The sequence below is a fragment of the Lactuca serriola genome, chromosome 4 (genome assembly GCF_051521515.1).
Source record: "Lactuca serriola cultivar US96UC23 chromosome 4, Lser_US96UC23_V15, whole genome shotgun sequence".
Lineage (NCBI taxonomy): Eukaryota > Viridiplantae > Streptophyta > Magnoliopsida > Asterales > Asteraceae > Lactuca > Lactuca serriola.
Genome location: NC_136411.1, coordinates 252,075,473 through 252,219,651, shown reverse-complemented (window position 1 = coordinate 252,219,651; position 144,179 = coordinate 252,075,473). Strand labels below are relative to the sequence as shown.

General features: G+C 38.8%; 1 protein-coding gene across 1 annotated transcript; it reads right to left on the bottom strand.

The window, feature by feature from the left end:
* Positions 1–8,947: 8,947 nt before the first annotated feature.
* LOC145096927 (cyclin-D3-3-like) lies at positions 8,948–10,705 on the bottom strand. The gene is made up of 4 exons (XM_079034316.1): positions 10,106–10,705; positions 9,821–10,022; positions 9,580–9,710; positions 8,948–9,449 (listed from the first exon to the last, which is right to left on the bottom strand). The coding sequence occupies exons 1-4, from the start codon at positions 10,562–10,564 to the stop codon at positions 9,231–9,233; spliced, it is 1,011 nt and encodes a 336-aa protein (XP_078890442.1). The 5' UTR covers positions 10,565–10,705; the 3' UTR covers positions 8,948–9,230.
* Positions 10,706–144,179: the final 133,474 nt, after the last annotated feature.

The following is a 144,179-nucleotide window of genomic DNA, read 5'->3' as shown; positions in this document are numbered from 1 at the left end:
GTATGTGATTCATAAAAGATTGACTCCAAAAGTAAATAACAAAACAAGACATGAAGCTACTATACTCCATCTACTGAATCCCAGCGTGCGTACCTGTCTACTAGTTTCCTGAGAATACAAGTTATTTTGATAGAGTAGATCAGCATTTAATTTGGTGAGCTCATAAGTATTTTAGTTATGAAAGTAAACTATAAGTTCTTTTGAAAAGTTCGCACGTTCCTCCAGAAAATCCCAAATTTTCTGATGTGGTGAAAGATAAGTAAAAATGACTGTACAATTCCTTCTATGAGTACTAAATGGATACAAGTTATATACAAATTAGAGTAAACATACAATTAATTGTGTGAATCTACCCTAAGCCCACAACCAAACAAGTAATAGGAAATGACGCGGAAGTCACACATCCCATTGTTTGTTAGATCTTCATTGTATACAACCATGGCGTATTCATTTGGTACTTACGGAGTTAATTGCAATAGCTCTTTTATGCTTGAAGAAAACAATCCTTAAGAAAATCATATATTTCCTTTAGTAAAATGGTAACCACAATAGTTCTTTCTATAATCACTTAGTTAATACTAGTTATATATAATCTAATATTGAATGGACAGTTAAATGTGTGAATCTGCCCTAAGCCCACAACCAAACAAGGAACATGAAGTAAGACGGAAAACACACATTCAACTGCATGTCGGATATTAATTATATATAACCCTGATGTATAAACTAAGGTATTTAGAATTAACCACTAAAGGTCCTTTAAGTTATATTGGTTTAATAATGCAAATCAAACCTTTTATATATAAGTTTCTAGTTTCACTTACTTAACGATCTATCCGAAAAGTGTGTTTTTTTACTAGAAAGCGGTATACTAAATTTGTATGATATGACCTGACCCATACCTATTACTCCCTATGATTATTTGGTGTATACAGGATATATATATATATATATATATATATATATATATATATATATATATATATATATATATAGCCAAGATTGAATAGATAATAGACTGTGTGAATCTGCTCTAAGCCCACAATCAAACAAAGAACAGGAAATGAAGCGGAAAGCACACATCCTACTGCCTGTCGGATCCTACTAGTATATATCCCTAATGTATCCACAAAGGAATCATAAAGTGTAACATTATAGGCCCCCTTCTAACTGAATGTTCATGTTACTAGGAAGTAGATTACATTACTCGATGTGAGAATATCACTATATGAATGTAATGGGAAAATGAAAGTGTATAGTAATGTTGTATAAAGTAAATACTGAAGCACTAAAAAACTTAAAACCAATTTGTTAATTAAGGTTAAAATGTGATGTGGTTATAACCATGCTGATTGACTAGTATTTAACAAGACGACCTGTCGGCGTCGAAACTGATGTGACATTTGTCAACCGCAGACCTGATGGCCCGGCTGTAGATAACAGCGAGGTGCAGGATTGTCAGTCCCGTATATATCTATACACACAATGTCCGCTCTCCCTCTAGGATACTTTCGTTACAAAACGCGACATAACAAGTGTATTGCTATGTCGTGAAGTAGTGGTTTCACATTATTGTTATCTTGTTCTTGTTATAGTATGTATGTTCCTTCGTGTTCTAGTTATAGTATGTTTGAACTGACCCCCGTAAGAACTGACTAGTATGTTTGATTAAACTATTACTGATTTGAAGAAAAGACTCAATCATCTACTGATTCAAGCGTGTACTTTAAAAACGGAGTTTTATAAACAACAATCTAACATCTTTTTAAAAGAGTTTTTGAATTGATTTGATCAATTATAAAAGCATAAGAACTCCTTTAATGTGGTGGTTATCACAGGTAAATATTGACACAATACTACTGTGTTCAACTTGTATTCCCCCCTTAAAAAAATTTTAAAAAATTTAAAAGATTGATTATAGGGGTATGAACTCACCTTATGTGGGTGATTCAATTAAAGATTCAAGTAAGGATGATAAGTTCCACGAATGAAGTCCCGAGGCACAATCAAGTCCTAAATGACATATATTGATACATATAGGCATGAAATTAGTGATTCTAACTACAAACGTGATTGAGAAACAACCTAGGATGCAAGAATAACTCACCAAAAGAGTGCTACAAGCATATAGGAAGCTGATAGGGTGTTCACGGCCCAAGAAGGAGGGTTCACGGCTGGGCTTGAATGGTTCACGACCCAATAGAGGTTCTCGGCCCAAATTGATGAATGGTTCACGACCCAATGGGAGTTCACGGCCCGAATGATGAACACGTGCAGGGTTCACAACCCAATCTTGAAGATCCTTGAGGAAAAGTGATGTAAAGATGATGAATCAAGATGGAAAGGTAAGGGCTTTCAAGGAACAACAAGAAGAGATGAGACACTTACATTTTTGGGGTGAAATGAGAGCCTTCGTTAGATGATACTTGAGAGGATATGAGAGGTTTTCGGCCAATAGAAGAAGAATTGAAGGAAAAGTGGCTAAAACTCATCTATATACCATGAGTTCACGGCCATGAACATGGTCCTTGGTCGTGAACCTCACTTGTTGAGGTTTTATGGCTTAAATGTTATTCTAGGCTCTTGGTTCTTACGTGGTTTACTTCTTAACATGCAACGCGTACGTACACTCGGTCTAGAAGCCTATAATTTTGACCTGAAGTTGATGTATTTGACCTTATCCAATAAAAAATTTCGGGTTGTGACAGTGTGCCTGAGTTCTTTGGGGTTAGAGACCCCATCACTAGCTGACGTTGGGTGGCAAACATGGAGAATACCCAGCGCATGAGCTTTTGCCTCGGGGCGGAAAAGGTGGTGTTCACGTCTTGTATGTTGAGGGATCGGGTGCGATACTGGTGGGAGGAGGTTACCCGTGAGGTGGGATCAATGGGTGTGGTTGAGATGACGTGGGAGGAATTTGTGTGGAGGTTTGATCTAGAGTTTGCACCATCCATTTACGCGCAACGATTGGTGAGGGAGTTTCAGGATCTTCAGCAGATAACATACACTATGGCGGAGATCATTGCCAAGTTCAGAGAGAGGGCGCTTTTGGTTCCATAGTATGTTGCGGATGAGGAGATGAAGAAGACGAGGTATCATTCCACGATGAGGGATGGTATATGTGAGTTTGTGAGCTTTTCGGGGTGCAAGACCCTGAATGACATGGTAGAGAAGGCCCGGGAATGGGAAATTGAGTTGGAGCTCCGAACAAAGCGGAAGTTGGAGCAATTTCAGGCAGAAATAGGTCAGGCTAAGAAGCCTAAGACCTCCGATCCTCCCAGCAGGGGCCAGCAGGGTCGGGGCCAATGTGTCAAGTGCGGTAAGCCGCACAGTGGGGCATGTCGTGAATATGCTCGGCATGTTATGCTTGTAGCCAGTCGGGCCACATGAGGAAGGATTGCCCCAAGAAGGGCTTGATTCACTGATGGTCGCCCGGTCAAGGCGGAGGCTTCTATGGTGAAGAGCCGCGCATTTCAGCTAACCATAGAGGAGGCCCGAGCATCACCGGACGTCGTGACTGGTATGTGATCTATTTATGTCTTATTTATTTTATTGTTGTGCTCATGTTGTTATGATCTTGTATAGGGACCTTTTTGGTCAACGGATTGTCGGCTCATGTTGTTTTTGATTCAGGGGTACCTGATCATTTGTATCTCTTCCGCTTAGCAAGAAGTTTCAAGATGTCTCGGAGACTTTGGATTCCCCGCTCAAGGTATAGATTGCGGATGACTGTATTGTGAGCACTACGAGGTTATTTCGGAGGAATTTCTTGAATTTTTTTGGCGAGAGGTTTCCTATTGATTTGGTTTTGATTCCTTTGAGAGGATTGAAAGTAATCATCGGGAAAGACTACTTAGGGGCCAATGGGGCCATGATAGATTGCGAGCATTAGCTGGTGAGAGTTCGAACCCCAAGTGGGGAAGAACTGGTTATCCATGGAGAGAGAGCCTCGCATGGGTGCCCCCTTTGTTCGGCTGCAAGGGCCAGGAGAATCCTTCAGCACGGTTGTTATGGGTTATTGTCTTATGTATCGGATACGAGGGTGGAGGCCACGTCAGGGATGAGCACGGTACCTATTGTGCAAGATTTTCCTGATGTATTTCCAGAGGAGTTTCCTGGGGTGCCTCCCGAGAGGCAAGTTTAGTTTCGTATTGATTTGATACCTGGTGTGGCTCCGATAGCCAAGGGTCATATCGTCTAGCTCCGCCTGAGATGCAGGAGTTTTCAACGCAGCTTCAGGAGCTTCTAGACAGGGTATTTATTCATCCGAGCAGTTCCCCATGGGGAGCACCGATCCTGTTCGTGAAAAAGAAGGATGGGTCACACAAGATGTGCATTGATTATCGGGAGTTGAACAAGCTAACGGTGAAGAACTGTTATCTGCTTCCGAGGATTGATGACTTATTTGATCAGCTTCAAGGTGCATCTTGGTTTTCCAAGATTGATCTTCGGTTAGGGTATCATCATATGAGGATCAGGGATGAGGATATACCAAAGACGGCTTTTCATAACTCATTATGGTCATTACGAATTTGTGATGATGCCATTTGGGCTCACCAATGCTCCATCAATGTTCATGGATCTCATGAATCGGTTTTGCAGGTCGATGTTGGATCAGTCTGTGATCATTTTCATAAATGATATCTTGGTCTATTCTAAGACCAAGGAGCAGCACGAGCAGCATTTGAGATAGGTATTGTGTCACAACTAGCAAGTTAGGGTTTAAGATGTGAAGCTTGTTCACAACAAATTCCTCTATGTAAGCTTGTTGCATCTTATTGATAAAATTCAAACTACAATTTTATTCGAATTCATACGTGCATACATTGTGATTCAAGATGAAATAGCCTCATGCAGCCCCAAAACTCGATCCAATAGCTAAACCCAATCAATTTTGGGCCTTGCTCCAAGAATTCTCGGCCCAACACCCTATTGGGCCGAAAACTTCTCCTTGGGCCTTATTGGGCCAAAAACTTCTCCTTGAGCCTTATTGGGCCAAAAATTTATGCTTGGGCCTTATTGGGCCGAAAACTTCTCCTTGGAATTTAGTGGGTCGAAAACCCCTTTCTTTTGGGCCTTCCATTGGGCCGAAAACCCCATAATTTCGGTTGGGGATTAGAAAAAAAAAATGCAGGAAAAGGGGTGACACCTCATTATTATCCCACATATTTCAAAGCCTTTACCTAGCATGTATCCATGCAATATTATGGACCAACATACTCCCATGAAAACATCCAATCAACAAAGTCAACCCCCCACCCTCTCTCTTATACTCGGTCAAAACACCCTCCACATACACAAAACACTTCCATTTTCTCAATTTTCCCTCAAGAAACTCCTCTCTCTTGCTCGATCTTCATCACCACCACAAGTCGGTTCTACGCATCTTGGTAAGTTCTTTATGAAACTCAACGTTTTTTTGTTACTTATTTGTGCTAAAGATCATTCCATTCACCCACCATTTTCGTGTGTATGACTCTTAGAACACCATCCATTTTTGAGTGGTCTTCAAGCTACACAAAGCAAGGCCCAACAACTTCTTCTTCTTCCTACCAAACAAAACCAAAGTGAGCTTCATACCGCTACTTTTTCATGTTTTCTTCAAGTTTTTGGGGGGAATACAAGTCACAACACCAAAACATAATCTAAACTTAAACATCAGCTTTCAACAGAAAAGTTATGGTCTATTCACGGACTGTTTTGACCATCTTAAACTTAATATTTTTCAAAATTGTTCAATATGAAAATAGTTCAGGTTTATATCTTTCTAAAGACTACTCGCACACGTTTATACGATTTTCTACAATTTATGGTGATTTTTACAAAACTGTCTATCATTTCAGAAATGATTTCGGACCAGTCTGTGAAGATGAAGATTTTCACATGGGTTTGAGACCACTAAAAATTATAATAAAAATTATGAACAAAGTAGACTCATTTTCTAAACTCTCAGAGTTTACGGATCCAAATTTTGAAATACGGTGATTTTTCTATAATTTTTCTAAAAACATGGAAGGAAAAGTCAAAAACTAAAAGTTGTCTTTATCATACTAAAGGTTCTTATACTTGTGTTAGATGTAAGTTTATATGATATATTCTTTCAAAACATCTAGACATGTTAACTTATATGTATTTATATATATGATTATATAAATTGTCTTGACAAACAAACATAATAAACTATAATCGGTATAGTTTGGAAGTCACAAACCATACTATTCAAATGAACACATAACTATTTAAAGGCAAAATTATCTTATTTTGCAAGTAAAAGGGAATGATAGTTCACGTAAATCTGTCAATGCTCTTCTGAGACTTTCTTTCACCGTACCTATCTAGCGTACACCGTAAGTTTTGTAGTTGTAATCAAAGTCTCCTGGAGGAAGAGCGAGGTAATTGTGTATAGATCTATACGAGGTTGACACCCCCACACCTGAGTTGTTCGCTACAACTAGACAGGGCCAGTCTAGGGTGACAAATATCTTACCGAAATCAACGTCTGAAGAACGTCATTACAAGCAGATCAATCACATCAAGCATCGTTATAGCGAATCATGTAGGGAATAACAATACGATTTTGGTTTACGAGAAGCTTACACTTTATCGGTTTTATTAAACTATAAAATTGCAAATCATTTTTCAAGTATTCAATCTCTTACACTTCCAGTCTTAGGGTTTAAGACTATAGTTTTCTTACATCAGAAAATATTGGATTTTCTAGAAACTTTCGCGTTACTTTTACAAACAAAAAGATAACAAAGGAAATGCATGCATATATTCACAGTTTTGGAACGAGACTTACAAATCATTATCATAGAAAATATCGGATTTTCTGAAAGTATTACGAGAACTATTCTAAACAAGTGCAAAACCATTTTTATACAAAAATGTTTATGAACCTACCAACTTTTTAGTTGACGTTTTTCAAAACGACTTGTATTCTCAGGGAACAAGTAACAGGTAATCAGCTTTGCTATGAGATCAAGTGGTGCGACTCCATGAAATTTTACTTCTTGTCACTTTTGTGTAACTGATGAACAAGTACAAAATGTAAACTATGTAAGTGTGTATTTTCAATGTATGTCGCTTGGAATGCTATGTTTCATACATATTCAATTGTTATGATATTGTACAATGACGTCATCCGCCCCCGGACGTTGTCTTGGTTCGGGGGCGGATAAACCTAATCATTTTAGAAATCAGTGAACTGGAATAAACAAATTTGTTTGTGCAATTATCTATGATTTTAAGATGTAATTTGTCTAAACCAAAGTACCTAAAGAGATTTGTCTTCGGTCAGTTTATCGAGATTTAATGTTTAAGCAATTGTTTGAGATGTAATTCCATAAAACCTTTCTTTACTGCTTTCGTGTGTTTTGTGTAACCTATAATCAAACATTCTAAATAATTCACTACCATATCCCTTGTGTTCGACACCCTTGTTTATCAAAACTATATTATACTCGATCAGGTTCACTGTCTGTAGGGTGTGGTTTAGATGCGATAAACTAGGAATTATCAATAAAAAACTAGTCATTAAATATACACATCAAGTTTTTGACGCCGTTGCTGGAGAACGGTTTTCAATTAATTTAGTTTATTTGATTATTCGTTATTTGTTTTTAATTTTTAGCTTTATTTTTATTTTTATTTTCGTTAATATCAATGATATCATGTCACTTGTCGGGAAGGTATTCGTTGTTATTTGTAGGAATATGTGATCTTACGCATTGCTTGGTAAGTTAAATTGAGAAAATAAAAAAGGTTGACAATTGAGGAATCATTCTCAGCCAATCATTTATTTTTGCCGCAAAAGCCTCCAACGTACCGACAGAAATGGAAAATGAATACATATGTGTTATCCAACAAAACATGTTTCCTTAAACTGTGTTAATCATTACCTCAATATATATATAAAAACATAATTTTTTTCGTTTTTTAAATTTTTAAGGAGTTAATATTATCGAAAAATGATTTTGATTTTTAATATATTTATTGATACTTATTAAATACATATTGCTAATTACTTGTTGTATACCTCTCATTTAACATTTTTCTCAAATCAAAAGAGTATATTATAAATAAAATGATGTATGAATAGTAGCACAAAAAATGCATTGTAAAATGTTATATTTCAATTGGAAGAATATTCAGAATTTGCAAATATCAATACAAGAAAACTTGCATTGTGAAATGTTATATTTCATTTGCAAAAATATTAAAAACTTGCAAACACATTAAAAGTAGACAATAACTAAAGTAACATGGTTTGAAGGCATGATGACAAGGTATCTTCCACTAAAAAAATAAATTATCAAATAAAATATCTTAAATAAGGGGATTTCTTTTTTCCTATTTTGCAATCATAATATTCATGATTGCAAAATAAATGTTCATTTTATGATGTAAAAGAAAATTGTCATTTTATTAAACATTAAATATTGGCAAAGCAAAATAAAAATCGAACTCCTCGGAACACTTAAATGAAAACAACCAGATATGACCATGGTAACTTTTTTTTTTAACAGCAAGAAAACGCTAGCTAGGAGCAAGCAATGAAAACAAAAAAACAAAATTAAAACCACATTGGATTAAGCATCATGCACTCCAAGTAATACTAGACTTATCATTTTTAAAGGAAAACCAACACAAAAAAATGCTCAAAAATATTGTCAAAAATAAATTGGTTTTAAAGTTAAAGAAAATTAATAAAACAACATTTCTATAGAGGGACCAAATCACCATCATGCACACAAACTCTACAATCACCCGCTCCATTCTAACCACCGGCCTAGCATCAATCCACTTAACCATATCCAATTCACAAATTAACTTATATGTTCATATTTTTTAGTTTTACAAATATGGTATTTTTATGATTTTCTCATTTAAATAAATTCAAACTTATGAGAATTCTTAAACGAATAAAACAACCAATATAAACATGTTACTTTTAACCATGGGAATGTTCTTATTGACATTAACATATATGTTCATTTTTTTAAAAATTTTACAAAGGGAATGAACCCATGAAGAAGACATTGCTCTAATTTTCATTTCATTTTTTTTTCTTACTTTTTATCCGGATAAAATGCCGACCATCTTTACCTCCAAAACTCACCACACAACTTCAAAGTCTCAATTTGGTGGGGCTATCAAGGTGGACTAAATGCAAAGATGGTTGGCAATTTAACATCAAATCAAATAAACATTTAACACAAAAGCTTCCCTCATGCTTCACCCTTGCGACTTTTTTTGCCTCCTCCCTCCGGCGACGATGGAACCGATGGGTTCTCCACCGACCATGACTCATCGGAGCTGAAAGACAGATCCATTACCGCATCTGGGCTCCCGGGTACTGCCCCGAACTTCCGTTTATTGAAATGTCGACCTCCATTTCTACTACATGTTATCTCCTGGATTTTTTTCCAACACCCCTCCACATCTTCCTGTTTAAATCAAATAAGTTATAACTTCAATTAAAGAAAGATATATAAATTATAAAGTCATCAAGTAATTACAAAGCAACATAAAATTCACTGCTTGATTGTTTTATCTAGAAAAGTTAAAAAGGTTGACCTTATTGATGCCAAGAATACCCAGAAGTTGAGATTCGTATTCATTTCCAATACATGGCTCTACACTGTGAATTACATGCACCATAGTTGCTGTTGCTATCACTGATGGAAGATAAGACCTAAACCTACCATCTGCATTTATATATACATATATAATAACATATCTTGATTAGTAATCATTAAAACAAGCTTCTGTATATGATTTAGACCAAAAGTTGCGAGGAAAGTGATGAAATGGTTACCAGGAAGGAAGCATAGTAGGAGACACTCGCATCTCTTGAGGAATTCGGAAGAGAGATAACTCTTTAATCCGAGTCTTCTTGTGATATAATCGAGGAATGAGAGTGGAGTCACGGGGTTCATCTTCCATTCAAGAGTTGAAAGTATCAAAATCTCCATCTTTTGAATTGTTTTCGCTTCGAAAACGTATTTGCTCCCCTCCATCTTGAATTTCAAGAGAAAAAAAAAAGAAAGAGTTAGTTTTAAACATAGAACAAAACACAAGTAAACCTTAAAAAGAAACGTACTTGGAGATCTAGAAGAAGTGGGACATGTGTTTCTTCAACTTTAGCAGCAAGAGAAAGACAAGAAACAGCAGCAAGTTGGGTCATCCATGGCTGCTGCTGCTGCTTCTTCTCCGATTCCAACCCTCCAAATCTGTCAAAAAATCTATCAAGATAGTTGACGGCGAGCACCGCCGTGAGGGCCGTGAATGAGTAATGCGAGACCACTCCCAACATCCACTCCACCGCCTCACGGCGGTGGTTGGCGGAAGGAGTGGTGTGGCGATTATTGTCGAAGCATTCGTCGGATTCTTTGGAAATGAGAGAGGATAACTCTTGGTCTTCCCAATATAGGTCGTGTTCGAGGAGTGTGTGATGAGGGTGATTATCAACACAGCTGTAACTACCCAGTACTGGTTCTTCTTCGTCGTCCTCCCATTGGTGCTTCTCTTCACAGTAAAGTGAGTCTAAAAGAGACATCATCTTCTTGGAGAAGAAGAGATCTTATTTATCATAGAGATTGGGGTTGATATGAAACCAGATGTTCGCGCATCTTTCTAGAGCTTGGGGGGAGGAAGGAGAAGAGTCAAGAGAGTAGTGAGCAGTGAGCAGTGGACAGAGGTTTATGCTTTTATTCACTAGGTATCTGCATTCTTTTAAGAGATTTTTTTTTTATTTTGAAATATAAAATAAGATTGTTTTCTTTCTAAAAATAATATTTTTACTTTCCAAAAAATATAATATTTTAATTTAATTTATTATGAATAAAACTGTGTAACAGTTAAATGATAAAAATATATATATATATATATATATATATATATATATATATATATATATATATATATATATAAAATCTATATTTCATGCATCACTGTGGTCTATATGGAGATGGAAGCCTGAAATTGGTAAACGTGGATGTTAAGAGATCTATCGCGATGGAATCATGGAAGCGCGAAGCAGGTCATTTATATTTTAGATGGTAATGGATTTTCATATAGTTTTTTTAATTTCATACAATTCTGTTAGTTTTTTTTTAGTGTAATGCATTGAATTTTATAAAGTTTATTAGAAAATTATAAAAATTAATTTATATTTAAGAATTAAATTTTTTTTTCATTGAACTTTATATTCTTTGAATATCAAGGTGACATCCCACGATATAATCCATTGAATAACAAGTAGATTTATCTATTTCATTCGTTGAATATCAAGGTGACATCTCACTATAATAAAATATAATTCATTGAATAACAAGTAGATTTGTCCATTTCATTCGTTGAATATCAAGGAGGCTCTAATAGGGGTGAGCATTTGGACCGGTGGACCGAACCGAACCGGACCGGACCGTTTTTTGGACCCTCGGGCCGGTTCTCGGTTCTAAGATTTCTCGCCGGTCCGGTCCGGTTTTTTTTCCGGTCCGGTCCGGTTTTTATCGGGTTTAGAACCGGTTGGACATGATTAAGATTTTTGTGACGTTTTTTAAACGCACATAACTCATTCGTTTTGAGTCAGATTGACCTGCGATTTTTTCCAACATTTAGTTTACAATTTGTAGATGAATTTAGACTATAATTTTGTTTATTTTGGTATTATATTCACCGTGTTACAGTCCTTCAAAGTAGAGCTATCAAAGCTGAAAAAATTCAGCTTTTCAGCAACATTTTGTAAGTTGTGACGTTTTTTAAACACCCATAACTCATTCGTTTTAATTCGGATTGACCTCCGATTTTTTCCAACATTTAGTTTATAGTTTGTAGATGAGTTTAAACTATAATTTTGTTTATTTTGGTAATATATTCACTGAGCTACAATCCTTTAAAGTAGAGCTATCAAAGTTGAAAAAATTCAGCTTTTTAGCAAGATTCAATAATCTGTGACGTTTTTTAAACACTCATAACTCATTCGTTTTAAATCGGATTGACCTGCAGTTTTTTCCAACATTTAGTTTACAATTTGTAGATGAATTTAGACTATAATTTTGTTTATTTTGATATTATATTCATTGAGTTACAATCCTTCAAAGTAGAGCTATCAAAGCTGAAATATTTCAACTTTTTAGTATTATTTTATACTATAATTCCGAGTCCGCGTTTAGCACTTGTGGTAGAGTTGTAAGTGAGTATCAAACTAGTTTATCGACATTGATAGTTGAAGTTTTGTTATGCACCCAAGATTGGGTGATAAAGTTTACAAATCCGATAGTTGACAATGTTGGTGACATCTTGAACGATGATGGTATAGCTTTGGGTAAAAAAATTACAATCTTTATTTTTTTTATACAATTATTACTTTTTATTAAATACTAACAACATTTTCATTTGTGTTTATGTAGAGATTGCACAAGCTTTAAATATGTTACATATGGATGACAATGATATGGGGAATAGGCCAATGGAAGATTAGATTATGAGTTTATAAAATTTGTTAGTTTGATTGATTTTAAAGTTTAAACTATGATTTTTGTTGTTACGGTAATACTTTTGTATGTTTGTCTTAAAATTGTTTAACTTTTGTTGGTGAACTTGATTTATATATTAGTTGCTTTTATTTTGAAAATTAATTTTTGCAAATTGCAAGTTATAATATTATACATCAATGTAGATTAGTTAGGCATGAAACGGAAACATATTAATTTTGCAAGTTATAATATTATACATCAATGTAGATTATTTATTATACTTTATGCAATTAAAGTTGTACCGGTCCAAACGGGTCCAAAAACCGGAAAACCCGGACCTGGACCCGGACACGGACACGACTCATCCGGTCTGGTCCATGGTCCACAAAATTCTCCATAACCGGTCCGGTCCAAGAGCCGGTCCGGTCCGGTTCGGTCCGAGCCGGTCCAAATGCTCACCCCTAGGTTCTAAGGCGATGTTTGTTTTTTCGAAAAGAAAATTAATGAAGTCTGCAGACCACCTCTGCAATCCTCTGTAGCAGAAGATGTGGAACAAATAGTTACAGCCTATAATAAGAAGCAGCCTATAATAAGAAGCATGTTTGTTTTTTTAACATCTGCAGACTACTGCAGTAAGCTGAAATTTAAATAAACTAATTTTATAAACTGAAAATAGTTCTCAACACCGAAATTTTTATTAATTCTACTCTTAAAACATTGAAAGATACTAAAAAACATGTAAAAAAACAAAAATATAAAACTTAAAAAAAAATATAAACGAAACTAACAGTTTTATTCTAGAAAAAAAAACTAATTGTAAAAAACATAAAAAAGATGCAACTGAAAGTGAAAAAATTATTAAAAAAGTTTTAAAAATCAACGTTTTTTTTTTAAATCAAGTTAAAAAAAATTGTGGAAACTATAAAAAGAAATTGTATCAAATCAACAAATAAAAGTTCCAAAAAATCAAAGTTTATTTAAAAAAAATTAAAATTTAAAAATAATAAGTTGTACCAAAATTCTAAAAAAACACTTGGAAAAAATGAAAGTTGAAGAGCTTTGAAAAGGCAAGTCAAGTGTTGCGCCACGTAGCACACGCGTAGAGGTTTTGTAGTCTGAAGTCTTCGAAAAAACAAACTGTTGTGAGAGGAAAGTGTTACGCGTGTGCTGCGCCGCGCAACAAAAAGTGGTTTGAGAGGTTTTTTTAAAAAAACAAACAGCACCTAAGTAAATGTTGATTCTCTTTAGATGTGTGAAACGAATTTTTAAATACGTAGGTACATTTATATTTCATCTTTCATCTTTTCACACTTTGATTACCTCATTTTTTTATTAAAATAAAATTACTATATTTAATAAATAAATAAAATTACTTAAAGAAAAAACATCATCAATGATCCGTGTGTTTTTCTCATATATGAAGTTTAGTCTCTAAGTTTAAAAAGTTTCACAAATGGTCTCTATGCTTTCAAAAGTTTTAATGTTTGGTCCTTAAGCCTCACTTCGTCATCTTTTGTCCGCTAAGCGAATGGCATTTCCGTCATTTCACTACGTATGGACAATTTATGAGGTTTCCTCTCTTTTTTTTTTTAAAATAAAATAAAATTTAATATGAAAAGGCTCCCCCCCCCCCTTTATCTCTCCTCACGTGTTCTTCTTCCTCATAAACTCACAACCTTCAATGGCTAACTACATAAACTAAAAACCCACAAATAAGTTCATATTTTCTAGATCATAAAAAACTTAAATGATTCAGAACTTCAATAAACACACATAATAAAAACCAGATAAATTCGCTTTCACTTTATTTCAAATGTAACCCAAACCTTTGAATTCAAGATCATAAACCAAAGAGAAACTGAAAACAACGAATTCCTTCATCGACCAGATAACAAACCAAGATGAATTTAAGCTTTAATTACAGCCTGCAACATCAAATCCATCACAAAAACTAAAATAAATAAAATGATGAACACTAGACCAGAATATCAATCCCATAACAAAACCCATATGAAATAAATTTCCAAGAACGAATGCCCATATTGAGAACTCGATCATATAACTAAACCTAGATGAAATCAGTTTCCAATAACGACTTGCAGCATCAAATTCATGTTCAAGGACATACGAGGCAGGAGTATATGATTTGCATCATGTAGAGATGCAAGAAAGTTAAACCAAATACATGGACAGGTTTATGTAAAGATATTTGACCCTTCTTAAATCTAATGTGCATGTTGATTGACACAAGGATACCCAAAAAAAATCAAGAGATTTGCAGGTTTTTGTAAGAAGATAATGAACAAGGGAGAATAATTAGAACCCTAGAATGATCAGTGTAGTAAGGAAAAACTTGTATGATACCTAAAAGCACACTTAATTATTATATGTATGACAAAAGTCGGTGGAATCAATAGTAGGCCTCATTCACGAAGTCACGTTATAAGAGATGTATAAGGAAACGACCTATAAAATGACTGTTGAATGAGTGTCCTTTTCACCCACAACATTTTTATGTGGTGGAGGGTTGTTAGCCGAACGGGTTTGATAGGACATAAAAAGATTAAAAGTATAATTAATAAAGTATAGGAACATTCTTCAAAAAAAATCTTATTCTAGTTATTTTAAGAAAAATGTGGAATGTATCTTAATCCAAAAAGATGCACATCATTTCTTTGCTAAGTCGTTAGCGGAGCATGCATGGTTAACCAACACACTAATGTCGGACTACAAAATGGAAATTACGACACATAATCAATTTTATGATTGTTTATGGAGCATGTGTGGTTTCCCAACACATCGTTGTGAGATCATAAATGACTTCGAGCACGTCATGTGTGTTTGCATAGTTATTTACATCTTTCTAGCGATCACTGGTGTCCCAGTCACATCTTGGAGAAACTCAATATGAAATTCAATAAGGGGATGGAAATTGACATGGTCCTTAACTCCCTACCTGCTAGTATGATCAGTTCATTTTGAGCTATCATTTAAACAACATAAAGACAATACTAACTCAACTCCACAATTTGTTGCAAAATGTTGAATCGGGAATGAATAAGACTCGTGTCCCTTCTGTGACAAGTGCTTCTACCCTAGCCATAAATCATGGCAGAGGAAAAAAGGAAGGAAAATGCCCAACCTATTTGGAAATGGAAAGCCCATGCAAGAGTGTCCAGTAGTGGGGCAAAGGGGAAAGCCAATTATGATATTCTTGTTGTTAGTGATCTGAAAGAGGCCACATGCTTTCATTGCAGTGAAAACTGGTATTGGAAGAGAAGCTACCCAAAATGCACTCAATAGTTGAAAGAAAGAAAGATCAAGCCTTATTTATGTATTTACAATCTCCAAATCAATAACACACAACTTTCTCATTATTAGGTCCTTGATACAGGATGTGGTTTCCATATTTGCTATGATTTGTAGGATTTAAGAGAAAGTGAGGAAGTGAAGCATGGAAGCTTGTATTTGGTCACAGGGAATAGACGTACTTCACCTGTTACCAAGATTGGTACTTATAGACTTGTTCTAGATGGTTGTGTTACACTTGATTTAGTTAATTGTTCGTATGTTTCACATATGACTATAAATATTATTTCATTTCATGCTTTACTTAGACAGGGATATCGTTTTTCATTTGATAATAATAATGGTTCTATTTTGTTTATATAAATGGTGTTTTTATATTCAAAGCTTTTCCTTGTAATAGCGTGTATGAAACTATCATATGCGTCGATAACGACAAAACTGCAAAATTGGTCCCTGTGGTATTCAAAAAACTTTGGATAGGGTCCAAAAAGTTTCCAACTTGCATGGATAGTCCAAAATCAAGGTTTTTCTTTGGTTTTGGTCCTGAACATATTGAAATGTCCATTTTACCCTTATTATTTCTTTTTTCTATTTTTTTATTGAGTTTAGTATTTAAAAAATTATATAAAAATAAAAAATAACAAAATATCACCGCACCCCTCTCCATGACTACACCCACGGTACCCCTTCTCTCTCTCTCTCTCTCTCTCTCTCTCTCTCTCTCTTCTTCTTCTTCTTCTTCTTCTTCGTCTTCTTCACCTGCAAATTAAAAAAAAAAAAAAAGAGCAACCCATAACCCCATCGTTCTTCCATTTGACTTTCTCGTTGTCCCTTTCTTTTACTCTCTCATACAAAACCTGCAACTTAAGAAAAAATTCTAAACAAATTTTTTTCTGCGTGTACGCCTCTTTAGAAACCAAGATCTCCTATGAACACCTGAACTTCGATGAGCACTAAAACTTCAAGATCGCCCCTGCAATCTTCCTTTCTCCCTTTCACATGCAAAATCATACTTTAACCTGCATCATCTTCCATTTCTCTATCGACATCTTCCTGATTCAAAACTCTTATACACTAATTAACACACATGCATAGATATATACATACACAAACACTCTACAATCAATTTGCAGGTGTGAATCTTAACTTTACAAGCCTTAGATTTGCAATGTCCATGGCAGTCAACCCTAGAATTTACAAGACCCGTGTTGAATCGATTCAAATCGATTCATCTGGTTCAGTTGGACCTTGAACCTGTGATTGAAGGGTAAGACTTCCATGTCTCTCCTATCTTCTTTTTAACCAAGAAACCCATCTGGATTAATCAGATGAAAAGATTCAGAATCTGGTCCATCCATAATGCATTCATAGATTGTATTGATTTGAACATGAGATAGATAGGTTTTTCTGGGTTCAGAATCGCCTCCAGATTCAAATCGGAAAGATGGGATAACGCCAACATCCACAGTCGTGGATTGAATCGATTCTGGTGAGTTATGGCATTCAAGGGCTAATCGGGACAAATTGCGAACCAAATAGGGTTGCCATGGTGACCGACGATGGTGCCGATGACCACAGGTTTAGAGGATCATGGTGGTGTCATTGGGTTTAGGGAGGAGTATACGAAAGGAGAGGAATAGTCTGAGTCGTGATCTTCTTGGTCATCGAAGAGAGAGAGAGAGAGAGAGAGTGTGTGTGAAATGGGTCCATTCTTTTCTTTTCTATTTTTAATTAATAAAAGATTAAAATAAAAATACAAAAAATACAAAAAGGAAATTAGAAGGGTAAAATCGTCCTTTTAGGTTTCCCTAGGACCAAAAATACAAAAATTTCTTTATTTTAGGACTAAAACCACGGAAAGTATTCGATTTTGGACCTTCCATGCAAGTCGGAAACTTTTTGGACCCTATCCAAAGATTTTTGTAAACCACAAGGACCAATTTTGTAGTTTTGTCCGTCGATAACTTAGGCAATAGTGTATTCAATATTGATTCGTCTAATGATGTAGACGAAGCATGCTTGTGGCATTGTCGTCTTGGACATATAAAAAAGAAACGCATCACCCAACTCCAAAAGGATGGAGTGTTGAGGTCGAATGTATTTGTGAGATGTCGAAGCCTATCTGAGTCAGTCCTAGTTTCGAAAGTTAGTTTGTGTGCTTTGCATAGGGGCATTGTTAGTTTCGAAACTGTAACGCTTAGTCCCTTGTGTATTTTTTGTATGCTTTTGTATTCACTGTAAATAGGGGATGGATACTAGAGTTAGAGTAATCTTCGTGACTTTGAACACTTGTACTCTATTTTTCTCTGTATTCTTCAAGAGCATAATCGAGCCAACCAGATCATATTTACACCGTGTGTTCTTAATTCGTTCATTACTCTGGTTTCTGTTTACATACTCGATCAAATAACAATTACATTTGGTATCAAAGCAGAATTCATTCAGGTGTGATATGATTTTCTCGATTTTTCAAAAGTTTATGAGTCTCGTTCTATATTGAAAATATTCCGCTCTTTTGATTATGAAAATCATTTAAGATCATCTGTTTTGATTCGATTATGCATTTCGTTTGTTAAATCAAGTATTCGGTGTTTGATTTTTGGAAGTCTTAACCGTCATATCTCAATTTTCAAAGCTTTTCTCAAATCTCTTACGTACAACAATGGTGAATTTTAACATGAACACCATGACTTCATATTCTCATCTTCTTGGTTCATCCACAAAAATTCCTATGTTGATTCCAGAATTCTATGATCAATGGGTCGATTGAATGGAAGACTATCTGAATGGAATCGATGAGAAACTCTGGAAATGCATCATTGATGATGTCCGTTCTCCTACTGTGTTACAAAATGTTGGAACTTCTACTACGAATCAAGATATTGCTCAACAAGCAAAGAAACTAAATAAAAATGAGAAACAATGCTTGTGTGAACTTTGTGGTGCTTCCATTGGTAGTTTACAACTATGTGTGTAGTCGCAAGACATCAAAGGAAATTTAGGACACACTGAAGGATAAGTACCAAGGTAGTGAGAAGACAAATAGCAGAATTCAAGTAGAAAGAAGGACAATCCATCTAGCTTTATTACGACCGTCTGAATTAACTAATCTATAAATACAACATATATGGATTCACAAGGTCAAAAATGGATTTCAACTTGACTTTCATCATGGGGCTTCGCAAGGAATGGCGCAATGTCAGCTTAATGATAAAAACACAATAAAGCTTCAACTACTTTTCACTCAATGATCTCTATAATGTGTTGAAGGCGAATGAAAGTGAAGTGAATGAGATAGTTGAGGAAATAATAATCGGTTTGGGTGGTCCTTTGGCACTAATGTCGAAGGTTTCTAGTAGAGAGGCTGAGGAAGAGACTGTTGAGAAGGAGGGCTCTTCGTCAATTGTGATGACGAAGTTGTGGCTTTCTATTCGAACAATCGAGTGAAGAAATTCTTCAAAGAGCCATTCAATTCAAAGTCAAGAACGAATGATTTGAAAGGAAGTTCTTATGGGAAATATGAATGAGGACAAGGGAGTAGAGAAGAAGGAAGTGAAGACTGAGGAAGCGAAGATAAATAAGAAGATCAAGGGAGATTCAGGATTCGACTGCCATTATTGCAATGGATCGAATCACATTACGAGTGATTGCATGCTGAGAAAGAGAGATGAGAAGAAGAGTGGCGCCAAGAATGAAGCCTACTATGTGGAGAGGCTTAAGGAAGTTAGAGCAAAAACTAAGGGAATGTCTCTGGTTGCGAAGGGAATGGATGACGAGGAAAGGACGTATCAAATCTGGTCGTCAGGATTAGATGATGAAGAGATGCGAAACACGACTCATGGAGCGATGTTCGCAAGTTTTAAGGAAGAGGATGAAGAGAATGTCACGGGGAAATGCTTTGTTTCGACCATTGATCATAAGTCTCCTATGACTTCGTAGGTACATTATCTTTTTAAATCCTTTAATATTCCTTCTAGTGCATATAATTCGATGTTATATGAGTTTGATGAAAGCCATTACATATGTTAATGATCTACTTGATTCTGCTAGTAGTGATGCTGAAAGGTCCAAAACTTTATTGCCAGAAACTCAGAGGATTTTGGAGGTCAAGAAGTCTAAAATAGAATGTTTAGATTTACAATTGAAAAATATCATGTGTGATAGAGATAGCCTTAGAACTGATAATAATATTTTGCTTAAACAACGAAATATATATTGTAATTCGCCTAAACGTCTGTATGGAAAATTGACTGCATTGCATCATTCGTCAGACATTAGCAAATAACAACATATAAAGCTTTTGCCCTTTTTACCTTTTGAAAGGGAGAAAATTGATTCGACTTCCTATGACTGTGAAAAGAAAATATCTAAGTTTAACAAGGTTCCAATATATCGATATGCATATGGTGTTATTAGATTTAATGAATGTTTAGATGCAAATGATCATGTTGATATTGTGAATGAAACCTTAACCAAAAATGAACAAATAATTTTTTTTGAAAAGAACTGACAATTCCACATCTAACTCTCAAAAAAATTTGTTGATATCGAAGATGACTATGATGGTATTAGTGAAATTGAGGAGTAGGAAGTTGTTGATTCTTCTCAGTTATCTGTCATTAATGTCACTTCAATGGATAAGGGTAAAGAAATCTGTAATGATTCTTCGGTTAAAGTTGACACTAACCAACCATCGACTTCGAAAGGTCATGACCTTGATCATGTAACTGTTGAGGATAGTCAAACAGATAGCGATGACGATGAAGTTTTAAATGACACAACTATTCCAAGGTTTGTTGTTGATCAAGTTGATGAGGAGTCAGAAAAAGCTCGAAAAAGTAATGAAAGAAAAAGGTCCTCATTATCTTAAGTCGAATTCAGTGGTATATCCAAACTTCAAATGCATTGATGACTTGATCTTTCCTAATCAAGTGTTTGTTACAACAAGAAATGGTGAAAAGTTTAATCTCGAAATTAACAAGATCATAGTTGAGGACAACAACGCAACATCAAAAGATGGATTTTTCTCAAACCAAAGTATAGTTAAAAATAATCTCAACAAGAACTCGTTCACTTTTCAAAGACAAAGACCACAAAGAAATTGGGTAGTTAAAACTGAAAAAGCGAAAGTTGAACAACAAGAAAATGACGATGTTTCTCAAAAATCAAAATCTAATGACCAAAGTTTCAAATAAGAAATTGAAAAGATTTATAAAGAAAATGGGATTTCAATGACAAAAGCGAGAAAGAAGGTTTATTGGAAAAATATTTAGTCTCGAAAGAAACAAAATGTTTTGTTAACTAAATTGTCTGTGTAATGTTTGGTCCATGTATTATTTATTTTTCAATATTTTAGGGTTTTGGACTGGAACTCGACAAGTTGGGGAGCTCCAACTCGTCGTGTAGAGACTCATTTGGACGCGGTTTTCAGGACTCAACTCGACGAGTTGGGGAGCCCCAACTCGACGAGTAGACTTTGGAAAGGAAAACCCTAATTTTCAGGGTTTTCACCATATTTAAAGGCCTTAAGCCTCATTGTTAGCCTCCCTTATCGCCCCCTTTGTCCATAGAAACCCTAGTTCGTGCTTTTTCTACCATTTTCAGTGTGTGAGAGCTTAAGGAGTGCATTTTTGGTGTTTATGTGAAGAAGCTTGAAGTGGTTGGTGCATAGCTGAAGGGAGAGGTTATAGATCCAGTGTATACTCTATTGTGGCAACCATTTTAAGGTATAAAGTCAATACCTTGGCCTTTTATTGCTTAGATCTTCTTCTATGAAAGTATATAGTCATTTTTAGCTTATCTTGGGGTCATTCTTGGATTTGAGCATGTCATGAAGCTATGAATTTAAATATGGACATCTCATGGCCTATTTTGACTTAAAGTTGCCATCTTTATCTATTCTTGGCCCTCCTTCATGCCCTAAATCCCTTAATAAGCTAGGATTGAGTGTTTTATCCCATTTAATGCCATGCATGGATGGAAAGTCAACAACTTTACATGGTATCTCAGTCCTAGGGGATCGGATCTATAGTTTCGAGCTTTGGACTCGTTGGAAAAGTGGTTGAATGTGTTAAAACTAGGAAAACTCGACAAGTTGCTCTGCCAACTCGACGAGTTAACTTGGGTTTCCCCGATCCTCTGGACATTATGCGAACTCGATGAGTTGTCCTATCAACTTGGCGAGTGGACTAGGGTTTTTCCCGATTTTATGAGAACCGAAGGACCTTGACGAGTCAGCGAGTGCACTAGATGATTTGGGTCAACATGGACTATTGACCTTGACTATTGACTTTGAATTAGAACAGGACTGACCAAGTTTGACTTTAAGGGTATCATTGTTAATTCGGGGGTTTTTTTGAAGTTAGTTGCAGGGTGGTTGTAGGTAGTTGAGTTCGGAGTTGTGAATTGGGATTATATCTTACCGGTTCAACATTTCTTGAGAAGTCAATCTCCTCACCATACCAATGGGTCAAAGGCACCAAATCCGACCCATTTTGTGATATGTAAGATGTAATATACTAGGTATTATGTGATACATGATATATGCTAGCAGTCTTTGTGATACTTGCATGGAAGACCTTGGGGGGTTCCAGAGGCAGTCAGATATCAGACCATGTGGGGGTTCCCGTTGCATTCCAGGCTAAGACCATGTGGGGGTTCCTATGGCACCGATATAAGACCTTGGAGGGTTTCCATGGCATCCTTATATGTTTGTAAGACCATGTGGGGGTTCCCATTGCAATGGGCTAAGACCATGTGGGGATTCCCATGGCACTCGGTGTAAAACCTTGGAGGGTTTCCAAGGCATCTGTATTTGATTCTATGCATGGATTATGTGGTATATGTAGCTGATATAGCTAATATGGGTTATGTGATTACTTGGATTGTGTGGGGTATGCTATGGGTAACTCACTAAGCATTAGCTGACACTTTGTTAGTTGTTTCAGGTACTTCAGGATCTAAGGCAAAGAGCCCGGCGTAATGGTGCGGCATGTGCTCTCTGGCGTTTCATTTGTGACACTCTGATTTATGAATAATTTTATCCGATGTTATGGATTATCAAAGCAAATGTGTTTAGAATTTTATATCTTTTGGAAATGTTTTGGTAATTTAAAATGAAATTTTTTTATTGGAAATTTGGATTGTTACAGTCTTAAATGATTGAGTCTAAATCAGTTCAGACATCTTCTCAAAACAAATCTTATATAAAGAGAACACCCGCTCAAAGAAAACAAGATTTGTAAGAAAGTAAACCATAAGTTTCGAATTCATATTCTAAACCAAATTTTAAAAAACCAAAACATGAGAATTTTGTGAAAAATCAACAATCAAAGAATTTTGTTCCTCATCCTCAAAATAAAAGGTTTTCACATAATAATTTTCAAAGAAATGGTTTTCAATCGAATGAACAAAGGAATTTTTCTCAATTTTCCAATCCAAGACGATTTTTGAATGTTCCTTAAGCTTTTTCAACAACCAAATGTTGGATATCATAAAGAATTTCAAAATCGTTTTCAACCACATGTTAAACCGGTGTTTCCAAAACACAAATTTGAAAATTTGGATGTAAAAGGAACAAATAATACATCATTTATAACGAAACAACCTAATTTTCCCAATCCTCCTTCGAAGAAGCTAAGGAACGCTTCATTTTCCAAAGGAAAAAACAGATATCAAAAACATCAATAACTGGTTGGAGGGAAAAGACAAACATTATCAAACTGGGAAGTTTTCACACGAAGAGATCAAGGTTGCTTATGTAAGGTACTTGAATGAGTCTTCAAATGGAATCTCTTCATCCAAGGAGTCGAATCCTTCTGTTCGATAGTGGAGAGCTATTCCAAAAGCGAAAGTCAATGACAAACGAACCGAGAAGGACAAAGGGAAAGTCAGTGTTGAGCGTAAACCATCAAATGATTTCATTTCAATACATTTGACTAACGAAGTGGACCTAATTGAAAGTTTAAAACTCTAAGTTTATAATTGGGTGTTAGGTTCCTCATTTCACACTGTTTTTCACATTAATCACCAAGGACCCAAAAAGCCTTGGGGACCTTAATTTTTTCATTGATTGTAGGTTTTGTGTGACAAGCAATATGATGACAAATGGTATATCGATAGTGGTTGTTCTCGTCACATGACTGGAAAGAAGGAAAACCTGAGATTTTTGAAGTCTGGAAAATGCAGGAGTAGTGAAGTTTGGTAATAATAACAAATGTAAAGTCAAAGGATATGGCAAAGTTACGAATGGCAAGTTTACTATGAAAAGAGTATCATATGTCGAAGGTCTTCAACATAACTTGATTAGTATTTCACAACTTGTTGTGGGCACTGGTAATCAGGTTGTTTTTTATAAAGAAGGAAGCGTGATTTCAAACAAAGAAACAAAAGAAGTTTTGCTCAAACCCAAACGAAAAGGCGAGATGTTTACCCTTTATATCAAACCACTTGTTGGTGTTCCTTCTGTGTGATTACTTTCAAAAGCTTTATTTGACATTAGCTGGCTCTGGCATTGACGACTTTCACATCTTAATTTCAAAATTTTGAATAAACTGGTGGTAAATGACCTTGTTTGAGGTTTGCATGTATTAAAATTTGATAACACTTTATGTGCAACTTGCGAATAGGGGAAGAAACATAGACAAGGTCATCCTATTGTCATTGATTCGAAGATCGTTGAACCTTTAGAACTTCTTCACATTGACTTTTGTGGGCCTTCGACTGTTGAAACTCTCAATAAGAAGAGGTACATATTGGTCATTGTTGACGATTTTTCATGGTTTACTTGGGAGTATTTTCTACGACTGAAGTCCGAAACAGCTCAAGCAATGATCGACTTTATCAATTACGTAGAAATAAGTTTGAAGAAAAAGGTTCGCAAGATCAAAAGTGACAATGGCTCGGAGTTCAAGAATACAGTTCTTGATTCATTTTTAACTGATAAATGAATTTCGCATAACTTTTCCTCTCCTTACACACCTCAACAAAATGGTGTTGTCGAAAGAAGGAACCAGTCTCTCTACGAAGCAACAAGAACAATGCTTACATATGCAAATCTTCCACAATATCTCTAGGCTGAAGTAGTTTCGACGACTTGTTTTACTCAAAATCGATCTTTCATTCATCGTCGTTTTAATATAACCCCTTATGAAATCATTAACAATAGGAAACCAAATGTTAAATTTTTCCATGTTTTTGGTTGTAGATGCTTCATTATGAATCTCAAGGATAACATTTCGAAATTTCAGTAAAAAGCTAGTGAAGGGATATTCCTAGGATATTCACATAATTCGGTTGCATACATGGTGTTAAACAAACGAACCAGGAAAATCAAAGAAATTTTTAATCTTACTTTTGATGATTATTACGTTAAAAGAGTCGAAAAGTGCTTTGAACAAAACCCAATCATTATTGAATCAAATGATGAATCTCAAAGTTTGAATTCTTTAGATTTTGATTATGATTTAATTTGTGGTGTTCCTGATAGGGAAATCGATGCAGAAAGACATGCTGATGATAACCAGATTCTTGAAGAATCAAAGCATTCTGATGATTCGACACTTACTCAGGATGCAACTAATTTAAATTCATCCACGAATTCTCCCATTAATAACGAAAGTCAACCAATATTACTAAATAATCAAGTGGAGGGGGAGCACTTGCTTTTCACTAATGTAGTTGAGGAGGAGCATACGTTTGAGTGAGAGCATAGTCAAACGAATGCAAATATCTAAGGGGAGTATCATAATACTAATCCAATTGTTGAGGGGGAGCAAAATGGATCCTTATCAAATACGTCGAATGTTCAATATAATATTTTTCATGACATAAATGATAATATGTCGAATGCAGGGGAAGGATCGGAAACTGAAGAAATGTTTGAAGATGCACCGTTGGACTTTGATCCTGCATATCCACCTATGGATAGATGGACACGAAGTCATCCCTAAGGACAAATTCTTGGTGATCGTCAAGCTGGAGTTTTAATGAGAGCTCAACAACGTGCAAAGAATGAGGTACTCAATGTTAATCAAGAGTTTTGTATGTTTAATGTGTTTATTTGGAAATTTGAACCAAAGTCAGTAAAGGTTGCTACGGATGATCCAGATTGGATTGTTTCCATGCAATCTGAATTGGCTGAATTTGAACGAAATAAAGTTTGTAGACTTGTTTCAAAACCTAAAGATGTATCATTTATAGGCTTAAAATGGATTTTCAAAAATAAAACTGATAAAGAAGGGAACATAGTTCGAAATAAGGTCGGGCTTGCTGTAAAAGGATATTCGCAACAAGAAGGTATTGTGTAACGTCCCAAAAATACAACCCAATTTTTTTTTTAACATTACTAAAAGCCAAAAGATCAAATGTTATATAACAAAACCATGCATCGCATGTTTCAAAATGCCATAATAAATGTATCGAATCAAACTGAAATCAATATCATATCAAAATGTCAGAATAAAACTCCCATGATAAAACTGTAACTATGGTGTGTGCCATGCCATCATCTCGAGCTCATCCCCTTGCTAGCGGAAGTACCTAAAACCAAAACTGAAAACTGTAAGCACGAAGCTTAGTGAGCTCCCCCAAACTACCACATACCATACAATAACATATAAACACATACTGGGCCTTGCCCACTGCATCGGACCGAAATCCGGAAACTGCATCGGACCGAAGTCTGAAAACTGCATCGGATCGAAGTCTGAATCTGCATCGGACCGAAGTCTGGAACTAACCAGGGCCTTGCCCTCTGCATCGGACCAAAGTCTGAAAACTGCATCGGACCAAAGTCCGGAAACTAACCAGGGCCTTGGCCTTTGCATCGGACCGAAGTCTGGAAACTGACTGAACATAGCATAGCATAATCATAACTACTAGCATAAACACATATACTGCATATTGCATCGGACCGAAGTCCAGATGACATAACACAAACACATGCTTGAATCACAAAGACATCAAGCACATTGAACTACTGCATCGGACCGATGTCCGAAACTACTACTGACTAAACAGGCCGGCATTGTGGCCGTAGACCCGTTCCTACTAGAAGGAAACTCACCGAGTAACACGGGCTGCTGAGATGCTAAATCTGAAACTGTCTGACTGCTGCTCCGGAACTCCCCGTCTACAAATCCCATAAACACCAAATCAAATACTGATAACTGATCTCAGGGTAATATGACTATTTACCCCTGGTCAAAGTCAACTTTCAGTTAACCGGTCTCACCGAGTTGGGCCGCCAACTCGCCGAGTCCCTATCATCCATTCTAATCCTCTACCCGCTTCTACTCGTCGAGTTTGGCAAAGACTCAACGAGTTCTTCTTCGATACTAACATCGAGTCTAACTTCATCCGAATCACCGAGTTGTATGAACAACTCGTCGAGTTCTCCTTCATCATATGAACACGTCCAGTCTGTGACTCACCGAGTCGTATGAACAACTTGTGAGTCTGTTCTTGAGCATGAACCGACTCGTCGAGTCCTAAGAACGACTCATAGAGTCTCATGCATGCTAATACTATACAGTTGATTCTAGTCGATTTCAGTGCTTCCAAATCATAGATTTAAGTTTCTAGGGCTGGATTTACACGTAAAATTCCCAACTTTACGTGCATGCACAAGAGAATCGAGCTTAAATACCAAAATCCTCCAACAATAAACACTTAAGGTTTGGAACAAGAGAATCAAGCTTAAATACCAAAATCCTCCAGAAATGGGGCGTTACAATTCTCCCCAGTTATCTTAGACTTCGTCCTCGAAGTCTACTACAGTTGAATCCAAAAATAACTCTAGATAATGCTCCCTCATCTCCTCCTCGGTCTCCCACGTCCACTCTGAACCCTTACGGTGCTGCCACTACACCTTCACTAGCTGGACTACCTTGTTCTTCAAGGTCTTCGTCTTCCAGTCTAAGATCGCAACTGGTCTCTCAATATAATTCAGGCTGCTATCAACCTGAATATCCTCCAATGGCATGACTGCTGACTCGTCCACTAAACACTTCCTCAATTGGGAAGCATGGAAAGTGTTGTGCTGGCTAAGCTCTGCTGGAAGATCCAACTGATAAGCAACCTGACCCACCCGGGCCGAAACCCTAAAAGGACCAATAAACCTGGGGCTCAGCTTGCCCCGCTTCCGGAACCTGATAACACCCTTCCAAGGTGATACTTTCAGGGGGACCATATCGCCCACCTGAAACTCCAAGTCTGAACATGTCCTGTCGGCATAACTCTTCTGCTGACTCTGCGTAGTCTGCAGCCTACTACAGACCTGTTGGATCAACTATGTGGTCTTAAGTACCACTTCCGTACTCCCGATGACTCTCTGACCGACCTCACCCCAACAAATCAGGATCCCACACTTCCTTCCGTAAAGCATCTCGAAAGGAGGACGGTCAATGCTGGCGTGGTAACTGTTGTTATACGAAAATTCCGCTAATGGAAGATACGTATCCCAACTGCCACCAAAATCTAGAACACATGCCTGCAGCATATCCTCGAGTGTCTGAATCGTCCTCTCGCTCTGCCCGTCCGTCTGAGGGTGGAAAGCGGTGCTGAAGTGAAGACGAGTCCCCATCTCATCGTGAAACCACTTCCAGAACCTGGAAGTGAACTGGACGTTTCGATATGATACTACTGATACAGGCACTCCATGTCGTGCCACTACCTCGCGCACATAAATATCGGCTAGCTTCTCGGCTGATATGCTCTCCTGAATCGGTATGAAATGTACGCTCTTGGTCAATCGATGCACTATGACCCAAATCGAATCAACTCCATGTGCGGTCCTGGGAAGCTTAGTGATGAAATCCATAATGATATCCTCCTATTTCCACACGAGAATGTCTAACGGCTGCATCTTGCCGTGGGGTCTTTAATGTCTCCAAATCTTGAGGGCGAACACCACTGCCCCCAGCTCTAAATCGTGCGTCGGATAGTTAGCCTCGTAAGGCTTCAACAGTCTAGAGGCGTAAGCAATCACATGCCCCCGCTGCATCAACACTGCTCCCATACCTGTGATCGAAGCATCACAGTAGACTACAAAATCCTCTACACCCTCTGGCAGTGTAAGAACCGGCGCCACGTACAATCTCTATTTGAGGGTCTCAAATGCTGCCTGCTGCTCAGGCCCCCAACAAAACACCACCGACTTCTTGGTCAGTCGGGTGAGTGGAACTGCTATCTTGGAGAAATCCTGGATGAATTTCCTGTAGTACCCTGCCAATCCTAGGAAGCTCCGAATCTCAGATGGAGATCTCGGGACCTCCCACTGCATCACGACCTCTATCTTGGCCAGATCTACTAGTATACCCTTCTGGTTGACGAGGTGTCCAAGGAACTGCACCTCGCGCAAACAGAACTCGCACTTGGAGAACTTCACGAAGAGTCTCTCCCTCCTCAGCGCCTCTAGCACCTCTCTCAGGTGCTCCTCGTGTTGCTCCTGAGTCTTGGAATAAACCAAGATGTCATCGATGAATACTATCACAGACCGATCCAACATCGGTGTGCATACGCAGTTCATGAGATCCATGAACGCGGCTGGAGCGTTGGTGAACCCAAACGTCATCACCACAAACTCATAATGACCATAACGGGTCCTAAAAGTGATCTTCTTCACTTCCTCCTCCCTGACCCGGATCTGGTGATATCCTGACCGCAGATCAATCTTGGAGAACCAAGATGCTCCCTGAAGCTGGTCAAACAAGTCATCTATCCTCGGGAGTGGGTGACGGTTCTTTACCGTTACCTTATTCAGCTCCTGGTAATCTATGCACATACGGTGCGACCCATCCTTCTTCTTCACAAATAGGTTCGGGGCTCCCCATGGCGAACTACTCGGTCTAATAAAACCCTTGTCTAACAGCTCCTGCAGCTGCGCAGACAACTCCTGCATCTCTGGAGGAGCCTATCAATATGGTGCCTTGGCTATCAGAGCCGCACCAGGAACCAGATCAATCCTGAACTCGAGCCGTCTCTTAGGAGGTATCCCAGACAAATCCTTTGGAAATACGTCCAGGTACTCTTGTACCACCGGTACATCGTCAACTGTCACTTTAACCTTTTCCCGGGCATCTATAACATAGGCGATGTACCCTACGCAACCTTGCTAAACGTAGTGTCTCTCCCTCGCCGCTAAACAAAGGACTGGTCAACGTTGTGGCCTCTCGCCCTGAATCACTAACTCTCCCCCACTGGGAGTGCGAACCCTCACTAACTTCAGCTCACAATCAATTACTGCCCCATTGGGGCTCATCCAATCCATACCTACTATAACCTTATTCCCTCGTAGGGGAATAGGAACCAAGTCTACTAAAAACTGTTCATCAAATAACTGCAGCGAACACCCCTATGTACTCTCGTGATCCTGGCAGTCTTGTCGTCCGCTATCTCAACCTCAAGTGGACAATCCAGCTCCCCCGGAGCTCTACTAAACCTCTTGCTAAGCGCAAGTGAGACAAATAATCGGGTAGTCCCCGAGTCAAACAATATTGTAGCTGAAATGTTGTTCACTAAGAACGACCCTATACGAAAACATATAATCATGGGAAACAATCAATATCAATAAAGAGATAAGAGAAAGATACATATCCGCCACCACGTCAGCAGTTGCTCGCGCCTCCTCAGTCATCATCTGAAAAGCTCTACTCTTCGCCACTAGCGTCTCACTCCGGCCCTGACGGCCATCTGTAATCCTCAATGTTGCAGGGGCAGGTGCTACCACCTTCCCTGCTGCTACTAGACTCGGACATTGGGACTTTTTATGTCCCCTCTGATTGCAATGGAAGCAAATCAGATCAGATGTTGTGGTGGTGGTAGTAGTTGTACAATCTCTACTCATATGTCCAGTCCGACCGCACTTGTAGCAACCGGTACTAGCTGCCTTGCACGCCCCATCATGCAATCTCCCACACTTGCCACACCGACTGTGGCTCTGTGGTCCTCTAGATATGTGATCTGATACCTTAGGCTTCTTTCCCGAACTCCCCGTTCCAGATGCCGCGTCTAGCTTCGTCTTATTCTCCATCTCCAAATCTATCTCTCTCTCACGATCCCTTTCAATCATATCATCCAGCGTTTTACAGCTGGACCGGCTCACAAAATGGCGGATATCACTCCACAACATCTCATGATAACGGGCCTTCTTCATTTCCTCATCAGTTGCATACTGAGGAACGAGAAGAGCCCTCTCCCTGAACTTTGCGGTAATCTCCGCCACTGCCTCTGTAGTCTGGGTGAGATCCTAAAACTCCCTGGCTAACTGTTGCACCTCAATAACCGGTGCAAACTCAACTCTGAACTTGGTAGTAAAATCAGACTAAGTCATTGCATTAATTGCTACGTCATCTCCGATGACATGCCCGATCTCCTCCCACCAATCACGTGCCCTGTCCTTCAGAAAACAGGATGCTAGTTTGACCTTGTCCCCCTCAGGACATCTGTTGGTGCAGAATACGTTGGCAACATCTGCCAACCACCTAGTACTCGCTTTGGGGTCCCACGCCCCATGATAGTCTGGAGCTCCACAAGCCCGGAACTCCCTGAAGGTGAGTGTGTGCGACCCCATCATGGCCGCCACCTCAGCACAGAATGTGCTCAACCTCTCGTCCATCAGCTCTAGAATACCCTCCTTGATCGAAGCGAAGATCATAGGAGTCTGCTCAAGTATGGTGCGAGTAAACTTTGAGGTGAGGAACTCTCTGGTATGCTCATCTAGATGCTCGGCTCCCGAGCCTGATCCTGATCCCACGCCGGCTCCTGAACTGCCGACTGCTGGCCTAGGACGTAAAACCACCATTCTGAAAACACACCATGATAAACGTCAAAAACACTGATATATCTCGAGGGATCACTATTACTACAAGTTTCCTGGTCTTATCTCAGCCTTCCTTGATTCAAGTACGGATCCTCTGTTTTCAGTAGTACGGGCCCATAGTACCTTCCACATCTATCTGTACTTTCCTCAAGAACTACCTCAAGTCCACCAAGTCACTACTACTGCTACTGATCTCTGCTACTCTCATCCTAGGCTTGCCCTAGGGAAATCTCTTACTCTGCCCAAACCAGTCCTCAGCTGTTGAAGACCTCCTTGTAATGCCAATTAGCCATCACCTGAATACCATCACATGTGACGAGGCTCAGATAATCCTTCGAGTAAAAGACTCATCCCTACAACGGTTAGACTCAGACAAGAGCTGCGCAATAGGGCCAAATCCAGCACTCTGAGATTATTCAACCCTGATCACATGTGGCATGAGGTATTCACCTAATGGCTAACTCTCATCACTCAGAGTCCCATAAAGCTCGAAGTAAATAACATTTGGACACAGGAAACTACTCAAGCAAATCTATCCTCATAACGAGAAACTGTACTAGCATACAATACTAAGCTCATAATATCAGGCATAACCTAAACAGGCTATCATATTGTTGCCTACTCAATACTAGCATGCAATTCTCATAAAGCTGAAACACATATAACAGGAAGATAAGGCATCCTCCTAGATCCTTAGTCCTATTCTAGCATGTTGTTCTACTGAAACTGAATAGATAATCATAATATAAACCCGTATGGGTAATTTGGGAGTACTTACTTGAGCTCGGTTTATCGCATGCACCACACCTTTTTTTCTTTTTCAAAAACTCTTTTTCCTTTAAGTTTTTTTTTCCAAACTTTCTTTTGAAAACATTTTATTTTGAAAACCTTTTACCATTTCCTTAGTTTGAGTCTAGTCATACCCGAAAGTGTGCCTGAATCCCTCAAACCAAGGCTGTGATACCAACTTGTAACATCCCAAAAATACAACCCAAAAATTTTTGTTTTAACATTACTAAAAGCCACAACATCAAATGTTATATAACAAAACCATGTATCGCATGTCTCAAAATGCCATAATAAATGTATCGAATCAAACTAAAATCAATATCATATCAAAATGTCTGAATAAAACTCCCAGGATAAAACTGTAACTTTGGGGTGTGCCATGCCATCATCCCAAGCTCTTCCCCTTGCTAGCGGAAGTACCTGAAACCAAAACTGAAAATTGTAAACACGAAGCTTAGTGAGCTCCTCCAAAGTACCACATACCATACAATAACATATAAACACATAATGGGCCTTGCCCATTGCATCGGACCGAAATCCGAAAACTGCATCGACCAAAGTCGGAAAACTGCATCGGACCGAAGTCCGAAAACTGACCAGGGCCTTGCCCTCTGCATCGGGCCGAAGTACCGAACTAACTAGGGCCTTGCCCTCTGCATCGGACTGAAGTCTAGAAACTAACCGGTGACTTGCCCTCTGTATTGGACCGAAGTCCGGAAACTGCATCAGACCGAAGTTCGGAAACTGACTGAACATAGCATAGCATAATCATAACTACTACCATAAACACATATACTGCATACTGCATCGGACCGAAGTCTGGAAAACATAACACAAAGACATGCTTGAATCACAAAGACATCAAGCACACTGAACTACTGCATCGAACCGAAGTCCGAAACTACTGTTGACTTAACGGGCTGGCATTGTGGCCGTAGACCCGTTCCTACTGGAAGGAAACTCACCTCGTAACGCTGGTTGCTGAGATAATAAATATGAAACTGTCTGACTGCTGCTCCAGAACTCCCCGACTACAAATCCTATAAACAATAAATCAAATATTGATAACTAATCTCAGGGTAAAATGACTATTTACCCCTGGTCAAGTCAACTTCCTGGTCAAAATCAACTTTCAGTTGAACGGACTCGCCGAGTTTGGACCGCCAACTCACCGAGTCCCTATCATCCATTCTAATCCTCTACCCACTTCTACTCGTCAAGTTTCGCAAAGACTTGACAAGTTCTTCTTCTATACTAACATCGAGTCTAACTTCATCCGACTCGCCGAGTTGTATGAACAACTCGTTAAGTTCTCCTTCATCATATGAACACGTCCAGTTTGTGACTCGTCGAGTCGTATGAACAACTCGTCGAGTCTGTTCTTGAGCATGAACCGACTTGCCAAGTCCTAAGAACGACTCGTCGAGTCTCATGCATGCTAATGTTATACAGTCGATTCTAATCAATTTCAGTGCTTCCAAATCATAGATCTGAGCTTCCAGGGCTGGATTTACACGTAAAGTTTCCAACTTTACGTGCATGCACAAGAGAATGGGGCTTAAATACCAAAATCCTCCAACAATAAACACTTGGGGTTTGGAACAAGGCTATGTTTGCATAAAGGTGGCTATATTGAGCTCCTGGAGTTCAATAACGTCCAGATCTAAGGTTTCCATCCAAAGGAGAGTTCAAAATTCGAGTTTGACTCAAACCAACATTCCAAGAGAAGCATAAACAAACATGAAAGAGGGTTTAAAGGAATAATAAGCAAGGTGATAACTATATTACCAAAATTTGCTGCAAATGGAGACTAGAATCTGAACCTCCTTTCCCTTCTCTTGATATTCTTTCCTTCCTTTTCTTCCAAAGCTGCCAAACTAGCACAAACACACTCAAACTCAACAATGGGGGTTAGGGTTTACAGGGGAAATGGGTGGGAGGCTATAATGACGTTTAAATAGGGTACAAACCCTGGGATACAGGGTTTCATCCAGGCGAGCGGACTCACCGAGTCCGGAATATGGACTCGTTGAGTCGCCAAATAAAAATGTGTGCAAGTCCTGACTCTACTCGACGACTCGGGCTTCTGAGTCGCCGAGTACCTCTTAAGAAAGGAAAAATACTATATTTAAATCACATACCAGAAATGGAGCGTTACATATTGATTATGAAGAAACCTTTGCCACTGTCGCAAGACTCGAGGATGTTCGAATCTTTTTAGCGTCTACAGCATACAAGGATTTCAATGTGTATCAAATCGATGTGAATTGTGCTTTTCTTAATGGAGTGCTAGAAGAAGCGATCTATGTCGAACAACCACCAGGTTTTGTAAATTCACAATACCCTTATCATTGTTATGTTTTAGATAAGTCTGTTTATGGACTTAAATAAGCACCACGAGCCTGGTATGCCACTCTTACTAATTTCTTAAAATCATCAAAAATTAATCAAGGTTCTGTTGATCCCACTCTCTTTCGAAAGAAAATTAGGAATCATCTCATGCTTGTTCAAATTTATGTTGATGATATTATTTTTGGCTCTACTGATCCTAACTTGTTGAAGGAGTCTGAAAATATGATGAAGATTCAATTTGAGATGAGCATGATGGGAAAGATCAATAATTTTCTAGGATTAAACATTCGTCAAACCAGATAAGGCATTTTTATCAATCAAGAGAAGTACTCTCGAACTCTGCTTGAAAAGTTTGGAATGACGAATAGTTCAAAGTTGTAGTATCGATGGCAGTTGGAACAAGACTTGGTCCTTCGTTGGATAAGCCAGTTGTTTATCTCACATTGTATAGGAGCATGATTGGTTTGTTACTTTATTTAACTGCTAGTAGACCTGATATCATGTTTGTTGTGTGCAATTGTGCTTGGTATCAGTCGAATCCCAGGGAACCTCATCTTACAGTTGTAAAGAATATCTTTCGCTATCTCAAAGGCACGGTTTCGTTGTGTTTGTGGTACCCTTTGAAAATAGGGTTTTTCATTCAAGCATTTTCAGATGCAGACTTAGTTGGTTGTCAACTAAATCAAAAAAGCACAAGTGATGTCAACTTTTCAACGGGAAGCTTATAATCTGGCAATCAAAGAAACAAACATGTGTTTCGATTTCCACAACAGAAGCAGAATACGTTGCTACTGCATCTTGCACTTCTCAAATCATATGGATTCAAAGTAAACTGCGTGATTATGCAATCAACATAAAGAAAATTATGTTGTATTGTGACTCACAAAGTGCTATTCTCATCTACCATAACCATGTGCAACATTCGAAGACTAAACACATTGCACTTCACTATCACGTTATCAAAGATTGTGTTAAAGATGGCAACATTGAAATTCACTTTGTAAAGACCACAGATCAACTTGCTGATATATTCACCAAACCTTTGAATGAGAAAACTTTTCTAAGGATTTTGTCGGGCTTGGGTATGATTGATGCGAATGTTGTTCCAGGACTAAATTCGATATAAAGATACGCCATGTCGAAATCTCGCTGATCCATTCAGAGGTTAATATTCACTATTCAGTGTTCGACATGCTTCGCTTTCAAAAATCCTCTGACCGATTCAGAATATGCTTCGCTACTCTAGCACGTTTGTCATTACATATTTTTTATCGGTACTTTACACTTTGTTTGTCTATTACATTTTCCGTTTCAAAAACAAAAATATCAAAAAGATTTTCTTATTTTTATTATTTCGTTTCAAAAAAAATATATCAAAAAGATTTTCTTATTTTTGTTATTTTGTTTCAAAAACAAAAACACCAAAAAGATTTTCTTATTTTTTTATTTTCTTTTCAAAAACAAAAAGCCAAAAATATTTTGAATTTTATTTGTTACTTCACATGTTTGTGCAGCTTATTAGCAAAGACCTTTGGTGGTACATGTTTTGCAGCTTTAGGGAAAGATATATCTTCGATTCTTTGCACTAGTTACGTTTCCCTAGACGCATCTTGCAATATGTTGTCCCAAGCCTCCACGACTCATTGTGTTTCGAAGCCTTAATGGATCTCTCATTACGAGGAGTCCTTCCCAATCAAGCTATAGTCACAATAGTCACTGAGCTATCTTACTCTTCTCAATTAAGTTAAGAGTTTCCTACTTGTTCTACTCATAGAAGAGGTACATTTTGTTTCTCAAACCAATCTTTTTCATCATAATGTTCTTACATGATCACACACAATGACATATGTCCAAGATGTAACATCCCGAATTTGAGTCCAAAATTTTCGTTTTTAATTAAGTAACTTATAAAACCGTTTACTGAAAACATTGTCGATATCATATCAATCCATAAAACCATAATAAACATGTCTCAAAATCATAACATCGAACATTAATAAAATCAGAGTACAGTCCCATGAATCTCAAAATATGGAACTCCGTGTGTGTATGTGATGCGCTGCTACCGCGCCAACTCCTTCCCCTTCGACGAAGAGGTACCTAAAACAAAACTGAAAATTGTAAGCACGAAGCTTAGTGAGTTCCCCCATCATACCACATACCATATAATCGCATAGCACACATACTGCCAGGCAGTTTTGGGGTGCCCGACCTACCCTGTCTAGCCATTATGGGGTGCCGACCTACCCTGTCTGGCTATTCGGGGGCGCCGACCTACCCATGTCAAGCAGTTTTGCTGTGCTGACCTACCCATCGGTCCTAACAACCGAACTCCAGGGACTATTTGACCCCTACTACTATTACCACATATATCATAACATAATCATACTGTCAGGCACATCTGGGATCCGTGACCTACCCTTCGGTCCTAACAACCGAACTTGGGGACTATTCCCCTCCTACTACCACTATCACATATAACTTATCATGCTAGCACATAAACATACTAGGTAGTAGCAAACCAAAAAATTATCACAAAGACAATCATCTCAACTATAATCAACTACTAGTAGGCTGACCTTGGTGCCTTAGACCCACTTCTACTGGAAGGTAACTCACCTTGATGTCGTGTAGTGTCTGCACTGTTCTCGGTATGGAAATCAACTCTTCTCAACTCCTCAATCCCTACATAACAACCTTCATAATTACCATTTCATACTGATAACCCTCACAAGGGTTCAAGTCAAAGTCAAGGCCAAAACCCCTGGTCAAAGTCAACATCTGGTTGACTAGACTCGCGGAGTTGGTTTACCAACTCATCGAGTCCCCACGTCCACAAAATGCTACAACCCTGTCCTTACTCGTCGAGTCTAGTAAGAGCTCGACGATTTCACCTTCAACAGAACATCGGGACCTTCTTCAACGGTCTCGTCGAGTTCATCTTCATCTATATGAAGGTGTTTAGTCTATGACTCGCCGAGTTCTCCTTGAACTCGTCAAGCCTGTCTTCATATGGTTGGGACATTTCCTTGAACTCGTCGAGTCCGTTCATCCAAACGCAGAGTTCCATGATTTACAGGTCCCTAATGAGCCTAGAAAACTGAGTGTTCTCCTGTCTTAGCATCTGGTCCACCAACAGATGGATTTGATGGGAAATACGACCCGACTCGTTGAGTCCCATGAACGACTCGCCGAGTCTCTCTTTGTCCAAAACTATACAATCGATTTCAGTGGGTCTCAAAGCATCCAAACCATAGATCTGACCTCCTAGGGTCCATATTATACGTAAATTCACAAACTTGTTGTCCATGCATGGGGTATTTGGATCAAAAAGCCAAGAAAAGAGGTTTATGAGATGCATGGGCTTCCCATGGCCATAAAGTTGGCACCTTTATGCCATGGGAACCCCAATGGTTCCAGATCCGAAGTGTAACCCCATGATACATACCCAATCCCGAATATGGCCTTACAAAGCTTATGAAAGGGGTAAAAATGAGCCGTAACTAGAGATCTAAGAGTTAGATGGTCAAGGTTTCAGCTTTATACCTCAAATGAGCTGGAAATGTGCCCAAACCTCTGGATCTTCTTACTTCCTCTTAATCTCACAAGCTTCCTTCTCTTCCTCAAACTTCAAACACACAAAAATGGCACCACAAAGCTCAAGAACACTCAATAAATGGCTGGGGTTTCGAGTTACGGTCTTGTGGAATTGAGAGGGACGATAAAGGCTGGTTTGGGACGAGATAAGTCGTTTAAATAGGGTGCAAACCCTAAATATTAGGGTTTCATCCAGACAGCTTCTAATCGTCGAGTCGGTCCCCTGACTCGTCGAGTAGGTCACTAAAACCCCTGCATAATCTCGAGTCTACTCGACGAGTTGAGCCTCCAACTCGCCGAGTCCCAGAGTAAAATACAAAATTACTTGAATTTAAATACGTACCATGTACCAGCTGCTACACAAGAGATCTCTGGTTCTAACCACCCAGGATTTAAGTATGTACAAAGTCTGTGTTAATGATTCGGATTCATGAGACCGTGATGATGGTGAAACCCCACATTTCAAAATCTTTCAGGAATTGACGGTGATCTTTTGTTCAAGAATGCAACGAAACATTTGTTTTAGTACCTCACTTCGATATTCAAAATCATATTCTTTTGTTTTTAGTGGTCTTGCTAAAATGTTCAAAACCCACGCCATTTTTACCCAACAAGATCCAAGACTATTTTTTTTGGAATATGATTTCAGTCTGAATATTTGTTTGATACTTCGTTACTTCATATATTTTTCCAAAGCACACTTGTCACTAACTACACTGGTCAAACAAGTAATTTTGTTTACATTTTATCACACTTATTTTGAGTTGTGATATGTAACAAAATTCATGCCTACCTACGAATCCTTTCAAAATTTGCCCTTTGATACCCCTCTATGAGTATTCGATTGTAATTCATGGGAAACCACACAAGCTGTTCGGCATCTCTCTTGATGTTGAACGAATCCATCTTTGCCTGGGATCTTACTACATTTATGTCAATTTTTCATTGACATCACAAATCTATTTTTTTTTTATCTTGATCTGATCCTAATTTTTGGCACACATAAGCACACACCGATATCCTTGAGGTTCTGAGTAATACTAACTCGGGTTGATGATTTCGAAAGGTTTGGCATATGACTTCGCTTTGTAACCCAAAAGCAAAAGAGCCCAACCTCCATGTCGGCGGTTCTCTGACGGTTCTTATCTTCTTGGGACAAGTGAAATGACAGATTGATGTGACAATTTGGTTGCTTCATGATTTTCAAGGAAAAGTACTCATCACTTTTGTGAAGTGGCTACTTTTACGACAATATGCCCGATTTTCAAGGCATCACGTGTCACGATCTGAATGCATAACCGCTTCAAATTCAAACTGGGGTTTATTTATAAAAGGATTTTTAATGATCTGATTAAAACTTTACGCATTCAATTTAAAGATTTCCCAAATCTTCTTTCTTTATAACCATTGAACTCTCAAAAACCTTCAACACTAACAATGACGGCTACCAAAGTTCAGGTTGATCCATCTCAAACCACGGATGACGCAACATCATAACCACTCTTGAAGTTTCAAATCACGAATTACAAGGTTCAACCGAATGTTGATGTTTATCCTAAAGAACTGAAGATGCTCATCATCTCCTTGAATCACTCTATTTTATCTACTGCTATGTCGGCATCGTTTTCCATTCCAATGAAATGGTTATCGCTTGCTGCTTCTATTGTAGTGTTTAACAATACTAAAAAAGTGGTTACTTTCCAATTGATTAATGAGAAGAAGTACAAATTGACCAAGAAGCAATTTGCCCAAATCTTGAACATTCCTAATGTTGGACCTTTTTATGAGGTTACGAATGAATAGGTGGTTCATATGCTCAACGAGATGGGTCATCAACCACCTCTTACCAGAATGAGTGATCTCAAGAAATCATCTTTGCCTTGCATCTTGAACTTTTTTGGTATCTTTCTTCATCGCTTGACAGGATGAACTGTTGGTTTGGATAAAGAAAAACTGGAGGTTTATGAAATGGTTATTGGACTATACTAGGATGTATAGGTTGATTATGCAACTCAACTATGGAAAGAGTTTGGAAACAGTATTGCAAACATTAGTGTGGTGAATGGAGTCTCTTGTGCTTGTTACTATAGTCTGATTTTGCAGTTTGTGCACGAAAAAGGAAGGGATCTTGGTACCTACTGATGATTCTAAAGATGAGTTTGCTCTGTATCAATGTCCCAACACTGTGGAGGATGATTCCTAAAATTTTCCCAATATTGCAAGGATATCTGATGCAATGCTTCGCAAAGTAGATCCTGCTAATCCAGTTCTTATTGCTTATCTTCAAACAATAAATCCTTCGATTAAGACTGGAGTTTTATTGGCAAAAGAGGTTAATGTGACAAAGGTTAAGGTACTCAGGCTAGTCCGTCGAAGCCTGTTACTAAGTCTATACTAAAGAAGGGTAAAAAGGCTAATGTTTCGAAACCTGATCCCATTCCTATTCAAAAGGAAGTTGTTCGGTCTGTTCAAGAGGAGACTTCTCAACCGGCAAAGGTATTTATTCCTTCGAAGTCTAGTGTTCTCAAGCGACTAAAGAAAATGGCTCACAGACCTCATCATTCTCCGAAAAGTTCGGATTTCGAAAAAGCTTATGAGAAATCACCTACCAGGAGTATTTCCTTTACCAAGAGGATCCGTAAGCCTCAACTCAATAGTAAGGGTGTAGAAATTCGTGAAATTCCAGATCCGATTTCTCCAACATCTAAGAAGCGAAGGGCTCATGACATGGTGAAGAAGATTCAAAAGAAACAGAAGAAGCAAAATAAAATTATTGATCCATTAGATGGAGTGGTTCTTGAAACAAATGACGATAATAGTGGTAAGTCTCAATCTCCAATTTGAAATACTGATACGGGCTTTCCATCACCAACGAGGGGCTCACCAATCAAGTCGACTTTCGAGGCGAATGGTAGTCCTGGTAACAATGTGGAAACATATTATGTGGACTCAAACATCAATCAAGGTGATCATTCACAACAATCCATCCCTCAGTAGACTACGGTCATACCACCCGAAGTTTCGCTTTCCAAATCAGTTTCTGAGGAGGTGTGAACTTCAGGCATCACTGCGAACATATCGGATATGGACGCAAATGTCAATAAGGGTGATGGGGTGTCGATTTCTCAAGCCCAAGGTAATTTGGATTCAATCATTGTATCATCTACCTTCGTAACTTCTTGTGTTGTTACAAGTACTTCGTTACCACCATTTAATTCACCTGTTTCTAATTCTTTACTGCAATCCATTGCTTCACCTACTTTTCAGAACATCCTAAGTCAACCTATCACCTAGTTGTTTCCTTCGTAATCTATTGAAGGTCCATCATCTATTCCTAATACTACAACAGAGGGTGATGATGTGTGTGTATTTTTTGCTGATCCTCAGTTTGATCCAAAAGAGGAGGAAATACTAGATCATATTCTCATCTCCGGTAAGCAATTTAAGATGCTCAATCGCAAACTTAATTCTTTACTCCAGCTTCATGCTGATGCTAGAAGTCGACACAATGTTACTGGAATCGAGGTTGATGTAATTCTCAAGGCTCAAGAAAATCGCTTGAAATCAATAATGGATCATATGGATAAAAACAATGAACTTTGGGTGATATTTCAGTTTGAAATGTTTAACTCTGAAGTCAAAGATTTACGAACAGTTTCCAAGGAACGTCATATTTTATTTGTTCAAGCTATCAAGAAAGTTCAAGAGGATGTAAACTTAAAAATCGAAGAACTTCGACAAGAAATGATGAAGGAGATTGCAAAGGCTGATCAAAACTATTATAATCTTCATACTAAAGTAGATATAATTACTGATGCGGTCACAAAGCTAGTTGAGTATCACACTTCTCGCAACTCTAAAGAGTTCGTACATCTGCAAAGTGTCTTAGCAGAAGTGAAGGAAATGATTAGAAGCTTGCTATTCCTCCTACTTCAACTATTTCTCAAGAATCCATTTCACTATTGTTCTCTTCTTTAGATTCTTGAATGAAGGCTGATCTCTGTCCCTTACTTTAATTTGGTGAATTTGATGCCACGATTGCCTCGCCTATTTCCACAGAGGTGCAATGGGAGATAAGGGGGTGGGTGCATCAAAGAATTCAGAACAAGGCAAAGTGGTTGGAAAAGTGTCAAGTACACAAATTCCCAATACATTTCCAGTATCTGCAACAACTACTTCCACGAACATAACCTCGAAACCTTTAACCAAAGGTGTTGTCATTGGATCATCTGTTGCGGGGTCAAGTTCGAAGGTACAACCTTCAAAGGAAGAATTGAAAAAGGGAAAGGGTACTTTGATTGAATCAACTGTTGAAGAGAAAAAGTTGGCATTGGAGCAGGAAATGGGAAAACCAAAGGAAAATTCAGAGCATACTTCAACAAAGACAGGGTGATCCTCCTGGTCTTGATAAGGGTGATGCATCGAAACATTACAACTACGATACAATTGAGGCCAATGTGTCCAATGGTGTTACGCATTAGTTTTCCAAAGTTCCCAAAAAGAGCTATGACTTCGAAAACTTAGATTTCAATCAGCTAGACTTTCCATCAAAGAAATGATGTTCATCTCTTTAAAATATCAAATTATTGATAAGTTTGAAGACAATGAAGAATTTAGAAATTCGAAGCTCAGATTCCATGCAGTCCTTGGTAAAAGGGAAAAAGAGATTTGGTCATTGGTCAAAATAGTTAGAGTGCTAAACATTTCCAAGGATTTTGTTCGAAGGAGTTTTACAGAATTTTTGATATCATGTTGTTCGAGCTAACAATGTAGCATTCGACTTCTCAGTAGTTGACTTCCCATTGATGAATCTAAATTATCTCATCAATGTTCCAAAGGTTTTGAAAGGAGTGGAAACTTCGAAGCTACAACCGACCAACAAATAAGATTTTCTTCTTCGATTTGCTCATATAAAATTGTTTTAGACAATTACTATGATTGTCTTGCAATGACAGATGTGGAGCTTGCACTTACAATCGGAAAACAAATCTCTGTCCCACAGTCATTTTTAAAAGATGAAAAGAACTTGAAGAATTATGATGATGGAGAAATTTGTTTGAAGCCCCTGGGAATTGCTTTTGTTGGACATAACAAAAACAACAAAATTAAAAAGTTTCTGTTCAAGGTTGAAAATGTGCAAAGATATATGAATTATCAATATACGAATTTACTGGTTCATATCAAGAATTGTAAGAACAATTCGGAAGGAGATAAAGCTAAATTACATAAGATAATTTTGTGGTATATGGACGTTCGGAAGGTTTTACACCTTGTTGCTCAGATGCTGATGACTTAGATTCGACACTTCTCACAAAGGGGGAGAATGTTGAGGTCGAATGTAGTTGTGACATGTGGAAGTCTATCTGAGTGAGTCTTAGTGTCGAAATTTAGTTTGTGTGGTTTGCATAGGGGCATTGTTAGTTTCGAAACTGTAACACTTAGTCCCTTGTGTGTTTTTAGTATGCTTTTGTATTCCCTATAAATAGGGGATGGATAGTAGAGTTAGAGTAATCTTCATGAGTCTGAACACGTGTACTCTATTTTTCTCTGTATTCTTCAAGAGCATAATCGAGCCAAACAGATCATATTTACACCGTGTGTTCTTAATTCATTCATTACTCTGATTTATGATTACATACTCGATCAAATAACAACTACGTTTAGTATAAAAGCATAATTCATTCAGGTGTGATCTGATTTTCTCGATTTTTCAAAAGTTTTTGAGTTTCGTTCTAGATTCAAAATATTCCACTCTTTTGATTATGAAAATCATTATAGATCATCTATTTTGATTCAATTGTGAGTTTTGTTTGTTAAATCGAGTATTGGATGTTTGATTTTTGGAAGTCTTAACCATCAGATCTCAATTTTTTAAGCTTTTCACAAATCTATTCCGTACAACAATGGTGAATTTTAACATGAACACCATGACTTCATATTCTCATCTTCTCGGTTCATCCAGAAAAAATCCTATGTTGATTCCAGAATTCTATGATCAAAGGGTTGATCGAATGGAAGACTATCTGAGTGGAATCGATGAGGAACTCTAGAAATGCATCGTTGACGATGTTCGTTCTCCTACTGTGTTACAAAATGTTGGAACTTCTGCTACCAATCAAGATGTTGCTCAACAAGCAGAGAAACTAAATAAAAACGAGAAACGATGTTTGTGTGAACTCCATGGTGCTCCTCTGTGACATCACCAAAATCACGGCCAGAAAAAACTGGTTTCATTTATGCTAATAAAATAATTTCAGAGTAAATCCATTGATTTAAAAGAGTTGCAGAATTTGTGCCCAAAACTTTACATGATAAAATAAGATTTATCAAAGCATTTCTTAAAGAAATGTATTTTCATTGTATATCAAAACTCCGGATGTCATGTTCCGATACAGACACAAAAGCATAAACAATAAAACGTAGACCTTACACAGTTATACACAACTACTGGTCTATAAACAAAAACATCTTCACAATTTTCCCAACTTATGCTCTCACGCCACTACCTGTAATACAAAGAAACTAAGTGGGTCATGCTTGGGAGCCCGGTGAGCATATAGGGTTTTCAACCCACAATAAATAGTTATATTTAATTTCACCAACCAACAATAACTCGATTACCCATTCTCGTTATCCTCACTCTATGTCCCTATGACAACAACTATTACAAGGGACCTAATCTAGGATTTTCATCGAGACGGACACTATTGCAAAGGGTTTCCTCAACAATGAATGTCTTAAGGCAACCATGAGGGGGATAGAATACAACAAATGAACACCCAAGTTCACTACACCTACAGGTTATGAGCCTGCCAGCGTTCCACTGAACTGTCTAGAAAAGTCTGTGGTCATCATCCATATTCTGCTGGACGACTAGATCACAATCACATCGAGGCCTCTCATAATTTTTATTTCATCACACATCACTATCTACCCATGTTCTACCCAACATATTTGTAGATAAAATATACTTGTGTGTATACAACTTAAAACCTGCATAACATATTCATTCAATACTCATACTACATAACAAATAGTATATAATCACATAGCACATATTTCATAGAGTATAACTCATGTATGTGTATTATCAGAAAGCGACTACACACTGACTCATATCATATATAAAATACATTCATCAATACTTGTATTAAAATTGTGTATGTGAAAGGGACTATGCACTCACTTGATCAGAAGATGATCAGACAACATTACGGCTCTAAGAGTAGTATTCTCTAGTGAAACCGAGATGCTTTCTTAAAAACCGGGCTTCTCGCGGGCAGAGTTTCGGCTTGAAAACTTTACTTCTCGGGATCCTCGGGGCTTCGGTACTTGCTTCGGGTCTCAGGAATGATACCGGGGCTTCGGGGTATCACTTGCACGCAAAACGAGGCAATAACGAGTGAGAGAGAAGATTTTGAGCACTAAAACTCAGCAGCCCATGACATCTATTTATAGGGTTGGAGTTGGTCTCAAACGCAAGGTGTTCCCTTCAAACGCGACGCGTAGGAGCGGGGTTCTAATCCTATCCATTATCCGTTGAGTCAGCATCGACGTGGCCAATCTTGAGCCAAGCACTGAACGCGGGGCGCTCCCTCTTTGGGAGGGGTGCCTCGAACTTCAGAAAATCATAACTCTCGCATACGATCTCCGTTTTTGACGTTCTTTATATCCACGCGTAATTGAGATTATTCTCTACAACTCTCGTTTAGACTCTGTCGGCGAATTTTGTATTTATTTTTATTATATTATTTTTAGTAGATCAGGAAAGGAAAACTCCGTTAGAAATTCATAACTTCTTCATCTGACGTCCGTTTTCGTCTGTCTTTTTACCGTTGGACTACTATCGACGAGATATTTGATTATTGTTTAGATTGTTTCGGCTAGAAATAACTCGATCTCATATCTGAACTTTGGGCTGCATAACGCTAGGTCGAAACTTAGAAAAATCATAACTTCCTGATACGATGTCAAACTTAGATGTTCTTCTTATGCACGCTCTCGGTTTAAAGAACTCTACGACTTCTGTTTAGATCACTAAGGCTAAATATCACTCTAACGTAAATTCACTATTTACACACGCAGTGTCGTACCGGTTCTGTTGCGAAACTTCGACACGTCATAACTTCTTCTTTATAACTCAGATTTCGGCATTCTTTATATCTTCGGAAACCTTGCCACGACAACTACGTCTTTATGTATCGATATCAGCTTTATCTAACATTTTATTTTTATGCTTATTTTTATTCTTAATTCATTTAAGTCAGGCAATTAAGCATAAAACACATAATACTCAAATAATACATTCTTATTATTTCAAAATGAGTTACAAAGGTTACCCTAGACTATTACATAAACATTAATGCCTAGCCCAGAAACACGAGCGTTACATCCTCCACTGGTAGTTTACAACTATGTGCGTAGTTTCAAGAGATCAAAGGAAAATTGGGACACATTGAAGGAGAAGTAAAAAGGTAGTGAGAAGACAAAGATAAGCTTTGTTAAGTAGTGTTTGTTTGAGTCAGGAGAATTCAAGCAGAAAGAAGGAGAATCCATTGAGCTTTATTACGACCGTATGAATGAACTAACCTATAAATGCAACAGATATGGAGTCACAAGATCAACAATGGAGTTCAACTTGACTTTCATCATGGGGTTGCGCAAGGAATGGTGCAATGTTAGCTTAATGATAAAAACTCAACAAATCTTTGACTACCTTTCTCTCAATGATCTCTATAATGTGTTGAATGCGCATGAAAGTGAAGTGAATGAGATAGCTGAGAAAACAATAATCAGTTTGGGTGGTCCTTTGGCACTAATGTCGAAGGTTGCTAGTAGTGAAGCTGAGAAAGAGAATGTTGAGAATGAGGGCTCAGAAGATGAAGGATTGATCGTCAAATCTGATGACAAAGTTGTGGCTTTCTATTCGAACAATTGAGTGAATAAATTCTTCAAAAATCCGTTCAATTCAAAGTTAAGAACGAATGAGTTGAAACGAAGTTCTTCTGAAAAAATATGAATGAGGAGAAGAAGGAAGTGAAGACTGAGGAACCGAAGATAGAGAAGAAGATCAAGGGAGATTCAAGATTTGACTGCCATTATTACTATGGATCGAATCACCTAGCGAGTGATTGCATGCTGAGAAAGAGAGATGAGAAGAATAGCAGTGTCAAGGACGAAGCCAACTATGTGGAGAGGCTTGAGGAAGTTAGAGAAAAAACTAAGGGAATGTCTCTGGTTGCGAAGGGAATGGATGATGAGGAGGGGACGTATGAAATCTGGTCGTCAAATGATGAGGAGATGCGAAGGGCATTACTCAAACCCACAGGATTGACTATCATGAGACCTTCTTGCCAGAATCTAAGATTAAATCTATTAGAATAATGCTTGCTATTGCTGCCTTTCACGATTATGAGTTATGACAAATGGATGTTAAAACCGTTTTCCTAAATGGGAAGTTAACTGAGGACGTCTACATGAGTTAGCCAGAAGGTTTTGAACATGCCAAATTTCCTAATAAAGTGTGTAAGCTTGAGAATTCCATCTAATCATTAAAACAAGCATCTTGTAACTGGGATCTTTATTTCCATGAGAAAGTCAATAAGTTTGGATTCTCTAGAAGTGAGGATGAGTCTTGTATATATGTCAAAGCTAGTGGGAGTGTAGTGATGTTACTATTATTGTATGTAGATGACATACTATTTATATGGAGCAATGTTCCAACCTTGCAATAAGTAAAATCTTGGCTTAAGAAATGTTTCGCTATGAAGGATCTAGGGGAAGCGACATATATTCTTGGAATAAACATTTACATGGATAGAAAGAAACGTCTTATTAGACTTAGCCAGAGTACGTACTTGGATAAAATATTAAATCAGGTTTCAGTATGAAAATTCAAAGAGATGGGATTTACCCATTCATCATATTGTTAAAATGAGTAAGACTCAATATCCAGTACTACTAAAGAAATAGACGACACAAGTCGAGTCCCATATGTATCTGCTATAGGATCGATTATGTACGTTATGAAATGTACTTATCTTGACGTGTCTTATGCTTTGATGGTTACTTGATTTCAAGATAATCCATGCAAAGCCTATTGGACAACATTCAAAAATATTCTAAAGTATTTGCATAGAACCAAAGAAATGTTGTTAGTTGCTGCTGGTAATGATACATTAAGAGTGACAGGTTATAGTGACGCCTGTTTTCAAATACACATATATAAATTTTGTTCACAGTTAGGTTGGGCGCTCCTAATGAATGGTGGAGTAGTGACATAAAAGATTCCAACCAGAAAATGATGGTTGATTCCACTTGTGAATCAGAGTACATTGCAGCGAGTGAAGCGTCAAAGGAAGCAACATGGTTGAAGAAGTTCATCAGGGATCTTGGAGTCATTCCAACTATTGAGAAACATATGGAACTCTTTTGTGATAACAAAAGTGTGGTTGCTTTATCCAAAGAACTGAAAGATCATGGAAGGTCCAAGCACATTGACACGAAATATCATTACATCATACATAAAGTTAAAGATGGGCATCTCCTGGTGAAATGAGTGTCATCAGAAGATAATGCTGCAAATCCTTTCATAAAGGCTATGAGAATGGCCAACCACATCCAACATGATAGGAGCATTGGTTTAAAAGAAGACATTAGTTTTAGTGATTAGTTTATTGATTGAAACTTTGTAACAAAATAAATTGTAATTGTTTTTTGTGATTAAATAATAGAGATTTATTTATAAGTATTTGTACTACCTTATTCAATTATTTATTATTGTGTTTTGTTTTGCATGTTTTACTTCCTAAATAATTTTATTATTATTCAAATTTTACAGTCGTTCATACTCTTGGAAGTAAGTGTTGAATCAGGACTGTCATGAATCATTTGTAAATTATATATAGAGATTAGACAATGCATAGAGATTATTGAAAAATTCATGAGCACTTGGAAAATCAAGATTTTAAGTATCGAATAAACCCAAACGCATCTCGTAAGTGGACGTTATAAAGAATAATTTCATGCATGATTTGGTAAGTAAAGTGTATGACTATATAGTAAAAGTAATTCAACCCTTTTCCCCTAACAAGAAAAGCGATACCTTTGGGCCCTCAGTGATTTGATGTTGACATTATAGTGTTCGGCCCAACCGAGACTAGATTGATATGTTCAATTGGTAGTCTGATGAAGTCATCATAAATAATGAAATCAGGAAACGAAATCTTGGAAAATGAGATTGATTATAATCAATCTATCGTGACCATATGATATCACAAAGAAAGAACGTGTAGTTGATCATATATCTTAGGGTCAATGTCTTATTTGAATCAGAGTTCGGAAGTGGTTTTGGAAAGCACACTTTGATATTTGTTTCAAGGTTATACTAGCAATTGTAGTTATAGACTTATCCAAGTGGGAGACTTTTGGATTAAGGTGTCTAAGCTCATAACTAAATTGATATAAACTAATAATTAAAAGCAGTCCTGTTGGGCTTCCCTCATAACTAGAAAATGATTAGAATGATATTTGTAGAGTGAGGAAATAATTTTGTTTATTATATGATTAATAAATTAGTTAGAAATATAATAAATCAATTAAGAATTTATCAAAATTAATTTGGAATTAATTTAGAATCAGTTGGAATTAATTAAAAGTGCAAGAGATGCTTTGTAACTACTTAATAGTTGAGCAAATCAGAGATTATAGAAACCTCCTATAATGGATGGTTTTGAGATGCCTTTTAAGGAAATCTAAAATGCACCATTTAATTTAAGGAAAGTATATAATCACTACAATTTGAAATAATATTATTTTATGTTATCTAGGGTTTTCAGGGATTCTTAGCAGCTATATAAAGGGACCAAATCCTTTCAATTTTTAGCCACTACATCTAAGCGATACCCTACCCAAAAATCATCTCCCATCTCCTCGCTATTAATAGTCTTCTAGTTCCTTGCTTTGGGTATGGGCCGTAAGAGGCATCATACTTTGGTTCTTGCTTTCAGAAGATCTACAAGGAAGGATTCAAGGAACTGTTTACAATAACAATTCGAAAGGTATGGTGCATCCATGCACCAAGGTGCTCCATTCCACTCCTAGGTGCTCTTTAACCTTCTCAAATTCTCTATTCCTTTCTCAGGTGCTCCACACCCTTCTTAGATGCTATATTTCTTCTTTATGATGATTTATTCTTTTACCACATGATCCGTTCCTTTGTTACATGATCCATTCACTTTTCACATGATCCGTTCCTTTTTCACATGCTCCATGAACTCCAAGTTCTCCATTGAGTTCCAAGTGCTCCACTGAACTTGAATGCTCTATGCAAATGCTATAAATGCTCCAGTCACATATAACAATCTCCACATTGACTTGAACATCCTATGAACTCCACCTTAAACAAGAACTTCCTCTCCCTTCTTGTCATCAATACCCGAAGGGGTTTACCACCAATGAACATCAACCAAGTCAAAGCAAAGCTTGGGCTTCTCTTTGGGAAATGTCCTTGTCACCATGTATTTCGGATTCTCCTTTGCACCAAACTTTTGAATACATAATTTATCATAAAACATGATAGTTTTCTCCACCTTCAAAAGAAGACTCTGAACGAGGCCAACCACCAATGATCTTCTTATCTCCATATCACTTTCATGGTCTGAGTCTATCAATCCAACCAAGTTTGTATGACGTGCATTGGCACCATACACTAGAAAAACATCAAGTGTTCCCGTCAAGTGTCGCAAGATCTACGTGACCACTTCTCAATAAGCTTTCCCCCACATTCCTCAAGCAACCAAAGAAGTACCAAAACGTCTGGACTATCAAGATAGAACGGCTGCAAAACTTTCTCGATGTAGTGAGAAATGTATAACCATCCTGCTCTTCTATCCCTCTGAATCTCCATCTTTTTTTATCTTCTTTTCAGCTCCTAAACCATTCATCATAATCTCATTCTCTAGACGCTTCTTCAAGTTGTCTTTCATGGCATCAACATCACCAGACACTTCTTCCATAGGTTATTCATGGGATTCCTCACGTCTATGTTGTTCCATGCCACCCTATTGTTCCTTATTTATTAGAAAACTATCTGGGGTTTCTGTTCCAAAAATTCACCTTCTGGCTAGCACCTTGATTGTTCCCTGTAACACTTGTAGCACCTCCTCTCTGGTTACATAACAGACTCAAAGATCACATCTCTACTAATAACGAATTTTCGAGTTTTTCCTTCCTTTGTACACCATGGGCGATGACCTTTCCCTCCATATGCATATCCTAGAAATATGTACTTCATTGCCTTAGGCTCCATCTTACCATCATTCACATGAGCGTAAGCAGGGCATCCAAACATTCGTAAACCAAAAATTATGGTAGGGTTTACCATACCATACCTATTGAGAAGTCTTATAATTAAGGTAAGTTGATGGATACCTATTTTCTAGATACAAAGTTGTGTTGAGCGCTTCTGCCCAAAATTGTTCCGATAAATAAGCAAATAATCACATGCACTAAGCATGATCCACTAGTGTTTGGTTCATCTGTTATACAACTCTGCTTTGTTCTGGTCCTAGTCGTACAGTACGATGCCTCACTATACCTTCTTTTTTAAAGAAGTTGTCTATCGAAGCCTTGCAGAACTCCAATCCATTTTCTATTATAAGTGACTTGACTTGGTTCCTGGTATGTTTTCAACCACAAATTTACACTCCATGAACCGCCTAAACACTTCATCTTCGCCCTTTGTCTTTAGAAAGTACACCCAAGTCTTCCTTGAATAACCATAGATATAAGTCACAAAGTATTGACATCCACCATGATACTTTACAAGAAACCTATAACACCCACAAATTTTGGCTTGTTACTAAGATATTATAAGCTATAAAATGACTCTTTGATAGAAGGTTCTTTATGATAAATAATCTTAACCCAAGTTATAGTATATGTGACATGAATTCTGTGTATATAGAGAACGCCTAAATCTAACTTTGTGAAAGGATGTTATGTTTTTTTAAAGTTTCAGCTCAGGTGTGCTAGCAAATAAATCGAATTTTATATCGGTCGATTTGTAGCCAAAATTATATAAACGTGAGTTGAAGATCTCGTTAATACCTATCTGTCGATATAAACACAGTTAAGAACAGATATCGTACAAGAGAGTTATTAATTTTTAATGACCTTTAACAATCTAAGCCTATTAAAAATATAACTTTAAAAATAAAGTTCACATTAGCCGACAGAATCTAAATGAAAGTTGTAGATCTCATCGATAGCTACGCGTAGATATGAAACACATCGAAAACGGAGCTCTTATATAGAAGATATGAATTTTAAAAAGATTTTAAAAAAATTCGCATGCAGTTGCGCGCATAGACAAGATGTACGACATGCATCTGACACGCCATAAGAACACGCCACATGTCATGCTTCTACAGGATCTATGTCATCACCCCGATATGAATTGATGTTTCTCAGCAAACAGTTGAAAAAGAGAAAATTAAAGTTGAAACTTCGTCATTGCATGATTATATATCGATGCCTAAATCTGATGAAGTTGACTTAATTGACAATTTAAAATCAAAAGTTCGTAATTGGGTTTTTTAAGTTCTTTATTTGCATAATATGTTCCAAACTAATGTCCACAGATCCAAAAGGTCTTGGGGACCTAAATTTTTTTAACTAATTGCAGGTACTATGTGACGAGCAATATGACGAAAGTTGGTATATCGATAGTGGATGCTCGCGTCACATGAATGGAAGGAATGAAAATTTGAGAGATTTTTGAAAGTTAAAGAATGTTGGTGTTGTTAAATTTGGAAATAATCAAAAGTGTAAAGTCAAAGGCTATGGAAAATTAATGAATGGGAAATTCATGGTGAATCATGTTTCTTATGTTGAAGGATTGAAGCATAATTTGGCTAGTGTTTCGCAACTTGTTGTCGAAACAGGTAATCAAGTTCTTTTTGATGAGGAAGGTAGTACAATTTCAAACAAACAAATGAAGGAAGTTTTGCTAGAGTCAAAACGAAAGGGAGACATGTTTACTCTCGACATCAAACCAATTGTAGGCATACCCTCTGTGTGCTTGATATCGAAAGCATCTTCGGATCTCAGTTGGTTATGGCATTAACATCTTTCTCATCTTAACTTCAAGAATTTTAATAAACTTGTTCTTAATGATCTTGTTCATGGTTTACTTGTTTTAAAATTTGACAATGATTCATTGGGTGTAGCATGTAAACAGGGAAAACAACATCGTCATGGTCATCCAATCATAATTGATTCAAAGATCATTGAAACTTTGGAACTTGTTCACATTGACTTGTGTGAACCTTCGACTGTTGAGTCACCTAATAAGAAGAAGTATATACTAGTAATTGTTGATGATTTTTCAAGGTTTACTTGGGTTTACTTTCTTTGATAAAATTCTGAAACAAAGGAAGTTTTGCTAAAGTCAAAACGAAAGGGAGACATGTTCACTCTCGACATGAAACTAATTATAGGCATACCCTATGCGTGCTTGTTATTGAAAGCATCTTCGGATCTCAGTTGGTTATGGCATCAACGTCTTTTTCATCTTAACTTCAAGAATTTAAATAAACTTGTTTGTAATGATATTTTTCATGGTTTACCTGTTTTGAAATTTGACAATGATTCATTGTGTGCAACATGTGAACAGGGAAAACAACATCGTCAGGGTCATCCAATGATAATTGATTTAAAGATCATTGACCCATTGGAACTTCTTCATATTAAATTTTGTGGACCTTCGATTGTTGAGTCACTCAATAAGAAGAAGTATATACTAGTTATTGTTGCTAATTTTCAAGGCTTACTTGGGTTTAATTTCTTCGATAAAAGTCTGAAACTGCTCGAGTGATTATTGATTTTATCAAGAAAATTGAATTCAGCTTGAATAGAAAAGTTCGAAAGATAAAAAATGAAAATGGAACAGAGTTCAAAAATAGAATCTAAGATTCGTTTTGACAGAACTGGAAATTTCACACAATTTTTTTTGTCTCCATACAAACCGCAACAAAATGGTTTAGTCAAAAGGAGAAATTGTTCATTATGTGAAGCGGCGAGCACGATGCTCACTTATGCGAATTTGCCACAATACTTCTTGGCTGAAGTTATTTCGACTGCGTGCTTTACGCAAAATCATTCTTTTATTCATCGTTGTTTCAATATAACACCCTATGAGATAATAAACAAAAGGAAATCTAATGTTAAATTTTTCCATGTTTTTGGATCCAAATGTTTTATCATGAATCTCAAGGATAATCTTTCCAAATTTCAAAGGAAAGTTAATGAGGGAATTTCCCTGGGATATTCTCACAATTATGTTGCGTATAGGGTGTTGAATAAGCGAACTAGGAAGATTGAAGAAACTTTCAATCGTACATTTGTTGACTATTACGTCAATAGAAGTGAACAAACTTTCATTCAAAAACCAATAATTTATGAATCTAATGATGAGGCTGAGCAAATTTTTACATTTAATGTTGATCTCGATTTAATTTTTGGTATTCATGATAGGGAAATTGATGCTGAGATCAAGGTTGAAGATAATCAAATTCCCGAGGCATCAAAACATTTTGATGATTCGACAATTTCAATCGAAGAAAACGATGCACATTCTTCATCAATTTCACAAGTAAATGGTGAAAGAATGCAATTATTGCCTAATCATGTCGAGGGGAGCATATGCATAACCATCCAGATGTCGAGGGGTAGAATATGTCTAACCATCCTGATGTTGAGGGGGAGCATATGTCTAATCATCCTGTTGTCGAGGGCGATCATATGAGTAACCATCCAGATGTCAAGGGGGAGCATATGATGAATCCATTGGTGAGGGGGAGCCAAGTGGATTGACTAATGATGAGGGTAATGATGAAAATAATGATTTTCATGATTTTGCTGACAATATCTCAATTATAGGAGAAAGATAGGAAGCTGACGAGGTTTATGAAGATGCACAACTGGAATTTGATCCTACATTTCCACCGATGGACAAATGGACGAAAAATCATCCAAAGGAACAGGATCTTCGTGATCCATTTTTTTTTTGTTTTGACTCGAGCCAAAATGAAGTTTTAAATGTAAATCAAGAGGTTTGTATGTTCAACTTTTTTCTTTCGAAAACTGAACCAAAAATTTTCAAGTCTGCATTAGAACATTCTGATTGGGTTATTGCTATGCAATCTGAGTTGGCAGAATTTGAACGAAACAAGGTGTGGAGACAAGTTCCTAAACCTGATGATGTTTCGATAGTTGGTCTCAAATAGGTTTTGAAAAATAAAACTAATAAAGAAGGCAATATTGTTCGAAATAAAGCTAGATTATTCGTAAAAGGTAACTGTCAACAAGAAGGAATTGATTATGAAGAAACCTTTGATCTTGTCGCAAGACTCGAAGCGGTACAATTTTTTCTGGCTTATGCAACTCACAAGGATTTTGTCGTTTACCAGATGGACGTCAAATGTACATTCCTCAATGGAGTTCTTGAAGAAACGATGTATGTTGAATAACCATCTGTTTTCATTAACAATAAGTATCCTAATCACTGTTATATTCTCGACATGACATATTATGGGTTGAAACAAGCACCTCGTGCTTGGTATGCAACTCTTACAAATTTTTTGAAAATCGCTAAATTTAACCAAAGATCTGTTGATCCTACTTTATTTCGAAAGAAAGTAGGGGATCATTTGATGCTTGTTTAAATTTATGTCGATGACATTATATTCGGTTAAACTGATCCTTTGTTGTCCAAAGAGTTTGAGGAACTAATAAAGAGTCAATTTAAATGAGCATAATGGGTAAGATAAATCACTTTTTGGGTTTAAATATTCATCAAAGAAGGGAAGGAATATTTATCAATCAATAGAACTACACTCGAAACCTACTTGAAAGATTTGGGATGACTAATTGCTCGAAAGTCAAAGTACCTATGGTTGTTTTCATGTGCTTAAGTCCTTCATTGTATAAGCCTGATGTCGATCTTACAACATATAGAAACATGATGGGTTCGCTTTTGTATTGAACTGCAAGTTGACATGATATTATGTTTTCTGTATGTAATTGTGCCAGGTATCAATCGAACCCAAGAGAACCCCATCTTACTGCAGTGAAGAATATCTTTCAGTATCTTCAGGGTATAAAATCATTAGGATTGTGGTATCCGGTGAAAACTGGATTCTTTATTCAAGCTTTTTCTAATGAGGATCCTGGGGATCGTTAATTGGATCGAAAGAGCACTACTGGAGGCTCTCGATTACTAGATGGGAAACTTCTGAATTGGCAATCGAAAAGGCAGACATACATTTCTATTTTGACACCTGAGGCTGAATACATTGCTGATGATGCGTGTATATCTCAAGTGATATGTTTACAAAGCTAATTGCATGACTATGCAATAAATATGAAGAAGATACCATTTTATTGTGATTCACAAAGTGTTATTCACATTTGTCACAATCCAGTTCAACATTCGAAAACCAAACATGTTGCTCTTCGTTACCACTTCATAAAAGATCACGTTGAATATGGAAATATTGAAGTTCATTTCGTCAAAACAACAGATCAACTTGCTGATATTTTCATGAAACCTATGGATGAAAAATCATTTTTAAGGATTTTACATGGTTTAGGAATGATGGATGCATGTTTTGTTCCATATTTAACATAGTTTCTCTGGATATATGTTTTACCTTACTTTCGATTGTTTACATCACTTTTGATTAATAGGTATGAGTTTTGAGTGTTATTTTAACTCTCGTTTCTTGTTTCATTCTTATTCAGAGGTTACTGTTCATGTTAAGCGTTCAACTGCCTTCGCATTCAAGTTTATTTTGAATCACTCAATATCACTTTCAAGTATGGAGGTTGATTTTTTATAACTGACTTTATCAATAAAGGATGATCACGCTTACCACATCATGATTGGAAAGACCAGATCTTGGTAACATTACTATTTACTTTTTTTGTTTTTGCTTTCTATAAATCAAAAATCCAAAAAAACAATTTTTTTTTATTTTTGTTTTTGCTTTATATAAATCAAAAATCCAAAAAGATTTTCTTATTTTTGTTTTTTGTATTCTATAAATCCAAAATCCAAAAATATTTTTGTTTTGTTTGAATTTGGGAAATCTCATTGTAACAATATGTTGTACTTCCGCATGCCACATGAGTATATTCAAAGGGGAACATGTATGATTCGAAACAATAAACTAGTTAAGTGTCCCTAGAAGCATGTTGTAGCATGTTGTCCTCAAGCCTCAAAGACTTTATGTGTTCGAAGCCTTAATGAAACTATTAACACAAAAGTTTCTTCCCATTTAGGCTTTATTCACATTAGTGGGCAAGCTACCTTTCTCTTCTCACAATGAGTAAAGAGATTTCTGCAAAGTCCATGATTTTTGCAAAGGAACAATGAGTCCTTCTAACTAATCCTTTTCACCCAACATTCTTTCACTTTCACACACAATGACATATACCCTAGACATCTTTAGTCGAAACCTACCAGGATATAGGTATGTCACAACTCTGTGTTAATGATCGTGAATCATATTTCCGTAATGATGGTGAAACCCAACAAACTTTAACTTCAATGAATTGATGGTGAACATTCTAGTTTAAGATGTTAACGAAACATTTGTTTCAATGTACCACCTTTTGATGTTCAAAATCTCATTTCATTTGTATTTCATGATCTTAATAAAATGTATTAACGAAAATGAGGCCCTTCGATACTCCTCAAATAGTTTTTCATTGATTAAGTTGTGAACTTATGTGAAAACGAAACTACCTTCAAACCTAACGAATGAAGAGATCTTTGTCCGAGATCACTCTCTTTTTATATAAAAGGATTGTAACACCCATAAAATTTGAGCCAAATTAAAACATTTAATTCATTCAAAAATCATTAAGTTCATACATCTTGTTTTCAAAATAGTTTAAACATCAGAGTATCCCCCAGAACCATATCACATAAATCATAAAACATGAGGAGCGGTACGATCACGCCTTCGCCTTGCCACGATCTCCAGAAGTACCTGAAACAATACACTGAAATGTAAGCCCGAAAGCTTAGTGAGTTACCCCCAAGATACCAACCACACATAAACATACTGATAACATATAAAAAATAGAACAACCATGCACATCGGGTCTACTGTGTGACTGGTCCTCCCGCACCGGGCCTTCAGTCCACCTGGTCCACCCTCCGAGTCTAGCCATGTACATCGAGTCTACAATGTGATTGGTCCGCCCACACCGGGCCTTCAATCTACCTGGTCCACTCTCTGATTCTACAGTATGACTGGTCCGCCCACACCGGGCCTTCAGTCGGCCTGGTCCACTCTCCGAGCCTCGGCACGTCTGGTCCGCCCTTTTGGGGCCTTCAGCCTATCCGGACCGCTCGTTGGGCTTTCATAATATCCGGTCCGCCCTGGATATGTTGGCCTAATGCACAAAGCAGGACCCACGTCAACCCAACCCCCGTCAAACAACCATGTGCATATAAAACAATTAATCATATAACAAATCCTTAACCAGACAAACAGTCTAACAGATCACATAACATATCAACATCCTAACCAGGATTCTGACCTAATCGGCACTAGCATACCATTACCTATATACCGGCTACTGACCTTAACCAGGTCACTAACATAACACCATCCTAAATACAAGGATGCAGATCTGGCAAAGCAATAACATAACAATAATACTCGGACTTCCATCCGATAAAGAGCCGACCTTGGTGCCGTAGACCTTGTCGATATAGTGGGGATAACTCACCTGCAATTGCCGACTAAAGAGACAAGACCAAGTTGCTCCGACCACCGACAAGAACTACCAGAGAACCAATTCCATAAATACCAAAGTTACCAAAATACCCTTGGAAGTCAAACTGGTCAACTCTTGGTCAAAGTCAAAGTCCTCAGTCAAAGTCAACCTTCCTGGTTGACTCTACTTGCCGAGTCAACCCGTCGACTCATCGAGTTCTTATACTCAGAAAACTCCCATAACATGACTCAACTCATCGAGTCTCCCCAAGACTCGTCGAGTTCAACGATCTTGGAATTCAGTCCTGTCCAACTCACTGAGTCGCCAACTGACTCACTAATCCAAAGATTTAACCAAAAGAGGTTGGGTTCTGCGACCAGACTCACCGAGTCCAAGAATAGACTCGCTGAGTCCAAGGCAATCTTCAACAGACTCGCCGAGTTGTTCTTCTAACTCGCCGAGTCCATGCACATGTTCATACAACTCGTCGAGTACACCCATGTGACTCGTCGAGTCTCTCCAGTTCTCAATCCATACAGACGCTTTTCGAGCCATGTAGGGGCTCCAATCCGTAGATCCACTCTTCTACAGTCTAACCCTCACATAAAGTTGCAAACTTTATGTGAAACCAAGGAGATATAGGCCCAAAACACACTAGGGATAGGGTTAAGGTCTAGGGGGCTTCACCAACAACTCATAGACAGGAGCTTTATGACATTCTAGGCCATCACAAGTCTAGATCTGGAGTAGCAACCTCAGATCTAAACTCCAAAACCAAAATAGGTCTCAAACAAGCTAAGGAACTCCAAATCAACCACCAAGGATGAACCAAAAAGGAAATAGCTTAAGATAATGGCTCCTTACCTCTGAGATGTGCCCAAACTGATGTAGATTCCAAATCTACATAAGCCCCTTGATGCTAGCCTCTAATTTCTCAAGCTTCTTCTACCAAATTCCTCTTCCAAGCTCCAATCTCCTCAACAATGAAGCCTCACACGGAAATTAGGGATTCTAGATCTCAAAAGGGTAGCAAAGAGGCTGAGGGTGGGTTATAATGTGCTTTATATAGGGCACAACCCCCGAGATTAGGGTTTTCTCTCTTCAGCACCAACTTGTCGAGTCCAAGCCGCCGACTCGGCGAGTTGGCCACTTAACCCTCGACATAATCCCGCTCTGAATCGGCGAGTAAGCATGCCTACTCATCAAGTCCCTTTTTCTTAATTTACACTTTAATTCCTTCAATAGCGCCTCTGGAATTTGGGGTGTTACAACTCTCTTCGACATAACGGAGTGCAACCCACTCACACCTCCCTATCACGATCTCCAGGTCCTTGACCTCCGACTGTAATATCCTTATACAGTCCTCAGCACTGGTCTAGACTACTTCGAGTTTGTTATCTTGCTGACTCACCTTCCTCTGTCCCAATCTCCAATCTGGAACCACTATCCTCCTCCTCTTCCAAGGAGACTGAAAACATGCATGCGCATCATCCAACATTGCCACAACCTCAACGGGCATCCAACCCGTATGTGCTTCCATATATCTGGTACAACCCCAGTGCTTACTACCAATAACCGAAGCACTTTCGATCATCAATTTACTCTGCTGCCTTCCTTTTAAGAGGACCCACACTCCTTTCGGAGCTACATACCTTTCCTTTCCAGGAAATCTACTCAACAACCCTTACCGCACCTATAAGTGCCACTGAGATAAACTCCACTCTACATTATCCATGTAGAGCAACTGCTATTCTCGAACTCCCATATACTTCGAATCTGATCACATACTAACTAGGCCCACGCACGGCCTCCAGCCAACTCCGTCATCATGATCAATACTTGGGGCCAGACCATATCAACTACTATTGCATGGCAACATATTCTCTCATTCTCCTCATACCGATCCACTAACACATACAGAGTCTTCAACATGACTGGACCGCCTTTCCAGGCCTTCAGCCTATCTAGACCACTCTCAGAACCTTCAGCATGTCTGGACTGCCCTCATGGGCCTTCAGCCTATCTGGACCATTCCCCGAGCCTTCGGGCTGACTGGTATGCCTCCCAGCCTTCAGTCTATCCAAACCGCTCAAAACTATCGTACGTCACCTTGAACCATCCTTCCCGGGAATCTCTCCCATGCAGACTGTTCTAGCCCTCTTGGGGTTTCGAACTCCAGTTCCGTTCCCGGAATCCTTTCCATGGCCTGAACCTACGCCTCACATCGACCAACTACCTTACCTGAAACCATGGTCTATTCCCTGCCCCGCTTGTCTATCACTTGCACCAATCATGCCACACTCTCGGCTAACAACACTGATAAATCTAAACAACTAACCAACCTTGAATACTTGCTGTTTTACCGGAAAATTTTCCAATTCTCCTAAATTAGTGTACCAACTACTAACTTCCGCTGACAAACCGGCATAACTCGATCGACCTTACTTGATAAAGTTTCCCCCTCTTCTCCCGGACTAAATCCCCCGGAGTGAGCAACCTCCACAGGTCACTCTCCCGGCATCGCACAACCTGAACTCCAATGAAATTCGAATCTCAGCTGAACACTTCTCGCAACGCAGTTGCTATTCCAAGCAACGAGATCATATACCTTATCTTTTGACCAAGAATCCTCCTAAACGCTAACCAAATACACTCCTAACTACTAAGATCCCCAATCATGCCATGAATCATGCGAAAAGGCGAACAGATTAACAATACCACATAATCAGCAAATAACAAGATATCAAAATGGAATCATACCCGCAGCTGCATCCGGCTCTGCCCTGATCTCCTCTGCTGTAAGCTGGAAAGCGCGCCCCTGAACCCTCAGAGGCTCTGCTCCACGCTGACCTCCACCCGTAATCCTCAAAGTGGCTGGTGTTGGAGCCTGCATCGGTCTTGCAACAAGCCGTGGATAATTGACCCTCAAGTGTCCAACCTGATGACAATGATAACAGATCCTCATATCCTGAGTCGGGACCGACTGACGGCAATCCCTCGCATAATGCCCCTCTTTCCTACACTTGTGACACGCACCACCGGACCTACAAACTTCGGCATGACCCTTCTCACACTTCTCACAAGTGCGGCTGCTCTGACCTCCAACCCTAGAGTCAATGGTTTTAGACCGTTTCGGCGCCGGCTGCGACTGCACCGGGGGCTGCCTCTGCTCTCGTAACTGCAACTCCATCTCTAACTCCCGCCGCCTGGCGGCCTCCTGTAGCTCTAACAAGGTATCACACCTCTACACGGACACAAATTGCCTGATGTCCCTCTTGAGCATACTCAGATATCAGGACATCTGAGCCTGCTCTGAAGCAAACTTCAGGCAAAACATCGCCCTCTCAGTGAACATCCAGGTGATCTCCGTTACCGACTTTGAATCTTGCTTCAGCTCCAGGAACTCCTGAGCCAACCTCTCTCTCTTAACCCGTGGAACATAACGAGTGCTGAACATCTCCCGGAACCGATCCCAAGAAACCGCAGCCCGCTGCACATTAGAATAAGATCCCGTAGTCAACCTCCACCAATCCTTCGCCCCGAGCCTCAAAAGGTTCAGAGCACACCTCACCTTCTGAACCGCAGGGCATGAACACATGAAGAAATAGCCCTACACGTATGACAACCATCTTATAGCAACGATCGGATCCTAAACTCCACTGAAAGTAGGGGGCTTCGTATTATCGAAGTCCCGATAATGAAAACCTCGACCGGTTCCTCCCCCTGTTGTTGTTACAGCCGCTGTAGCTGTCGCGACAGCCCCCTCCGCAAGTGCTGCATAACGCTCATCAAAGTACTCAACCATGGCGGTCTTGATCGACCCAAACATCTCCGACAACTCAGCCCGGAACATAGTAGCAACCTCATCATGCAAGATCTCACGAATCCTGACATCCAACTCATCCGTACTCATCTGACCAATAACATCGGGTGGTACTGATCCATCCTGATCACCCTCTCCTGATCCTGATCCCGAACCGGATCCTGCCCCGAGACGTCTCATAATCACCATACTAAACATACGCCACAAGATATTAGGCATTCCTCATAATAACCCCTGAGAAATAGCTCCCAACGAAACCCTAGGGGTTTTTACTTCCTTGATATGCGTATGGGTCCTGTGCTTTCAGTAGTACGGGCCCATACTACCTTCCACACCTACCTATATTTGTATCAAGTATCACTAAAACACCCTAACAATAGCATATACATAATGAACACTCAATCCCCACTCCTAGAGGAGCACCACTATCCCATAACTGACCTACCGGTCTCACTCAACCCTCCCATCCATGAAACTTCCACCAACCTTGCAGCACTAGTGTATGCCAGTCATACATAACGCTGGACCCTATAGACTTTCGAATATCCAATCCTACCCGAAGCTCCTAATCATACAAGAACAGAACATAAGGCCAAATCAAACATTCTCAGGCTATAAGATCTTAATTATGTATAACCATGATGCATACACTAAATAACTATAGTAATGATGTCAATTTCATACAAAGGAAACCCTAGGCTAGCAGGTAACATATAATCAGGCAATCTTATGATGCAATTCCTGAAGATCCTTAGCCTAGTACTAGCATGCTGTTCTAACATATCACATAATCAAATAACTATTATGGTATTTTGGGGTCTACTTACTGGCTCTGGCTGATCGTACCCTCTACATCCTCCTTTACTTATTTCGAAAAACCTTTTGAAAACCATTTTGAAAATCCCTCCTTGATTTGAGACTGGATTCACACGAATGTTCCTCCAATTCACTCAAACCAAGGCTCTGATACCAACTTGTAACACCCATAAAATTTGAGCCAAATTAAAACATTTTAATTCATTCAAAAACCATTAAGTTCGTACATCTTGTTTTCAAAATAGTTTAAACATCAGAGTATCCCCCAGAACCATATCACATAAATCATAAAACATGAGGAGCGGTACAATCACACCTTCGCCTTGCCACGGTCTCCAGAAGTACCTGAAACAATACACTGAACTGTAAGCTACAAATCTTAGCGAGTTACCCCCAAGATACCAACCACACATAAACATACTCATAACATATCACAAATAGAACAACCATGCACATCGGGTCTATTGTGTGACTGGTCCTCCCGCACCGAGCCTTCGGTCCACCTGGTCCACCATCCGAGTCTAGAATATACATCGAGTCTACAGTGCGATTGGTCCACCAGCGCTGGGCCTTCAATCCACCTGTTCCACTCTCTGAGTCTACAATATGACTGGTCCACCCACGCCGGGCCTTTAGTCGGCCTGGTCTACTCTCTGAGCCTCGGCACGTCTGGTCCGCCCTTTTGGGGCCTTCAGCCTATCCGGACCGCTCGCTGGGCCTTCGGAATATCCGATCCGCCCTGGGTATGTTGGCCTATGGCACAAAGCAGGACCCGCCTTAACCCAACCCCCGTCAAACAACCATGTGCACATAAAACAATTAATCACATAACAAATCCTTAACCAGACAAACAGTCTAACAGATCACATAGCATATCAACATCCTAACCATGATTCTGACCTAACCGGTCACTATCATAACATTACCCTGTATACCAGGTACCGACCTTAACCAGGTCACTAACATAACACCATCCTAAATACCAGGATGCAGATCTAGCAAAGCAATAACATAACAACAATACCTGGACTTCCATCCGATAAAAGGCCGACCTTGGTGCCGTAGACCCCGTCGATATAGTGAGGATAACTCACTTTGTCACACCCCCAAACCAAGGATGGCGGAAACGTTCGGGGGTGGAGGACTTCATGTATAGTATCACAACAACATGTATAATAGTGCTCAAAGTAAATACAACCATCATAAATATAATTGAAAAAGTTACACCAATGTATATGTTTACATATTTCAAATCAATTACATTATGATGACAAAATGAACTGTTTCACAATTTATCGTCCCATCCTCAAAATGCTGTTGATTTTCTGTTTCACTGAATTTCTGATAATACAAGTAGTTTTGAAAAAGTGTCAACACAAAGGTTGGTGAGTTCATAAGCTTTTGACAGTAAGAGTTTGAAAATCGATCTTTGTAAAGAGATGTATGTTACCAAGAAAAAACCAATATTTTCCTTACAAAAGTTATGTGGTCCTAAATCCCAGAACCAAGAATGAACAAGTATTTTCCATACTTAATGATATAAAAGTGGCTTTAAATTGGCACAAAACCCTTTTTAATTTGAGAAGAACCCCATAATGAATGATGTGTAGTCTTAAATACCAAGACTGAAAATATACAATAATATTTGTAATTATTGATATAAAAAGTGATTTTAAATCGACATAAAACCCTTTTTGATATGAAGGCGCACAAGTATTTTTCCATACTTAAAGAAATTTCAGTGAGCTAAATCGACATAACTCGCTAATTTAAAGTTAGAACCTGTAAATCTTATGATTTGTTAATACCACATGTGAGCTATCATAACCATACTTGACTTAGACGGCTTCGTAATACAACGTTCTTCAGGCGTCGAAACTGTTATGACACTTGTCACCTCAGACCTGCCGGTCTAGCTGTTGCAAGCAACTCTGGTGTGGGTTTGTCAAGCCCAATATAGATCTATACACAACTATCACGTTCTCCCTACAAGAGATTTTGGTTACAATTTACAAGACTTTTTGAACTGGTTACTTTGGAAGTAACCCAAAGCGAATGACTCACAAATTTATTCATTAACAGATTTACGTGAACTAAACTGAAAACCTTTGGTAAATAAGTTTGAGAAGTAAATGATACATAAACTATACCTATTATAGTGTATCCAAAACGTTTGTAATGTATAAGAACTCTTTTATGAAAATGCATTAGTGTTATGAATCGATAAACTATGCTCATTATAGTTTAATATACGTGTTCTAAATGAATGAATAATCTTATCATGAATGACTAAGTTTCAGTTTATGATGATAAACTAACAAGGAAACACATTCAATATTTAGTACTTATTGTTATACACTTTGCTCAACATAATACAAAGTGTTATGAAGGTTATATATTGTTAACTAAATTTAACCTTTCTGCTCTGTTTTAGAAAAGTCATAGAAAAATCATACGAAGTCGAAAACTAAATCCGTAAATTTTGAGAGTTCCCAAAATGTGTCTAGTTTACTCATAATTTTTATCATGATTTTTAATGACCTCCAACTTGGGTGAAAAATTCCATAATCACAGACTGGTCCGGATTGGTGTTTGAAATGATAGGCAGTTTTGTAAAAATCACCATAAATTGTAGAAAAATCGTATGTAGATGTGCAAGTAGTCATTTTAAAGCTAAGAACTGGAACTACTTACACCTAAAACAGTTTTGAAAAAAAAAAAAATTTAAGTTGTCCAAAACAGTACGTGAATGGAGTCTAACTTTTTTGATGAAAGCTGTTAGAAAATTTTAGTTATGTTCTTGGTGTTTTAACTTGTATTCTCCCCCCCCCCCTAAAACTTGAGAAAACATGAAAATTTAGGGGTATGAACTCACCTTGAGTGATTTTAGTAGATGAGTGTTGAAGAAGAGAAGTGTTCAACTCAAGAACACTTGAAGATTCGAAGATCTAACAAGAATGTGATGATGTTTGTGTAAGGAATCATTGATTTGAGAAAGAGGGAAGTGTAATAATCATAGAGAGGATGAATTATAATTACCAAGAGTGTGAGAAAGCTTGATAATCAGCCTTGAATCTCGAATTTGAGGGAGGAAGTTTGAGAGGAAAAGAGTTTGGTCTTCTTAGTGAAAGAATGAGAAAATGAGAGAAGTGTGAGGAGAGAGGAGGGTTTTCTTACCCTTGACCAAGTGTGTGGCTGAAAAATGGTGGGAAAAGTACCATGAAATGACTAGGTATGGGCTGATGGTGAATAGTGACATGGAGTGGGTATGAGAGTGGTTGCTTGTGTCATAGAATAAAGGGAAGTCAACACTCCACCTCTTGTACTTCACCCACTCTTCTTGGATAAGGTTTTATCCTTAAAAACGTGATTAATTAATAATTATGGGGTCTTATATGTCAAAATAAAGTTTTGGATGAAAATCCCGCGTTAAAACAATTAAAAACGAAGCTAAAATGAAGTCGTAGTCGAAAACCGGGAAGAAAAAGGCTAACAGCGAGGCTTCTCGGAAGGGGGCCGAAGGTTCGGTCCCTTCTGGTGCTGGGTCCGAAGCGAGGCGAGGCAGCAAGGAGTGAAGAGGAGTCTTGGTCCGAAGTCATCAGGAGCGAAATAGACTGAATGAACAGTAGCTTCGGGTTCGGTTCGGCAGCCTTCGGGTTCGGTCCAAGAGGGCTCGGTCCCTAAGAGGACTTTCGGTCCTAAGAGGGGTTTCGGCTCCTTAAGAGGGGTTTTGGGTCCTTAAGCCTATTTTACTCGTTCTTACTCCATTTTAAGCGGTTTTGACCCGGTTAAGGGTCGGAATGACCCGAACGACTTCAAAAAGTTACGGAAACTTTTGAGAGAGATTTCACATTCTTGGAGAGATTTCTCATACAAAGAGAGATTTAGGAGAGATTTCACATACTTACAGATATTTCTCATACAAAGAGAGATTTGGGAGAGATTTCACATTCTTGGAGAGATTTCTCATACAAAGAGAGATTTGGTAGAGATTTCAAAATAGAGAGAGATAGAGTGAAAACGATTGAGAGAGGTTTCATTTGTGACCTTTTTGAGTGTCGGGCCTCGCAATGCAAGGTCCGTAAACCCTGTTAAACCTTGTTTAAGGATCTTACACACTCCCGATGAGTATGCAACATTGTTTTATCGGTTTGGCTCGCCACGTACCACAGTTTTAGGTTAAGGAGATCTAGATGTACGCACTTTTCGATTTATGATTCTCTCATTAGAATAGCGAGTTGTTTAGAAATTACATAACGTAAACTCTAGTACCCACGGGCAAATTGAGTCGAATGATTTGACTTGTTGACTTCAGTTGACTTTGACTTGACCGGAAATTGACGGTTGTCACACACCTGCAATTGCCGACTGAAGAGACAAGACCAAGCTGCTCCGACCACCGACACGAACTTCACCACAGAACACTACCGAAGAACCAATTCCATAAATACCAAAGTTACCAATATACGCTTGGAAGTCAAACTGGTCAACTCTTGGTCAAAGTCCTCAGTCAAAGTCAACCTTCCTGGTTGACTCTACTCGCCGAGTCAACCCGTCGACTCGTCGAGTTCTTATACTCAGAAAACTCCCATAACACGACTCAACTTGCCGAGTCGCCCCAAGACTCGTCGAGTTCAACGATCTCGAAATTCCATCCTGTCCAACTCACTGAGTCGCCAACCGATTCACTAATCCAAAGCTTTAACCAAAAGAGGTTGGGTTCTACGACCAAACTCGCCGAGTCCAAGAACAGACTCGTCGAGTCCAAGGCAATCTTCAACAGACTCGCCGAGTTGTTCTTCCAACTCGCCGAGTCCATGCACATGTTCATACAACTCGTCGAGTACACCCATGTGACTCGTCGAGTCTCTCCAGTTCTCAATCCATACAGAGGCTTTTCGAGCCATGTAGGGGCTCCAATCCATAGATCCACTCTTATACAGTCTAACCCTCACATAAAGTTGCAAACTCTACGTGAAACCAAGGAGATATAGGCCCAAAACACACTAGGGATAGGGTTAAGGTCTAGGGGCTTCACCAACAACTCATAGACAGGAGCTTTATGACATTCTAGGCCATCACAAGTCTAGATCTGGAGTAGCAACCTCAGATCTAAACTCCAAAACCAAAATAGGTCTCAAACAAGCTAAGGAACTCCAAATCAACCACCAAGGATGAACCAAAAAGGAAATAGCTTAAGATAATGGCTCCTTACCTCTGAGATGTGCCCAAACTGATGTAGATTCCAAATCTACATAAGCCCCTTGATACTAGCCTCTAATTTCTCAAGCTTCTTCTACCAAATTCCTCTTCCAAGCTCCAATCTCCTCAACAATGAAGCCTCACACGAAAATTAGGGATTCTAGATCTCAAAAGGGTAGCAAAGAGGCTGAGGGTGGGTTATAATGTGCTTTATATAGGGCACAACCCCTGGGATTAGGGTTTTCTCTCTTCAGCACCAACTTGTCGAGTCCAAGCCGCCGACTCGGCGAGTTGGCCACTTAACCCGCGACAGAATCCCGCTTCGACTCGGCGAGTAAGCATGCCTACTCGTCGAGTCCCTTTCCTTAATTTACACTTTAAGTCCTTCAATAGCACATCTGGAATTTGGGTTGTTACAAGGATCTTTGATATCACGATACCCACAATTTTTTTCCTTGCTTCTATCTCACTCTTTGGTACGCAAAAGCATTGAAATCCTTGAGGTGTTGGGTATTACCAACTCGAAACTTAGATTTCGTAAAGACTGGAAAATGATTTTACTTATCCTTCCCATAAATAAATGAGCCTAGCCTCCATGCTGAAGTATGGTTCTCTATTAGTCACGACACATATACTGATGTCTCTTGGTATCGAAACTTATGATTATTCTTATCTGATTGGGGGAAGCAAAAGATCTGTTGGAAGTGACGGTTTAAGATTTGCATGGGAATTTAGGAGAAAAGTAATCATCACTTTTCCACGTGGCATTTTTCCATTGGGCAACGATTTGAATTCAAAATTCATCCCAATTATATAAGGAAAATTGATCATCCAATTTTTAGGTTGTGCTCTCTGAAAATTTACCTAACTGTTCATTGATGATGTTCATTCCAAAATTCTTCCATAATTCTCTCAAATGGTTGACACTCAACCCAATGTCGATCCAGTTACAACCAACGGCGATGAAACTTCCCAACCGGCGATGAAGATTCCGCACACCAATCTTCGTCCTATTCCATCTCTGGATTGGTAATCCAAGTGAATTTCATCTGCTTGTTCAGATTTTATACAATTATGTTCTTTTGTTTGCTCTATCTGGAACATTTTCTATTCCAATGGAATGTTATCTCTTGCTGCTTCAACGACTGTTTTCAACAAGACAACCAAAGTTCTCACTTTCCAGATTTCCTCTTCGAAGATGAAGAAGTTTACTCGGAAGCAGTTTGCAAAAATATTGAAGTTACCAACTTTAGGTAACTTTTATGAAGTATCTAGTGATCCGGTTATTCACATGTTCAATGAGATGAGACATCAACCTTGTCTGTTGAATATTAGGGGGATCCAAAAAAACATTTTTGTGTTTTAATGACATGTTAATCTCATTTATGCTTCAAGTCTCTTATGTTTAGGTGACTTTTATCACATAAGATACTTGATCAAATCATCCATTTAAAATCAATACTCAATTATAATTCGACGTTATAACGATAATAGCCAGTTTTTAATTTTTTTAATAAAACTTCACTTTATTATAGAGTTATGGAGTTTAGATTAAGTTTAAAAATACATTTTAAACATTATTTAGTTTTAAATTATATTTGTTTTAATGATTTTAGAATTTATATAATTTTTTATGGTCAAATAAATTGTATTTTTGATAGAAAATATATAACGATTTAATATTATTCGTTTATGGATTTTTTATGTAATACTTAACTCTTAAATGATAATGAACTAAAAACATTAAAATGACTAATGTGGATATTATTTTAACTTTACCTTTTTATATAATTATCTTATATTTAACAACGACAGCACTAAAAATCACTTCCAATAATGTTTCTGTAAATGGGCATCACCATAAATAAATGATTTTTCATTGAATTTAGTTTTGAAGTTTATTTTGGTTAATGCTATTCAAAAAGCAATGTCGTAGCATAAAGCGATTTAGCAGTGATTTCGTTGCAAAAAATATGGTTATTTGAATAAAAAAAACGATATTTATTAAATACTTCTTTTATGATTTTGTCTAATGGAAAATACATGATTATACACTAATATTTCCTATTTATTTTTACTTCAATTTCCAAATCCCACTGATACACTTTTTGAGATGGAATAATAGAATATTTTTGTATTGCTTTATGGTATTTTCAACGCAACTTTTTTACATCGTGGGGTAAGAAAATTTATTACAAATTAATAAATAATGTATTTCTTTTTCTGGCTTCTTTTACCAAAGGCGTATAGGGATTCTTTATTTCTTTTAAAAATTTATTTAAGTATTTAGAAAAAGAAAAAGAAAATTAAGAAAAGAAGAAAAAAGCATGAAAAAAGTTGACCCCCATACGCATGCTATAAGCTTCATATGCTTTTTTGAAGTAAGTCTACTCCCTACCCAACTCCATAGTCCATAGTCCATACCACATTTATCAAATGCAAATCAATTCCTACAAGTATAAAGACTGTATTTGTTTTTAAAGCAACAAATATAAGTCAAATTCTTATACTTTAAAAATGAACCTCGATCATATAAAATTCGAAGATCTTTTTATAAAATATATAAGATCTTTTTATTATAATCAAATCTTTTATATTCGGTTTCATACGCTTCCACATACGAGTAACTTAATGTTTAGTTATTAGCCTTGTGGTTATCCCTATAATTACTTTAAGATTTTGAATAGAGCTTTCACATTTTATTTGTATAATTTGAAGACATGAATAACACATTTGTAATTGACTTCGAAATTACCAGAGATAATGTGTTGAATAACAAAAAAGCTACCCTAACATATACTGAAAATGTATGTTTAAATGGTGTGAAAATGGAAAATTTTGGGAGGAATTCGAAATTTCTAGATATTCTTTTTGCAGAAAAAATACTTTGAAAACAATAATTGAGTTCGAAATTACCAGAAAAATAAAGTTTCGAAATTACTTTGTCATATATAGATTCTTGAAGTCCAAGTGAGTTTGGAAATTCTGATAAATTTATTTTCGAAATAAATGTACGTCTTTTAATCATATTTTGAAACTATATACATTTGAATAAATCTTATTTCCGAACCATATTTGAAATATATAGGTCATCTTCTAATTAATTAAATTCTGAAAAACCTTTTTACCATAAATAAAATTCTGAAAAGTGACATTTTGAAAATCATGGTAATGTGTTGATATCTTCATAATTTGTGGTTATTGTGCGACATATGTTTTTTTCTTTTATGGTTAATGAAGGCAATACATCAATAAAAAAATATAGCATGTTATTCAGAAAAAAAAAAATTATGAAGTAAACATAAAACACATAAAATAAATTTATTCAATAATAAATATCTTTTTTTTAAAAGAAGTATAAATTTGGAGTATGTGAATTTTAGTCAGTTTCCTGCTCCATTATTTTGATATAAACTGTCATACTGTAATAATAAATATCTTTTCTAAGTTTATTATTTTAAAAGAAGTATTAATTTGGAGTATGTGAATTTTAGTCAGTTATTCCTGCTCCATTTATTTTGATATAAACTGTCATACTGTGACTGATTTTACTTTTTTTTTCATTGATATCAATATGCTATCTCCATTGTTCAAATGGTCATAGTCACAGTAAAAATGTGTAGGTACTATTTCCATTTGTTTTACTAAAACAAATAAAGTTGTCCCTTTTAAATTTTAAATTTTAGGATTGAGTAACGAACTATTTATTCATGATATTGTTTAAAATTTTTAAAAAAATTATTTCAATTCATACGGAATTAGGTTTATATAAATTAGTGATTTCTTAAAATACACTTATAATTTCAATTTTTGCTAGAAAAAGTTTATATTAAGTGTTTTGTTATGTCAAAAAATCAGAGTAGCATGAATCTCGTATTGAAAATCATAAAAAAGAAAAACACACGATTTCAAAAAGTCCAAACACTTAATAATTTAATAAAAATGTTTTTTTTTTAAATAAAATATTCATAATATTTATGTTTCCATTACATAATTATCGGTGTTGATCAGCGAAAAGTTGAAGGTTTAAGTTCTGTTACGGACAAAATATATAGATTAATGGGTGTGTATGTAAACGTTCCAAAAAAGAAAACTTATGTTTTCATAACAATTACCCAAATTTTTGTTGTAACAATGTGTTTTTCTGTTACAACATTATAACTTCAAATTATTTTTAGTTAAAAACTCTAGCTCTAAAAAGTTATTATATCGTAGTAGTAAAACATGGTAAAATTTGAATCCTTGTCATGTTACATTAAAGAAGTAAAATTTGAAATTAATAGAAATAATTTAAAATTTTCATATAGTAAATCTATAAAAAATTTCTTGAAAATGTATTGTTAATTTTTATATTTATCCCCATAAAAAACTTAGATAAAAATAAAGATTAAACCCTAGCGGTATTTCTTCTATCTTTTTATCTTTTGTTGCAGTTGCAGATTTAGAAAATCTTAGAAGATCCTGTGTGAATGGTCTAGTGCAACTGTAAGAAGAAAACAAAAGTTGTATGTTAGGCTATGTTGGGTGGTACAATTTATGGGTAGATGTAAATGTAATTTTGGTCAGTATGTATATGGGAATGGACTGTTTCCTTGATGTGATCACTTGCTTTCTTTTCCTTTACCTTGCTGTCTGCTTTCTTTAATTCTTTTTTTCTTTATTGTTTTCCCTCCAATATTACCTTCTTTCATCAAAAAGGAGCATCCCTAAAATAAATATTTTTTCATTTATGGGTTTTAATCCATTGTAAATTTTACTCTTGTTTTGCTATTAATTTCTGTTTTATATTTTTTTAGCATTTGATAACTTGATAATACATAAGTGGTTGATTGTTAAGTCGATAATAAATAAATATGAAGCAATGATGTTCAATAAAGAACTTTGCTATTACTTTAACAATTTTGTTTATGCAAATTGAGGCTATCCTGTTCTAATAGGTTTCCTCAGCATTTTGTTGAACAATTCGATATAATAAGAAAGAATGCTTTATTTGTTGTTACTCATATATTATTAATGTTTCTAAATAATATATATATATATATATATATATATATATATATATATATATATATATATATATATATATATATAAAAGAAATTAAATATCCTCCTACTTTTTGTTCCTAGATATCCTCCTACCCAATGAAATAGTGACATGTATAATATTTAATGCTCATTTAATGAAATTTAATGATATTTACGATACTAATAAAACACATATCATCATTTAAATGACTGAGATGATTGGTAGGACATAAATGACAATATTCATATTCATATATGAATATAAAACGCCACCACCTTCTTTTCCGCTACAGTCGCTATCACTACAATCACCACCACATATGTCGTCAACCGTCGTCACCACATCCGCCTATATCACTACCACATGATCATATATAATTAATCACTTTTAAATAGAGAATATATTAATAATCATATGTAAATATACCACACAATATTCATATATCAATATAATTAATTTTATATTTATTGATTAATATTAAATATCACCTCACGTTGGTACGCTGAGATGTTTAAACAGTAGATTATATATATATATATATATATATATATATATATATATATATATATATATATATTGTTGTGATATGTCTCCGACTTAATTCCGTCTCTTTGAGGGATGGAATAAAGGGTCTGAGAATCACAACAAAGAAAACAAGATCGTCAGTCGTCGTCCGGGAGGCAGTCTCGGAACGAGGCTCCGACGATCAAGTCAGTTGGTCTCTTAGAGAGAAGGTGAAAAGTGATAGGTAAGAGTTTAAGGGTGGCGTTTTTTTGATCCCTTCTCTTGGAGAAGAATGGACCTTTTTATACCTGTGCTCAGGGGGACAGATCTCCGACAGTACATTCTACCTTTTTAGGTTTGGAAAGGATAGATGGCTTTCGATTGGTAGATCGTGCTCCACAAGTGATTGTTTGCTATTGGTGCAGGTTTTCCAGGAGCAGCGTCCTGAGTGCTACATTTGTCGCTCTGGGAGGCGATTGGTACTATTTTGTCTTGACGATGACCTTGGCGCTTGAGCACCAAGGAACAAATACGGGATCGTGAGGGCGAGGGCAAGGACATGGCGTTAGGCATAGGTCGTCCTTTGCCCAAACCATTTATCATAATGACGGTTCCGTTATGTTTGACGTATTCCTGGTGGAATATGTTATCAAGTCCCCTATGCTAGTAGAAGTCAACGTTTGCTTAAGGTAGCTGAGTTGTTCTAGCTTAGATCTGGACACACGTTTGGTGGGGAATGCGGTTGTCATCATCATAATTGCTTGAACTCCCCACCTGCATTTAAATCTTCCCCCAGTTATGTCAGTTCCCCTTTTATTTTTTGCTTTTTCTCACTTCTGCTACTTCTTGGCCTCTTTCTCTATGTTTCTACTCTTTTCCCTTTTTTTGCTTCTCGACAAACAATGGCTAGCCCAAATACCGGAATCGTTCCTTCTCCAAGTGAGTTCGTCGGTCTTCAAGAGCGGTTTGGATTCCTTCCTGAACATGGTGTGGAATACCCTCGAAAGGGGGCTATAATTTCTCGTCCGTTGGAGGGGAAAATTAAAGTCTCCATTCCGATCTTTGAGGCTGGTATGAGGCTGCCAATGACAGACTTTTTCGACGAGGTAATGCTCCAGTATGGCTTTCGCATGGATAACTTGAATCCAAACGCTGTCAATAAGATTTTTGGTTTTGAACTCGTTTGTTGGGCCCTTGAAGTTCTTCCACAATTTTGGGAATTCAAAGCTTTCTTCAATTCTTCTACTCAGTCTGGTGCTCAGACTTTTTCCCAAAGGCGGGATGTTCATGCCTTTATCATGAACCAAAAAGCTTCGAAGAAGAACTGGCAAGACCGGTCGCTCTAGGTAAATCGCGACCTTTTCGGTTTTGGTTATCCTTGTTTAACTGCTTTTTCTGATCGAGCACCAAAACTGTAGGGTGCCAGTGCCACTGTGGTGCAAGCATTGAAGACCATTTGCATCAATGCCGAAGATTAGGAGGATCATATGTTGGCTACAGTTGGGATGACCGCTGCTTGGAGTACTCAGGGATTATGCATTTGTTCTATGTTGAGAAGGACAGTAAGTACCTCTCTTCCTCCCCCTCTCTCCATTTTAGATTGTTGTTTTCTTATGTTTTCCTATTTGTTTTGCAAACTGTGTTGGCTTGTTTCTTGTTTGCAGGTCATGAGAGGATCCTTCCCTTTGAGATGGTGCTGAGGGGCCGCTTTCAAGGCATCTGCCGATACCGAAAAGTGCCCTTGGTTGAGACGCTCCATCCACCGGTTTGTCCCGACCGTACCAGGGCTCTTTCCAGCTCTCTTGTTGCTTATATGTTTGGGTCTGATCCTCCAGTTGTCCAGGTGTTGATTGACTCGCTTGTCGGTGGTGTTTCTCGTGAGAACCCTTCGCCATCTGATAGGGAAGAGGAAGAGGCGTCGACCGGACTGACTTGGTGTAGCACCAGTGCGGCCTCCAAACGACGGCTTTCCTGGCTGGATTCACCGCTTGCAGAGTCTGTTGAGGCCAACTCCTCAAGTCGATGCCTTCTCAAGGGGCGGGACGTGGACTTCCTTTTGGAGGAGGCCACTATAGTGGTTGACATCCCCGATGATGACACTCCGAAACAGTCGGAGGGGATGAGATAAGGGGCGACTGAAATGACCCGTGAACCTAAAGAGGAGCCAGTGGAAACTGCTGCCTTAGGTGGGAATGTTTTTGGTGTTGACTCAGACGTTGTTCGCGAAGGTGTTCCAAACTCACCAGTCCTGCTTCTGACTAGGGAGGGTGCTGCCGAGGGTTTTGCTTCTGCTCCTCCGGCAGCGCCGACCATATATGTGCTAGAATTGGGGATAACCCGGGAATCTCGTCTTTCCTAGCATGTGGCAGCATATGAATGGGGTTCCCATGCTTTCCCCCTGCTACCATCGAGGCTTTGGAGCTCCTCTCTAACTCACATCTTTCAAACAACCTTTTATATGCAGCTGCACAGGTTGGTTTGTACATGGTGGTGACTGCCACTCGCCTTCATCAGAGCGATTCTAGTTCTGGTAAGCTTAATTTGATTAAGGCTGAGCGGGATGAACTGAAAATGAGGTTGCTGGAGTTAGAAGGGGAGAAGCAGTCGTTCGAGGAGGGCTATGATCTTTTAGTAGGGGAGAAAGCGTATTTGGAGAACAAGGTGGCTGCTTTGGATGGGTCGGTAGAACGCTTTTCTCAACAAATCAAGGTTTTAGTGTAGGAGAATATGGTGTTGGAGAGCTAGGCGGATTGTGTTAATAAGCAGTTAGAGGAGGAGATTGTAAGGAGAAAAGATGCAGAAGAAGATTTGGGGTGGTTGCTTCAGAAGGGCATAGTTCGGGTGGTAGATAAGGTTGTCGAGAGTGTTGTGTTTTCGTTGGGGGTTAAGTGGATGAAAATGGTGTGTATGGCTGTCGATGTGGATTTAAAGGATTCAACTGTAGTTGCCATGTCCATGTTGGGGATAATTAGAGTTTCCCTGCCAAACCTGTTCACGAAAGTCCTAAACGATTCCTTAGGATCCTGAACCACCCTATAGAGATCACTAGTGATCTTTTCGAATGTTCTACTATAAGAAAATTAATTGTTAAATAAATTAATCAAATGAGAAAATGATGTAATTGAATAAGGAGGAACGTTAAGAAGCCATTTTAGAGTTGATCCTTGATGGTGGAATCAAAACCCTTACATAGGCAAGCTTCTTTCAAGTGAGTGAGGATGAGAATGATCTCCATCATCTTTTTGTTTTGTGCCACGTGCTCCCCAATATATGTAGTTCCGTCGTAAAGCTTTATGTTGGGGGCCTGAAACCGCTTCGGGACCTCGGTATCAGCTATTGCTGGAGCGAATCTGGAGATCCTATGGCTCGTGGGGGATACTTCTGGTATAGGCTGAACTACTCCGGGTACACTTGAGATCATTTGTCTTAGTTGTTGTAGTTCCTTAGCCATGATCGGGCTTAAACATGTATCAAGATCCATTGAGTTAGTAGTAAAGATATTATTATTCACGAGATTACCATGATCCTTGTTATTAGGAGTAACAAAGGTTTCGTTGGGATCCTGGGTCATATGGTCTTGGTTTCTCCAAGTCGTGCCCCTAATGGGAACAAAATTCGGTAGTGAGGATCATGTCTCATGATGAACCATTGAGGATCCCATGTTATCAAAGTTTAGGGTCTTGGGCTACAAGATCGAGTGCTCTGTGTCACACCCCCACACCAGAATGGCAGAAACGTTCGGAGGTGGAGGACGTCGTGTGCAGTATCATAACAATGCACAACAGTAAAACAAGCAACAACATCCATTGCATTAATAATATAGTTAATAGAAGTGTGTTCAGTGAATAGTTGTTTGACACCAAAAATGTATATATATCAAAATAAAAGATGAGTCTTGAACATGCTCCGTCTTCTCAAAACCTGGTCTAGTGTACCTGTCTACTAGTGACTTGAGAATACATGTTATTTTGATAGAGAGAATCAACAGTTAAGTTGGTGAGTTCTTAAGTAATTTAGTGTCAAGTGTTTACATTTTTTTCATGAAAATGTTTGTATTTGTCTAGTGAAAATGTTTGTAATTGTCTAGTAAAAATGTTTGTATCTTTCCCAGAAAATCCTATATTTTCTTCCTTAAATGAAAAGCAGTTTTTTACCAAGACTCAACTATTTGTATGTTCTGTTCTCTTGAATATAGTGTAAAATGTATGTTTGGTTGAAATTACAAATGTATGTTTTTCCATATAGGTAACTATCTTACTCGAAAAATAGTATGCATTTCTCATGTGAGAAAAATCACTGTATGAATGTAATGGAAAATGAAGATTTACATTAGTGTTGTATAAAATAAACTACTGATGCATTAACTACCTTAAAACCAAACTCTTAATTAATATTAAAAATGTGATTAGGTTATAACCATGCTTGATTGAATAGTATAAAACACGACGTTCTTCAGGCGTCGAAAATGATATGACATTTTTCACTCTTAGACCTGCCGGTCCTATTGTAGCTAGCAGCAAGGTGTGAGATTATCAATCCTGTATAGATCTATACACAAACTCACTCTCTCCCTCCAGGAGACTCTGGTTATAAAACGTGACACAACAAGAATATTGCTATGCCATGAAATAGCATCTCACATTTTAGTTAGCTTATTCTTGTTATAGTATGTATGTTCCTTTCTGTTCTTGTAAATGAATAGTATACTTTGTAATGAATAGTAATAATATGTATGTATTGAATCGTGTATGTTTCTATGTTCTATAAATAATATGTAGTGATCCTCTAAACTATACCTATTATAATTACTAGTATGTGTCACACCCCGAAAACCAAAGGTGGAAACGTTCCGGGGCGGAGGACGTCATGAATATCGCAACCAATGTACATAGTAAGCATAGTAAACACAAAGCATTACATTACATAGAATTATTACATTTGTTTGAAACCAAAGTGTTACAAGTGTCATACATATATATCATATGAACAAAAGTACAGACGTGTCTTCTACGTACTCCGTCTTTGCCAAAAGGATCGTTGGTACCTGTCTAACGTGGACCTGAGAATACAAGCAGTTTGAAAATCAACATAAAGCTAGTGAGTTCATAAGATGTTTATTTTCTGAAAATGTACAAGTTTCCTTTAGTTTCCCGAAAAGTTTGTTATCCAATAAAATTCCATATTTTCTTATAAGTATAGTTGAGTTATCTGTTTAGTTACTTGGTCTAGTTAAGAACAGTTCAGTTATCCCAGGAAAACCCCTTATTTTCCTAAAAGTAAAGTTTAGATAAAGTTCTGAATTTCCGTTAAATACAACTGTGTATAGTTAAATACGTAAAACTATATATTGAAAATCATGGGATTACTATCCCGTACTAGATATGGTGCAAAATGGCTTTATATCACTTGGGAAAATTAGCTAGGATCACATCTAGGGCATTGGAATGGATTTAACTCACATATGGACCATTTATTGGAGTTTACGGCCGTAAACTCCCCCCCACACATTTCTTTGATGTTTTGGTGGTCCTAGGCCTTTACAAGAGTTTCTAGCTAAATCTACAAGCCATGGAATGAGTATAAGTCACCATTTGACCATGTTTTAGGCTTTTACGGCCTAAGAACCCAATCTTGGGGGTGTTCACGGCCGTTAGCTCCTATGGAGGTTGTTCTAGCATGTTTAAGGCCCTTAACTTGATTGTGGTTACTTCTAGAATTTATCCCAAGGCTTATGGTGTGTTTAAGTGGCATCTTAACTAGGGGTGCAAACGAGTCGAGCCGAGCCCGAGCCTGGCCAGGCTCGGCTCGGGCTCGTTTAAGTTATATGAGGCTCGAGCCGAGCTCGGCTCGATTCGAGCTTTCTTGTACTAAGCTCGGCTCGAGCTCGTAAAGAATCATCCAAGCTCGGCTCGGGCTCGGGCTCGACTCGTTTTTTATCTGACATGCCTAAATAAGCTCAAGCTCGACTCGAGATCGTTAAGAAGCTCGTTTACTAGTACCCTAAATCCGTAATTCCTCTAATATATTTTTATTTTAATATATATAAATAATAATAAATTATATTATGTAACATAGGATCGAGCTCAAGCTTGTTTAATAAAAGAGCTTAATATTAAGCTCGAGCTCGGCTCGGGCTCGTTTAAAATCGATTTCGAGTCGAGCTTTTAACGATCCGATCCCGAGTAGCTCGCGAGTAGCTTGGCTCGTTTGCAACCCTAATCTTAACACATTGAAATGAGTTTACTCTCCAAGAATATGAGTTTACGGCCCAAGCATGTTCTTGGGCAGTAAACTCATGTTTACTCCTCAAAAATGATGTTCAAGGTGCTCCAAGTTCAATTTGGTAATTCCCTAAGTCATATCTAAGCTCCAAATGAGGTTTGGAAGGGTTTTATGGCTCAAAAATCCCATTTACATGTGTTCACGGCCTAGGGATGTTCCAGGGCCGTGAACACATGTTTATGGTCCTATTTCTCATATAAACCACGAATTTGAAGGCCAAAGATGTTATATTAGGAGCTAAGATAGTCACCTTAATGATTTGAAGCTTGTTTTGGATGATTTTTGGACCTAGACTTGGATTTGAGGAGAGAGGTTAGAGAGAGAGAGTAGTGAGAGAGTGTAAAAATCCAAAATGAAGTCTTTTGATCTTTAAATATGTTATAAGTGTTGGACACGGTGGAATTCTACCCGATACCGACGTTAAACGGGGCTTTTGGTTACACCCGATTAAGTTGTCGTAACCCGGCAGGGACGTTTCTAAAAATTTTCAAATAAACATTTTGGGCCAATTTCATGAGTTCCTAAGGGGTTTGGACACTCATGAGATTAAAATAAACATATAAATTTAAATAATTTAGCCCAAAAACGAAATCGGAACGAATCGCTAAAGACGGGTTTTACGGGTGAAATGGGTTTCGGCGATGGACAACTTCGGGTTGCTACAGTATGTTTGTTTGAACTGTTGCTGATTTGTAGAAAAGGCTCAATTGTTCAACACAAGCAACTGAGTTAAGTATGTTCCTTAAAAATGGGGTTTAATATTCATGTATGTATTTCATAAGTATAACTACGATGTAGCCGACAGTCGGACTAGTGATCCTACCCTAAGCCCACAAGCAAACAAGGAATAGGAGTTATGGTATTTAGCAATAGTCCTAAGTCCGTTAAAGCATACTTATATGTAGATATATACACGAATATGATTTCGATAAAAACAGAATTCTAACGATAGTTTAAAAGAGTTTTAAAATGGTTTTAAGCAAGTATTTGAGTATAAGAAATCCTTTTGTTTGATATTTTCACATGTAAATGGTTAACACAATTGTACTGTGTTCTACTTGTCTTCTCCCCCTAAAAAGGATTTAAAACTGTAATTTTTAGGGGTATGAACTCACCTTGTGTGAGTGATTCGTATGAAAGTTCGATATAGGATAATAAGTTCCCCGAGTTAGATCCTGAGACAAAACAAGTCCTAAAATGCAATTCACATAACACATATGTACACAATTAGTGAATATAAACTGTAAGGCACTAAGGAAACAATCTAGGATGTAAGGAACACTTACAAAAGAAGTGTTAGAAGCTAAATGAAGAAGCTGCTTGGTGTTCACGGCCAACCTTCGGTGTTCACGGCCGTAAAGGGTTCACGGCCCTTGAAGATTCAAGTGTTCACGGCTGGAACTTAGTGTGTGTTCTTGGTGAAATGATGATGATGCAAGTGTTCACATCCCAAAGATCTTGATGATCTTGAGTTCACGGCCCAAGGATCTTTGAATAAAAGATGAACACTTAAATATCTAAGTCGGTTCTAAGGAGATTCAAGAGAGATAGGATGATATTTGAGAGGGAAAGGGTGTTCACGGTTGATGATCTTTGAGAGAGAATTGGTGTGTTTACGGTCAAAAGAGTAGAAGTGAAGAAGTTTTCGGTCAAACACTTATATATAGGGTAGAGTTTACGGCCCGAAGGCTCGTTTGCGGTCCGAGGGAGGTTCACGGTCCTAATTGCTTCCCTTATTTAACACACAACTCCTTTGGAATAAATGATCTATATACCTATAACTCATTAATCTAATCATAATGGGATAATTTAAAGAAATAAGTTTGACCTTTGATTGATATGTTTGACTTTTAGTTGACCAAGTCTAACTTTTACAATATAGAAATTACGGCTTGTCACACTCTGCCTCCTGAGGCTTGTGGATTCTTGTCCTCATTATTTACATTTCCTTGAGAATTGTCCTATTATCCTCCTGTTGTTGGGTGACTTGTCGTTCTAGTCTTTCTATTATAGCAAAGATTTCATTGTTAGAGATCAACACAGAAGAATCCTGGAGTCCTGGGGTAACGACCAAAGTGGTGTTTTTTTCTTCGGTGTTTCTGGGACTTTTTTAGGAACTCCACCCGGCGGTGCTGGAAGATTTTTGGAGAAAATGGGAGGAATCGAGTAAAATTATAGAGTCGTATGAGTAGACATGGTTTTTTAAAGGATTTTTAACACCATGACCCCACGGTGGGTGCCAAATTGTTTTGGTCAAAAAATGAACAAGCAAGAATCAACCAAAATATATGAGAGGCTGTGATGTTCAAAATAATGCAAGTATAAAATGTTGATCAAAGTGAGACAAGTTGTTTACAAGGAAAGCCCTTGATCCTTGCTAGGATCTCCGGCATAAAACCTTGGGATGTGATAATAATCACCTACCTTGATGATTTTATTGATTGAAAATGTTGATTACAAAGGAAATGTAAAGAGTATGAGTACAAGTGATGTTGTTATGCTAAGTCTCGTGTGTAGTGTGATGAATACAAGTGATTTTTATAGTCTAAAGCTAATAACAAGCACTCTGAAAATTATGGGATCCTCCAAGATCGTCTTATTGACGTTGCTTGACTTGGTCTTTTGGGTCTTTTGCATGTTCATGACGAGTATTCGTTGAGAATAAGTCTTTGGCTTGATTATTTCTGCACATGTGAGAAAGATAATAGATTATATAACCGTTATAAATATTTGAAAAATAATAGTCAAGATCCTGAAGTATGCTTGGGATCCTGAGGTTTGAGGATCTTAGGGTTTGAGGATCTTGATTGTAATTTTGAGATCCTAGTCCTAAAATTATCCATATGTAATATTTCAGAAACCCAAAGGAGCCTCCAATTTCTGGCCAACCCTAGGAATATTCTAGAATTCCTCACTTGTTCAACTATTGAATGATTACAACTTTAGTCTTGCACTTTTAATTGATCCAGTTAATCCCAAAATTGATTCTAATTAATTTTTGATTAATTCTTACTTAAATAATACTATTTATAATTAATATATTATTCTCATAATATATTAACCAATCATTTATTTCTATTTATTAATCATATAATAAATAAATAAATAAATAAATAAATCTCTCTCTCCAAAAGTCATTCTTGTCAATTACTTGGTTTGAGGGCAACCCAAAAGGGTTTTGTTAATAATTCATGTATATACCAATTTAGGTATTGCCTTAGACACCTAATCCAACACTTATAAAGGTCTCAGTGTGTGTCAACCTCCTAGCTATGCTGGAACTTTAGATCCAGTTGTTTTTCACAATTGGATTATAGTTATAAAGATGTCTTTTTGTGCATGCCAATGCAAGGATGTGCTAATTTTGCTGTGATAAAATTTAAGCGAGAAGCTTTGAAATGGTGTATTGAACTAAACAAACACGAATGCTCACGTGTTGAACCGATTGTCATGGGAAGAATGATGGGAATTCTAGGTTAAAAGAACAATGTACTTGTAGAATTTCACTTAACACTTAAGGGAACATGCAACCAAAATTGGATTTACATCTTTTTCACATATAATAGCAACAATGCAACATACTTATGAAAAAACAAACAAAAGCCTATGAATTTGAAATTCATGTTGAAGGACACATACCTTTTGTAGATCACAATCAAGCTAATCGAAGTCGTGTAGTCTCTTTGGAAAACCTAGCTCTAATAGTGTGCGAGCCTCTAATGGTTCACGCCCAAAAAGCAAGAAACCTTAGGAGAGAGGGGAAAGAGGAGGATAATTTCATTATCCCCTTTTAGGTATGAGAAATTCATGGTCAAGGGCACATACCTTTTGTAGATCACAATCAAGCTAATCAAAGTCGTGTAGTCTCTTTGGAAAACCTAGCTCTAATAGTGTGCGAGCCTCTAATGGTTCACGCCTAAAAAGCAAGAAACCCCAAGAGAGAGGGGAAAGAGGAGGATAATTTCATTATCCCCCTTTAGGTATGAGAAGACATGAAATCTTAGTGCACATGGTTCCTACTCATAGTTTACGTAACTTAGGGATAAAGCAAGATTTGAATGATTAAATAATAGATTTAATCTCAATCTCAATAATTTCCTTATCTACTACCAAGAGGTTTCTGGAAACCCTAAAATAGCTCGCAAAACCGTCCATGTGATGATAGGTTCTAGAATTGCTTCTTTTGTTCAACTATTAAACAGTTACAATTCACCCCTTGCACCTTTAGTTATTTCCAATTAATCCCAAATTAATTCCAGATTTATTTTGATTAATAATTAATCAATTCTGACTCTTTCTAAATTTATTATTCATATAATAAATTAACAAATCATCAATTAACTATTACTAATTAATATATTAATCACATAATATATTAATAAATCATTTTATCTCTCTCTTTTTATCAATCCGAGCCATTTCCTGTTTATGACGGCAACCCAAAAAGTACTTCACTTTTATTCATCAATATTATACAAATTTAGTTAGGATCTTAAACACTTAATCCAACAATCTTCTGCTTGGATAAGTCACTAACTACAATTGCAAGTACAAATTCGAGTAACCAATAAAGAGTGTTTTCCAAAGACATTGCCAAGCTCTGATTAGACATTGGTCCTAGGATAAGTGATCAACTCTCCCTTCATTCTACAAGATATTGTATGGACACGAGACATAGATTAGAATCAATCTCATAGTCCAAGAATTTGTTTCTCGATTTCCTGATTTATGATCTTAAATTCAGACTACTAATTGAACACATCAGTTTAGTCCAGGTTCGGCCAAGCACTTCAGATGCTAGCAAAAAATCTTCCAGGGGCCCAAAGATATTGCTTTTTATATTAAGGTAAAAGGAACGAATAAACTTTGACTATATAATCATCAATTTCACTCACCAAATCATGCATGGAATTACACTTTATAACACCCAGTTATGAAATGCATTGGTGTAAACCAATGCATAACTGATTTGCAAAACATGAATTATATATCTATGTTTGAAGAATAGCATATATTATCGTGTCATAATTACTCATGATTGAACCCATGAAGTAATCTCTAAGTGCGAGTTTAACCAATACTAAAAATCCCTATTTTCAAAGTACTCATGAATATTGCAACATTCCATATGCAATGTCCAATCCCTATGGACAATCTACAATCAATTCATGACAGTCTTAAATTAATACTTACTCCAAGAAGTATGATTGCCTGTGCTATTTCGAATAAATTAATATTTAGTAAGTAACACCTAAAGTGAAACACAATAATAAACTAATTGTTCTGTGGCTTCACACTCTTTAAATATAATAATTCCCTATTAGTTAATCCCCATAACAATTACAAATTTATATATTGTATAACTGTTTTGGGCAATCAACTTAACAACTAAACTTGTTGAAAATGTTGATGCCAATGCTCTTAGTATACATATCATGTTTTTCTTTGATCATTACTTATTATGAATGAATCATCGAAAAGATATCCACTTCACAACTAGATACCCATCCTCAACATTTTCTTGGATGTAGTGGAATTTCCTTCTTCTATGCATTGACCTTTTATGATCGCAAGAATCCTTTGTCAATATGACTGCACTTTCACATAATATTTCTAATGTCAATTTGTTACTTCAAACAAATCAAAGGTCAACTATGAAGTTTTCTATCCCATGTACGCTCCTTGGATACTTTACTTGCACTAATGTGGTCTTACCCACATGTTAAATCTACCATCATCTCCCACATGAAACCTTTCATGCTAAAACTTAAAAATGAATATCCATTTTGACTATGACTTAAGTCATCTCTAAAATTAATGTCACTATAACTCTTCTCAATCATGTTCTTTATTGTCTAGATGAAACCATTCCTTGGTATCTTTCGATACCTCATAATGTTTTTGACAACTGTCTAGCAATTTAGTCGACCCGTATTCTGATCCAATCTCACCATGCATAAAACATCCGAGACATCAAAATAAGCACAAGTCATAGCATTCATGATCTATCTTATATCCGAATCATATGGTACTTCACTCATTCTATCGTATTCATGACTAGAACATAAGAATTTATGATTCGCTCAAGTCCTTAATATGATTGATTTGAACAACCCCTTTTATAGTTTCCATGTTGAACCCTTTTAACAAATTTTTCTTTGACTGAATCCTATTAAATTTTAACTATACTTCTATATCCAAATACCAAGTATCAATATCGTTTCCCCGTGTCCATCATAGCAAGACAATTGGCGAGCTTTTTCACTTTGCAACTTAGAGACAGTGTTTCCTATGAGTGGTATTGACATCAACATGCAATACCACGAAGACAACAACACTCCCACTAGCTTTAACGTGTAGTCAAGACTCATCTGGATCTCTAGAAAGACAAAAATCTTTGACTTTCTAATGGAAGAATACATTCTCTCTACATGATGCTTGTCTAAATCTGTGAATAGATTTCTCAAGCCTACACACTTTATTTTGATACTTTGTATGTTTAAATCCTTTTTGAATATGTCATACATCCTTTAAAAGTTTCCTTTTGAGGAAAGTCATTTAAACATCCACTTTACCATATCTTATATCAAATAAGGAAATAATGGTAACAAATAACCAAATACACTTTCTCAACTAATGGTGACAATGTATCCTCATAATTAATTTCTTGAGTTCTAAGCAAAAACCATTTCTGCCATACTAGCTTTGAATGTGTGTACATTTTTATCCATGTTAGTCTTCACATTGAAGATCTAATCGCAACCCATTATCATAAGAATAGGTTTAGGATCAACCAATTTCAAAATTACTTATCCTTCATGGACATAATTTCGCTATCCTTAGACTCTTCTAATGGCAACCATAGGGCTAACCATTCCTTCCTAGTAGCCATTAGGCTTATCCAAATTGATTAATGTTTTATCACTAATCAACATATCTCATTCCACAGTTATATGATACTCATAAAACTTGGGAGGTGCTCTAACTCTACTATATCTTGTGAAGACACAATGCAATGTCATTTGACTTAACTAGTTTGTTAACCTCAAGTTGAGAGATAGTGCTAACTATAGGTTCATTGTCGATCATATCCTGAATTTCTTCAAGTTCAATATGACTCCCACTAACATCTTGATATCTATATGTTATTTCTATCAAGTAACATTGCTTTCGAGCTATATCTAAAGTCTTCAATGAATACTCGACAATATAACACTTCATAAATCTCGATTCAAATTGGTCATTGGTTTCTCGTCCAACGAAAGATCTCACAAAACCATATTTGAATGTGAGGGGACTTTCCAACTCCATATTTTATGAGGTGTTTTCTGTAACGCCCGTGTTTCTTGCTAAACATTATTACGATGATGTAATAGTTAGGGTCAACAATTGTAACCTATTTTATGTAATAAAAGAGAATTCTTTGAGTATTATGTAATTTATGTGCAATTAATATGCTTATAACGATATAATAAAATAGGAATAAAATACGCGTCTAAAATAAAATAGTATTTAGACCCAATATCTTTAATAAAGTTGAAATGATTGTAACAAGGGTTCTCGAGATATAAGGAACACTGAAATCTGACTTATAACAAAGAATTTTGATAAGTTATTAATTAACTCGATGATCGATTAGATCTATGTAACAGGTAAGCGATGAATATAAAAACTGTAAATAACCCAAGTATGAATCAAGATGTGTCGAATGATTAGATTACTCAATCCTCAACAGAGCTCGACTAAGAACTTCCGCTGTAGAGGATACTTAGGGTTACAAAACAAGAAAGATAACTTTGCTGAACAAATAAAACTCTAAACGTTACTGATCGTCCTCTCTTTTATAAGATGCATGCAAGCACCTAAATATACAAAACCCTACTAAACTCACGGATGGACAGGCCCATACCAGAGAGACATATTAGAATAACTAATGAGCCCAATAGACGCAACACAAAATACGACCCAACAATCTCCCCCTTTGCGTCAAATTGGAGCGAGACTACTTCTTCTTCTTGCTTGGGCCAGCGGCGGGAACTTTCTTCGTTGTATCAAACAGACGCGAGATCAGCGACAGGATAGTCTGTCTGAACCGAATGTACCATTGAATCATATCATCAAAGTACTTAACATCATCCGCTGTGTTCTGCTTGCATCGATGGATGATCCCCAAAACGTGTTCCAAACAGGCAGTGGTGTAGAGATGTTTGTCTACCAAGGCGAAAAGACATTTCTGTCCTTCGTTCCTGGTAAACATTACAGAGTTTCTCTTCGGGTCAATCTTCCCCATCTGCATCATGTTGAGATCACTGGCAGAGCCAACAGGAGATATGGTAGGTTTCTTCTTAAACACGCTCGCGATCTCCTGATCCATCAAAGCAACTTCCATGATGTAACAAACAAGCATCCTCTTAAAATGGTCGATGATCGTACCGTATTCAGCTTCATTGGTAAGAAGGATGTTGTGCAGGATAATCCAATCATGGGGATTAAGGTTGGGAAGATCTGCAAGTGAGATGGCATGTTCGGTCTTGGCAGATCCCCGAAGTACCTTGAAGCCAACATTGGTGAAGTTGCCTTCCCTGTACGGCTTCAGGACCCGAACATTGACGATTTTCTGAGCGCTCCAAGTCTGATATTGGGGTTGAGCAGCCTTCAGATAAAAGTTGATTAAGTCCCGATCAACCTGTGGATGAGGATGAGGGAACTCTGTAATGTTGGAAAAGGCATGAAAGATAAATGCCTTTCGGGTCAGTGGCATGTCGAACTGTGAGTCGACAGTGTTAGACCGATCCAAAGAGATCACAGGTTCTAGCCACAGGATACTTGGTGTGTCAATGGATTCCTTAATCAGCCTCTCAAGAGTCCAGGAAGGAAAAAGAGTTTTCCTGCTCTCAAGAAGGTCGTGGGCTTCTTTTTGTTTCCTTTCGGCTTCTTCAGCCTCTCTAGCCACACAAGCACTGATGTCTGCCTCGTTTTTTCGACTTTGCCGCTTCAGAATGTCGGCAATTGTCTCTTTATCATCATCTTCACTCTCCTCAGCAATGTTTTTGCCTTTGTCTTTCACACCGGAACCGGAGGCTTGGCCTACTGGAGGAGGTTCGGTGGTGTGTGTTGCTGTTGAAGTAGGAGGTGGTTGAGACACTTGTTCTTTTCTCCCCCTTGTTTCGGAATGGACACGAAATCAAGTAGCCCTTCGATTTTTCTGAGAAGAGAGAGGGCGGGAGCGAGCTTCTCTTCAAGGTCACGCCTGACAGAATAGTTGAGAATTGGATCATGTGCTTCGAGGATGTTTGAGATAGCAGAGTGGACATCCGAAACACACGACTTAACCACCTCTCTTTCAGATCGAAGAGACTCAATCTCCTGTTGAGAGTTGGAGAGTTGAATGCTCTTGACCTTTAGAGCAGTAGTTTTCCTTGCAAGAACATCCATTAGAGTGTTCTCGGCAGCCAAGTCTTCTTGAAGTTTTGAGAGACGCTCTTCAATAGTTGTTCGGAAAGCAGAGTTATCGTCCGAAATAGACTGTGTGAGGGAAGCGAACGACTTCAGCTCAGAAGCGACTGATGTAGCCAACTGGTTGATGATGGGATCCAGCGTAGTATTGGTGGCTTCAGCACTTTTCTATAAAGATTTCAATAGGGAAGAGGCATCAGTAAATAGTTTATCGACTTTTTCGGTCGCAGCCTGACAGGCTTTGGTTGAGGCATCGATGATGGCAGTGGCTGAATCAAGGGAAACTTGCTGAGCTTTGGAGAAAGCGTCAACAATCTTCTGAATTGCAGCTTCAGATATGGATGACTGAGAAGTAGAAGAGGAGGCGCTGAGCGAGTCGATTTTGTCATGTAGCTCCTTGAGATGCCTTTTAGTGACAGGAGCGTCGTCATCATCATCACTCTATACTTGAAACAGACTATAATAGACCGAGTCAAAAGTCATATTCTCCCCGCCAAGGAGTGGTTCTTCTTCCTCTGATGCGTGAGCAGGAGAAGATGGTGGTGGTGAAGCTGGTGGTTCGGTAGTAAAGGTAGGTTCGGGTTGGGTGGTGTGTTCGGTAGTTGGTGTGGGTTCGGGTGCTGAGGTGGATTTTGGTGCATCAGTATGAACCCTCATATCAGATATGTTGGTTCTTACTTGTGTAGTGGTGGTGGTGGTTGTTTCGGTAAAGATTGGTGGTGGTATTGGGATAGAAGTAGGTGGTATTTGAGTGGTGGAAGTTATGGGGGGAATAGAAAAAGGTATTGTGACAGGTGGAGAGGAGATAGGAGAAGAAGAAACATGAACTTCAGGGGTTGGAGATCGTGGTGGAGTGTTACCATGAGGAGAGCCTTCAGAATCAGAATTCTCTTCCTCAGAGTCGCTTGAGGATGAAGCGATAACCAGCTTTCGCCTCGGTTGAATTTTTCTCCTCTTCTGCTGTGGAGATTGAGCTACTCTGGTATTTTTCCTCTTCTTTGGAGATGGGCCTTTCGCCCCCTTTGCCACCTGTTTTCTCTTGTCAGCCTTCTTGCCTCTAGCAGCAGGCTTGTCAGCATCATGGATTGATTTCAGCATCTCTGGAGTAAGATCCCTCGGACCAGAACGTTTGAACTCTTTGTACGTTCTGATAATCCTGCTGTCAGCCGGAACATCACCATACATCATTTCCGGGATAGACCCGTTGAATGGAAACTTAGAATCATCTGACACAATGATCTTCGTGGTATGGAAAGTACCAATCGAAGACATTGGAGCACCAGCGACAATGGGGATGTGGTACTTGTCCATCACCCATTTAGTGACAATAGTCCAGAACCGGGCATATGAGATCTCTGAGTGTCGGGAGGTCGAAGAGAGACTCTGGATAAGTTGTTGCCATAGGACTGACCCGTAGTCCATGTTGATGCCATTGTAGATCCCGTACAAGATGGAGAGGAATAGACGACTAGCCCCATCGGATCCAACACTTCTTTCTGATAAGCCCTTGAAAAGAACAGTGAACATCCCATTCCACTGTGGGGGCAGGCACGACTTTTTAAATTTTGTGACAGTAGTGAGCACCTCAGTGTACCCCATGTTGTAGAACATGTTGAACAAATAACCCATAGGAATGGTTTCCGGATCAACCCTCGAAGAATCAGCGTCAAACCCTAACAACGAACAAAACCTCTGCTTTGAAATTGACGCCTTGTGCTCAAAGACATCAAAGAAAATCCTGTCGACGACCTTGTCGTAGTGTGCTGTGGCGAAAATATGTGACAGGAACTCCATTGGAACAGCTTCAGCCCTGGTAAGAGCAAGAGCGATGGAGGAGTACTTCAGGCATTCGATAATGGGATACATGAACGCATCGTACACCTGGGGAATGAGATCAATGATCAAACTCTGCTGTGGGCGAATGGGCAAGATGTGAGAGGTTGTGTGAACTGATGAAGAATCCGCCATTGTTGAATGAAAGTGGGAGAGATGATGAACAGTAAAGGTTTAAGGATTTCTTGCTCTCTGGGAATTTAGTTGCAGTAAAGAGGTAAATGGTGGATCACGTTGCCTTTTATACTATGGGTAAAGGAGAGAGAAAAATCTTCCCAAATCTTCGATTGAAAAACGAAGGGTTTTTCGGAGGTGACTGACGCGTGACAGTTAGGGTTGCCGATGATCACGCATGAGAGAGAATGTCAGGCCCTAATTACACACCTTCCTATTAGGCGCCGTTTGGAGATGAAAGGGTTCCAATTCGCACGCTTTTCCCTCTTGCGCCGTTTGAAATCAAATCGATTGGACTCCCGCCTGAGTCATCATGTCGTCATCTTATCCCTTTAGAGTAAAACGATATCTTTAAAATAAAATCGCCACGTGGATCAATGTTAACCACAATCTTTTATAACAACCAATTCCAATTAAAACGCCTTGAAATTAATGAAACCAGAATTTTGGAAAATCAAAAAGATTTTCGTGCTAAGTGTGTAAAAGAAAAAGAAATAAAGCAACACTATTTGAGGGATTATGTGATGTCAATAAAGACACGAAACAATGGATCCCGGGCACGAATCTCTTCCTTCAAAGTCAAGAGAGACTTTAAAGTGTTTGTGTGGTTTCCCGTTGAATAACGATCAGACACTTATTAAGAAGTGTTGAAAGGCTTCTTTTAATTAGGCTTATGAGGGTGTCTTTTGCTTCGATTCAGAATTCCTAATCTTGATATAAGATAGAAATCGAACGAAGTACTTGTGAGACCAGTGTAGTCTGTTGAACAAGTAGGTTGGAGATAATTTAATTGGCAAGGTAAACTAATATATGTGTGAAATCTCAAAAAAAAAAAAAAAAAAAAAAAAAAAAAAAAAAAAAAAAAACTGGATCCCAAGGGAAGAAATGTTATTGGACTTAACAATTTCATAGGAATCACTCAAAAGAAAAAATAGAGATTTTATGTAGTACCCCCATGGAGAAGTCCGTCAATTCATTAGTGAAAGCTAGAGCAAATTAATTTTTCACTGTCAGTGCATAATAGGTATTGAATTTTGGGTTTCACTGAGCACGTAGTGACACGAAGCTAAGATCATGAACACAGAAATGGTGCAACCATAAACCTCAGTGGTAATGTCTGAGACTCTCAAGGGTTACCTTTGTGAAGCGAGTGTGATGGAGAAAAGTAATGTATGTGGTGTAAAGAAACCAAAGTACCTCTGCTATATAATAGGGACCAAGAAGACAACTCTTATCTCATGTGAGAAGAGAGTTAGGTAGCTCATGATTAGAATAATTATGAGAGCCTAATTGGGAAGACAAGGTTTGTTTGTACCAAGTCAGTAAGGCTATTATTCAGAATCAGATGAGGCTTTGGACACATACAGCAGCATGCTTCTAGGGACACTTAGCTAGTGAAATAATTTACCCAAAACGAGACATAAAAAAATAAAAAAAAATAAGAGCCAAAAAAAATATTTTTGGAATTTTTGAATTTATGAAAAAAAATATTTTTGGAATTTCTGATAAAAAATAAAAAAATTAAGACATAAAAAAAATTATACAAAAAAAAATGTGGGAACCAAACCCGAGCGTTCGATTTATTTCGGTTGAGAAAACTCTGGAACCGAACCCGAGCGTTCGGTCTATTTCGGGTGAGAAAAATTTTGGAACCGAACCCGAACGTTCGGTCCATTTCGGTTTCCCGAAAAAAATAAGTTTAAAAAGAAAAGAACTTTGACAATAAGATAAATGAATTTTGGAAAAATAATACAAAAGATTTACAACCAAGAAAACTACCTTTGAGTGATAGACGAAGATCAGATGATTCAACCGAACCCGAGCGTTCGGTTCATTTCGGTATACCAGATCAAGACTTGAACCCGAACGTTCGGTCTATTTCGCTTCTTACTTTTGATCTTGAGAGGTAATTTTTGGTACTGACTCCGATTCCATCATTCCAAGCCCTTGTAGAATTTTGTTAAAAGATGCTTCAGGAAGAGCTTTGGTGAAGATGTTAGCCAGTTGATCAGTGGTTTGAACAAAATGAATTTCGACGTTCCCATCTTCCACATGATCCTTAATGAAGTGATACCTCAGTGCGATGTGCTTAGTCTTGGAATGTTGCACTGGGTTATGACAAATCCTAATTGCACTTTCAGAGTCGCAATATAGTGGGATCTTTTTCATATTGAGTCCATAGTCCCGGAGTTGGCTTTGGATCCAAATCACTTGAGATGTACAGGAGGCAGCTGCGATGTATTCTGCTTCAACGGTAGACAAAGATACACAAGTCTGTTTCTTTGATTGCCAGCTAACCAACTTCCCATCAAGGAATTGGCAGCCTCCAGTGGTGCTTTTCCTGTCTAGTCCACAACCTCCAAGGTCTGCATCTGAGTAGGCTTGAACGAAAAAACCTGAGTTTGATGGATACCATAAACCGAGAGAGGTAGTTCGTTTGAGATACCGGAGTATGTTCTTCACTGCAAGCATATGAGGTTTACGAGGATTCGCCTGAAATCTAGCACAATAACAAACATAAAACATTATATCAGGCCTGCTAGCAGTAAGGCACATTAGGGAACCAATCATCTGGCGATATAGCGTAATATCGACTGCTGGCTTATCCAGTGATGGAGTGAGCTTGGTGCCGAACGCCATTGGAAATTTAACTTTTGAGTCTCCCATCATGCCGAATTTGGCAAGAAGAGTTTTGGTGTAAGCTTCCTGATTAATAAAGATGCCTTCAGGTCCCTGTCTAATATTTAAACCAAGGAAAAAGTTAATTGGACCCATTGAGCTCATTTCAAATTTAGTCTACATCAGCTTTCTGAATTCAGCTGTTAAGCTAGGATTCGTTGAGCCAAAGATGTTATCATCGACATAGATTTGAACAATCATAAGGTGGTTACCTTCCTTCTTACGAAAGAAGGTTGGGTCAACCGAACCTTGTTTGAATTTGGACATCTTTAAAAACTTGGTTAGCGTTTCATACCAGGCCCTAGGTGCTTGTTTCAGTCCATAAACCGCTTTGTCCAGAATATAGCAGTGATTGGCATATTTTTCATTCACGAATCCCGGAGGTTGTTCCACATACACCATTTCTTCGAGTTCTCCATTCAGAAATGCGCACTTTACGTCCATTTGGTAGACCTCAAAGTTCTTGTGTGCAGCGTAGGCAAGAAATATTCGAACAGATTCCAGCCTAGCTACAGGAGCAAAAGTTTCTTCATAATCGATTCCTTCCTCCTAGCAGTATCCTTTCACCGCTAGTCGAGCTTTGTTTCTTATCACATTGCCTTCCTTGTCCATTTTATTTCTAAAGACCCATTTGAGACCAACAACCGAGGCATCTTGAGGAGTTGGAATGAGGCGCCAAACTTTATTTCTTTCGAACTCATTAAGTTCATCTTGCATGGCTTGAACCCAATCAGAGTGATCAAGAGCAGTGTTCACTGTCTTTGGTTCAACTTTTGAGACGAAGGAGTTAAACATACAGAACTCTACTTTTGAAAATAAAGATGTTTTCTTTGCCTTCAGTTGTGATCGGGTCAGGACTTTTTCAGAGATATTACCCACAACCTGTGAAACAGGATGATCTCTAGTCCATTTGACAAGAGGAGGGTAATTTGGATCATAGGATGGATCTAATTCAGCATTTACCATCTCTTCTAATTCATATTGACTGTCATCGTCGTAAAGCATATCGGCATTCTCCCCCTCGACTGATGAGTTTTCAGCTAAATCTTGACTTTCCAGTGCTACAGGAGTTTTGGGTGGTGTCGAGCTTTCGGGTGTTGCAGTACCTTCGGGTGCAGTAGAGCTTTCGGGAGCTACAATACCTTCGGGTGCAGTAGAGCTTTCGGGTGCTACAGTACCTTCGGGTGCAGTAGAGCTTTCGGGTGCAGCTGGAGAAGAGTTCTCCCCCCTCAACTTGTGAACTTGGCAGTTTTGAAGAAGATGGATTCTCCCCCTCAACTGAAGCACCGTGCTGAGACGGTTCAGTTGGAACTGATTCTCCTTCACCCAGTCGTTTGGCAGCGTCATTGACGATTTGCTTCAGATGATCAACTTTGTTGTCAGCTGCAATAGCTTCTGAGAGAGTAGCCTTCTCCGGTTCATCGAACAACTACATAAACTGCTCAAACAAATTTGCAATCGAGGCTGTGACTTGGCCTGTTTGAGAGAAGATTTCTCCAACTATTTCTTTCGTGGCCTTCAGCTTCTTGACATAACTGTCATCGAAAGTCACATAATACGTTTCTTCAATCTTCCTCGAACGCTTGTTTAAAACTCTGTATGCTTTCGAAGTGAGAGAATATCCCAGAAAAATCCCTTCATCGGCTTTTACGTCGAACTTGTTACGATGTTCTTTAGAATTGAAGATAAAGCATCGTGATCCGAAGACGTGGAAGAATTTGACGTTTGGCTTTCTGTTGTTGATGATCTCATAAGGAGTAAGAGCGAAACACTTATTGAGATAGGACCTGTTCTGCGTAAAACATGCTGCAGCAATAGCATCAGCCCAGAAATGTAGAGGTAGGGAAGCAAAACTTAGCATAGTTCGTGCTGCCTCACACAAAGATCGATTTCGTCTTTCGACAATCCCGTTTTGTTGAGGTGTGTAAGGAGCTGAGAAGTTGTGACTGGTCCCTTTTTCTGCTAAGAAGTCTTCAAATTCTTTATTCTTGAACTCCAGCCCATTGTCGCTTCTGATGTTGCGAACGACTTTCCTCAGCTGCACTTCAACCTGCTTGATGAACATATTTAGCTTGAGAGTTGCTTCAGATTTATGCTTTAGAAAGAACATCCATGTAAAACGTGAAAAGTCATCAACAATAACAAGAATATACTTGCTACCACCAATGCTTTCGATAGACGATGGACCACACAAGTCAATGTGAACCAACTCAAGTGGTTCAACGACTTTAGTGTTTATGATGGATGGGTGACTTTGACAACTCTGCTTCCCCATTTCACACGCAGCACACAAATGTTCCCGATCAAACTTGAGCAATGGAAGACCTCAAACATGACCTCCGGTGACAAGTTTGTTGATATCCTTGAAGTTGAGATGGGAGAGCCTTCGGTGCCACAACTAGCTTTCGTCAGAATGTGCTTTGGATAACAGACAAATAGCTGGATTTCCTTTAATAGGTTTGAGATTAAGAGGAAACATTTCGCCTTTGCGCTCCGATTTGAGAATCACTCTTTTTGTTTTCTTCTCTATTATTTTAGAACCCTCATCATGAAACGAAACTTTAAGACCGGTACCTCCAACAAGTTGAGATACACTGATGAGGTTATGCTGTAGTCCTTCAACATATGCAACTTTTCTAATCGTGAAGTCTCCATTTGTAATCATCCCATAACCTTTTATTGTGTCGTATGAGTTGTTCCCGAATTTGACATTCCCGCAGTTTGGAAGAGATCGAAATTCCCTCAGCTCTTCCTTCCTCCCTGTCATGTGAGGTGAGCAGCCACTGTCAATATACCATTCTTCGTGGAACTGCTCGTCACTGATAACCTGCAAAAATCAAGCAGATTTAGGAACCCAAAGTTTCTTGGGTCCACGTGAGCCTTTCACAGGAACAGGAATAATAAGAGAGATGTCAACAAGATATGTTTTTTTTATTAAAGTTGTTTCATATTTCCTTTTAATGGTGAAAACTTTAATTTTGTTGGGATTTGTTACAGACGGTTTGGGTTCAGGATTTGACGTTTGTGCCTTGGAATGCTTTTGAGAATTCTCGACTGAGGAAACCTTCGATTTTCCTTTCAAATCTGTTGAATGTTTTGGATTTTGAGTTTGAACAGAATTGGATTTAGAATGGGGTTGAGAAGAATTAGAACGAGAGAAGTTAGACTGAAAAGTTTTCTTGACTTGAGGTTCTTGGTGCCCCTTTTGTTTTTGGTCATTAGTGGGACCGAACCTTGAATTTTGATTGCTTTTGTTCTCGGAACCGAACCTATGCTTTCGGTAGCTGGTGTTCTCTGAATCGAACCTTTCCCTTCGGTTGTTATTCCTTTCAGAACCGAACCTGTCCTTTCGGTTGTAACTATTTTCTTGCATCCTGAAAGTACTTTTCTCTGACTTGGAATTTTTGTCATGATAAGAGAAATGGGCGTTTTGAGATCGCCAAAACTGTTTTCGTTCTGAGAGATTCTTCTTGTATCTCAAATTCCTTTGCTGCTTCTGATCCTTTACTTGCTTCGGCTTTCGGTGGATGTTGGCTTTTTGCTTTTGCTTTTTGTCAGCTGGTTCACTTTGAACTGATGATGTTTCGCTCGAAGGAGTGACTTCTTTCACAGGAACTTCTTTTGTACCACTAGTACTTGGCACGGCGAAGTTGTCAGGCTTGTTTAGTGGCTCCGGCACATATCTGCCTTTGGATTTCCAGGAAGTCCGTTCTGACAGACCAACAGTTTCGTCTGCATTATCTATAGGAGCAGACCAGAAGAACTCATCACAACCATATGCATTATCTTCGTTTACAATGGCTGTGAGTTCGGCTGTCTGATGTTCGGTTACTCCTGTGACCTTATATACCTGATTTGGTGTTGTTCTCACCTTTTGGTACACAACAGCCTTTTCTTCTAGAATCGGGGACTTATTTTGGGGCAGACGAGCAAACTCTACAAAATTTTTAGAAATAAGATTTTTGTGGTTTTCGGGTTCGCTCTTGACAAACTCAGAATAGTCAACTTCATCCTCTACAGAAATTTCACTCATATCATCATCCTCATTAAGCTCAGACGCGTTTTCAACATCTATTTTATTTTCTGAGCTCAAGTTGGCATTCAATGAGTCAAATTTTTGTATGGTTTCGGTCCTTAGTTTCAGTTTATCATTTTCATCCAAAAGGTTTTTCAGCATGTCCTTATGGTCCTTGGATTTTATGAAAGATTCAATTTTGTCTAGACCATACATGTAAGTTGGATTCACATCATCAGATGAAACTACACTTTCGCAATTATATGCTTCAGCGTCGATTTCACCCTCCTTGAATTCAAGGAAGGGCAAAATCATGCGATGAATTTTCTGTCCTATTTCACAGTTCAAATGAAGTTGAGTGATGTTAGAATAAAGACGCTTAGCAATTAAACAAAACACATTTCTTTGTTTCAAAAGTTTCAAATTGTCTCTTTGTAAATAAATGTTTTCGTCTTTGGATTTAATCAGCTCTGACTCCTTCAGCTCTATCCACATCCTCTGTTCCTCACTCTTTGATGATACCCTGCTTATTTGGTCAGTTAGGTTAGAATTGGTGACCCGTGTTTGAGTTAAACTGCTATCTAGATTTGAGATTCTTGAGTTTAAGCTTTTCAATTCCTTTTCATATGAGTTTTGTGGGACTTTATATGAAATAAAAACGGATTGTACCTTCTTGATTAATTCATCAAGCTCATTGAATTGCACGCTGAGAGGTTTTGCTGTGAAGCATAAGTCCTCTCGCTCCTTCGTTTCTTCATTGCCACCGTCTGTATTGTATCCCCTCATTTGAGATACATCCGTCACCATCAAGCACTTCCCACTGCTTTCTTCACCTCTAGCAACATACGCCTTTCCATGAGATGGCTTCCTGACTTCATCATCCTCTGAGTCAGTTGACTAGACCTGCACACCACCGAACTCATCATCCGCCGCCGAACCCTGCACAATTAAAGCATTCATTGAAGGGTTTGCAGTAGCTTTCTTTCTCTTGATATCTTCCAGCTTTTTCATCAGCACAGCCTCTTCATCATTTTCCTCGTCCTTCTCTGCCATTTTCTTCAAGACACAGTCTTTGGCAAAGTGGTTCTTTCCTCCACAGTAGTAGCAGTTCACACCAGAATCTCCTTCAGCTTTCGGCTCTTTCTTTGGTTCTTCTTCCTTCGGTTCCTCCCTCACCTTTTCAAAACTATAGCTTTCCTGCCAATTCCGATTCTTATTTGTAGGGAACCTTTTCTTAATGAACCTTTTTGGATTTAACACCATCATTGCATAATCTTCAGATGTAAGATCATAATCTTCTAAGTTGAGATCTTCATCCTCTACTACACTTTTGCTTTTGGTCAGAAGACCCAAGGAACCCAAGCTTGAAACCACACTTTTCTCTTGTAAGACTATCTTTTCTTGGGATTTCAGAATCCCTACAAGCTTTACCAAAGAATAAGATTTAAATTGCTCATGAGCTTTAACAGTGGACACAACTCCTCTCCACTCAGATCTAAGGTCATTCAAAAAGGTAACCTTTTGTTCAATTAGCTTCCTTTCTATATCGTGTTTGATCATCTTACTAAGAAGATGATTGAAGCGATCGAACGTCTGAGTAACAGTTTCATCGGGATTCTGCTTAAATTCGCCAAACTCTGATAAGAGTAAAGTATGAATGGAATGCTCCAGATCTTCATCTGTGGAATATAACTCTCGCAGCCTATCCCAGATCTCTTTAGCAGTGCTGCATGAACTCACTAGCCTGAACGTATCAAATTGAAGAGCGAATCGAATCAGTCTCAATGCTTTAATGTCGCACTGAAACTTTTCCTTTTCATCTTGAGCAACATCCTTTACGTCTTTTAACAGATCATTGTACTCTTTATGAGTTTTAATGATTTTTGACGTTGCAGAATGAGCAAATGGTCCAGAAACTATTGCTTCCCAAATAAGGTATCCATTGTCTTCCGATCCAATGACATAATCTTCAAAGTGATGTGCCCAGACTTCATAATCCTGGGTGTAAAGAATAGGAATCTTCGTCGTTGATCCGATGTTGTTTGAGATATTGATGGGATTTGATTGTGACTCGTCCATGCTTGATCGTTTAACCTGTTTGAAAGATCAGACTTGTAATGAATAATATTAGGGCAAAACAAATAAATGCTGAGTTACGTCAATTATGGAATGACGGCTCAATATATATTAGTTAATGCAGAATAACCCTAATCGCAAACTTTTTCACAGAAAATATGTGTATGAATTACACAGCCTCCTGCTCTGATACCAATTGATAAGTTATTAATTAACTCGATGATCGATTAGATCTATGTAACAGGTAAGCGATGAATATAAAAACTGTAAATAACCCAAGTATGAATCAAGATGTGTCGAATGATTAGATTACTCAATCCTCAGCAGAGCTCGACTAAGAACTTCCGCTGTAGAGGATACTTAGGGTTACAAAACAAGAACAATAACTTTGCTGAACAAATAAAACTCTAAACATTATTGATCGTCCTCTCTTTTCTAAGATGCATGCAAGCACCTAAATATACAAAACCCTACTAAACTCACGGATGGACAGGCCCATACCGGAGAGACATATTAGACTAACTAACGAGCCCAATAGACGCAACACAAAATACGACCCAATAAATTTATGACGCGTCGAAGTTTTGCGATTAAACTGGTACGACTCCGCGTATCGTAAAAAGTAATTTTTTACGCAATACTTTTTAGCCTTAGTGATCTAAACGAAAGTCGTATTAGACGTTAAACCAAGAACGTATATATAGAGAACATCCAAATCTGACTTAATTAGAGGAACTTATGATTTTTCTAAGATTCAACGTAGCAGTACACAACCCGTAAATCAAATTTTACATCGATCGAATTTTAGCCAACACAACCTAAACAAGAATTGATGATCTCATTAATAAGAACTCAACGATATAAAGACAGTCGAGAACGGACGTCGGATGACAAAGTTATGATTTTTAACGGACTTTAACTGTCTAAGTTTGCTAACATATAACTTTAAAAATAAAGTCAAAATTAGCCAATGAAGTCTAAACAAAAGTTGTAGATCACTTGCATACCTACGCGTCGATATACAGAACGTCAAAAACAAAGCTTGTATTCGAAAGTTATGGATTTTAGAATATAATTAATTTTTGGATTAAACCAGCGAGTGACACATGGCAAGATCTAGGCCACAACTTCTTCCCCACGGCTTGGAACGAGATCGCGACACCTGGACGGAGTACGCCCAGCGTAGCTTGAAGTACGCACATCGTAGTTCTCTAGTACGCCCGCGTACGCATTTCCTCCATGCTATAAATAGAGCTCGTTTTTCACTTATTTCTCCAAACCTCTTCAACCAACTCTCTCATAAACCCTCTAAGCTTTTATCTAGCACATCCTAGGTATTAGTAGAGAAGCTCAGAGTGTCGGGAAGCCTCGAGAAGAAGATCTTTTTGCTCAGAAATTATGCCCGCGTAGAGTCCGATTTCTCGCTAAACCACCTGTAAGTTGAGTTATATTTACCGTACTTTAAGTATAACTTGTGTTAAGTTCATTGTTGTTATTATGAACCTATAAACAAGATTAGTCAATGATTCTAATTCGTTATACTGATTGATCTACTTACGAGGATGATGTGTAGGCTGGATTTAGTTTGGTGTTTAAGTGGGATTTCCAAACAACATACTTCTTATACCAAACGAACCCTACCTCCGATATGGTCCAACCTGGTTGTTCCTTACTTGATAGATATTGAAGTAGACTTTGAGTTAATGATGAATCTAGACTAATAATTAGTCGCAATAAATAATAGACTAAGACTTAGTGATAATGATGCTAGGTTTCGTCAAAGGAAAAGACAATTGTTAGAAGCAAAGTGTTGCCTAAATTTCGATTCGTAACTTTAACAAGTGAGTGCATAGTTACTTTCATCTTACACATATATATGAAATATTTAATATAAATTACATGCTATATGTTCCTATTATCTGTGTTCCTGATATCTATGCTAGATGAACGATTTATACATGTTTTAATCGATTTAAACTGTATATATGTATTTTATACTTATAATTATGTTGGATAAAGATGGGTAGATGATATAGATGATGAATGATGAGAAGCCTTGATGTTAAAGTTGATCCAGTCATCTAGTAGAGTATAGATGATGACCACAGACTATTCTAGATAGTCTAGTGGGACGCTAGCAGACTCGCAACCTGTAGGTGTTTATGAACGACGTGTTCACCAGGTGTACTCCACCCACCTCATGGTTGCCTTACCGACATATATTGTTGAGGAATCCCCTAAGAATTATTGTCAATTCTAAAGATAACCCTTAGGCTAGGTCCATTAAATTAGATGCTTTACGTACAGAAAATGAGGATAACAGGAATAAGTAACCGGGTTGAATGATTTGATGAAATTAAATAACTTAATTATTATGGGTTGAAAACCATATGTGCTCACCAGGCTCCCAAGCCTGACCCACTAAGTTTCTTATATTACAGGTAGTGGCACAAAAGTACCGGTGTGATAAACAGATGAGATAATTATGGATTAAAGGCCAGTAGAATAATAGATGTTGTAAGGCCTATGTTATTTTCCATTTATGCTTATGTACTTTTGTAACGTCCGAATCATGGTATGTATTTTTAGCCAAATTATTCATTTTTGCAAAAGGACTTGACGATTTAGAGGCCCCAAACTCGTCGAGTAGAAACAGATCTTGGATGCGGGACTTGAAGTCTACTCGACGAGTTGAGAAGCCTCAACTAGACGAGTAGGGCTGCCAGAGTGAAACCCTAATTTTTAGGGGTTTCACCCTATTTAAAGACCTTAACACTTTATTGTGGCCTCCCTCATCGCTTCCCTCAATCCAGCAAAACCCTAATTTGTGATCTTAAGCCTTTTGAGTGTGTGTGTGTGTGTGTGAGTGAAAAGAGAGTGATTCCTTGGTATTTTCTGGAATAAGTGGAGGTTAGAAGTGCTTGGTTGAAGGAAGAAGCTTTGGATCCAAAGAGTTCTTAGTCAAAGAAGCCTTATTGAGGCATATAGCCTATACCATGACTATTCATTTACTAGATCTCTTCATGGAGTAGTTTAGGGCCTTAAGGAGCCTTTTTTAGAACCATTCATGGATGCAAGCATGTTTTGGAGTTATAACTTGAGATCTTGATGTCCATGGCCTTATGAGACTCGAAGTTGCCAACTTTATTAGGTCTCGGCCCTTCTCCATGCCTTATATCTCTTTAGGAGTTAATTTTCGGTGTTATTAGCTTCATGTCACCATGTATAAACGTAAAGTTAGCAACTTTACGTGGTAACTTAGTCCTACGGGACCAGATCTATGGTTTGGAAGCATTGAACCCGACTAGAAATGACTGAATGGATTTAGACTATGGGGGACTCGATGAGCTGTTCATACAACTCGGTGAGTTGGGTCGTGGTCCCCCAACCTTTTCTGTTACTGAGCAAACTCGTTGAGTCTAGGAGATGACTCAACGAGTTAGCCATGGTTTTGGTTTATGAAGATTGAGGAAATTAAAGAGTTCAAGGATGGACTTGACGATTTGTGAGTGAAATGTCCTGAATCTGTATGAAGGGGAACTCGACGAGTTCATGAAAGAAATCGATGAGTAGGATCGAGATTCCAAGGCTTTATGGATCATGGAACTCGACGAGTTCATGAAAGAACTCGACGAGTAGGATCAATATTTCCAAAGTTTTATGGATCAAGGAACTCGACAGGTTGATGGACCAACTCGGCGAGTTGAGTCAGCCAGGATGTTGACTTTGAACAGGATGTTGTCTTTGACTTTGACCAGAGTTGAACCTTAAAGGGGTTATGAGTCTGAAAGAGTAATTAAAAGAGATTTTATGTGTAGGAGTTTGAGGAGAGTTGATCCCAGAGCCGAGGACAATGCCAGCCGGATCGAAGGCACCAATGTCGACCCACTAGTAAGAGCTATAGTAGAGATGATTGTCTTTGTGATAATTATCTGGTATATCGCTATATGTTATGCTTTATGTGCTAGTATGCTATGATGTTATGTGATAGTGGTAGCAGGGGTAGGATAGACCCCAGTACCGGTCGAAAGGGCCCAAGGGGTATGCCACCACCTGGATAAGCTAGGCAATATATGACTTATATGTTTATGCACTAGGATGCTATGTGGTAGAAGTATGGGGTGAAATTGTCCTTGGTATCGGTTGAAAAGACCGAAGGGGTAGGCCAACACCCTAATATGCAAGGCGAGGTACCGGTCAAAAGGACCGAAGGGGTAGGTCAATACCCTGATATGCTATGCGAGGTACCGCTCGACAGGACCGAAGGGGTAGGCCAACACCCTGATATGCTAGGCAGTTACAGATTGAAAGAGACCGAAGGGGTAGTCCAGTACCCATATATGTTAGACAGTATGTATATTGTATGGTATGTGGTATGACGGGGGAACTCACTAAGCTTTGTGCTTACGGGTTATAGTTTTTTTTTCAGGTCCCTCTTCTTTGAATGGAAAGGAGTCGGCATGGTAGCAGCGCATCACACACACGATTTTCCGCATATGAGATTCTTGGGATTTGTAATCTGACATTGTTACTATCTTATGACATGATTTTGAGACATATGATCTATGGTTTTTTATGAAATGAAATAACTTGATGACGATTTCTATAAATTGTTTTATGAATCGTTATATCAAAAGTGAAATTTTTGGTCTCAAATTTTGGGATGTTACAACTGTATTGACGATGACATCCCAACGTTTTTAATATAATTAAAATTCATTTCTTCAAAAATGCTTTGATAATGTCTTTATCATATTTTGAGAAAATATTCTGCAACATTATTCTTCAAAAAGATACTTTGATTTTTAAGTAAAGCATAAACAAATCGGTCTTTTCTGGCCGTGAAATTGGGGATGTCACAGTTGGTATCAAAACATTCGTTTAAGCGTACTAGGAATTTGTAGGATTTATAGACTTAAACTTAGAATGCTAAGTGATGATTGTGAGATGAGTGTCTACTATATTTAGGAAATATATAGACACGAGCACTAGCTTATTTTAGGAAATTTTCCTAAAGTGTTTTTATGTGTTAAATGAATTATGATACCTTATATACATTATATGCTATTATTTGATCGGATCTATGGTCTATTGCCGACCGGATCTGGAAACTTTATTTGTTCAGGTTTCTAAACGTTTAATTATGGTATTGAAACTAGCATATAACTTTTTGGAGTGACAAGGAGGATTTAAACTTCTATCTTAAGTAAAGTTCTTAATTCGCCTGCTTTGGTGTATAGATCGACATTGTGAGAAATCGCAACGGATTGGGAAACACTAATGGAAACCTGTAGCCTAAGCAACGAGTGATTGAGCATGCACCATAGGTAGCAGCTGCACCCAAGCCAATCATGATGGCAGGAGTCCAAGCAATGATTCGGGGTATGTTGGCCGAACAAAGGGAGTAGATGAGAAAAATGTTGCATAACAATAAGGATGAGCCTACTGTACTAGTTGTGCTACCTGAACTGAATGAGGGACAGTCAAAAGAAGGAATGTATAGTAGAACCGATAGTCAAGTAGAACCAAAAGTGGTGAGAGAAATAACCAAGATGAAGGACTTGAAAGGAACAGATGCAAGTATAAAGACTTTACGACTTGCAAACCATCAACTTTTACTAGAAAAGAAGATCCAATCTGAGTTATGGACTGGATCTCTGAAATGAAGCTAGCTTTCATAACATGTAGTTGCAAGGGCAAGCTATAAACCACTTACGTTGTGCGTCTGTTTAGGGGTGGGGCTGTTCGTTGGTGGAACACTTTGGGAAAGACCATAATCCCCAATGAGCCACTACAACTGACATGTTCTGCTCAGCCCAAAACATGCTAGAACTGGAGAATCAGTTTTTGACATTGAAAAAGGGCAACATGTCCATTAATGAGTATACCAATTCCTTCACTGAAAAGATGGAGTTTGCTTTGCGCATCGTCCCCGATGGGCTAAAAAAAATCGATAAGTATACGAAAGGACTACCATGGGAGCACATTGAGCTAGTACACTAGACACCTACTCTTGAGGTGGCCATTTGGGCTGCTAAGTCTATTGAAGAAATTATCAAAGACAGAACTGCTAACAAGGTTGAAATTAACGAGAAGAGGAAATTTGAGGGATCTTCAAGGTCCAACAAGAAAAGTTGGTTCTAAAAGTTTTGTTATAAAAAGTCTGGAGGAGGACGAGGAGAAGCAAAATGGTGTGAGAAGTTTAACATCCATAAATTTTACGCCAAATTTAAACTTTTCCAATCATAATTAAAACCCAAATAGTGTTTGTTTACAAATTGTTTTCAAATCATTATTCACCAGAGTGTCCCAAAAGCAGATCATAAGGATGAGGAGCGGTATGGTCACGCCTTTGCCTTGCCACGATCTCCTGAAGTACCTGAAACAATAACTGAAAAATGTAAGCCCAATGGCTTAGTGAGCTACCCCCAAGATACCAATACCACACTAAAATACCAAAAATGGTAACAATCAATCAACAACATGCATACTGGGCCATCGGCCTGAGAGTTTACGGCCGTAAAATCCTTAAAACGGTCCCTTGATGGTTTAATCACTTCCATTGCCTTAGAACTAAACCTAGCATCATCCCTCAAGTGTTGTAAGACCATTAAACAACCAAGAACACACCACCCATGAGTTTACGGTCGTAAACTCATGGGGATATGGTCTATGGGCCGTAATCTCCATTAGGAGTTTACTCTTGAAGAGCAAACTCCATATCTAAGCCCTACACACCCTTAGATGCTACCCGGATCTCTCCTAACACTTGAAATAAAGTGTTTTCGTGCTTCGGAATGTATTATCTTATTTAATTAGTAGTTAGATACAATTATTTATCTCCTCATGATTACATAGGATCCTCGCGCGTATTCAAGCCCTAAACTGACACTTAGCATTCAACCGGCACATTTCTCGACGGGTGAGTTCATACCCCTACTCTTTTTCCGAGTTTTTCATGTTTTCAGGGGGGGAATACAAGCAAATCATAAAGATTTTCAAAACCTAAAACTGATGTAATTATACGAATTTCTGACAAACTTTAGATATTTTATCCCTTTTGTAATATGCGGAGCATAAGGGACGTTTTCTGAATATAATACATAGTTTTCAAAACAGTGTAGGAAATTATCAAATCATTTATATTATTATGGGAATAATTTGGGGTCTTTATTACTTGTTTTACGAATTCAGATTTTCATGCAAAGTATATATATAAACTATGTCTGATTTAGTTTATCCTTGTTAATCTAGATTATCATGCTAAATAATTTCTTTGTATTTGATTATTTATGCTCTATCTTATATCAAATGAATTCAAAATTTGATAACGATCAAGTGTACCGTAAATTATTTAATACTAGCTTGTGAGATTCGTCTTCGTTGTACCCTTCAGGGTATTAGTAAATTGTCTCCGGAAGTAAAGCCAGAGTCTCCTGGAAGGAGAGCGTGGAATTTCTAGATAGATCTATTTGGGACTGACAATCCCACACCTTAACTACTAGCTATAGTTAGGCGGGCACGCCTGGGGTGACAAATTTCGGATATCGTCCAACGCCTGAAGAACGTCAAGGAGGTCACGAGTCAAATCAGTATGGTTATACGACTCACAATACGTATTAAAATAATTAGTTTTATTCACGGATTTCTTTCTTTCTTCTATAGTCTTATTTATGTGATAAGACTACCTACTTTCGTACTGGAAGGTATTCCAGAGTTCTTTAATCTATAGTTTTATGTAATAAAACTACCTACTTTCGTATCTGATGGTATTCCAGTGTTCAAACTTGTAGTTTTATGTATTAAAACTACCTACTTTCGTACTGGAAGGTATTCCATAGTTCTTTAATCTATAGTTTTATGTATTAAAACTACTTACTTTCGTACTAAATGGTATTCTTATCGACAAATATGTTAGAAAATATGGGATTTTCTTGGAAACATGCATATGTATTTCATAACTCAGAATTTATGGTTTTCGATATTACTGCATTCTTTAACAAAGGAAAGGAAAAGTTTTCACAAGATTTATTAGTCAGATTTTCCTCACAAAACACGCTTATGAACTCACCAACTTTATGCTGATATTTTAAAACTGCTTGTATTCTTAGGTCCACATTAGACAGGTACCCCGCGATCTTTAGGAGAAGACAGAACATTTTAGCAGTCTCGTCTTTACTTTTGTTCATTTTGGATGTATATATTTATAATCATGTATAACTTTACTTTCAAACAAATGTAAATACTTCTATGTAATGTAATGGTTGTGTTTACTATGCTTACTATGTACACTGGTTGTGATACTACGCATGACCTCACCTCCGCCCCGGAACGTTTCCGCCTTCGGTTTCGGGGTGTGACACCCTCTGTGTGCGATGCCACGTGTCAGCACCAGGTTTTGCCTTGGAGCCTAAGCAAGCTCACGAGGTGAACACTAAAAACTCACGAGGTGAGTGACCCCAATTCAGCCTATAAATAGACATGCACCCCTCCTTCATTCCTCACACCTAAACCCTTCATTCCTCTCTCTATACTCTCTCTCTAAGCCCCGAAACCCCCGAAAAGCCTAGGGAACCTCCCTAGCACGAGTTGGAAGCCCCAGAGCGCCCAACGGCTCCAAGAAGAAGAGACTTTCGGCTCGGGAACGCTGCTCTAGCGGCGCTCGATTTTGAGAAAAACTCGTTGTAAGTGAGCTATGCCTACCCTATCTTTAGTATATCTTATGTTTTAATATAGTAACGTTATTAGGAACTTATAATGAGTATTTGGGCTATTATTATGAGTTATATAAGAGTGTTTCTTAACGCTTATATAATACTAATAATATCTAGACTATTAATTAGTCGAGGTTAACGTTAGACTAAACTCTAGTGGTAATGATACAGGTTTTGTCCCAGTGAAATTGTTTTAACAGTAACGAAGTGTTGTCCGAACACCGAGTCATCACCTTATCAGGTGAGTGCATAGTCCCTTTCATCTTACACATAGATATGAAGTATTTTAATACAAATTATGTGCTATGTGTGCATATTGTCTGAATACTTGCTGTCTATGCTGGGTGAAGGATTTTTATACATGTTTTAAATGATTTAAACTCTATATGTATTTTATATCTACAAAATGTGTTGGGTAAAACATGGGTAGATGAAATAGTTGTTGTGTGATAACACGATGAAATACATCAATGTTGACAGTGATCCAGTCATCTAATGGAGTATAGATGACGACCATGGACGATACTAGACAGTCCAGTGAAACGCTAGCAGGCTCGTAACCTGTAGGTGTTTTTGAACTAGGTGCTCATTAGGTATTTTTGAACTAAGTGTGTTCACTAGGTATTTTGAACTGAGTGTGTTCACTAGGTATTTTTGAACTGAGTGTGTTCACTAGGTATTTTGAACTAAGTGTGTTCACTAGTTACTTTTGAACTAAGTGTTTACCAGATGTTTTGGACTACGTGTTCACCAGTTATAATCTATAAGCCTTGGTAACGATGGACTTCGTAACTGATTCTTAGGGTAGATCCTTAAGACTAAATAAGATAATGGGGATGGGTAATTGGGTTGATTTTTTGATTGTTGAAACATAATAATTATATTATTGTGGGTTGAAAACCCTATGTACTCACCAGGTTTCCCAACCTGACCCACTCAGTTTATTTATATCACAGGTGTTGATGTGAAGTCACATTACACTGAGAGATTAAAGAGATATAGATCACTAGTGTAAATAAATGTAAGTGTCGTTTATGCTTATGTTTCTATATTGACGAAGACATCCCTGATGGGATTAAAACAACTTTTAATCTAAGAAGATCGATTAGATCTTGAACAAGTATATGAATATAAAACAGTTAACAACGCAATAATAAGAACAAACAGCTTGAATCAAACGTGTCGAATGATTAAATAAAATCCTTAGAAGAGCTCGATTAAGAACATCAACTGTAAAGGATTAGAAGATTACAAGAACGATAACGGAAAAATATAATACTCTTGATCAATCGCTGTATCGATAATCTCTAGAATCTTAACCTAATATGCATGCAAGCATTTAACTTATATACAATACATAAAAGGCTCTCGGTTGGACAGGCCCAAACCGGAGAATAAAAGGCTAATCTAACGAGCCCAAAAGACGCAACATCAAAACTCTTTTCAGCCCAACAATCTCCCCCTTTGCGTCAATTTGGAGCGAGACTTTCACTTCCTACTTGGGCCGGCGGCTGAAGCTGGTACCTTCTTCTTCACGGTACTAAACAGACACTTGGTTATGGAAAGGATGGTCTGTCTAAACCGGATGTACCAATTGATCATATCATTGAAGTATTTGATATCAGCAGCCGAATTGTCTTTACACTGCTTGATGATGAATAAGATGTGCTCCAAGCAAGTTGTAGTGTAAAGATGTTTGTCAGCTAAAGCGAAGAGACATTTCTGTCCTTCGGCTCTAGTGAACATCACAGAGTTTCGCCTCGAATCTATCTTGCCCATCAGCATTTGATTCAGATCACTGGCCGATCCCACAGGCTTGACTTTCGGTTTCTTCTTAAAAACTGTGGCAACCTCCTGAGCCATTAGGGCCACCTCCATGATGTAGCATGCCAACATCCTTTTGACATGGTCTAAGATGGGACCATATTCGGCTTCGTTTGTCAGCAGGATGTTGTACAAGACTATCCAATCATGAGGGTTCAGATTGGGCAGATCCGCCAGAGAGATCATGTGAGCAGTTCTTGCAGATCCTCGGATAAGCTTGAACTTGACGTTTGTGAATCTCCCCACGGCAAAAGGCTTCATCACCCGAACATTGACAATCTTCTGGGCGCTCCATGTAAGGAATTGAGGGCGAGCGGCCTCCAGGTAGAAGTCAATGAGCTCCCTGTCAAGCTCATCGTTCGGATGTGGGACTTCAGAAATGTTAGAGAAGGCGTGGAAGATGAACGCCTTTCGAGTCAGTGGCATATCGAACTGCGAATCAATGGTGTTGTTGCAGTCGAACGATATCACCGGCTCGAGCCATAGTATGCTTGGAGTCTCTATGGCCTCTTTTATCAACCGATCCCTGGTCCAGGCAGGGAAGAGCAACTTTCGGCTCTCAAGGAGATCGTTGGCTTCTTTTTGTTTACATTCGGCTTCTTCAGCTTCACGTGCCACACGACTGACATCGTCATCAGTATTGCGACTGTTCTTTCTCTTTAACATGTCCGCAATAGTCTCCTTGTCTTCATCTTCATCTTCATCTCCATCCTCTGCTATGTGTTTGCCCTTGTTCTTCACACCCGAACCCGAGGCATGACCAGTTTGGGGTGGTTCGGTTGTGTGAGTAGCGTTGGAGGACGGAGGTGGTTTCGATCCTTTCTTCTCTTCTCCCCCTTGTTTCGGAATGGACACAAAACTCGGAAGGCCTTCAATTTTGCTTAAGAGGGCCATGGCCGGGGAGAGCTTTTCAGCGAGGGTGCGCCTCACCGAATGATTAAGGATTGGGTCGTGTGCTTCCAGGATGTTGGATAGAGCCGCGTGGACATCCGAAACACACGTCTTGATGACTTCCCTCTCGGATCGAAGAGCTTCCAATTATTGTTCAGAGTTGGAAAGCTGCGTGCTCTTGACCTTTAGGGCAGTTGTTTTACTTGCCAGAACGTCCATCAGAGAGTTCTCTGCCGCAAGATCCTCTTGTAGTTTTGCCAGACGGGCATCGATGGAGGCACGGAGTGCCGAGTTGTCGTCGCTGAGGTTTTGGCGGAGGGTAGCGAACGAAGTCAACTCCGTCGAGACGAACTTGGCCAATTGTTGAACAATCGGTTCAAGAGTCGTCTTTGTGGCATTGGCGCTTTCCTGCAGAGACTTTAGCAGGTCCGAAGCGTCGGAGAATAGTTTATCGACTTTTTCGGTCGCTGCCTCACAGGCTCGGGTGGAGGCGTCTATCGCAGCAGTTGCTGAGGCTACTGAGTCATGTTGAGCCCTGGAGAAGGCATCAACGATCCTCTGAAGGGCAGCTTCAGATAAGGTGGACTGCTGGTTTGAAGAGGAGGCGAGAAGTTGATCAACCTTCTCGTTAAGATCGCGGAGATGCTTCTTTGTCACTGGAGCATCATCCTCCTCATCACTCTGAACTTGAAACGGACTATAGTAGACCGAATCAAAGTTCATGTGATCACCACCAAGGAATTGATCATCGCCATCGGAGGCGTCTTCTGGAGATTGAGGTGGTGGTGAAGCTGGGGGTGTTATGGGTTTAGTTGGTTCAGGTTGAGTAGGTGGGGGGTTAGTTTCGGGTGGTGGTTGTGTATGGGTTTCGGTTTGTGGAGGTTCGGTTACGGGAGGGGTTTCGGTTACAGGTGGTGTTTCGGTTGAGGTGGTGAATATGGGTGGAGGTATAGGGAATGAGGTTGGTGGTATAGTAGGGGTTATGGTGGGAATGGAAATAGGTATTGTGGGTGGAGGGGAAGGAACTGGGGATTGGTGAAGTTCCATCTCCGGGGTTGGGGACCGAGGGGGTGTGTTGCCTCGTAGAGGAGAGACATCGCCTTGTGATCCCTCAGCGTCCGAACTCTCAACTTCGGATTCACTTGATGAGGAGGAAAGGATTAGCTTTCGCTTTTGTTGGGTCTTCCTCCTTTTCGGTTGTGGGGAAGAGGCAGTCTTCGGTTGTTTGCGTTTCTTGGGAGTAGGTTTTGGGGCTTTGGATGGTTTCTTCCCCTTGTCTGCCTTTTTACCCCTGGCCACCGGTTTGTCAGCATCATGAATTGATCGCAGCATGTCCGGTGTCAGTTCCGTCGGACCAGATGGCCCTAACTCCTTGATCGCCTTGATCATACTGCTGTCTGATGGCACACTACCATACATCGACTCCGGGATAGAGCCAATGAAGGAGAATTTCGATGCAGCGAATACGATGATCTTCGTGGTGTGGAACGTACCAATCGAAGACATCGGTGCACCGTCAGCAGTTTGGACATCGAACCTGTCCATAGCCCATCTTGTGATCAAGATCCAGAATCGGGCTAGTGACACCTCGGAGTGTCGGGAAGCGGAAGAGAGGCTCTGAATCAGTTGTTGCCAAAGGACAAACCCATAATCGAGGTTGATCCCGTTGTACACCCCGTACATGATTGACAGGAAAAGACGACTGGCTCCGTCCGATCCTGAGCTCCTCTCAGACAATCCCTTGAAGAGAACTGTAAATAACCCATTCCATTGGGGCGGTAGGCATGACTTCTTGAATCTGGCGACGGAGGTGAGAACTTCTGTGTAGCCCATGTTGTAGAACATGCTGTAGAGCATACCAACCGGAATTGTCTCCGGGTGAACACGCGATGGGTCAGCAGCAAACCCAAGCATAGAGCAGAAGCGGGAACGAGAAATCGACGTCTTGTGTTCCACCACTTCGAAAAATACTCTGTCAACGGCCTTGTCGTAATAAGCCGTTGCGTAGACCTGAGATAGGGCCACCATTGGCACCGTTTCAATCCGTGACAGTGCCGGAGCAAGTTGGGAGTATTTGAGACACTCGATGACCGGCGACATGTAGGGATCATAGGCCAGTGGGTTCAGATCAATCACGAGGCATTGCTGAGGACGGATTGGAAGAATCTGAGAAGTAGCATGGACGGAAGAGGATTCAGCCATTGTTGCAGGTTGGAGAAGAAGATAACCGGGAGAGAGTTTGGAAGTATTTTTGCTTTGGAAATTATGGGGCAGTAAAGAGGTAAAAGGTGGTCCGGATGGGTTTTTATAGTAGTTGATAGGAGAGAGAAAGATCGATTCAAATCTCTTATGGAAATTCGGAAGGGTTTTTGAGTGACTGATTGGTGACAGTTGGGACGTGCGATGATCACGTAGGAGAGAGAGTGTCAGATTCCTAGGATCACGCCGCCCAATAAGCGCCGGTTCAGAGAGAGGAATCGTTTCCATTTCCACACGCGCCATTAATGCCAGATGGATGACGCTTCAATACTGCACACGCGTCCAAATGTGTCAGAAAAAGCGCGGCCGCTTCAAATTCACGCGCCCTCCTTTTTACCGTCGTTTGAATATCTATCCTTTGAACTTCCGCCGCGTCAGCAACTTTTTGTCTTTTTCCCCTTTTTAAGCAGCTGTATTCAATTGAGGACCCACGTGGCTAATTTTTGGCCACAACTTCATTAGTAATCCCTCAGTAATAAACCAGCCTGTAAAATAATTAGTAACGGAATTTTGAAAATCTAGGATTTTCGTGCAAAGAGTGTAAAAGATAAGGAAATAAAGCAACTCTTTTTGGAATAATCTGTGATGTCAATTATGACACGAAACTGATGATCCCGGGCACGAATCTCGTCCTTCAAGATCAAGAAAGACCTCAAAGTGTTAGTGTGGAATCCCGTTGAATTACGATCAAACATTTATTAATAAATGTTGAAAGGCTTCTTTTAATAAGGCTAATTAAGGGTGGTTTCGCTTTGATTCAACAATTCAATTCTTGATATAAGAACGAAAGTGAACAAAGTACTTGTGAGACCGGTGTAGTCTGTTGAACAAGTAGGTTGGAGTTGATTTTGTAGTGGCTTGGATTAATATGAAATCTCAGATAAAAAAAATTTAAAACTAGATCCCTTGGGAAGAAATGTTATGGTGTGTAAAAATTTCATTGGAATCACATAAAAGAAGATTTGAGCTTCCATGAGGGTACATTCGACAATTCATTGGTGAAAACTTGATCAAATTAATTTGTCACCGTCAATTCGTTGGTGTTGAATTTTGGGTTTCACTTAGCTCGTAGTAGCACGAAACTAAGATCATAAACACAGATGTTGTGTAACCATAAACCTCAGTGGTAGTTTCTGAGAGTCTCAAGGGTTACAATGATGAAACGAATGTAATGGAGAAGTGTAATAGGTATGGTGTAAGGAAACATAGTACCTCTGCTGCGAAAATAAGGACCAAGCAGGAGACTCTTAACTCATGTGAGAAAAGAGTGAGGTAGCTCACGATTAGAATAAATGAGGTAGCCTTATTGGGAAGACAAGGTTTGTGTATACCAGGTCATGAAGGCCATTATTCAAAATCTTATGAGGCTTGGGACACATACAACAGCATGCTTCTAGGGACACTTAAGTAAGTCATGAAATATATCCCCATAAACGAATGAGCACACAAATAAATAAAATATTGTTGCAGTTTTTGAAATTAATAAAAAAAATTAAAAATAGTAAAAAAAAATAAAAAAATAAAAAAGTAAGAGTTAAAATAAAAATAAGACTAAAAAAATCTGGAAAGAAAAAAAATTGTAAAACCGAAACCGAACGTTCGGTTGATTTCGGTTGGAAAAAGTTGAAGAACCGAACCCGAACCTTCGGTTGGTTTCGGTTCAGGAAAATTTTGAAAAACCGAATCCGAACCTTTGGTTGGTTTCGGTTCAGGAAAATTTTGAAAAACCGAACCCGAACCTTCGGTTGGTTTCGGTTCTTGAAAATTTTGAAAAACCGAACCCGAACCTTCGGTTGGTTTCGGTTCTTGAAAATTTTGAAAAACCGAACCCGAACCTTCTTGAAGTTCCGGTCTTTGAAAAATTTTTAAGAAACCAAGAAGTTTAGAGATAAAAAAAAACTTGTTACGTAAAGAAAAATAAATTTTGCACAAGAAATATACAACACAGAAAAACTACCTTTGAAGGAATGAGCGAGTCAGATGGTTGAACCGAACCCGAACGTTCGGTTGGTTTCGCTTCTTACGGTTGAGATTGAGTGGTAGTGTGAGGAACTGATTCTGATTCCATCATACCGAGCCCTTGCAATATTTTATTGAATGATGCTTCAGGAAGAGCTTTGGTAAAGACATCAGCCAGTTGATCAGTGGTTCTTACGAAGTGAACTTCGACATTTCCATCTTCCACATGATCTTTGATGAAGTGATACCTCAGTGCTATGTGTTTGGTTTTAGAGTGTTGCACTGGGTTATGACAGATCCTAATTGCACTTTCAGAGTCACAATATAGTGGGATCTTCTTCATATTGAGTCCATAGTCTCAAAGTTGACTCTGGATCCAAATCACTTGTGATGTGCAGGATGCAGCGGCAATGTATTCCGCTTCAGCAGTAGACAGCGACACACATGTTTGTTTCTTGGATTGCCAGCTAACCAACTTCCCATCAAGAAATTGACAGCCACCAGTTGTGCTTTTGCGGTCGAGTCCACATCCTCCAAGGTCAGCATCAGAATAGGCTTGAACGAAAAAGCCTGAATTGGATGGATACCAAAGACCTAAGGAGGCGGTTCGCTTGAGATAGCGTAGGATGTTCTTCACTGCCAGCATGTGAGGTTCGCGTGGGTTAGCCTGAAAACGAGCACAGTAACACACAGAAAACATGATATCAGGCCTGCTAGCAGTTAGATACATCAATGAGCTTATCATTTGACGATAGAGCGTGATGTCAATAGCTGGTTTATCTAGTGAAGGGGTCAGCTTGGTGCCGAATGCCATTGGGACTTTGACTTTTGAGTCTCCCATCATTCCAAACTTCGCTAGGAGAGTCTTAGTGTAAGCTTCCTGATTGATAAAGATGCCTTCGGGTCCCTGTCTTATGTTTAAACCAAGGAAAAAGTTAATAGGACCCATTGAGCTCATTTCAAACTTAGTCTCCATCAACTTTCTGAATTCAGCTGTTAAGCTGGGATTCGTGGAGCCAAAGATGATGTCATCGACATAAATTTGAACTATCATAAGGTGGTTACCTTCCTTTTTACGAAAGAAGGTTGGGTCAACCGAACCTTGTTTGAATTTGGACATCTTCAAAAATTTTGTAAGCGTTTCATACCAGGCTCTCGGAGCTTGTTTGAGGCCGTACACAGCTTTATCCAGAATGTAGCAATGATTTGGATACTTTTCGTTCACGAACCCAGGAGGTTGCTCCACATACACAGTTTCTTCAAGTTCTCCATTGAGAAATGCACACTTGACGTCCATTTGGAAAACCTCAAAGTTTTTGTGAGCAGCATAGGCCAGAAATATTCTAACCGATTCTAGCCTAGCTACTGGAGCGAACGTTTCTTCGTAATCTATCCCTTCCTCCTGACAATATCCCTTGACAACCAGACGAGCCTTGTTCCTTATGACATTACCTTCCTTGTCCATTTTGTTTCTAAAAACCCATTTAAGACCAACAACCGAAGCATCTGGAGGAGTTGGAATGAGGCGCCAGACCTTGTTCCTTTCAAACTCATTCAGTTCGTCTTGCATCGCTTGAACCCAATCAGAGTGATCGAGGGCAGTGTTCACTGTCTTCGGTTCAACTTTTGATACGAATGAGTTAAACATACAAAACTCAACCTTTGAGAATAAGGATGTCTGTTTTGCCTTCAGTTGAGATCGGGTCAGAACCTTTTCAGATACATCACCAACTACTTGGGAGATAGGATGATCTCTGGTCCATTTTGTGAGAGGAGGGTAATTCGGATCGAAGGTTGGATCTAGTTCAGCATTGATCATCTCTTCGGGCTCAGATTGGCTATCGTCATCATTTGTCATATCATCATGCTCCCCCTCAATTGATGAGTCTTGAGAAACATGAGTTTCAGGGGTTTCTTGTGGTGCTGGAGTTTCAGGCATTGAAGCACCTTCGTTTGGAGGGGCACCTTCGGTTGGATAAGTACCTTCGGGTGAGGTTGTAGAGCTTTGCTCCCCCTCGATATGAGAACTTGGCTCCCCCTCGACTGAAGCATTGTTGGTTGGAGAGTCATCAGTGGGCGATTCTCCTTCATGCATTCTTCTTGCAGCATCTTCGACAATCTTCTTCATATGATCTATCTTGTTGTCAGCTGCACCTGCTTCGGAGAGAGAAGCTTTTTCCGGTTCGTCAAAGAGATCCAGAAAGTTCTCGTACATATTGGCGATTGAGACTGTGACTTGACCAGTTTGAGGAAAGATTTCCCTGGCAGTGTCATCTATGGCCTGTAGCTTCTTGACATAGCTATCGTCGAAGGTCACATAGTATGTCTCTTCAATCCTTCTTGATCGTTTGTTTAGGACCCTGTACGCCTTTGAAGTGAGTGAGTAACCCAGAAAGATTCCCTCGTCAGCCTTGACATCAAACTTGTTGCGGTGTTCTTTAGAGTTAAAGATGAAACACCTTGAGCCAAACACGTGGAAAAATTTCACGTTGGGTTTTCTGTTATTTATTATCTCATATGGTGTGAGCGTGAATCGCTTGTTGAGATAGGACCTGTTTTGTGTATAACAAGCAGCAGAAATAGCGTCAGCCCAAAAATAAAGAGGTAAGGAAGCGAAACTTAGCATAGTTCGGGCAGCTTCACACAACGATCGGTTTCGTCTTTCGACGATTCCTTTCTGCTGTGGTGTGTAGGGAGCTGAGAAATTATGACTGATTCCCTTTTCTGCAAGAAACTCTTCAAACTCTTTGTTCTTGAATTCGAGACCATTGTCGCTCCTTATGTTGCGAACGACCTTCTTGAGCTGGACTTCAATTTGTTTGATAAACGCTTTCAGCTTTTGAGTCGCTTCAGATTTGAGCTTTAGAAAGAACACCCATGTAAATCGAGAGAAGTCATCAACGATAACAAGAATGTACTTGCTACCACCGATGCTTTCAATAGATGAAGGACCACACAAATCGATATGAAGCAATTCGAGTGGTTCAACAACTTTTGTGTTAATTATGGATGGGTGACTTTGACGACTCTGCTTTCCCATTTCGCATGCAGCACACAAATTCTCTCTGTCAAACTTGAGCAATGGAAGACCCCTAACATGACCTCCAGTGACAAGTCGGTTGATATCCTTGAAATTGAGATGAGAGAGTCTTCGGTGCCACAACCAGCTTTCGTCGGATTGAGCTTTTGATAGCAGACATATGGCTGGGTTTCCTTTGATGGGTTTCATGTTCAGAGGAAACATTTCACCCTTTCGCTCTGACTTCAGAATCACTTTCTTTGTCTTTTTCTCTATGATTTCCGAACCTTCATCATCGAATGAAACTTTGAGACCAGTACCTCCAACAAGCTGAGATACACTGATGAGGTTGTGTTGATGTCCTTCCACATAGGCCACCTTTCTTATGGTAAAATTACCATTCGTTATCATCCCATATCCCTTTATGGTCCCGAAAGAGTTATTTCCAAACTTAACGTTGCCACCATTTGCAAGGGATCTGTATTCCCTAAGCTCCTCTTTCCTCCCTGTCATGTGACGCGAGCAGCCACTGTCGATGTACCATTCTTCGTCAAACTGCTCGTCACTTATAACCTGCAAAAAATTAAGCAGATTTAGGAACCCAAAGTTTCTTGGGTCCATGTGAGCTTTTCATGGGAACAGGAATAGTGAGAGAGATGTCAACTAGATATGTTCGTTTTATTAGAGTTGTTTCATCTTTCTTTTTATTGGTAAAGACTTTTATTTTATGAACATTAGGGATGTTCGTTTTGGACTCAGGTTTGGATTCATCGACCTTTTGCTTTCCCTTCTGTTCAGCTGAAGAATGAGGTTTTCGAGGGCAAGCGGGATTAGTTATGGAACTAGATGGAGATGAATGAGTGGAAGTAAAAGAACGAGAAGAATTAGGAAGAGAGGATTTGGATTTGGATGGAGATGTCTTCCTTGCTGATGACTCTAGGTGACCCTTTTGCTTTTTATCGTTGGTGGGGTTAATCTTTGAGTCTTGTTCCTTTTTCATTTTGGAGCCGAACCTCTGCGTTCGGTTGGTGTTGTTCTTGGAACCGAACCTTTGGTTTCGGTCGAAGTCCTTTTCAGAACCGAACCTTGGCTTTCGGTTGGTATCTTCTTGCGAACTGAACCTTGGCTTTCGGTTAGTATCTTCTTGCGAACCGAACCTTGGCTTTCGGTTAGTGGAACTTTCAGGCTTTCGTACAGGATTGTTTGCATACTTCAGATTCTTGTCCTTGTGTGTATAGTATGCGTTCTGGGAGTGCCAGAATTGTTTCCTTTCAGAAAGATTTTTCCTGTATCTTTGGTTCCTCTCTATCTTCTTATCCCTCATCTGCTTAGGTTGATGATGAACGTTCGCTTTTGTTTTTGCTGTAACTTTAACTGATTCCTTTTGAACTTCAGGAGTTTTTCTTTGTGCAGAAGGAACAGATGGAATATCTGAAGAAAATTCAGTTTGCCCTGAGGAAGTGGAAGGAGTATCTGATGAAGTTTCGCTTCGAGCTGTAGGTGTTGAAGGAATGTCTTCTTTTGCTAAACAATCATCCTCTTGAGGATTTTCTTTGGTACCACTTGTACTTGGTTCACTGAAATTATCAGGCTTGTTCAAGGGTTCAGGTATGTACCTCCCTTTCTTCATCCAGGAGGTTCTTTCCGAAAGACCAACGGTTTCGTTTCCATTATCAATAGGAGCTTCCCAGAAATACTCATCACAACCATCAGCATTGTCTTCGTTAACAATAGCTGTGAGTTCAGCTGTTTGATGTTCGGTTACTCCAGTCACCTTGTATACTTGATTTGGAGTGGTCCTGACCTTTTGATACACAACAGCTTTTTCTACTAATTTCGGGGACTTTTGTTGGGACAATCTAGCGAACTCCACAGAATTTTCAGAAATAAGGTTTTTGTGGTTTTCAGTTTCGCTTTTAACAAATTCTGAGCAGTCAACCGTATCCTCCACAGAAATTTCACTCATGTTTTCGTCCTCGTTAAGCTCAGATGAATTTTCAACATCGATTTTGTTTTCTGAGCTTACGTTGGCGTTAAGAGAGTTAAATTTTTGCATGGTTTCGGTTCTCAGTTTAAGTCGGTCATTTTCGTCCAAAAGGTTTTTGAGCATGTCCTTGTGGTCTTTGGACTTAATGAAGGACTCAATTTTGTCCAGTCCATACATATAGGTTGGATTGACATCATCGGACGATATCACACTTTCACAATTGTAGGCTTCGGCATCGATTTCATCCTCCTTAAATTCTAGAAAGGGCAAAATCATGCGATGGATCTTTTGACCTATCTCACAGTCCAAGTGAAGTTGAGTAATATTGGAATACAAACGTTTAGCTATTAAACAAAAAACATTTCGTTGTTTTAACAATTTCAAATTGTCTCTCTGCAAATAAATGTTTTCGTCTTTAACTTTAATTAATTCCGACTCTTTTAACTCAATCCACATTCGCCGCTCCTCACTCTTCGACGCCGCCCTGCTTAATTGATCAGTCAGGTTAGAATTGGTGACTCGAGTTTGAGTTAGGCTACTATCTAAATGAGAAATTCTTGTATTGATATTTTTTAGTTCTTTCTCGTAAGAGGATGGTGGTACTTTAAATGAAATAAAAGCAAATTGTACCTTCTTTATCAGTTCATCGAGTTCATTGAACTGCTGGCTGAGTGGTTTAGCCGTAAAGCACATATCCTCCTGCACCTTCGGTCCATTGCTTCCTCCATCGGTGTTGTATCCCCTCATTTGAGACACCTCAGTCACCATGAAACATTTTCCACCACTGCTTTCCTCCTTAGCCACATATGCCTTTCCATGAGTAGGCTTTCTCACTTCTTCGTCTTCTGAGTCAGTAGACCAAACTTCAGTGCTACCGAACTCATCGTCATTGACCGAACCCTGCACAATAAGAGCATTAATAGAAGGGTTAGCGGTAGACTTCTTCTTTCTTAACTCATCCAATCTCTTCTGCAGCACAGCTTCCTCATCATTTCCATTGTCCTATTCAGCCATCTTCTTAAGAACACAGTCCTTAGCGTAGTGGTTCTTGCCACCACAATAGAAACAGCTTACTCCGGAATCGCCATCTGCTTTCGGTTCCTTTTTGGGCTCCTCAGCTTTCGGTTCATTGTTTGCTTTTTCTGAGCTGTAACTCCCCTGCCAGTTTCGGTTTTTGTTGCTGGGGAATCTCTTCTTTATGAACCTCTTAGGATTGGATACCATCATGGCATAATCCTCAGTTGAGAGGTCATATTCATCCAAGTTGAGCTCTTCATCCTCCACCACAGCTTTACTTTTAGATAGGAGGGCCAACGAACCAAGACTAGAGACAACATTCTTCTCTTGAACCACATTCTTTTCTTGGGACTTTAGAATACCTACCAGTTTTGCCAAAGAATATGATTTAAACTGTTCATGGGTTTTGACTGTGGAAACAACTGCTCTCCATTCAGATCGCAGTCCATTCAAGAAAGTAACCTTTTGTTCGATAAGCTTCCTTTCAATGTCGTGTTTGATCATCTTGCTGAGAAGATGATTGAAGCGATCAAACGTCTGGGTCACAGTTTCTTCGGCCCCTTGCCTGAATTCACCAAATTCAGATAGAAGTAAGGTCTGGATGGAATGTTCAAGATCTTCGTCTGTGGAAAACAGTTCGCGAAGTCTATCCCACACTTCCTTTGCCGTAGTGCATGAGCTGACCAGCCTGAATGTGTCGGACTGAAGGGCGAATCTGATCAACCTAAGTGCCTTAATATTGCACTGGAGTTTGTCTTTTTCATCTTGCGCGATATTCGTCACGTCCTTGAGCAGATCGTTGTACTCTTTTTGCGTCTTAATGATTCTGGACGACGTAGAATGAGAAAACGGTCCACTGATGATGGCTTCCCATATGAGATAACCATTGTCCTCCGATCCAATCACATAATCTTCGAAATGATGCGCCCATACTTCATAGTCATGGGTGTACAAGATTGGAATCTTTGTCGTCGAACCGATGCTGTTGGAAATATTAATAGGGTTTGATTGCGTTGCGTCCATAATGATCGTAAACACATGTTCAAAGATCAGACTTGTAATAAAGCAGATTAGGGCAAAACAATAAATACTAAGATACGTCAATTAAGATGACGGCTCAATAAATATCGATGATTGCGGAAAACCCTAATGGAAATCTTTTTCACAGAAAAGATGTGTATCGATTACACAGCCTCCTGCTCTGATACCAATTGATGGGATTAAAACAACTTTTAATCTAAGAAGATCGATTAGATCTTGAACAAGTATATGAATATAAAACAGTTATCAACGCAATAATAAGAACAAACAGCTTGAATCAAACGTGTCGAATGATTAAATAAAATCCTTAGAAGAGCTCGATTAAGAACATCAACTGTAAAGGATTAGAAGATTACAAGAACGATAACGGAAAAATATAATACTCTTGATCAATCGCTGTATTGATAATCTCTAGAATCTTAACCTAATATGCATGCAAGCATTTAACTTATATACAATACATAAAAGGCTCTCGGTTGGACAGACCCAAACCGGAGAATAAAAGGCTAATCTAACGAGCCCAAAAGACGCAACATCAAAACTCTTTTCAGCCCAACAATCCCAAACATTTTAAAATAAATAAAATTCGTTTCTTCGAAAATGTTTTGATAACGTATTATCGTGTTTTTCTGGGAACAAATTCCATAACATTTTTATGAAAAGAAGTACTCTGATTTTTATAAAGCATAAACAAAATCGGTCTTTTTTGGTTGTGAAAATGGGAATGTCACATTAGGTATCAGAGCATTAGTTTAAGCGAACTAGGAATATGGATTTATTTCTTGACTTAAACTTAGAATGCTAAGCGATGATTGTGAGATGAGTGCCTACTATAATTTAGACACAAGCACTAGTTTATTTTAGGAAAGATGTCTAAAATGTTTTATGTGCTAAATGTTTTATGTTATAGCTATAAAGATGCCTTATATGCTATTTTTTGTTCGGATCTATGGTGTGTTGCCGACCGGATCTAGAAATTTTATGTGTTCAGATTTCTAAACGTTTGATTACAGTATTAGAACTGGCATATAACTTTTCGGTGTGACAAGGAGATCTATACGTCTATCGTAAATAAAATCTTTCCTATCTTAAAATTCTCATCTTGGTACACCGAACGTCTTCTTGGGTGTACAAAACAAGAGGAAGATGACAACCTGAGCATAAGAATGTGATGGTTCATGCATCGGTCGTTGCGCCTGCACCCGAACCTATCACAATGGCAGAAGTTCAGGAAGTGATGCAAACCTTGATAAACTGAGAAAATACAGGAAATGAGATGGCTTACAATAGTGAATGATACCTATCGAAAGATATCATAAGAGAGGTATCTTGCCTTTAGAATGTGTCTGATGAAATAACAGTACGTCTAAAGAAGTATGGTACATCTGAATGTACACATTTGATTGGCGGGATGATAGAACGATTGGTGTAATTCCTAAAGTTTTCCTATCATCTGGAATTTCCATCACCAACCGAGTTGAAGCAGAATTGATGATTGAAGTACGCATTGAAGAAGTCCTAGTAGAGTCTAGGGAAAATTTTATGATTATTTGGACACACTCGTATGTGTTAAATTATTTTGTGATTTTAGGAATTAGGGACTGCGAGACAATACTTGGGAAGAGTATGAGTAGGTGTGAAAGGTAGTAGATGCATATACAACCGGAAGCATAGGACTCACGCTTGGATCATGGAAAGTCACAAGGTTACCAAGAAGCTAGTAATTGATACCGTTTTATTCAAATATGTCATTACCATTGTTTTGGTAAAGACTAAGAAGATGATTGTTATTCCGACCCTAGTGGTCATATCGAATTGAGTCCGACTATAATAAGTATGTTACATGGTTCAAAGAACCAAGTTCGATGTAGCACCCGACTTAAGCCAGAGGGATTAATCAAAGCGATCAGTAGAAGTATCGCGACGGATGCTAGAAATTCTACCTTTTCAGACGTGATTAGAACATGAAGGAAGGTATAGTTTGTCCTGGAATTTGACTTTAAAAGACCTGAGTCCAAGCAATGCATCATACGATGAGAGGTCATTAGAACATGACCCATCGGTCTATTATGATAATCGAAGGAAGAAACTTATCTCAAGTTTTTTAAAGGAGTCTCCAATAAAGATCGAGATCGTGACATGAAGATCATGACTGAAAGTCTAACATGAGATAGAGAGCGGGTCCAAGATCGAGCACCGCCTGTAGTCACGAAGTATTAGAGTTAGATACTCGTTCTAAGAAACATCAAAGTTACGGTTATTACTTAGGATGAAGAGATAACGTATGGAGTCATCATGTGAGCCCTGTTTCGTTGATGATTTCGGGATGTGATCATCCTAAGGGGGAGATAATTATAACGCCCGTAGATCCGGGCTTGTCAAATTAGAGGCAATAAGTGTCGAAAACGACTTTTTGGCAAAGATTATTTATAATAAATAGTCTTAACCAAGTTGTAGAATATGTCTCAAGGTTTCCTTACATATGAAGAACGCCGAAATCCGAGTTATAACAAAGAAGTTATGGCTCGTCGAAGTTCTACGGCAAAACCGGCACGGCACCGAGAGACGTAAATAGTGAATTTATGATGGAGGACTTTTTAGCCTTAGTGATCTAAACTAAAGTTGTAGTATATGTTAAACCGAGAACATCCATAAAAAGAACCCCAAAATCTGACTTCGTATGAGGAAGTTATGATTTTTCTAAGATTCGGCTTAGCAGTGCATGGCCCGAAACTCGAATTTTATCTCGAGAGGTTTTTGGCTTACGCGACCTAAATGAGAGTTGAATATCTCATTGATAGGAACTCAACGGTAAAAAGATAGACAAAAACGGATTCCGTATGAAGGAGTTACGAATCTTCGTGATCATTTAGCAGTCTAAACTCCTCCTACTGTTAAATTTGAGACCGGTCGAGAATTACCCGACTGAGTCTAAATGAAAGTTGTAGATCTTGTTTTTACCTACGCGTGGATATAAAGAACGTTGAAAACAGAGTCCGTATGTGAAAGTTATGAATTTTCAAAAATCGGCTGTTTTACCGTCTGTGTGCGATGCCACGTGTCAGCACCAGGTTTTGCCTTGGAGCCTAAGCAAGCTCACGAGGTGAACACTAAAAACTCACGAGGTGAGTGACCCCAATTCATCCTATAAATAGAGACGCACCCCTCCTTCATTCCTCACACCTTAACCCTTCATTCCCCTCTCTATACTCTCTCTCTCTCTAAGCCCCGAAACCCCCCAAAAAGCCTACGGAACCTCCATAGCACGAGGCGGAAGCCCTGTAGCGCCCAACGGCTCCAAGAAGAAGAGCCTTTCAACTCGGGAATGTTGCTCCAGCGGCGGCCGGTTTTGAGAAAAACCCGTTGTAGGTGAGCTATGCCTACCCTATCTTTAGTATATCTTATGTTTTAATATAGTTACGTTATTAGGAACTTATAATGAGTATTTGGGCTATTATTATGAGTTATATAAGAGTGTTTCTTAACGCTTATATAATAGTAATAATATCTAGACTATTAATTAGTCGCGGTTAACGTTAAACTAAACTCTAGTGGTAACGATACTAGGTTTTGTCTGAGGGAAATTGTTTTAACAGTAACGAAGTGCTGTCCGAGTACCGAGTCATCACCTTATCAGGTGAGTGCATAGTCCCTTTCATCTTACACATAGATATGAAGTATTTTAATATAAATTACGTGCTATGTGTGCATATTGTCTGAATACTTGTTGTCTATGCTGGGTGAAAGATTTTTATACATGTTTTAAATGGTTTAAACTCTATATGTATTTTATATCTACAAAATGTGTTGGGTAAAACATGGGTAGATGAAACAGTTGTTGTGTGATAACACGATGAAATACATCAATGTTGACAGTGATCCAGTCATCTAATGGAGTATAGATGACGACCATGGACGATACTAGACAGTCCAGTGAAACGCTAGCAGGCTCGTAACCTGTAGGTGTTTTTGAACTAGGTGCTCATTAGGTATTTTTGAACTAATTGTGTTCACTAGGTATTTTGAACTGAGTGTGTTCACTAGGTATTTTTGAACTGAGTGTGTTCACTAGGTATTTTGAACTAAGTGTGTTCACTAGTTACTTTTGAACTAAGTGTTTACCAGATGTTTTGGACTACGTGTTCACCAGTTATAATCTATAAGCCTTGGTAACGATGGACTTCGTGCCGATTCCTTAGGATGATCCTTAGGAATAAATAAACGAGGAATAACTGATTCTTAGGGTAGATCCTTAAGACTAAAGAAGATAATGGGGATGGGTAATTGGGTTGATTGTTTGATTGTTTAAACATAATAATTATAATATTGTGGGTTGAAAACCCTATGTACTCACTAGGTTTCCCAACCTGACCCACTCAGTTTATTTATATCACAGGTGTTGATGTGAAGTCACATTATACTGAGAGATTAAAGAGATGTAGATCACTAGTGTAAATAAATGTAAGTTCCGTTTATGCTTATGTTTCTGTATTGACGATGACATCCCAAACATTTTAAAATTAATAAAATACGTTTCTTCGAAAATGTTTTGATAACGTATTTATCGTGTTTTTCTGGGAACAAATTCCGCAACATTTTTATGAAAAGAAGTACTCTGATTTTTATAAAGCATAAAAAAAACCGGTCTTTTCTGGCTGTGAAAATGGAGATGTCACATTCTACACTTCCGACCATACAACAGCTCGAAAGGCGGGGCACCAATACTAGGATGACGCACGCCCTCAACATATCCTCAAGGGTCTGGATGGTCCGCTCACTCTGCCCATCGGTCTGCGGATGGAATGTTGTACTAAAATGCAATCGCGTACCCAGTTCCTCATGGAACTTCTACCAAAAACGGGAAGTAAACCTGACATCCCGATCGGAAACGATAGAAATTGGAACCCCATGGCGAGAGACAATCTCGCTGACATACATGTCGGCCAATTTCTCAGCCAACGAACTCTCTCGTATGGCCAAGAAATGGGCACTCTTGGTTAACCAATCCACGATGACCCATATAGCATCGAACCCCTTTGCCATCCTCAGTAACTTCGTAATGAAATCCATCGCGATCTGCTCCCATTTCCACATAGGAATCTCCAGAGGCTGCAGCTTACTATGCAGCCTCTTATGCTCGGCCTTGACCATCCTATAGGTCAACCACCTCTCAACATACCCAACGATTTCTCGCTTCATTCCGGGCCACCAATAACTCAAACTCAAATCACGATACATCTTGGTGGCCCCCCGGATGAATAAAAAACTGAGACTTATGAGCCTCTTCCATCACTGTCTGCCGAACCCCTCCGGACATCGGAACCCAAACCCGACCATAACGGGTCAACAACCCGCGGCTATCCTGAACAAACCGGGCGCTCTCGCCCTTAATTCTCTCCAACTTCCAGTCCTCCTTTCTCATACCCTCAAGCGGAGAATCCACCGCTATCCTCATACAATTTGCTGGGTCAGCTGCGGCTCAAAGCATCCACAACCACATTCACTTTACAAGGATGGTAAAGGATCTCACAATCATAGTCCTTGACCACATCTAGCCACCTGCGATGCCTCATGTTCAGGTTCGGCTGATCCATGATGTGTCTCAAACTCTTGTGGTCCGTATATATAGTGCAACAGACACCGTACAGATAATGCCTCCAAATCTTGAGAGCGAAAATCACTGCTCCCAACTCAAGATCGTGCGTAGGGTATCTTGTCTCATGCGGCTTCATATGTCGCGATGCATAGGCTATCACTCGTCCCCTCTGCATGAGGACTGCCCCCAAACCCGAGATGGACGCATCACAAAATACAACAAAATCCTCGACTCCCTCGGGGAGTGTCAACAGCAGCGCCTCACATAAACACTGCCAGAGGGTCTCAAACGCCCTCTGCTGCTCAGGGCCCCACCGGAAATCCACCCTTTTTCTCGTAAAACGAGTGAGGGGTACTGCAATCTTGGAGAAATCTTGAATAAATCTCTGGTAGTACCCTGCTAAACCTAAGAAACTCATGATGTCTGAGGGAGATTTCGGAGTCTCCCACTGCATAACCGCCTCCACCTTGGCCGGATCGACCAAAATCCCTTCCTGGTTAAAGAGATGTCCGAGGAACTGGACCTCTTGTAACCAAAACTCACACTTCGAGAACATGGCATACAGCCGTTCTCGCCGCAGAACCTCTAGCAGCTCCCTGAGATGCTCCTCGTGTTGCTCTCGGGTCTTGGAATATACCAATATATCGTCTATGAACACAATTACCGAGCGATCGAGCATCGGTCTGCAGAATCAATTCATCAAATCCATAAACACTGCCGGAGCGTTGGTGAGCCCAAATGGCATCACCACAAACTCGTAATGACTATAACGAGTCCGAAACGCAGTCTTCTCCACGTCTTCCTCCCTCACCCTGACCTGGTGATATTCGGATATCAAATCGATCTTGGAAAACCAAGATGCACCCTGCAGCTGATCGAAAAGATCATCTATCCTTGGGAGTGGATAACGGTTCTTCACTGTTAACTTATTCAACTCCTTATAGTCAATGCACATCCTGTGTGAACTCTCCTTCTTCCTCATGAAAAGGATAGGGTGAACTACTCGGACGAATAAACTACTTTCCTAGCAGCTCCTGCAACTGAGATGATAGCTCCTGCATCTCAGGCGGTGCTAGACAGTATGGTGCCCTAGCGATAGGGGTCGCACCCGACACTATATCAATCATGAACTCAACCTGCCTCTCCAGAGGCACTCCGGGTAACTCCTCCGGAAACACGTCAGCAAACTCTCCAACTACTAGGACAGTAGTTTTCAAAAGATCAGGCACTAAATCAATCATGAACTCAACCTGATCCTTTGGTCGCACCCGACACTAAATCAATCATGAACTAATAGGGGTCGCACTCCGGGTACGGAACCTTGTGCCGGCTTGGCGGCAAGCTGCGGACAGTTGGTCGTTACATGACCAACCTGGTGACAATGATAACAAATCCTCATATCTGTTGGAGGGGTGGACTGGCGACAGTCCCTGGCATAATGCCCCTCCCTGCCACATTTGTGGCACCCACCTCCTGCTCGACAGAACCCAGAATGACCCCTGCCGCACTTTCCACACATGTGGCTCTGCTGACCCCTGGTCCGAGTATCAGCGGTCTTAGACCGCTTAGGTGCCGGCTGAGACTGTGCCGGTGCCTGACGCTGCTCCTTCAACTGCAGCTCTATCTCCAACTCACGTCACCTCACGGTGTCCTGAAGATCCATGAGGGTATCACAACATTGTGTAGACACAAACTGCCGAATATCAGTCTTGAGCATACTCAGAAAACGAGTCATCTGAGACTGTGAAGCAAACTCCGGGAAAAACATCTCCCCTTCCGTGAACATACGGGTAATCTCCATGTAGCACCTGGTTCCTGGTACGTATGACCTATCTAAGTAAGTTACATTTTCAGCCTTCGACTCGGCGTGTTGTAGGCCCGACTCGCCGAGTAAAGCCGGGATATTGAGCACGCTTAAGTTGGCGAGTCGGCGAGTCCCCGCTGTCTGGATGAACCCTAATTTCAAGGGTTTGCACCCTATTTAAAGCAACCTTATGCGCCCCAAGCCCGACTCCTTCACCCTCAGAGCTCCTTATATCGACCTAACCCCTTTTCTTGTGAGATTGAAGTGTTTTGGTGTGATTTCTTGAAGATTTTGAGAGAAGAAGGAGAGTAGATCAAGAGGAGAAGAAGGAGGCCCGATATCTTGGTGATATTTCAGAGATTCATTGTGGTATAACTCAGTTTCCTTCTGTTTTTATGCTTAAAGTCCCTTAGGGCACCATTAAAGTCCTTCTCGAACCATTTCCAAGCTTGGATGTGGATTTGGGGTTGTAATGAGCTGATTAACCTCTAGATCTAGGCAGGGTTGCGCTCCAGAAGCTCAGATCCATGGCCTTTATGGGAGTAAAGTGCTTGAATGTCCTAGATCTACCATGTTAGCCTTTATTAAGCCTTAAATCCCCATCCTATGCATGTATACACGTAAAGTTGGAAACTATACGTGTAAAACCTACCCTAAGAGCCCAGATCTATGTGTGGTACAAGCTGGATTCAAGCATAATCGAGTATATAGTAATTGCATGTGAACGACTCGGCAAGTCGTTCATCGGACTTGGTGAGTCGATCCGCGAGTCCCCGAGTTTTCCCCTTTTTCGTGTTTGCTGAGTGGAGTTGTGAGTCGCGGGTGGACTCAGTGAGTCGAAAACCAGACCCATCCATGGAGGGACTCGGCGAGTCAATGCCTTGACTCAGCGAGTGCAAGCCAATCTTCTTACCTCAATAACAGACTCGGCGAGTTGTTCATACAGCTCGGCGAGTCTCAGCATAGAGTGTTCATCGGATGAAGATGAACTCGACAAGTAGTTCATGCAACTCGGCGAGTAGGATGAAGGACTTTTGGACATCAGTTAGAAGGAGAACTCGTCAATTCAATGCCTAACTCGATGAGTAGAGTCGGATTGAGGACAATCGAATGGGTAGGGACTCGACGAGTTGGCAAGCCGGCGAGTCGGGTCAACTGGAAGTTGACTTTGAATTGTACTTTGACCTGGTCAAGGGTAAAATGGTCATTTTACCCTAAGTACAGCTAGCAGTGTTTGACTGAATGTTTTGTGGGAATTATAGCCGGAGGACTTCCGGAACAGCAGCAGCAGCAGCAGTGGACAGTCAGTTCCCGCTCAAATCAACAGCTACATTGAGGTGAGTTACCTTTCAGTAGCGGTGGTTCTATGGCCACAATGCCGGCCCACCAGTAGGAGTTGTATGTTAGATGATCGTCTTTGTGATATCATCTAGGTTTGCTACCACCTGATATGTTATATGCTGGCATGATATGTTATATGTGATAGTAGTAGAGTTCGGTTGTTAGGACCGAAGGGTAGGTCAGACTCCCCAGATATGTCTGACAGTATGTGATGATATGTTTATATGCTGGCCTGATATGTTATATGTGATAGTGGTAGTAGGAGGGGAACAGTCCCCAAGTTAGGTTGATAGGACCGAAGGGTAGTTCAGACACCCCAGATATGTCTGATAGTTTGTTTATGTTATGATATGTGTGATAGTAGCAGTAGGGGTGAAATAGTACCTGAGGATCGGTTGTTAGGACCGATGGGTAGTCAGCACCCCAGAATGGCTTGACACGGGTAGGACGGCACCCTAGAATGGCCGCACGGGTAGTCGGCACACCAGAATGGCTACACCGGGTAGTCAGGCACCCAGAATAGCCTGGCAGTATGTATGTTATGTGATCGTATGGTATGTGGTACGATGGGGGAACTCACTAAGCTTCGTGCTTATAGTTTACAGTTTTGGTTTCAGGTACCTCTTCGTTGAAGGGGAAGGAGTTGGCGCGGTAGCGGCACATCTTACACACACTCTGTTTTCCGCATTCATGGGATTGTTCTGGGATTCATACTCTGATATTTTGATAGTTCACATGTTTTGGTTTTCAGACATAGTATATGTTTATGAAATGGTTTGATCGGACAATGTTTATTTGCAAATGATTTTACTAAATATTAATTGGAAAATGAAATTTTTGGACGTGAAAAATGGGTCGTTACAAGTTGGTGTCAGAGCCCTGGTTTGAGAGATTCGGACACACCTTCGAGGGTGTCTGAACTCAAATTGAGGGATTAAAAGATTTTGAAAAAGAAAAAGTTTTCTAAAAGGTTAAGTAAAGAGTTTTAAGAAGGAACAAAGTGTGTGATGTGCGCGACCGGCCGAGCTCAAGTAAGTATTCCCCAAAGTACCCATACAAGCTTATGTTCTGTTTATCAGTTTCAGTAGAACAGCATGCTAGACTAGGACTAAGGATCTAGGAGTGATGCCTTATGTTCCTTCTTTATGTGCTTCAGTGTATGAAAATTGCATGCTAGAATTGAGTAGACAACAGTAGGATAGTCTGTTTAGGTTAGGCTTGATAGTATGAGTTTAACACTGTATGCTAGTTCAGTTCCTCTCTATCAGAGCGGATTTGCTTGAGATTGTTTCCTTTTGTCTGAATGGACCGCCCTACAGGGCCTACAATCAATCAACAACATGCATACTGGGACATCGGCCTGACTGGACCGCCCTACAATTCCTACAGTCTAACTAAATCTATAACGAGCCTTCGGTATGACGGTACCGCCCCATGGGCCTACAGTCTCCCTGGACCACTCATAGGGTATGTTGGCCTTCAGCACAAAGCAAGACCGCCTCAACCCAAATCAATGAGCAACTAATCATGTGCACATAGCTAACATGTACTGGCATACATAAGCATCAAACATATCTATCTCATAATCATAACTCATAGCAATCTCTCATAGCTAAAGCATCGACCTAGCAGGCCACTAACATACCGATCCCTAAGGATAATAGAATCATAACATATTGTCTATCCTGATTCCGATCTTTCCGAACATAACCATATATATCATAACGATAACAATTAAAAGGGTCGGACTTGGTGCCTTAGACCCTTTTGATATTGTGAGGATAACTCACATCGCAGATGTCAGCTCGGTAGATAAATCCCAATCTCCCGGATCACTTGCCAAAGACCCCACCACCTATTACCATAGTTCGAATATACCCATAAGTCATCAACCTCACAAGGTACTCCATAAACCAACTAGTCAACCCCTGACAAAGTCAAAGTCCTCAGTCAAGGTCAACAGTCCATGTTGACCTTAACTCGCCGAGTACCCTCAGCTACTCGCCGAGTTCCTGGAAGTTCTTTCCCACTCGCCGAGTCACCGGGGTGACTCGTCGAGTTCCTATGATTTTTGATCGAAATCCAAAGGCCACCTGTCGAGTTTCCTTCTTTCAACACGATGGATACATACGTATTCATAACTTGGGGACAACTCATCCGACTCGCCGAGTTGTTCATGCAACTCGTCGAGTCTATGGAAAATCTTCATCGGACTTGCCGCATTGTTCGTCCAACTCTTCGAGTTCACGGCCATCTTCATAAGACTCGCCGAGTCAACCTTGCGACTCGTCGAGTTCCTTCAGTCCTTAAGCCATACAGACTCATTTAAGCCATGCAATGGCTCCAAATTACAGATCCAAGCTTCTAGGTCATGCTTTTCACGTAAAGTTACATACTTTACGTGCATGCATGACTAAAAACGCCCTTAATTCCAAATCTAAGCTCTTAATGGGGTTTCATGCACAAGGAAGGCCTCATCCACGACCAAAACAAAAACTTTATGACACTAGGACTTGAGAAGGGTCTAGATTTGAAGTTACAACTTTAGATCTAGCCCATAGCTCACCAATTGGCTCCAAAAATCCATAAAATCCTAAAACTCAACCACAAAGAGATCTAGAAGAAAAAGGGGAGTAAAGATTGCAACTTGATACCTCCAAAAGACGCTAGCTGAGGTAAGTTATGTTTCCCCACACCTTCCTTGCTTCAACTCCTTTGTTCTGCAAGCTTTTCCCCTCCTAGCCAACCTTCTTTCCAAGGCTTAAAACACACTAAAAAGAGAGTACCACACAAATTAGGGTTTCCTCTGCCAGCTCATACTCGTCGAGTCCCTCCCTGGACTCGACGAGTAGGTCACTAAACACGCGATCCCACCCCATTGCTACTCGACAAGTAGGTCAACCAACTCGTCGAGTAGGACTTAAAACCAAAGAACCGTTTATTTAAATCCATACCTGAGAATCGGGGCATTACAAGAAGTGCAAAAAGAAACACTCTGGAAAATGTGGCGAAGAGGTGACTTGTTTCAAGTGTGGGAAAACTGGGCATTACGCTAACGAGTGTACATTCAACAAGAAGGTGTGTTATGATGTAATGAAGAAGGGCATATTTCAAGGGACTTCCCAAAGACGAAAGAGGCAGCAAGGCCTAATATGACACCAAGGACAATGGAAAGATCATTCCAGATGACCCAGGAAGCAACAACGGATGAAGCAGATTCGCTTCAGGTACCTTTCTTGTAAATGGATTGCCTGCCAGTATATTGTTTGATTCTGGAGCTAATTACTCCTTTATATCACATAAATTTAGTGGAAGACTAGCATTGCGTGTAAATAAACTTGATAATGCTCTAGTTGTAGAATTTTCTAGTGGCAAATGTGTACATGTTAGCAGTTGCATTAAAAACATCGTCACCGACTTGAACGGGAATGAATTCCACGAATAGTTGTTACCCATTGAGTTGAACGGTTTCGACATAATACTAGGAATAGATTGGCTTAGTGTGAACGATGCCGAGATACTATGAAGGAAGAAGTTAGTGAGAGTAAACCCACCTGGAAAAGAGTCATTTATGGTGTAAGGGGACAAACATAGAGTAAATTCTGGAATCATTTCCCTAATGAAAGCCAAAAAAATGTCTATCCAAAGGATGCGCATCATACTTGGCATTTGTGATCGAAGCAAAGAAGGAGAAGAAAGAAATGCAAAGAATATCAGTGGTGTGTGACTATCCGGAAGTCATTCCCGAAGATCTTCCTGGATTGCCCCCTGATAGACAAGTAGAGTTTCGAATAGACTTGTTGCCAAGATCAATGCCAATAGCGAAAGCACCGTACCGATTAGCACCGACGGAGATGAAAGAGCTTATGATGCAACTTTAGGATTTGTTGGAAAACGGTTGCATTGGACATAGTTCTTCACCTTGGGGAGCTCCGGTGTCATTCGTGAAGAATAAGGATGGGAGCATGAGAATGTGCATAGCCTATAGAGAACTGGACAAGGCAACGGTAAAGAACAAGTATCCATTACCAAGGATTGACAACCTATTCGATCACCTTCAACTTTCGAGCTATTTCTTAAAGATCGATCTTAGGTTAGGATATCGTCAGTTGAAGGTGAGAGGGAAATACATCAAGAAAACCGCATTCAGAACGAGATACAGATACTATGAGTTCTTGGTTATGTCATTTGGACAAAACAATTGTGAAAACCCGTAATTTAAATCCAGTAAAAGTCAAACGTGGTCAACGAAAGACAAACTTATCCAATAAATGTCAAACTTATTTCTTTGATTATCTTATTATGGTTAGATTAATGAGTTATAGGTGTACAAACCTTGTATTCAAGGGTGTTGTGTGTTTAATGAGGAAATCATTTAGGATCGAGGACCTTCTCATGTGCCGCAAACCCTCGCATGGGCAGCAATCGGTTCGGACCGCAAACGGTTCGCAGCCATGAACCTCAGCCGTGAACTCTTCGGCCGCAAACACTCGGTCTTATCCCTTCGGTATGGTTTCCAGCGAAGGTGTCCCATCATTTTTGACCCTATATAGGGGCTGAACCGTGAACTTCCTCCTCACTTCTTCTTGATCCAGCCGAAAACTCACCCCTTCTCTCTCAAGAACATCAACCGCAAACCCTCATTCTATCTCAAACACTCATCCTTCATCCTTTTAATCTTCTTAGGATCTTGCTTGGATCTTCAAGCGTTCTTCATTTCATCAAGATCCTTGGGCCCTAAACCCTTGAATCTCCTTCATTTCTTCAAGATCACCTAGCCGCAAACTCAAGAACACCAATATCTTCTTGGGTCGTGAACTCCTTGCAGCCTTCCATTTTGCTTCTAACACTCTTAATTGTAAGTTAAACTTACAAATTAGTCCAATTCCTTATCATTCTTATGATTCTATTCACTAATAGTATACATATATGTTACGTAAAATGCATTTTAGGACTTGTTTTGTCTCGGGATCTAACTTGTGGAAACAATCATCCTATATCGAACATCCAAATGAATCACTCACTTAAGGTGAGTTCATACCCCTACAATTTACCTTTTTAAATGCTTTTAGGGGGGATACAAGTAGACCACAATTTATATTGTGTTGGCATTAACATGTGAAAACAAACAAACAAATGATTTCTTATGCTTTTATAAGTTGTTAAAATCATTTCAAAAACTCTTTTAAACTATTTAGATTGTTGTTTATTATCAAAATCATATTCATTTATATATTTATGTATAAGTATGCTTTAACGGACTTAGGACTATTGCTAAATACCTTGAATCTTGTTCCTTGTTTGGTTGTGGGCTTATGGTAGGATCACTAGTCCGACCGTCGGCTAAATCATAGTAATACTTGCTAAATATATACATGAATATTAAACCCCATTTTCAAAGTACATACTTAACTCAGTTGCATACATTGGACAAGTGAGTCTTTTCTTCAAATCATTTACAGTACAGACAAAACTACTAGTAAACTATAATAGGTATAGTTTAGGGAGTCAATTCATACTATTTTCTAGATCAGATAAACATTACAATTTACAAACATGTTAGAACACAATAGTTTTCACAACAAAACGGAAACAGACTTACAATTTATAACGAATATAGTTAAGGGACAAACGAAAACTATTTTCACACGGTTAAGTTATAAACACAAAGGATTCTCAGTTATTACTCGTAATGCAAACGAACAATTTGTGAGTCGTTCTTGTGTACTTATTTATGTATGGGCAAAAGTCTTGAGCTTATAATCAGAGTCTCTTGTAGGGATAGCGATGACAATTGTGTGTGTGTGTGTGTGTCTATATATATATATATATATATATATATATATATATATATATATATATATATATATATGTTGGGACTGACAATCCCACATCCCGACTGTTAGATACAGTCAGGTCAACAGGCATGGGATGGAAAATGTTGTTACCAGTTTTGATGCCTGGAAAACGTCGTTAACAGGCCAACAGGGTTAGTATGGTTATAGGAACTCATAGGGAGAAATTCCTGACCTATTTACGAGTAATATATATAACTTCAGTTGATTAGTAATCTTACAGTCGGTTTACAAAACAAACTTACTTCAGTGGTGTTATTTTAAACAATACTACTGCAAATTATTATTTTCCATTATCTACATACAGAAAGGTTCATACATGAAAAAGCACTTTATTTTTCTAGTAAAGATAGTCTACTTTTATGGAAAACATACATTATACAATTACAGAGAACAAACATACATTTACATTGTTATAGAGAACAAAAATACATTTACACTATTACAAAGAACAAAATATACAAACAATTGAGTCTTAGGGTTGAAGACTACTTGTCATTTATTATAGTAAATATAGGATTTTCTGGAGAACATAAACTAACACTTTCATAGATCAAATACAAACATTTTCATGAAACAACTACAAACATAAATACTAAATACTTATGAACTCACCAACTTAAATGTTGATACTCTCTTTCAAAATAACTTGTATTCTCAGGGAATCACTAGACAGGTACGCTAGCACAAGTTTCGACAAGACGGAGCATGTTCAAGACTCGTCTTTTATTTTGTTATACTTTTAGTGGCATACAACTATACCATGAACATACATATATTAACTATATTATTATGCAATGGATGTCGTTGCTTGTTTTACTATTGTACATTTGTTGTGATACTAAGCATGCCGTCCTCCGCCCCCGAACGTTTCCGTCGTTCTGGTTTGGGGGTGTGACACCAATTCTCCAGCAGCATTTATGGATTTGATGAACAGGGTTTGTAAACCATTCCTCGATAAATCTGTAATAGTGTTCATAGATGACATTCTAATTTACTCAAAGAGCCAGCAGGAGAATGGCAAGTAATTGCGAGAAGTCCAATTCTTGGGTCATGTGGTTAACCAAGAAGGAATAATGGTTGATCCAACAAAGATTGAAGTTGTGATGAAATAGGAATAACCAAAAAGTCCCACTGAAATTCATAGTTTTTTGGGATTAGCTGGATATTACTGAAGGTTTATCCAAGGATTTTCGTTGATAGTTTCTCCATTAACAGCTTTGACCCATAAAGGAGCTGCATATACATGGATTAACAAACATGAAGAAGCATTCAAGAAATTAAAGAAGAAGTTGAGTGAAGAACTGATTCTTTCTTTACCTGACAGAGTTGAAGTCTTCGCAGTCTACAGCGATGCATCTGGAGTTGGGTTAGGTTGTGTTCTGAACCACACAGATAAAGTGATAATATATGCATCTCGACAATTGAAAGAGCACGAGAAAAACTACCCCACTCATGATCTGGAGTTGGCAGCGGTAGTATTCATATTAAAGATATGGAGGCATTATCTTTATGGCACAAAGTGCAAACTCTTCATTGATCAAAAAATTCTCCGGTATCTATTTGATCAAAAGGAACTGAATATTAGACAATGAAGTTGGATAGAGTTACTCAAGGATTATGACTGTGAGATACTTTACCGCCCTGGTAAAGCAAATGTCGTAGCTGATGCTCTAAGTTGAAAAGTAAATTTGGAAAGAAAAGGCCAAGAGCGTTAAGAATAAAAGTTGTCTAAAAAATTGTGGTAAGCATCGAGATAGATCAGATAGAAGCTTTAGACAAGAATGACCGAAAGAAAGAACGTTTAGGGAAAATGTAGGTATTCGATACAAATAGTCAAGGATTGAAGGTATTCCAAAACGGGATTTGGGTGCCAAAGATGGAAGTAATAAGGGATCTTCTGGTGGAAGAAGCTCACAAGACCATGTACTTGATTCATCCCTACAAAAAAAGACGTATAGGGATCTGAAACCTTACTATTGGTGGCCGACGATGAAGCTCGATGTTGCAAAGTATGTGGTAGAGTGTGCAACATGTGCAAGAGTTAAAGCGCAACATCAGAAACCATATAGGAGTTTAGAACCTTTGCTTGTACCCATGGGAAAATGGGAAGACATCACCATGGTTTTTGTGACTAAACTACCTAGGACGAAGAACGGTCACGACATGATTTGGCTAGTCATGGATCGATTCACAAAGAGTGCACACTTCATAGCAGCCAATGAGAGATGGTCTATGGATAAGCTTGAAAATTCCTACATGAAGGAGATAGTAAGACTTCTTGGTATTCCCTTAACGATTGTATCAGATCGTGACAGTCGTTTCACATCATGATTTTGGAAGAGTCTACAAGAGGAAATAGGTACGGAGTTGTGTTTAAGTACAGCGTACCATCCGCAGACTGATGGTCAGAGTGAAAGGACAATTCAAACACTGGAAGATATGTTTAGAGAATGTACCTCAGAATTTCAAGGTAACTGGGATGAGCATTTACCTCTTCTAGAGTTTTCCTACAACAATTGTTACCATTCAAGCATTAAGATAGCACCTTATAAATCCTTGTACGGACAGAAGTGTCGTACGCCATCTTGTTGGCTTAAGGCCAGAGAAAAGCAGTTTATGGGTCCCGAAATAGTCCATCGGACTGCTAAAAAGGTAAAGGTGATTAGAGAAAGGATGTTAGCAGGTCAGGATCGCCAAAAGCATTATGCTGGCAAGAAGCGACGACCAATGACATTCGAATTTGGAGATTCGATATTGCTCAAAGTCTCACCGTGGAAGGGACATATAAGATTTGGAAAGAGAGGAAATTTGAGTCCAACATGTATTGGTCCATTCAAGGTTCATTAGAGGATTGGGAACCAAGCTTACAAGCTGGAATTGTCGGAAGAACTAGATGGTATTCATAACACTTTCCATATGTGTTATTTGAGGAAGTTTATTGGAGAAGTTCCCGATATAATGCCACTTTTGGAGTTAAGGATTGATGAAGATAAGAGGTTAATCGAAGAGCCTGAAGCAATTGTTGATCGTAAGATGGAGAAATTGTGACGCAAGATAGTCGAATTAGTGCTAGTATGATGGAAACACTCAAATGAGTCGAACCTCACCTGAGAGACAAAGAGTGACATGATGAGTCGCTATCCACATCTGTTTTTTGATGCATGATTTCGGGACAGAATCATCCTAAGGAGGAGATAATTGTAACGTTCGCGTTTCTAGCTAAGCATTATTACGATGATGTAATAGTTAGGGTAAACAATTGTAACCTATTTTATGTAATAAAAGAGAATTATTTAAGTATTACATTTATGTGATTTATGTGCAATAAATATACTTATAACGATATAATAAAATAGGAATAAAATATGTGTCTAAAATAAAATAATAATTATACCCAATATCTTTGAAGAAAGTAGAAGTAGTCGTAACAAGGGTTCCAGAGATATAAGGAAAGATGAAATCTGATTTATAACAAAGGAGTTATGACTCGTTGAAGTTTTGCGATTAAACCGGCACGGCTCCGTGTATGGTAAAAAGTAAATTTTTGATGAAATACTTTTTAGCCTTAGAGATCTAAACGAAATTCGTAGTAGACGTTAAACCAAGAACGTATATATATAGAACGTCCAAATCTGACTTCTTTAGAGAGTTATGATTTTTCTAAGATTCAACTTAGCATTATACAGCCCGGAAATCGAATTTTAAATCAATCGATTTTTAGCTGACACAACCTAAACGAGAATTGAAGATCTCATTAATAAGAGCACAACGATATAAAGACAGTCGAGAACGGACGCCGGATGACAAAATTATGAATTTTTAATGGACTTTAACTATCTAAGTCTGTTAACATGTAACTTTAAAAATAAAGTCCACATTAGCCGACAGAGTCTAAACCAAAGTTGTAGATCACATCGATACCTACGCGTGGATATGAAGAACATAAAAAACAAAGCTCTTAAGCGAAAGTTATGGATTTTAAAAGATAATTAATTTTTTGATTAAACCAGCGAGTGACGTGAGACAAGATCTCGGCCTCAACTTCTTCCCCGTGACTTGGAACGAGATCGCGACACCTGGACGGAGTACGCCCAACGAATTTCTCTAGTACGCCCCTCGTACGCACTTCCTCCAGCCTATAAATAGAGCTCGTTTTCACTCATTTCTCCACACCTCTTCAACCAAATCTCTCCCGAACACCCCCAAACCCTCTAAGATTTTACCTAGAGCCTCCTAGGTGTTAGCAAGCGAAGCCCGGAGTGTCGGGAAGCCGCGAGAAGAAGATCTTCCAGCTAAGAAGTTCTACCAACACAGAGCCTGGTTTCTCGCTAAACCACCTGTAAGTTGAGTTATACTTATCGTAATTTAAGTATAACTTATGTTTTAGTTCATTATCATTATAACGAACCTATAAATAAGATTTATCAGTGATTCCAAGTCGTTATACAAATTGATCTACTTATGGGGATGATGTCTAGGTTATAATTAGTGAGGTGTTTAAAGTGGGATTTCCATACAGTATATTGCGTATACTAAACGAACCCTACCTCCGATATGATCCTACCTAGTTGTTCCTTAATTGATAGATCTTGAAGTATACTTTAAGTTAATGATGAATCTAGACTAATAATTAGTCCCAATAAACAATAGACTAAGACTTAGTGATAATGATACTAGGTTTCGTCAAAGGAAAAGACAATTGTTAGAAGTGAAGCACTGCCTGAATTTCGATTCGTCACTTTAACAAGTGAGTGCATAGTTACTTTCATCTTACACATAGATATGAAGTATTTAATATAAATTACTTGCTATATGTGCCTATTATCTGTGTTCCTGATATCTATGCTAGATGAACGATTTATACATGTTTTACTCGATTTAAATTGTATATGTATTTTATACCTGTGATTATGTTGGATAAAGATGGGTAGATGATATAGATGATGGAATATGAAATAAATGATGAGAGGCTTTAATGTTAAAGTTGATTCAATCATCTAGCAGAGTATAGATGACGACCACATACTATTCTTGACAGTCTAGTGGGATGCTAGCAGGCTCGCAACCTGTAGGTGTTTGTGAACGACGTGTTCACCAGGTGTACTCCATCCCCCTCATAGTTTCCTTACTGACATATATTATTGAGGAATCCCATAAACATTATTGTCAATCTCGAAGATAATCCTTAGGCTAGGTCCCTTAAATTAGATGTTTTAGGGACAAAAAATGAGGATAATAGGAACAGGTAACTGGGTTGAATGATTTGAAGAAATTAAAGAACTTAGTTATTATGGGTTGAACTTCATATATGCTCACCAGGCTCCCAAGCCTGACCCACTCAGTTTTTTTATTACAGGTAGTGACGCAAGAGCACCGGTGTGATGAACGGATGAGAGAATTATGGATTATAGGCCAATAGAATAATAGATGTTGTAAGGCCTATGTTATTTTTCGTTTATGTTTATGTACTATATTAACGATGACATCCCAACATTTTTAATATAATTAAAATAAATTTCTTCGGAAATGTTTTGATAATGTCTTTATTATATTTTGGGAACAAATTTTGCATCATTATTCTTCAAAAAGACGCTCTGATTTTTAAATGAAGAATAAACTAATCGGTCTTTTCTGGCTGTGCAATTGGGGATGTCACATTTTCAAACCTACTTAGTTGGATACAAGGTTCAAAATATGCTCTACTATTTCAAGTATATATTCCTAAGAATTTATGAATGGTAGCGAAGCACGACTCATCATAGATCAAACCATATAACATTCAATTCTCCTTTTAGTAACATCATTACATTATGATGTCCTTGCAGAAGCCAAATATGTGGT

What these genes read in the sequence shown, in the direction of transcription:
- LOC145096927 (XM_079034316.1), bottom strand. Translation starts at nt 10,564, where the DNA reads ATGATGTCTCTTTTAGACTCACTTTACTGTGAAGAGAAGCACCAATGG. An exon ending in CACTTCTTCTAGATCTCCAA is followed by an intron (nt 10,023 to 10,105) that starts GTACGTTTCTTT and finishes TTGAAATTCAAG; the next exon opens with ATGGAGGGGAGCAAATACGT. An exon ending in GTATTCTTGGCATCAATAAG is followed by an intron (nt 9,450 to 9,579) that starts GTCAACCTTTTT and finishes TGATTTAAACAG; the next exon opens with GAAGATGTGGAGGGGTGTTG.